Source organism: Passer montanus, unplaced genomic scaffold (genome assembly GCF_014805655.1).
Source record: "Passer montanus isolate IOZ18808 unplaced genomic scaffold, ASM1480565v1 scaffold55, whole genome shotgun sequence".
Lineage (NCBI taxonomy): Eukaryota > Metazoa > Chordata > Aves > Passeriformes > Passeridae > Passer > Passer montanus.
The window spans coordinates 3,412,581-3,556,759 of NW_024370485.1; the positions used below are offsets into that span (position 1 = coordinate 3,412,581).

General features: G+C 43.0%; 1 protein-coding gene and 1 long non-coding RNA gene across 2 annotated transcripts; both read right to left on the bottom strand.

Moving 5' to 3' along the window:
* Positions 1 to 39,776: 39,776 nt before the first annotated feature.
* Positions 39,777 to 40,604, bottom strand: LOC120509986. The gene is made up of 3 exons (XR_005629380.1): positions 40,479 to 40,604; positions 40,233 to 40,360; positions 39,777 to 39,888 (listed from the first exon to the last, which is right to left on the bottom strand). It is a non-coding gene; the product is annotated as an uncharacterized LOC120509986 (long non-coding RNA).
* Positions 40,605 to 57,184: 16,580 nt separating this feature from the next.
* On the bottom strand, positions 57,185 to 80,961 carry ISX (intestine specific homeobox). Its single transcript, XM_039725484.1, has 5 exons — positions 80,729 to 80,961; positions 72,903 to 73,139; positions 62,076 to 62,227; positions 58,089 to 58,205; positions 57,185 to 57,421 (listed from the first exon to the last, which is right to left on the bottom strand). Exons 1-5 carry the CDS (start codon positions 80,898 to 80,900, stop codon positions 57,185 to 57,187), a joined length of 915 nt encoding a protein of 304 aa, XP_039581418.1. The 5' UTR covers positions 80,901 to 80,961.
* Positions 80,962 to 144,179: the final 63,218 nt, after the last annotated feature.

A 144,179-nucleotide genomic window follows, 5' to 3' on the forward strand; every position in this document is an offset into this window, starting at 1 on the left:
CATGTAAGTGTTTTAATAATGCAGAGGGATGGGAAATTTAAATACAGACATTGTGGGAAGATAGAGATTAAATGGCTACAAGGATCTAGGAAAAGAAAAGTGAGTGTTGTGCAGCTGCTATTCTTTCCTATGACCAGGAGAAGCATGTTGCATCAGGCAGTACTTAAAGAGGAAGGAAGAGCCTAAATCCTTCTAAGTGGTGTAACACTCTTTCAATCTGAAAACCTTGGCTTAAAACAAATCTGAACACAAGAAAATTTAACCTCTAGAGCCAAACTTTATGGCTAGCACACAACTCTTGGAGAAATAATGACACCAAAGCATATTCTTTTCCTTTTCAATAAGGTCCAAATAGTTGAAGGTCTGTGTTTCAGAAAAAAAAAAAAAAAAACCAAAATAAGCATATCTTATTCAATAAAGTCCAAATAGTTGAAGGTCCGTGTTTCAGAAAAAAAAATGACCAAGCTAAGCATATCTTAATTAGCTTCCCTCTTCCCAAAGGAAAAAAATTAAATGAGGTGGTATACTTCTTAATTCACCATGCCAGAAAAGACCATCTTTGAAAGCTGCAGCTGCTATAGATGTGTCACTTTTAAACATAACTGAGCCTGGCTTAACACGTTTTGACAGGATATCATAACCTGGTGTGGCATGTCAATAAGAAAAACTCATCCTTTTGGACTGGGCTTTACATCAAATAATATTGACATAGCAAAAGTACTGGGGAAAGAAAAGAAACCCTTACAAGTGGCTTGGAGGAATGAGATGTGTCTATTCGTCAGGTAGTGTAATCTGATGGTCCCAAAGGTCAATGACCTGTTTTTCAGTAGTGCTGAAACTCCTGTCAGTATTCAGTCATTGCTGTTCCTGAAGTGTGACAACTGAGGATCCCTGAATAATTAAACTAGATAAAACTAGCCATTATCAAATTATTTCTTTGGTTTTTTGTTGCTGCTGTAGGTATTTCACAGCAATTATAACATTATCACATTTCTGGATGGCCACAAAGTTGTGTAATTAACAGTGATGCCAGAGGTCTCACCTGGCTTCAGCCATCCAAAGAGTGTGCATGTAGTGAGTATTTGGTGATTGGTCAAGTTTTCTGGCAGGATATCACCTAGGCAAGGTTCTCCATCTTCAGCTGGGCTGGAAACATTTTTAGAAACTTTGTTGTACCCTTGAGGAAAATAGAAGCATGAGTTCTTTGGCCTTCTGTGGTCCAAATCTTTGATCTACTGAGAGGCCTTCATAATTTCACCTCCACTGTGATCCTGTGAAACACAGTTTACAGATGGGATGTCTCAGGCAGAAAGCAAGTCATGTGGCATGGCCAAGGCTCACTGGGAAGGCGGTGGTGGGATTTGGAAGTGAGGAGACATCCTCCCATCCCCTGCGATGCAGATAACGGCCCGTTAGTCATTAACTGGAGCTTATCACAGCAGATGGCACTGCTCCACCTCCTTCTCCAGGAGCCTGCTGCAGAGCCAGTGGTGACATTGGAAAGGCTCCCGCTCACACGATGGGCTCTTGGCCAGTTCTCTGTGCTCTGCCGCCAAACGTTTGCATTTTCTTGCAGTTTACGATTTCCTCTCTCTTCACTTACCCCCATCAAGGGCTTGGCTGAATACAGCAATAAGGAAGCAAGGAGGGTCAAGTTTATAAATGACTGTGGGAAGTTTGGTTTCCATGGCTGCCAGCAATTACTGTGCAGACTCAGATGAGTGGAGATTACAGCCCAGGGCTGCTATTTTGTGTGCTGGAAAGACACAATAACAAATGACAAACTTAATTCACTGCTGCAGCAGGGAGGAGGCATCTCACTCTGTGAACCTGGGGCTTATCTTACAGGAGAAGCAGCTCTAAGTGGATTTCTCCCTTTTTTTCTGGCTGTGCTGATGCCAGCTAATGCATATTCTTCAGTCAGAAGCATCATTTCACCTCAGAGATCTTAAGCCTATTAGTCAGCCACCCTTTCTATTTCTGGACCTGGGAAATGTTAATCAAATAAGAAAATTTAGCCCCCAGAGTGGCCTTAGAGGTCAGCATTATTTTTAATTTCTTTTTTCTACCAAAGAATCTGATGAGCTTTTTTTCTAATTGAAATACAAAATAAATAGTTGTTTGGCCAAGATGCAGGGTGGCAGCTTGCATTCCACAGGGGCTGGGAGCTCACCTCTCTCCAGAACATTTCCACATGCTGCCTACTGTCAATACTAATGCCAGGGACCTTATTTATAAGACTACAAGTCCACACTATGGAGCCATTTATTACTGTTAGCAATCAATTAATAGTGCACAGCCATCTGCACTAGCTCAACTTGGTGTCATGGCTTAAACCACAGTACAGGATGTGCACTTAGTCTGTGCATGGTGCAGATTGGTATTCCCAGCAGGAAGGTTTTGTGAGAGCCTCTCTGGCTATTTTGAGCCTTTCCGATATCTCTGAGGCAAAGGAAGCCATTTGGGGCAAAAGAGAGACTTTGCAGTCTGCTCAGTGCTGAGCAGACTCAATAACAAAATGTGTGGAGCTATGCAGTGAGCTGGCACTGAGGCAGTGCTTTTCAGCTGCTATCTCAGTTGTTGTAGCAATGTCCTGACAAGCAGACAAGTAATGTTCCTCACTTACAGGTGCCGGAGATAAATACTGGGAGTAGAGTTATTCATCAAGGACTAGCTCCAGAGCAGGTATCACTCAGCAAGTAGCTACCCCACCGAAATCAATGGTACTTTGGCTATTGATGCTTTCCTCTCTGTTGGATGCCAAAAGATGATGGTCAGATCACCCCCACAGCCATCACCCTGGTAAACTGAGCAGTTTGGCTCTTGGAGACATGCCTAGGAAGGCATCCCAGGGATATTGTCCTGAATCTGCTCTGGAGCATTTCCACCTCATCAAACTCTTTCTAGAACTGAGCAGTCTGGGTCCCTAATGTGGTTGAAAGCTTAAAAAAAAAAAAGTGAAATTATCTTTTTACTGGCTGCAGATGTGGCCCTGATCAGGTGCTCTACCAGACCTTTTGCTGAAGTGTTACACTGGGTATTTATGCATGACTAATTTGTGCTCACAACTCATTTTTGAAGGCATTCCTGTTTGTCCCCTGTCCTGTAGGTATCACCTACATCTTCTGTTCTTAGATATGCTTACTTCATGTTGGACTCAACTGAAATGCATCTAGTTCTACCATACTTGTTCCTCCAAGATCACCAAGAAATTACATAGCTGTTTGTATCAGTGACACTTCCTCACAATTTTTCAGCCTTCCAATCTCAGTATGATGGATTTTGGTTACACATTTCAGTAGATCACAGGTATGAAAGTAAAATACGATCATGCAAACCATCTCACCTTGTGGGACACAATCCATTAGACAATTGCCATGATGACAGCTTTCTGATTTCTGTCATATTTTCAGAGTCAGTCACTTTAATTCATTTACAACATACTCTGTTGGCTTTGTATTGTCCTAGGATTTAAATCCAGGTAGTGTGTGGCACCAAATTGAATGCTTTTGAAAATCTTAAATTTTTTGCCATCAACACCACTGACTTCACCAAGTAAACTTGTAATCACAGCAAAGACAGATATTAAGTTCATTTGACAGGGTCTGTTTTCCATAAACTCCTGCTGATGGGCATGAATTATATTTCCCCTATTAGCTGCTCCATTATTTTACCTGGGATCGATGTCAGCTTGACAGGCCTATAATTACCTGGGTCGTCTCCTTTACCCTTTTAAAATATTAGCACAACACAAGATTTCTGTCAGTCCTGTGGAAATTCCCTGCTGCTTCAGGAGTTATGGAAAATTAACCTTTGTAGTACAGAGAGCTGTAGCCAAAGCAGCACAGGGCAGGACAAGGCTGGCTACTCTCATTGCCTGCCACCTGCCGTACTCAGCCTCCCTGGTGTCATGACACACAGTCAGGAATGTTCCTCTTATTTCTTGAGCACAGGACCCACTTTCCTCCCAGCACCACTACACAATGCCTTTCTTGTGCTCCACAGCATGGTCTTGTTCTTCACCGTGTGGGCTTTTGGGACCAGAGCTGGGGGCTCTGGCAGAGCCATGCTTCTGGGAAGTGCATCCCAGCTGTGGGTGGCAAATCTGAGGATTTCCTCATTGCTGTGGCTGGGCTGCTGGGACACAGGAGGTGATGTTGTGTCTGGCAGCTCTGCCTCCTGCCTGGGGAGCAGCCCTGAACAAGAGGTTCCCCCTTGGATGATGAGTTTCTTGGAAGGCAAAATGGGGGTGATAGTTTCTTGGCAGGGAGCTTTGTGGTCTGTACATGAGAGCAGGTCCATATGAATATATTCTTTGTCTTTGGATGTTGTGTACTTGTGAATTATTTTTTCTTTCTGCTGTCCCTTCTTTTCCCCTGCCTTCTCCACAATCTCTTCTCTGCTTCTGCCTGCTTCTTAACTCTGGTCTTTGTCTGGGATTCTGCTGCTGTTATCATACCCAGGCAGGGTCTGGCTAGAACAAATGCACATGCACGTAGGCACAAGAATCCACAGCCTATTGGAATACATGATGAGTGCTGTGTCTTTCATGCTCTGGAGATGTTCTCGTGTGCGTAGGTTGCAATTTTCACCAATCTCAAGGTCCCATGGGTGAGAGACAGACATATTTAATACATAACTAAAAATTGGCATGAATAGTTATAACTTCTGTAAGGAGGCAAGCAGATTTATGTACAGGGAAGAGTTCATAATCAATAATATCAATAATATCATAAAGCAAATACACAAGCTCCTGCTCTTTCCAGTTATGTGAGCAAAAAGATCAGTCAGCACACACACACACAGAATACGGAGGTATGGAAAAGGACTGTACCTGTCAGCCTGGGCTGGATGTAAACCATATTTTAGTAGCTGATTCTTTTTTAGGTATGTTTTAAGCATTGTACCATCTCATCCCAAAGTAAAGAAATTTTTATTGCAAAGTTCTTATGTATATCTTATGTTAATCTCCTTCAACTTTTTCTCTGGTCTTCTGACAAAAGATGGATCTGGCATGCATAGCAAAAATCTCAAGGGTTACTGGTCCTTGCTTCCAAAAGTGGTCAAAGTTAGGCAAGGAGGAAGGATAAAACAAAGTTATAGACCAAGAAATTAGGAAGGAAATACATAAGTGCAGAATATTTCCTCACGGGTAGCAGGGAGTGATCATCCTGTCAGGTCAAAGAGATGGAAGACACAGGGAACTCACTCAAATTTATGAGGACCCATGTGAGATGCTAAGCACGACTTGCATTTGGATATTAGTTTGCAGGGAAGTGATGTTTCTCTTCCCAACACAGGCCCCATGGAATAGTAATAAGGAAACGTTAAGGACTGGAACCAACTTAGGGTTATTTTATTAGTGTATGTGGTTATCAGGGAAAGCTTAGCACTGGGGATCCTGCTACACACCACTGCTTCCTAGTCATTACTCCAAGCTTATGAGAGGAGTGCATTTCCCTCCAGGGGGACTCCAGATAATTGTTGATTTGGAGAGTGAAGATGAATGGCAATGCTGAACCATGCACGGACACACACACACACACACACACACACACACACACACACACACACACACTATGAATGGCAATGCTGAACCATGCATGGACACACACACACACACACAGAGTGTCAGACTTCACTCCCCATGTTTTAATGTAGGTGCTTCAAGAAGAGATCGAGTCATTGATTTTTCTCTCCAGGATGAACCCTAAAGAATAGGTAGGCACAGAGACACACAATTTGTTTCTCTCTTTCTGATAGTAAATAAATGAAGCAGCACTGAGAGTAGAGGTGAAGCCACTCACTGACCATAAAGCACCCCCTAGCACACAGTGCCCCGCAGAGAAGGGGGTATTGTAACATTAACTCTTACTTGCTCACAGGAAAACAAGCCTGAGCTGAAACTGGGGTCACTTAGTGACTTCTCCCAGTCCGAGCTGAGGGCACTGGTATTTAATGAAGACATTGGAAGGCAGGAAAATCTTAAAACTTGGTGCACCTGACACACCTGTCCTTATTTGCATTGCTTAGAGAGGAAGGAACCACTTGTAAAGTTTAATCTAAAAGTTGTTGAACTTATTTGTAGCTCTCCATGTAGAGCAGACTCCAGGAAAAGTTTCTGTAGGCACAGAGATAGGTGAAAAGGCTGAAACAGTTTATCCATGCAAACTCTGGGGGCACAGGCAAGTGAGTTGTAGCTTAGTCTATAGCTCACTGTGTAGCTCAGTGACTTTATGGAGATCACTTGGAACAAGAAATTTTATTTTCTTTCTGGACTGAGCAATGAATACCTGAGTCCAATCTGCTATGGTAGCTCAGCTGATGAGTACTAATTTAATTTCTGGTGGCCATTCTGCCACAGACATACTGCACATATACTGCTCATCCCAGCACTCTTTTAAAGGAGAGGGGAATCAGGACATATGAAAGTAAGGGGGAAGAAGTTTTTGTTGGTACCCACAACCCCTGTGGGCAGTGGGGTACTGGCTCATCAGCGGTTCTTCACTGGGAGAGGGAACAGGCTTTTTCCTTCTCAGATTAGAGGAGCACTGCTCAGTCCAAAGAAGATTATCTGATTTTAAGAATTGCAGAGAATTAAGCCATTTTTTCCTATGACATTGCTCCATTCCCTATATTTAACCTCCTCTTATGGACATCAAAGCAGCAATGACCTCCATCTGTCACTAGCACCTCCCAGCATGTCCAGGGACCACTTTGGCCCTCAATGAAAGGGAAATCAGCTCTAAGTACTCTCCAGGAAGGCCCTGGGAAACTCAGATGTTGCCAAGGCTGCATAGCTACTGGTGTCCAAACCAGCCAAATTCTGTCTGGGAAGCAGTGATCCCTGCAGCACAGACATCTCCAGATGGGTGGGGCCCATCAGGGAACTCCTGTTGGAGGAATATTCACATATCCTGCAGTATCTGGCTGCAGGACTGTGTGTAACCCTAACTGTGCCAGTGGTTCTTGTAAAATGCACAGACAAGGGCCAATCCTCCATTTCTCTGGTCCAGTACAGGCCATTTAGCACTTGCAGAGTGTGTTCAAAACATGATGTCCAGCAAAATATTCACTTCTACAACCACATCTGACAATGCAGTCCTGAATGTTGAAATCTGCAGAGGCCTGGATTTTCCTGCAGCCCCACGAAGGGAGAGCAGGTTTGATTCCTGCTGGTCCATCACAGCCAGTGCCTCTTTCGTGACCCTGTAATGACAGGACAAGGAGGAAGGAAGGTTCTCTCACTGCCTTAATGCAAACAGCAAAGAAAGACTGAAAAATTGTGAAAAATCATTTGACAGCTTGTCTTTAATTACAGAGCATCAGCCCTGTGCATTGACCTGGACTAAACAGAATGGTCCCTCTGGGATACAAATGTCTCCTGTTCTCCATGCTGTTTCTCCAGGAGCTAGAAGGGAGGCCAGTAAGTCATCAGAAAATATCATGTTCGCACAGGCCCAGAGGTGCCTTAATTTCCATAATAATATTGTTTTCTTCTTAATTATTAATAGTCTTCCTAGATGAACCTAGTCTTTAAAAATGTATTAAGCAGAGCTGTTCTGCCCAGAAGGAAAGAATAATAGTAAAACTTTATCTTACAGCTGCCTGAAGGTTTTATCCCACAGTGAGATGTTTGAAGGAGAAAGAATAACCCAACAAATAAGGTATTGGATAGAAACTTCGGGAGCCTCACTGCCATCCTTGACTGTGCTGTGGGTGTCCACTGTCACCTCTGCTCCCTCTCTTGACACCTGTGGTGCAGAAAAAGATGCATTTGTCTGGCGTGTACTTTCTTTTAAGGCTTTAATTTTCTTTGCTTTTGACTCTGCAGAGGAGACAGTGGTCCAGGGCATTGGTGTCACATGGGGAATTCAGCTGCTGTTGAAATTCATATAGAAATGTAAAGAAACATTGGTGCTGGTTAAGAGAGGGTCTGGGAAACTCATGTAACTGCATTTGGGAGGTGGGTGCTTCCAGACATTTTTCAGGTGATCTTGGCCGTCATCAGTCTCTAAGATAATACTCCAGTGCTGTCATAAAAACAAAATTAAGCTCTGAAGGTAAAAAAATCAATGTCTCCCAGCTGTGATCTCAGAGCTGTTCATGTATGCTTTGAGACACAGGATACCTGATGGAAGCTCTCTTCCTTAACATTCCCTACAAGTCCTTTAATGCCAAGATCCATGTGAGCCATCAGAGAGCCAGCACAAAGGTTGTCCTAAAGGGAGTTCTGTGCTGGCATTATTATTTATACCAGCCAGTAAGACTGTAGATAGCTCACATACTGTCTGCATGGTTCAGGTAGAGAAGGTGAGTAAAGAGCTTAAACAATTTACCCCAGAGAGCACAAGGGCCAGGAGCAGAGCAGGAGCAGCCCTTGGATGAACCTGTGTGCATGCACTCACTGTGCTGGCTGCTCAGCAGGGCAGTTTGTCCCCTTAAGACAGAAGGAGAGCAGAATCCCCCACCAGGATTGTTTAAACTTTGCAAAACTCATCTATTCCAAATGACTACCCAAAGTAATCATTTACATGCAACCAAGTATTGTCTCAGAAGTAATTTACTACTGATTGCTCCTATAATGTGCACGCTACTCCTAGCAGCTGCACAGCATTACATGATAATCAGCCCTAGGCTTCAGAGGGGAAAGCTAAGTGGCTCGACACAATCCAACCCCTCTCACCAGTGAGAGATAATCTGATTATTTTCCCTAAAATCATAATTTTTCCTCTGCAGAAAGTTCTGATTACCTGTTACTCCTAAGGACATCCATCATCCCAGCACGTGTGGAGCAGGCCACTAGATGGAAGTGTTTGCTCAGTAAGCTGAGATGACAAGCTAAATAAAAGAGGAGAAAGTCCTGGGTATCCAGGTTTGCTTTCTCTTTAGGAACACCAGCACTAGCAGCCCAGCTTCAGACTTGGTGAAAGAAACCATTGGAGAGACTGCACCATCATTTTGATGGTGCATTGTTTTCTAACTTGCTGTTGAATTAAAAAAAAAAAAAAGGAGAAATTACATTGGGAAATTACAGAACTTAAATTGGAGGTAAATACCAGATTGAAGCCATAATAAGGAATCCAGTTCTGCAGAGTTCCTGCTGAGCTCGTAGTTATGAAAAATACAACTGTTTCTTTAAGTGCTTTAAAAATATAAAAGCAACCAGCCCTAGCTTCTTGATTTTAGGGACTACCCGCAGCATTTCTGGCCTGCTGTGTTTTCCTGGTACCTCCTTAGGCCCTATTTTGCTGCAAGCCCAAAACTGTGGGGAAAATGAGCTTTTGTCTGATGAGCAGGCAGTTTGGCTGGAGAAGAGTTGGCACCACGATGGAAGAGCTGCAGAGGTGTGAGGCCTCCCTGAGCCCCAGCCGCCCTGAGGTAAAGGGGGTGACCTCGGTGCCACCGCTGCCTTTGGTGGCACAGGGGACACTGATGTCCGCAGGGAGGCCGGGCATGGGGCCACGGCCTGCCAGCCCCTCTGAGTGACATGTCTCAGAGGAGGAGAGGAGGGACTCACAGGCAGCGTGGCAGCTTGGCTGCTGCCCTGTAAGACACTCTAAGAATGCTGCTAAACCTGTGTGCCACGAAGATTTCTTCCTCCAGGATGACTGAGAACGATAGAGGCTTCTTGCTTCTCTGAGCGTGTGTAGGAGGGGGGCAGTGCCAGTTTCTCCTCAGGCAGAGAGGGCAGATTTACCTGTAGATGGAGGCGTTCCTGCAAGGAAAGCTGGTGCTTTACCTCTGTGTTTACTCTCCCAACTGTTGCCACTTAATTAAAGAGCTCCAGCAGCAATAAATATTTCGGTGTGCAGTCTCCTCCCAGGGCTGTTCCTGTGCCCAGGCTGGCTGCGTGGCACTCACCACACGCACGGCTTCTCCCCTTTGCCTCCCTGTGCCTGAGCACAGCCAGCTGGTGCTCAAAGGGGGCCTAAGTGAATCTCGAAAGGATGGGGTTAGTTTGGGTACACAGGTATGGATTCTGCAGGGTGACAGCTCTGTAAACCCTCCCATGCAACCCACTGAAGTGGAGGACTGGATGCTGAGAGTTAAACAATGGATTTCTGGCAAGAGGGTATCATTGCATGCTTGAGAGAAGATGGGGATGATGAAAATAAATGAATGCCCTTAATAGTACTTGTCTTGGAATTGCAAAGAAGAAATGTGAGTTAAGGGGACAAACTATGCAGCTTCAATCATATGAATCTTAGCACTCATGCAAGTAGGAATTTATTGTATTACCTTGTGGCATACAGGGACAACCTCAGTGCTTTTACTGCCTTAGGGGCTTTATTGCCCCTGCTTTTACTGCCTTAGGTTGCCTTTTGGACAGCTCTTTCAAGAGAGTCTTTTGGGGGACTGAGCTGGCCCTGTCACCACCATGTCCCACATGCCCAGGAACTGAAGGTAAGCCAGGAAGTCAGGGCAGCCAGTTTTAGGAGATTGCAGCCTCTGGGCTTCTTGTCAGAGCTGATACACTGTGCTAATTCATACAACAGAGAGGTGATGAGTTGGGATATGGCTGGCCATCTAATAGTGACACTGCTGGGTAGTATTTTGGATAAGTGCTTTTTTTGTTTCTCTCCATGCTCCTGTAAGTCAAAGCAAACCTTACGTTAGCCCCTTCAGTTTACCTGTTAGGAAACACTCATTAGTACATACCAATATACCCCTTTACAAAAATTTATTTTTCCCTATACTTTTTGCATTTTCATAGTGTAGTCCTAGGTGGATTCATTCCTTCTTTGGAATGAAGAGAAGCCAGTGCTGGGGGCTGCACAAAAGAAGTGCCTGTCTCTCTATACCATCTTCTCTACAGACAGTCTGTTGAAGCACAGAAGTACCAGACCTCCCACTTGCCATGCTGAGAGATGTTGCTGCTGGAGCCATCATGATCTGGTTCATAATAGTAGAGCAAAATACCCCTTGTTTTTCCCATTCCCATATGTGTGTCAGAGTCCCCAAGAAAGAAAAGTTGCTGGTGCACCAGAACTGGTGGCCAACAATACTTCTCCAGCATTGGTTTTAGTTTACCTGGTGCTATAAAAGGGATAGCTGTTACCAGCAGAGCAGCTCCTGCTGTAAGTGGGGAACAGTCCAGGAGAAAAGGGACCTGTAGTGCTCCTGTAGTGGCTTCAACACAGACTCATCACTGAAGGCCTCGAGTTTACCTGTTAGGAAACACTCATTAGTACATACCAATATACCCCTTTACAAAAATTTATTTTTCCCTATACTTTTTGCATTTTCATAGTGTAGTCCTAGGTGGATTCATTCCTTCTTTGGAATGAAGAGAAGCCAGTGCTGGGGGCTGCACAAAAGAAGTGCCTGTCTCTCTATACCATCTTCTCTACAGACAGTCTGTTGAAGCACAGAAGTGCCAGACCTCCCACTTGCCATGCTGAAAGGTGTTGCTGCTGAGCCATCATGATCTGGTTCATAATAGTAGAGCAAAATACCCCTTGTTTTTCCCACCCTATGTGTGTCAGAGTCCCCAAGGAAGAAAAGTTGCTGGTGCACCAGAACTGGTGGCCAACAATACTTCTCCAGCATTGGTTTTAGTTTACCTGGTGCTATAAAAGGGATAGCTGTTACCAGCAGAGCAGCTCCTGCTGTAAGTGGGGAACAGTCCAGGAGAAAAGGGACCTGTAGTGCTCCTGTAGTGGCTTCAACACAGACTCATCACTGAAGGCCTCGTGGATGAAACTTTGTCCAAGGAGCAGAGTCCTGCTGAAGGCACATGTGGCCCAGCCAGTGATTAATTCCAGCTGAAGATACACCCCAAGTGCATGTGTTTATTGCACTTTTTTTGCTCCCCCAAAGCAAATTCCCTTGTTTTCTGAAACAGCAAGATTAATACTTAGTGCTTGCTAGCCACTTTGCATGTTCAATGCGATATACAAATATTAACTAATGAATCTCATCATGACATAATTAAATCTTATTTTACAGTGATTGAATGTTATCTTACACTTTATACAATACTGTAATTACAAAGATAGGGGGAAAAAAAGCCTAATAGATCTAAGAGTGAGAATGATTGACAGTATTATCATTCCTTTCTACCCCCTCCCCCTTCCTTATATCCAATATGATTGGAGAAGCTGGCAGAGTTTTCTGAAGGCCAGGACTTGTGAGCAAATCAGTTCAGAAGGTGAGCAGATCCCAAACCTTGTGATAGTTAATTTTTTTTTTTTTTGAAAGAGTCATTTCAATGCTAATCTTTTACCAAATTTCTGAGACATCAACACCAGTGTGAACCCAGTCTAGCCTGGCTTTCTCTCTGAGGGAGCCAAAACTAAATGCAGACAGCAAAGGGTACTCCTTCCCCTGACCCTAACTCCTGAGGAGGGTTTGCTTACTCAGGAGAGCACAGATCCATCCCAGCATCCTTGGCTCCCCATTCACATTCTGTGTGTCAGGCAGCCCACCTCCCTCCAGGACCTGCCACACACCTCTGCAGCTCCTGGCCCTGTACTCCTTGGCCTCACAGAAGCCCTGGAAAGATGGATTCCAGGGGTTCCATGCAAGGAAAAGTAGACCAGGACACTCAGACTCCCTAGGTGCTGCTGTGTGGGGTGGCCTGGTGGCAGTGCCCATCCATGTGAGGTGACAAAGCAATGTGTTTGCAGAATCCCTCCTGCATGCTGCTCCCCAGGCTGGGGCCAGGCAGAAAGGTGGGAGAGGGGTAGAGAAGATGGTGCATCAGAGGGAAGGACAGGCTGTAACATGGGATCACCTCTTACAGCCTGCTCCTTGCTTTGTGCTGTCTGTCATAAAGACAACTGTTGACTATGAGGGGTTATGAAACTGCTTTCCAAAGGCAACACTTTCCTTCCTTATCTCTCCTGCCTTGTTTGCCAGGAATAAAGCTCTTCTGAAGCTACCCTCAGGACACAAAGCAATCTATGTAGGCACAGAGCAGGCGGGGCAAATTGCTGTTGCCAGGACAGAGTATTTGCTCTGAAGTGCCCTGTGTGTAAAATACAGAGATGGGCTACAAGCTCTTCTCACCAGGACAGCAAAACTGAGGGCTGTTTGCAAATAAAGCAGCTCCACAAGGCCAGGGAGCCAGGCTCTGCTCAGCACAGGACACAAGGAAGAAAATATCTGATTCTAGAAAACTATCTGGATAGCCAGAAAACTGCTCTGCCATGCTCCGAGTATCCAGTGCTCCCAGGAGCGCAAGGGGTTTCTGGGATGTTGAGGGTCGGTGTGACTTCCACTGCCAGAGTTTCTGGAGACCCACAGGTCTGTGTTGGCAGCTGTTTTGTGATGGGCAAAAAGATACATCAGCAGATCAGGCATGTGGCAGGCAATGTTTGCCACAAAGGTGAAATAAGGACACACACACGTGCCTGTAGGAGGCAATAGGACTAACGTTGTCTATGATAGGAATGTTGATAAGAGGAAAAGCTCCAGAAGGGAGGATGAAGAGGATGCTGAATGTGATCAAATGGGAGCTACAGCAACAAAGTGGTGAGGAAATGACCCAAAAAATTGTTCATGCAAAACCCAGTCAAAGATTTCACTGAGAAACAAGTAACAAGTAGCAAACAGGGGAAGCAGGCAGACAAGCCCTGGATGGCTTTCTGCTTCATGGGGGCCCAGCCCTCCTTTGCAGGGTGTGCTGACAGCTGTGGTAAGTGGTCAGCCTCCATCCCTGGGGCACTCCAGGCATGGCTGGTGAAGGTAGCAGGACACAGCGCCCACTGGATTTGTTCCAAAAGCAGAAGAGGTCCAGATGCATCGGAGTAACCTCCAGAGGAACAGAGTGGGAGTAAAAGGAGCCTGTGGTAGTGCAGCTGCCCTGGTGCTAGGAGCAGACCAAACCTCATTCAGGGCTTGGGTATCCCCACGTGCCATAGGTTTGGTTAGGTTTCCTGCTGTGCTGATGAAGGTGCAGTGGCAATGTTCTGAGGAGGTGTAAAAAGGGGTGAAGGTGATTGCAGTGCTATCCAAGATGCTGAATCAAGATTTCTCTCTCTATCTAAGAGCAAAGTCCATGAAATTCTTGGCATTTTTGGCATGCCTGTTCTGCAGTGGATTAGTGTTGGCAAAACTTTTGTTATCCTGTTAACCCTGGTGGTTTGTTTGTTTGTTTGTTTGTTTTTAAACTATAAATATGTTAGTTATAACTGTTAATACCTGCTCCTGCTTGCCACAGACCTGTAGACAGTCCAGGTGCAGTGCAGACCCTGTGGCAGGACATTTGCTGCAGGAGGGGTGCATTGGGCATGCTTAGAGCCACTTTAAGCACCTTTTCCATAGCCTGTAAGCCCCTCACATGTGCCTGCAGGAGCTCTGCTGATGCCTTTGTGTGGCTTCCCACTAACACTACCTCACAGCATGGCAGAGAGGGTGTCTGATCTCCGGCATCCTCCAGCCTTGTCTTGGGCTGTGCTTGCAGGCTGTGTGTGAGTGCAATCTGCGTGCAAGAGTGACCTGGAGGTGGTCCTCCAGATGTGCTGTGAACACAGCTGGAGCACCAGCTGTGTAAGCAGCCCGTGACATAGGCAGAAAGCATGCAAGACATGAGCTTGCTGCATTTAAGACAATTTGAGTCCATCCCTAATGCAGCAGCACAAGCACAACTATTCGTGCTTATCTCTTGCCAGGAGGTGAGTTTGGGTTGTTGCACTGAGATAATGGGGAAGCAGTGATTGCATGGGAAAGAGATGCCACCTGAGTCTGTAGGTACAGGGACACAGAGAGGAAGGCTATGTTCTCTCCCTCACCTGGGCTGTGGGCTTTCTCCCTGGGTCCCCCTTCCCTCTGCAGCAAAATCTCTGCATGGTTATGAAACTGGCAGCAGACAAAAAATGCTGACTGAGGGAGAGAAGCATAGTGGGCAGTCACATATTACCACAGTTAATCCCTTGTAGATTTTCCCCAATGAGAGTCTGTGGCTATCAAAGAGCATTAAAAGTTGCCACAGGCTGTTTGTGGGGCGCAGAGCAGGGATCAGTTTGGGTAAGACCAACATTATTTCCCTGCTAGGGATCATTCTGTAATGCCTAATGAAGGAAGAGTAGGAGCTGCTGCATGGATTAGCTGCAGCCCCTCTGTTAACCTGTGCTATCCCACAGAGATGATAAATAATCAAGAGCATCAGTGCATAAACATGCTGCCTTTGCTCTCCCCAGGTCTATTCCAGTGGAGCAAGCATTGTGTATTCCACACCAAGCTAATCATGGGGAGGAAATTTGCTGCAGACTGGAATCTCATCAAAGCAAACAACAGCAATCTCAATGAATTGCAGCAACCCAAGTGTCTGCTTTAATCACTCACTCATGTGTTTCCTTTAGTAAAACAAAAGAAAACACAACACATGTAAACTTGATTGCTCTTAAATGAACAGTTTAATCCTGGCACGGCTCTTGGTTGTCTACAAAAGGAAGGGGATTGACTTTACAGACAGGCTTTGAGACGCAGCAGCACTGGTGTGTGTGTGTGTTGCATGGCGAGGGTGAAAAGATAATAAGCAAGGGAGGGTAGTGATGCTGGATTTTACCAGATTTTTAATGTGGTGTCAGGGAGATTAAGAAAAGTCTTACTATAAGCAGAATGGACTGGACTAGTGCTGTGGAAATCAGGGAGAGTGTTACTGGGTGCCACAGTGGATGGTACGTTTGCAGGCCTTGTGTAATGCTGAGGGGTCACCAGCCTTTTCCTTCTGGAAGTAACAATTAAGGCTGCTATAGAGAGAGAGAGATTTAGAAACAACAGAAGTTGCTGCCCAAGACAATCTGCTAGATATAGGTTAGCTCCTCAGGCCAAAGAGAGGTTGCACCACCAGCACTCCTTTAGGCTAGCTAGACTTTGCTACCTGCTCTTTATACCACTGGGGTAAATTGGAAGATTTCTACTTAAACAGAATTTACACTTTTTTCCCCCATGGAACTTTGCTTGATTTTCATGCACTTATGGTGGTGGTGTACTTCAGCTCATTTGAGGAACAAATGCACAAAGCCATTCCATCATCCTCTCCTCTTGCAGCAAAAATCCAGAGCACCTCCATTTTAAGCAAGTAGAAGCTGGACTTTTTCTTTCAACAGTGTGTAATCGATCTATACATTATTTCATTTGCTGTTTTGTCCCACTTAACCATCATTCCTCACTTTCCACAACCCTGAAAATTATTTGGTTTGATTCAGGATTGTGTTAATAGATTTACCCCAGGGCACTGGCATTGACTGTAGTGGCATAATGCCTGATTTACATCCTGTGTGAGATCAGAACCAAGCATGCCACCTCTAATCCTAAATAATTTTCTCACTTTCATATTGTAATATTGATCTGTCCATTGCAAAGTAGTCTAGGCATTCATCTTGTTATCAGATTCTTACAGGAGCACAAGGCTATGTTCAGTCAATGATTTCTCAATAAATGCTCTATTTTAAGCACAAAATAAAACACCACCCAAAAGCAAACAAAAAGAGTTAATCCTTAGACTTGACTACAAAACAAATCTGAGTTAATAAACTGTAAAATGGAGTGTAGCAATGGGGCCAGTTTTCCCTGTATTCATGTTGATTTTAATTAGGGATTTACCCTGGGATAAAGCCCCTGAACTCAGCAGAACTTGCTGCTAAATAAGATGTTACTGAGCTATAAAGAGGCCTGCCTTCCCACCATGAAGCTCGCAGTGCAGTTGAACGCTCATGTCCCTTGGCCACTTGCATTAGGGGATGAGGAATGTGGATTTAGGGAGAGTGGGCGGTGTGTTGATCCATCCAAAGGAACCTGAAGCCTTAAGGATCCCATTGGCTTCAAAAAGGTTTTTCCAGGTTTATGCAATTTGGATATGATAGAAACCCTCTCCAAGTAGCTGAAGCAGCCCAGTGCAGGTGTTGAGAGTCCTGTTACAGGCAGCTGGCAGGGAGGAGCTTGGTATCACTTCTGCTTGAGCAATTTGCATTGAAACGCAGGAATGAACCGACCCCCACACCCAGTGATATCAGGATTGATGCCCAGTAATGCCCAGTGCACAGCAAGTTGAATGTCTTTGTAGCTTCTTCTCTCATCCTCACTTCTGGGTTTTCTTGTGTCTTTAACCAATGCAGTATTTCATCTTAGCCACACTCCATTACATTTTCTAAATGTTAATCCTTGCAGGTCTAGCAGTCCTCATAGCAGGTGGTGAATCAGCTTGTTTATTGCTAAATCTTTGGGAGAAGGTAGAATAATCATTAAAGATATTTATGATGAAATACAGTTTTAGCAGGATGGGACATAGTAGCTACACTTGCAGTAGTGAACCAAACAGTGCCCAGAAACACTCCTGGATGTTGGCCATTATTTACTGTCCTGTTGGAGCCTTCTCAGGCAAACTGCTGGCCTGTGCCAGCTCATGTTTGCCTATGGGATTTTTGGGCATGGTTTGGGAGCTGGATTGTTTCATAGACCCCCTCCCCAGTGATAGTTTGCACACAGCTGCCTTCCTCTGAGGGGTGGGCACAGCACTGGGCAACTCCATGGACTTGGCATAGGGAGTGTGACCAAAGAAGGCCAGTGGAACTGGTAGAGGCTCTTGAGCACAAGATTTACAAGGAGCAGCTGAGAGAGGTATGTTGGCTTTAACTCTACAATTACCTGACAGGACGTTGTAGTGTCTTGGTTTGGAAAGACAGGTGTTTGCTAAGGAAGGCAGGAGCCTCCCCTGAAATGGAAAATGTAAACACAGCCCCCCCACCACCCCCTACCCCAAATTGCTAGAAATTTTAAATTAAGGGGCTCTCAGGCAAAAAGCATGGGAGCAGGAAATAACAGTTCTTTAATAGACAAGGAAATAAAAAGATAAAGTAAACAATGCAGTAAACTAAAATAACGCTGACAGAGTCAGAACACCACCTGACACCCTGTTGGTCAGGGTGCTGGTAGCATTCCAATTGGAATTGTGGTGGTAGTCCTCCTGGAATGTCAGGTGTGGTTCTGTTGGAGCAGGGATCCTGCAGAAGGGCGCAGTCTTCCTCTGAAGATCCAGTGGAAGAGGAAGCTGTTGCTCTGGGAAATCCAGTGGAGAAGCGGTGCCGGTATTCCAGAATCTCCAGATTATATCTAGGGTAGGAATCCTTGGCTCCTCCCTCTGGGCGGAGCATCTCACAATGGGATGCTGTCGCTGTTATCAGTCATGCAGTGACATTCAATAACCTGTTATCAGTAGATGCCTCCCTGGAGGGAGGAGTGGTTGTGGAAGAGATAAGGAAATCTGCCCACTTAACAGAAGACAACTGCCATACAGATGGCAAAAAGAGTACAATTTGCTTGACAATCCACATAATCCTCCCCTTATTCTATTTCCATCTGCATCACAATGAACCTTACACCCAGTTCTCACTTAGGATTAGGTTTCCCTGTGGTACACAATGGGTTTCCCCATCTTTCTGCATTACCCATTAAGTGTAACCAAGTCCTTGAGCAAAAACAATCCCACGGATGGGTTTGTCTTTGCCTGAGGTGGGATTAATCCAAACAGTCTTTCCTAAAATACCTTTCATATGTACCACAGGGACATTATCTCCATCCACTGTGTGCAAGGGTTCAGACTGGGCAGGACCAGCTCAATCAATGGACCCTCAGGTGTTGACCAGTCAGATGGCCTTTGCTAAGTTAGTTTTCCAATTTCTAAAAATTACCCCACAAGTGCCTTCAGGGTAGTCTTAAGTAGTCCGTTGCACCGTTCAACTTTGCCAGCAGCTGGTGCATGAGAGAGGATATGATATATCCATTCGATACCATGTTCTCTGGCCCAGGTGTTGATAAGGCCGTTCTTGAAATGGGTCCTATTATGTGACTCAATTCTCTCAGGGGTGCCATGTCTCCACAGGACTTGCTTTTCCAGGCCCAGGATGGTGTTCAGGCAGTAGTGTGAGACACAGGCTAGGTCTCCAGCCATCCCGTGGTGGCTTCCACGATGGTCAGCACGTAGCGCTTGCTTTGGCGTGTCTGGGGCAGTGTGATGTAGTCAATCTGCCAGGCCTCCCCATACTTGTACTTGGACCACCGCCCCCCATACCACAGGGGCTTCACCCGCTTGGCCTGTTTGATGGCAGCACATGTCTCACAGTCGTGGATAACCTGAGAAATACTGTCCATGGTTAAATCCACCCCTCGGTCTCGTGCCCACTTATAGGTGGCATCTCTACCCTGATGACCCGAGGCATCATGGACCCATCAAGCTAGGAATAACTCCGCCTTGTGTTGCCAGTCTACGTTTGGCACCTCTATTTTTGCTGCCTGATCTACCTGCTTGTTGTTTTGGTGTTTCTCGTTAGCTCTACTCTTGGTGACATGGGCACCTACATGACGGACTTTCACAGGCAGCTTCTCCAAGTGAGTGGCAATGTCTTTCCATTCATCAGCAGTCCAGACTGGCTTTCCTCTACACTGCCAGTTGGCCTTTTTCCACCTTTCCAGCCAGCCCCACAGAGCATTGGCTACCATCCATGAATCAGTGTAGAGATAGAGCTTTGGCCACTTCTCTCTCTCAGCAATGTCCAGGGCCAGTTGAAGAGCTTTGAGCTCAGCAAGTTAACTTGATCCACCTTCTCCTCTGGTAGCTTGTGCAACCTGTCGTGTGGAGCTCCATACGGCTGCTTTCCACTTCCAGTTCATCCCTAAGATATGACAGGAACTGTCAGTGAAAAGAGCATAGCGTGTTTCCTCTGCTGGTAGATGGTTGCATGGTGGAGCTTCTTCAGCACGTGTCACTTGCTCCTGTTCTTCTTCATCAGTGAGACCAATGTTTTCTCCTTCCAGCCAGTTTGTAGTTAGCTCCAAAATTCCAGGGTGATTCAGGTTTCCAATATGGGCATGCTGAGTGATGAGAGCAATCCACTTGCTCCATGTAGCGTCAGTGGTGTGGTGGGTAGTGGGAACCTTTCCTTTAAATATCCACCCCAGCAATGGTAGTTGGGGTGCCAGGAGGAGTTGTGCTTCTGTGCCAGCCACCTCTGAAGTGGCTTGAACTCCTTCATAGGCAGCCAAGATTTCCTTCTCTGTGGGAGTGTAGTTGCCTTTGGACCCTCTATAGCTTCAACTCCAAAATCCCAGTGGTCGGCCTCAGGTCTGCCCAGGCACCTTCTGCCAAAGGCTCCAGGACAAGCCATTGTTCCTGGCTGCAGAGTAGAGCACATTCTTCACATCTGGTCCTGTCCTGACTGGGCCAAAGGCTACCACATGAGCGATCTCCTGCTTAATCTGAGCAAAGGCTTGTTGATGCTCAGGGCCCCAGTGGAAAGTGTTCTTCTTGCAGATGACTGAGTAAAGAGGGCTCACAGTCTGACCATACTCGGGAATGTGCATTCTCCAAAAATCTATGGTGCCTAGGAAAGCTTGTATTTCCTTCTTGATGGTTGGTGGAGACATCGCGGTGGTCTTGTTGATGACCTCAGTTGGAATCTGACACCGTCTGTCTTGCCACTTTACTCCCAGGAACTGGATCTCTCGAGCAGGTCCCTTGATTCTGCTCTTCTTGATGGTGAAGCCAGCTGCCAGCAGAATCTGGATGATCCTCTCTCCTTTCTCAAACACTTCCATTGCCGTGCTCCCGCACACAATGATGCCATTGATGTACTGCAGGTGTTCTGGAGCCTCACCCTTTTCTAGTGCAGCCTGGATCAGTCCATGGCAGATGGTGGGGCTGTGCTTCCACCCCTGGGGCAGTCGGTTCCAGGTGTACTGCATGCCCCTCCAGGTGAAGGCAAACTGAGGCCTGCATTCAGCTGCCAGAGAAATGGAGAAAAATGCATTGGCAATGTCAACAGTGGCATAACACTTTGCTGCCTTGGACTCCAGCTCTTACTGGAGTTCCAGCATGTCCGGCACAGCAGCGCTCAGCGGTGGAGTCACTTCATTCAAGCCACAATAGTTCACATTCAATCTCCATTCTCTGTCACACTTGTGCACAGGCCAGATGGGACTGTTGAAGGGTGAGTGGGTTTTTCTGACCACCCCTTGGCTCTCCAGTTCATGGATAATTTTGTGGATGGGGATGACAGCATCTCGATTTGTTCGATACTGCCGGCGGTGCACCATAGAGGTGGCAATTGGCACTCGTTGCTCTTCCACCTTCAGGAGTCCTACTGCAGATGGGTTTTCTGATGGTCCAGGCAAGGTGTTCAATTGCTTAACGTTCTCTGCCTCTACAGCAGCAATGCCAAAAGCCCACCTGAGTCCCTTTGGGTCTTTGTAATAGCCATTCCAGAGGAAGACTATGCCCAGAACACATGGGGCCTCTGGGCTGGTCACAATAGGATGTTTCTTCCACTCTTTCCCAGTCAGGCTCACCTCGGCTTCCAACGGGGTCAATTGCTGTGATTCCCCTGTCACCCCAGCAATGGAGCAGCTGAGGGAGCTGTGTTGGTTTAGCCTAGAGAAAAGGCTCAAGGGGGAATCTTGTAACTCTCTGCAATTACCTGAAAGGAGGTTGTAGGCAGTCAGTCTTTTTTTCCAGCTGATAAGTGACAGGACAAGAGGAAATGGCCTCAAGTTGCGCCAGGGAATGTTTAGATTAGGTGTTAGAAAATTCTCCAGGGAAGAAATGCATCAGACAGTAATGGACAGAAATGGATCCTTCAGCTCTAAGGCTGTTACAAGAGTGTTAAAAAAATCTTAACTGTGTTGAAAAGATGTTATTGAACACCAAGAAACTGGTGCTTAGTTTTTCTTGGCCACCCCATGCCTGCTTCCTCTAAAGTCCAGCTCCACCCATGTCACTCTTGAGATGCGAAACCTTGTGACAACATGCTGGTAGCAGCTATAAAGCTGAAAGAAGTAGAAACCTAATCCTCGCCTGTTGGTCCTGAGCATAACTCCCAGCATAAATAAACATGCAGGTCCCCAGGTATTCACCATGTCTTTTTTCCCATGAAATCTGCTAGAGCAGTAAAGAAACAAGTGCAGAAAGAAAACCAGTTTTTATAAATAACTTAAGAGAATTTATCACATTTGTGTGGTCTAAATTTCATCAAAGTTCCCATGCTACTCATAGGGAAGGGTTAAGACCTCTAAGAAATTATTCTGGGGTCTTAAATAAGGTGTGAAATCAGTCAACATGAAGTGCCAACTGCCAAGAAGCATTTAACTCATATGCCTCTGGCCAAGTGTTGCCACCAATTCTCACCCTGTCACAGATTTCTCAGCTCCACCCCAAGCTCCGAGATGACCTCTGAGATGGCCAAGGCAGTCACAGCAAGTCATTTAGCAAGTCACATCCCCATCTCAAGCAAAAGAGCTGAATGAACAGAGGCCTTTGTTGCACTGGTCCCTTGTGCCAACATGCATGGCTGGTCAGGGCAGCAGGCAAACCTCAGAGCAAAAACCTGCCCAGAAATGCAGGGACTGTCATTTCCATTGCGTCAGTGTGAGTGAGACTGATTTCATGCTGCATTACCTTTTAACGTGCTGCAGATGTAATTTGAAATACCTGTGCCATTTGCTTTGCACTCCACTCCACACACGTGTTGCAAAGGAGGTTATTTTGCTGATGGTTTTGAGAAACACCGTGGTTACAGCAGTGCTCCCATTTGAGCAGCACCTAGTGAATAGTGTACAATATATAATCAAACAGCTTTGGCAATCCCTTTTCATTAGTGGGAGTAAATGCTTGGCACTGCATCAATCTTATGCTCCCTCTCCTCTTCCTCTAGGAGTGCCAAGTCATTTTAAAGACACATTAAATTGCCAGAAGACTCCCAAAGAAAGTCAGTCAGCTCGCTGCTCGTTTGGATAAAGTTAATTACAGCAAAGATTAAAATCTGCGGTTCTTGATTGGTGTTGTTGAGACTTACAGAATCACACTGTCCTTGGGGAGCTGCCTGCCAGCTCTCCTGTCTCCCCCCACCCCTTCCTCTGTGTGCCTTTTCTCTTGTTCTCCATGATGGTTTTGTCACCTTCATCGAGGTGTACCTGATCAGGGGGTGTGATGGGGGTGTGATGCCTGGTGCTGGTACCTCACACTACTGACTGAGAGAGCTGTGGAGGTGCCCAGCCTACATCACCATCAGCATTACATCTTTTCTTGTTTTCTTTCTTTTCTTTTCCTGAGTTAGGACAGGGGGGTTTTCCAAGCAGAGAGAGGAACTGGGACTGATGGTGGTGCATGGAAGTGGAAGGAAGGGCAGCCTCCACAGACATCTAGTATGAGGCCCCCCTGAATATGTGGCTTCTGGCCAGGCCCATGACCACTCTGGACGACCACTGTAGCTACCACCTTTGGGGTTCTTCTTGTCTTTTTTGTTTATTATGGTACCTAACACCTGCCTTTCTCCAGCCAAGGTTTCCATTCATAAAAACAAAATCAATAACAAATGGTTAATAAGAAGGATTTGTGATGCCAGAGAATGCTGAGGTCTGTCACATGGGCTAGCTGTGTGTGCTCTGTCACTGTTTCTTTTGCATCTCAGGTAGGATTGAAGCATTTTGGGGAAGGAGAGAGAATAAGCTTGCTCTGTGCTTACATGGTGTCCTCAGCCCTTTCCTGGACTTCAGTGTGCTTCTGGAGATGACTGGTGTGAGAGGTGTCAGAAAGGTGAAAGCAATACAGTTCTGCAGAGACATATGAAGGGCCTTGCATGTGTGTCTAGTGCTGCACCTAGCAACTTCCAGATGAGCCACAGAAAGTGAATTTCCTCTGCTTTAGAGGAATAGTATATCAATACCTTTATAAAAGATCACAAAATCATGACTGTCTATCAAGGAGAGAATACAAGAACACAGTCACAAATGTATTTTGGCTTAGTTGGGCAAAAGAGGGTTAATGACTGGTTTTCACTGAGCAAGAATAATTATTTTTAGAAAATACATAAAACTTTCAAAATTGTGGACCAGAATTTAAAAATAATAGCTTAAAAATAATAACCCTTAAAACCACGGTTGACTGGCTTAGGAGCATATGGGATTTGGCATCCCACCTACAGAGTGCAGGATGATGGGTCATATGAAGCCAATGTGGATCAGTGTGATGGCACATATGTAACATATCTGGAGGTTTAACATATTTTGGGAAAACAAGTTAAAAGTATATTCTTGACTTAATGCATCCATTGCCCTGAAGGGCCATTCTTCTTATTGAAGAATATTGCAAGGATGTCCTAAGCACAAATTAGCGGCCTGCAGGCTCCTTATTTCTGCATTTCCCTCAGCCATATTTAAACTGATTTTTGAGGTAACCCCATGCCATGAAGACAAAGTCTATGCCTCAGTGTGCATGTGTACAAGAGTGGGGCTGCTCAGGGTCCAGGTGGTAAGAAGGCAAGAAGGAGGAAACAATACAACAATACTAAATGCAGAATCACTTTCATGCTGCCTAAAGCCATGCTTGTTCTTTGATGGGTAAGAATACACTGGGGGATACAGAGTATTTGTTTGGTATGTGTCTCCAACCAGTAGATAATGGAAGAGGTGTTCAGAATCTCTGTGCAGTTGGTTTTCAAAGGGAGAAATGATGTTTAAATATCTTAAGGAGAGAGGGTATCACAAGATTTTTCAATAGAGGACTTAAAGAAACCAGCATGAAAGCAAGTACTTAGACTAAAAGCAGGTGCCTCTGCCAAGTGCTTTGCTCCTTTCTCCTTGAAATTCAATTCAGAGACGTAAAAACCACTGCTGATATTTTGCAGGACATCTCAACTTCCCTTCTCACTGAGCCTAGATTTTCTTTGTGCATTAGGACATGTAAAAATAAACTGACACCCCAAAAATAGCACCTTGAGCAGCTTCCAGGCACTCGAGGTGCTGTATCCTGACATAGCAACTTTAAGCTGTGTGTACTGGAGGGAGGAAACAACTAGGCAGTGATGAAAGGCTGTTGGAATAGGGGGTGATTGCTGACTCAGAAGTTATTTTGTGCATGCAGGGACAGAGGTGGCAGCCAGAAATGTTCCATGAACTTGACTGAGTGGCCACACCAGGCCTGGCGTTGAGGAACATTGATTCTGCTGTGTCTGTCTATTCAGTTCTTGGAATTTGACTTCTAGCAACTAATTCTCTGGAGACTCCTGCACTGCTTACTCTGACTGAAAGTCTTTCTGGAGTAAAGCCACTTAATGAGGCTCTCTCCTGGCTTCTTTGCTCTTTTCTCTGAGGGTTCATGCCCTGAGCGGACTAAAATTAAGCAGTTACCCACCTCACCAAGGCCCTCTGAGAGACAGCCTGTCCACTACAGCCAGCATCCTGGCTACCACATTTGTCTTGCTCCTGCTTTGCTGGAGATGACCCAGTATCTGCCCACAGAGGGAATTTAGATTCTCCCTTGCCTTCTCCAGATAGGATAACCCACACAGGCATCAATGCGTTGGGCTTTCGGTAAGCTTGGAGCCAAGAGGGTACTGGGTACCTACATCTTCCTCTTAAACTCAGGTGTGGCCTCAGGGTCATGAAAATCATCCTGGGCTTATAAAATTGGGCCTAAAAAGGAACTGTTCCCTAGTCAATGAAACTGGCTTCTGAATGGGAGCTCTTCTCTCTGTGCCTCCTCTTTTCCCTGTGCAAGAAGCGAAGATGATAATAAAATGTGAACATCAAACCTTGCTTTGTGGAGTTCTTTGATCCACAGATGGAAGGTTATATAAATGCAAAGCGCTATCATTATTTATAAGAACACACAGTCGACAGCTCCTTGCAATCTGGTGCAGTGGAAATAAACAGGAAGGCACAAATTTAGCATGATGACTGCTGGATCTAATAAGATGCAAAGACAGGCTGGCAAGATGTGAGTTTGTCTGAACACATGATGCTGTTTTACCAGTAACTGACACATAAAAATTATGAAAAATTAATGAGAAAATAATCACAGGTGATAAAAACTGGTCTAACCCCTCAGTGCAGCAATCTCTGGGAGTTTGCCTCAGTTTAATTTCCCTTATTATCAAAGCCTTTCTTCCAAAGAAATGTATGTTTTAGAAGCAGACTGCTCTCCTTCCAGGTATAAATTAATGTGGTTAAAATTACTCCCTTAAACCAGTGCTGACTTAAAGTGCTGGGTATTATGTTTAGTTGTGATGGGAATGCATTTTAACTAATAGCAAGCTGTCAGCTTCAGAAACTGAAATCCAGGAGTTATGCTTAAGAGGAACAGGTGGGAAGACAGATGCTCCTCTTCTGCTAGAAATGAAAGAGTGAATTTCTGAGCTTCTGCCTGGCTTTAGGAAGCAGCTTTCCCTCTGTCTGGCTGGTGCTGTGGGATCCCTCTCTTCCCTGTTTTGGCCAATTTTTTGCTTCCAGTGAGTAGGAACACTACAGAAAGGGAAATACAAGCTCTCTGGCAATGTGGTTCAGCTCTTCCCTGGGGAGATGCCAGCCTTGGGGGAGGAAAGGGAACTCACCAAAAGCTTGCTCACCTACTGGCTCCCTTGGGGCTCAGATGCTGCTCAGCTTTCTCGTACCTGGGGATCGGTAATTCCGTGCAGACACTGCGGGGGGAAGGCTGTGGGTCCCCTCACTGACTTTGCTTTGGGCACTGTGAGATCCCTGTCAGGCAACAGGGAAGGTGTTGCTGCCCACAGTGTTTTGTAGCCCATCCTCTCTCCCTGCTCTCTGCTCCAGACAGAACTGCTCAGGTTCCCTGATCCAGGGAGGCGCTGGCTGAGGGCTTCCTCTCCTTGCAGCGCTCTTCCTAAGCTCCAAATCAGATGAAAACACAGTTTGACCAGTGTTTGCTGGGGGATAGGGAGTTGCATGGGCTGAGCTTGGAGATGCAAGGTGGGTTTTGGTGGCTGCTGTGAGCTGACCTGGTTAGGGGGCTGTTTCACAGCACATCATGCCAAGCCCATTTGGGCCAGTACCGCCTGGAGAGACTAGGTGAAACAGAGGCAGGGACACTCACAGCATGGCAGTATTTCAGCATCTGGCTGCAGAGGGACTTGAGGCAGCAGGTCAAAGTACGTGGGCTAAGGAACCTTGGTTTTCATAGCACATCTTTACTTAGGTTTGGGAGACAGGTGAGGGACCTGGGGTAAGAGAGACCTGCTCAGGCTTACTGATTGCCTGTTGCACACAGGCAGGCAATGACCATCTAATTTCAAAATCTTGTTCCCTCATGCTGTGCAAAACCCTGCTGTCTGCAGACTTTTCTGAGCAGCTGCATTACTCCCTCCTGGCACAGGGATTTACTTGTGCTGAGCTCAGCAGGGCCAGGCTACCAGCCATGCTCACTGCCACGTCGCTGAGGGTCTGCTGGAGCTCAGCCTGGGAGGAGGAGATGCCTTTTCCTGCCTCCTCCAGCCCTCCAAATGGAGGTGCAGGAATGAGCTTTCATGCTGGGCTCTCACAGGTGTGAGAAAGAGTAGGAAGTTCGGCAAAATTTGTAACTTTGCCTGCTGTTATCAACACTAAGATAGGGGATGTGTCCAGAGATGGACTGAACATCAGATTTGCTCAAGGAATGACATAGATACAGAATGAGGTATTTCCCAGAATACCTCATTCCAAGAGTACTTGGTCTCAGGGTGTTCAAAGAACTTTTGACCAGTCCCATATATCTTCTGTGCCATGGCCAGTCATAAGAGGGATGTGAAGTGACATGCTTGGTTAATAATTTTGGACTATGCTTGAGTCTTGTTTAGGCTGCCCCTTGGACAAGGACATGAGGCTTGACTCCATTTTCATCAGAAGGCTGATTTATTATGTTATATATTATATTAAAATATTACATTACAACTATACTAAAAGAACAGAGAGAAGATCAGAAGGTTACAAAGACAAGAATAGAATTAGAATGAATAACAAAAATCCTGTGACTGCTCACAGCCTTGGCACAGGTGGCTGTGATTGGTCACTGATTGAAAACAATCCACATGGACCAATAGAAGATTCACCTGTGGCCTTCCACAGCAGCAGATAGTTATTGTTTACATTTTTTTCCTGAGGCTCTCAGCTCCTCAGGACAGGAAAAATCCTAACACAGGATTTTTCACTGAAATATCATGACTACACTTGAGCTGGATGGATACCATCGGTTTTGTGAAGTGGTGATCTTGTCTTTCATGGAAGTGTACAATCTCTGGATTTTGTGTTGTGCTCTGGAGGAATGAATTGGTTATATACCCAAAGAGGAGACATTTGCCTAGCGCTTTGATGCACAGCATTTTGGACATAGATTATGTGAAAAAAACTCTTGTCTGACTTTTTTATGTTCATTCTTTCTTTCTCTATCTGTGCCTCATGTTCAGTGAATAAGTACTAATACTTTTCCAGAGTATGGAAGTAGCTGCCAGTTCTCCTCAGAGCTTCTCATATGTGCTTTACACTGCACACATGCTGTATTTCCTGTGAAGGTGTTCTTGCTTCTTAAAGCCCTTTGCATAGGCAGATAGTTACTGTAATTTCATTGAAACATGAACTCTTACCTCTCATGGCCTTCTGAATGCCTTCCAAAGTCATTGTTCTGGTTAACTTCTCTAATTCCCTCACCAGGTAATGGTGCCACCTTGCTGGGGCTGGGAAAGGACACTGCCAGCTATAGCAGCTGGATATGTCTCTGTGTGTACAACTGGAGGGATCTGCCAAAAGTCCTCCCTCACCCAGAACTGGATGTCTGCAGTGGCAGAAACCAGAGCAGGGGGCTTGCTGCCTGCTGTGGGTGAGGGATAACCTGGGCTCTACCTATTACATATTGGCCCCAGTGTCCATAATCCCATTTCCAGCTCACTGTTCCCAAACAACTACACAGTTTTTCAAAAGGAGAGAGAATATATAACTCAATGGGCAAAATCACAAATATCTCTGCTGTTCTATGAGAGCTATGATGTGACTGGAAAGCACACACAAAGTGAGTATCCCAACCCTCTCCTGCTGTTACGTTTTTGTTTGCTGTTCAGCTGAACTGAAATCTGGGAACACTGTCAAGCAGAGGAGGGCAGAAATGTCACAGAAGTTACTTCCATGTTCCACTGGGTATCAGCTCATGGAGAAGCACCTGTGCAAAGAGGAATCCATCATGTTTTTGCCTGCTCGTTCTTGCCAAGAAGCAGCAAGCTGAAATGAGCAGTATGTGAACTCTGAATTGTTTTTCATTGCCAGTAAGCAGGTCCAGAAATAGAGGGGACTGGGAAAAGGTGCAATATATCTCCATGTCCTCTGGAATATACAACAGCTGAATATGTAGCAGGATAAGCAAATCCATGGAACAACTTTTGTATTGTTGTTCTTACATCTGGGCAAACTACTTTATCATATGCTAAGGGCAGAGTTGTAGACACACAGCATGAGCTGTAGCACCTCATGCTAGGGCTAGCCAAACCAGAATACTCCTCCAGAAACATGTTCTGGGCAATTTCCTCTGGAGTCAGGAGCTTCAGCAAAACATTTCTGCAGTGGGATGACAACTGGGATGAAGTTTGCTAACACTGGCACAGTCTGAAGAGAGATAAATTTTACTGCTGAATATTGTGTAACTGCTTTTGTCAGGCAGGATGAATCTCCGTTCAGGTGAAGTCAGTGTCTTTACTATGGACAGTGTCACAACTGTCCCTAGTGTCAATTCAGAGGAGGAATGACCTTTTCCATCTGTTGGAGATGGAGGTAGTAGGGGCAGGGAAGAGGGGCAGCCTGCCCACACTTGATGAGCATGACAGCAGCACATCTCTGTTAGGCAGTGGTTGCCTTCTCTTTGTAGCCATCTCTACCAGAGATTCTCAGTCTGGGTTATCCTCAGTCTGCTACTACTAATGAAAGCCTCTTGATCAAGAAGCAGAACCACTTTCCTTTCCTCTACACCCTCAGATCCCTTTTTGTTGACTGTGTCCTTCAAATCTTTCTCAGCTATCTGGTGATCTCCCCACAGTCACCGTTGAGCCAAACTAAACATATGGTCTTTTATTTTTCCCTTGTAAATAACTCTTCTGACCCTTTTATAATGTTTTACTGCTCTCCTCTGAACTCTGTTCACTTTGGGCATGTTTCTGTCTGTTGGATGCTGAAAGCAGAATATAACCCCTCAGCTCTGGGTGCTGTCTGTCTGGAAAGGGTTATTACCTCCTGGAGCACCTCAGGGATTGGAAGAAAGAGACCTACTGCTGCAGGAGCTGTAAACTGTTTGCCACCAGCTTCAGCTTTTGCAAACCAGGCAGCTGCCTTCATCCTCCTGGGCTAGCTGGTGCTCTCCACCCAAGAGGTCTCCTCTCCAGGGACAGAGCAAACTGCCCTTCCCTCTGCTGCTGCAGATGGTTTTCACCAGAACCTGTCCCAGCACTAGGGCTTAGCCCAGTCCCACTGCTGGCACCAGCAAGGGGGGCTGCAGGAGGAGAGGATGAGCTTGCATTAAATCCTTGCCTTTGCAAGAACCACAGCTGGAGGCAAGGTTCCTCCAGCTTTTTGTCCTTGCTATAATTCATGGCCTGCTTGCATATGAATTTATGATCTGTCATTGCCGAGCCTCCTTCAGTTTCACTGTTTTATGGGTTTTCCTCCCTCCCTTTGCATATCTGTTGCCAATCACCTATTTTTCCCCCTTCCACACTCCCCTTGCAATATTCATCCAAGGGGGAACTGATTTCTTTTTTATTCCAGAATGCAATCTCTCCAGGTCTGTTGGTCCTCCTTCCCTCTCCCACATTTTTGTTGCTTGCAATAGCTGTCACTTCAGGACTTAGAGGGCACAAAAGTAAAGGAGAGTCACCAGGGCAGCAGCAAGGCATGGCCAGAGGAATGAGGCTGAGGCTGGCTTTGCACAGTGTGCAGCATTAGCACAGTGCACAGCCCTGGCTGCTGAGCTACCACCACAGTCTGGTGATGATGTGGTGGTAATGATATCTCTTTCTGTGGGGCAGCTCAGCTTCTCTTCTGAAGCTCTGTAAAATGTTTTTCTTCATAAAAAATATATGTTTCGACTTAAAGGCCAGCATGAGAGGACATAGAAAGTCTACAAGGTCAGGCCCGTGGCTGCACGGTTTGAATTCTCTTCAGGGAAATCCAGTGCAAGAGCTGGAGATGCTGGGTAGCTGTGGGAAAGTTTAGTTTTCTCACTAAATGCAATTGATGCTGGTGTTTTGACAGCTTTCAGAATTAGATGGTGCTTGCAAATGCCCATGTCTCTTAATGCAAAATCTTTATGGATGGCTGTATCTGAAGGAAATATTCCCTGCAGGTTATGGTTGCAAATGATTGCTGATTTGTGAAACTCACGCCCCCCATAAAAAGCAGTGGGTAGGTGGGGCTCTTTCAAGTCTTTCTCCCTGGAAATTTGAAGTGATTAATTTTGTAATCCAAATGTTTGTCCCTGAGCCTTCTGCTAAGTTTCCAATCTTGCATTCCATCTGCATTCCAGCTAACACCAGCCGACCCCCACCAATGCCTCCAGGGCCCAAGATCTCCCAGGCAACCTAAAAAATATCATAGCTGCTGCCTTGAGATGGTTTTGTTTGCACTGCCTAGCAGGTGACACTGCACCTGAAACACAGCTGCTGTAGTGATTTAACCCCAGCTGGCACCATGCAGCAATTCGCTCACTCCTACCAGGCAGGGAGGAGAATTGGAAAGAAAAGATAAACATAGTGGGTTGAGATAAGAACAGTTTAATAATTGGGGGAAAAATAATAACACTACTAACAAATACTAATAATACCAATAATAATTGTAATGTAAAGGAGAGAGAGAGGAATAAAACCCGAGAGAAAAGTGTTGCTCAACCCAATTGCTCACCACCAATGACTGATGCCCAGACTGTCCCTGAGGAGTGATCAGCCCCTTCTGGCCAACTTTCCCCTGTTAATGTACTGAGCATGATGTTCTGTGGTCTGGAATATCCCTTTGGCCAGTTTGGATCAGCTGTCCTGGCCATGCTCCCCCTCCCAGCTTCTTCTGCAGCTCCTCACTGGCAGATCATGGGAAATTGAAGTCTTTTACTTAGAGTAAGCACTACTTAGTAACAACTATAACATGATTGGGTCATGAAGATTATTCTCATACTAAATCCAAAACACAGCACTCTAGCAGTTACTAGGAGGATATTAACTGTGTCCCAGCTGAAACCAGGACACTGTCCTCCAGAGAGGGGACAGTACAGCTGCCTGTGCAACCAGGATGTCTCCAAACAGTGTCATGATCAACAGGCTGGTGAATAAGACAAGAACAGTGCCTCAACCCAGCAGGGAAAGCAGGAAGAACTGCTCACTGACTGTCACAGCTATTGCCAGATGTTGTGCACAGGACTGAGTTTCACAGACCGGTGTCGAAGTAAGGTTAATTTTCTAACTGATGGCCTCTTGGAGGACTCTCAGTACACTGATGGGCCCTCACTGGCAATGTAAATAGCCATGTGTGCAACAGGCAAGCACACATGCAAAATTACACAGGTGCAAAACTATGAGCTCTTCCATGAAGGATTACATGATTCATCAATTTGTGGGTAGAAAATAGAGGTCTCTGCTCCTCTAGTTCCATGACACAGCAAAGAGATGTCTGCAATACTTGGGTGACCTGATATTCTTCTATGGCCTCAAGGATTTGTGTCACATTAAACCACTTGCCTGAGGGAGTGGCAGAGTACAGGGCAGGATTTTTGGGAAGATAGTTCTGGGCCACAGATCCTGTGCAGGACAACACATGTTACAGCTTCTGGTGCTCCAAGCTTTCTGTGCATTTATAGAAAGGGAAAATGAGACTAAGATTTAATCAAAGCAGTTATTAGTGCTTTATAAAAAGTCAAGATGGAGATACATTTTGTGTTTTGTGGGTATACACTAATTATTTGCTACTTATTTGCAATTCTGCCTTCAGATATGTTTGTTGTTGTCCCAGGTGTTCTTCAAAGACAACATCAAAGATGGGATCTTGCCACTGAAGAACCAGCACATCCTAAAAATGGCCCTGAGGATTCTCCAATTTCTCTGATAATGTTGTTGCTTACTAGATCATGTTCTGTACACACAGTCCTATTAGCAGAACAGGATCTAATTTGTTTCTTTTGGCAGCAAATAGAGGTACCAGAGTTCCAGGGTTCATGCTGAGTTAATGCTGAGTTCCCCACTCTGCCTGTAACTGAGCATCCCGTTGCTGCTAAATTTTCAGACAATTATATATAAAAAAAAGATGGGGGATTAATGGGGAAGAGTAAGAGAAAAGGAAACGTAATTCATATTTCCTGCATGACAGTTCAAATCATTATGTTTGGAAAAATAAATTTACCTGCTACAACAATGTGCAATCCCCTGTGAAATGGGGTGTGTATGTGTGTGGCTTCAGATTCCTGGGGTGGTTTTAGAGATTTCTCTTTAGCAGCAGGGCTTAGCACACACTGGTAACAGGTTAGGCATGTCCATTTCAAAATTGGAGCTGTCTAGGGAAGACTGAATGGAATAATTGATTTTTTTATCAGACACAATAATTGGGGAATAATGGAAAAGGAAAGCTCAGAGGAAGAAGGGCCTGGGAACTGTGGTAATACAAAATAGAGGAATCCCTTGGGGACAGATCATATCAACTGAAGTGGAAGAAATATATAGGCTTTTCTGTCTTTTTGGCCTCTTGTAATAGCAAAATGAAGAGGAGAGCTGGGAGTATGAAGGGAAGAATAAAGCCAGCTTCTCTCTTTCACTCCACTTTCAGTTTAACCCTCTGCTGTCTTGTGCAATTGAAAGTAAAATTGGATGTCCTACCTTTCTTCCTCAGATTGATGGGCTGGGAAACTGTAATGCTGCCAAAAACCAAGAACAGTTCAGCAGGTTCCAGAGTAATGGGAAATGGGCAGGCCTGGTGAGTCTGGGTTTGGAGATTGGAAGATGCCCCTTGAAGAACATCTAACAGTAAGAAGCTCATGCCACCTCCTGGGTAGCATTTAAAGAATGTGTGGATGGTCTGCATCAAGGGGAAAAAACCCCAAAACATAGATAAATGTTTGCAAAACATTAGGAAAACTTGGCATTAGCAACTGCCAGTTTCCCTACAAGATGCCTACAAAACCCTTTTAGTGATTTATGGCACCTTACAATATCCCAGGTCACTGGGATGCACTGCCTTTCCTTGGAGAAACCTGTTATACCAAGTAGCATATGAATGTTTCCTGGGAAAGTTTCCTGAGACTTTCCAAGTTAATTGATTTCTTTATCCCTTCTTATGTTTCTCTTCCTTCCAGTAATTTTGCTGCCCCTCTTTTATATCTTCCTCCTTATCAGAAATAAGGATCCTACTTACTTTTAGTCACTGCTTAGTGAACTGGTGCAAACTTTGCTCTTTCCACCTTTTCTTGTAATTAGATGTCTCTATTCTGGTAATCAATATATATTGCTCTGTCAATAGCTTTTGGGTATTGAAATGCCCAGAACAGAGAACAACAGCTTAGGCATGACATCCATAGAGAAAGAAGAGCATGGCTTGCTGCTGCATAATCTATACAGTGCTTCTGTACACAAACAAGGGGCTTACATTTCTTGCCAAAGTCATATGCAATTTGCCCTCTATTATAGCCCTTGGTGTTCCAGTGTTGCAGCTATCTTTCCCATTAAGCACCTGTGGTTTGGGTTATTTTCCTCCTCCCTCCCTGATCTCAGATAATTACTTTTTTCCCCCAAGCTTAATGTTTCATTTGGGTAATTTCTTCCTGTTGTTTCAATTTCTCCAGCTCCCAGTCTGTTATTTCTCCTCCTTGCTTGCCTTTGAAAGCAGACTCTCACATCCTCTCTACTTTCCCCCCGCAACTATTCCACATATCAAATTAAGATATTAATAAAACCAGAATAAAGCATGGAACAGTAAGAGTCTTGCTGCAACACCCCTCTTGATGCTCCCCTTACTGGGGACATGCCACAGGGCATGGCTTGAATTCTTTGTTCTTGCTTTGCTACGTACACATTTATTCCTTCATGAATTTGTTTTGCCATTGTAAGAACTCTGAAGTTTCTCTATGAAATTCCCTCCTTACCAATGTGTGCAGAACTGCATCTGGTGCATTTTCTTTTCCCATCATAATATTTTTAGTTGGTGTGTCAGGAATGCAAGCCAGTGTGCCCCAATGTGCTCAGTCATTTCCCAGTGCTCCTAACACACAGTGTTCCTGTATTCCTTGCTTGGCAGCCCACTTGCTTTGCTTGTGCTCCTCAGCTTTGCTTTACATTTATCTCCAAAACCTTTCCCAGTTCCCCAAACACCAATATACATCCTTAACCTGTGGTGTGTGCAACCCTTTGCAGTTCCCTTCCAAGCTCGCTGCAGTTTATAGGACCAGAGCCTCAGCTGCTATAAATTGTTATAGCTCCACAGAAATCAATTGAGCTATGTGATTTGTTCACCAGCTGGACATCTGGCTGGGATTTTATGAAAGAACATTTGCCTGGACTGCAAATAGGGCATTAAAGGTCCCTAGGGCCAAGTGAGCTTTGGGAATGAAGAGGGACAAAGGAAAAAACAAAAGAGATACCGTGAAATTAGCCAGCTCTAGCAGCCAAAGACCTGGAAAAGAGCCAGATGAGACAGAGAAGACCATCAGCATGGACTGAAAATGCCATTAATTGTACTCCCTGCAGAGATCTCTCACCTCCTTATTTTGATTGTCCACCTAGTCCTTATAAAAGTTCTTATTCTTAGTACTAGGTCACGTCCCATTCTCTTGTATTTCAGCAGTGTCTCTCCTCAGGTAGCAAGACTCTTACTGTACAAGGTGCTGTACATGACAAAAAGACCAAAAACTTATCTTGGAAACCTGCACACCACCTGCTACCAGTGGGTACAGGCTGTGAGCAGAATACTGCTACTAAAAAGGAGCACAGGCAGCTTGAGAGGCAGTGAGCCTCGTCCTTAATGCTGGGAAAGTAGACCCCATGGGCTCCTGCTTCCTCTACCTTCTTCCCTCCCTTCCTCAGGTTCCATCTTTTCCCATTGCCCCCTGTCTTTTGGTGAATCTCCTCCTGAGAACAACAGATCTCTTGGGCTGTATTGCTCAGAAGATGATAGTAAATGACAGTAATACCATGATGCCTTGTGTGTGTGGCTAACACTGTGTGTCTTCCTTTTTCAAAGAGGAAAATGGGAAGCAGGAAAACCCCTCAAAAGAAGAATGCTTTCAGAAGATGTCAGGAGTTCCCAGTGCATAACCTGGCTGTCGCTAGTGAAATCTCAGGGCCACTCTCCTAGAGAGTGAGAAATCACTCAGCTTGTCCTAGCTGGGCCACAATAACTCACTGCATACCTTCCCTCAGCTCGAGTCAAGGTGCCCTTGGTGAGCCCTTGCAGGAGGAGGTCTGAGCAGAGCTCAGTGCCCTCTGGCTTGTCACCAGCCCCATGTGCCAGCAGGCAGCTGCTGCTGACCTGAGCAGAAACTCTTGCCCTGGAAAAGGGCCTTTGCTGCTCACCTCTAAGAAACAATTTGTACTTGAGACAGAGAAAAGCTGAGGCTTCTAGCAATCATTAGGAAAGCAGTGAGGTGTATAGGCTGTTGGGTTGTTAGTCATTTGGGCAGTCCCCAAGAGGTGTTTGTGTGGATGGGAGGGTGAAAAATGTGCCTTTACAACATGTGTAAATGGCAACTAATTTTTCTTTTTTTTTCTTCCTTTTTTTTTTCTTTCTCCGGAGTGCAAAAGGCCTATAAAACAATTAGAGCTTAAAATTGGACTCCTGGCAGAGAAGGAGAGAGGGAGTTTATGCCTTGTTAAGTGTAATCAGTCTGGTGATCAAGGGACAATTTCAGCTGCGTGAGATATAATTACATCATAAACTCCACATTACAAACAGGTCAAGCAGAGGTGAAAAGGTAAAGAGGGAATAAACTACTACGCCCTTTGGGGGACGTGGCAGAGGAGACTTTTCTGGACTCCATTTCCCAGAGAAACTTCTCCAGCTGGAATGGGAGGTGTGAGCTTGCAGGAAAGGCAGGCTGGCACCTCAGGGGAGGAGACAGACACACCTGAGGTTTCACATCTGCCAGCTAGACTGGAATCTTACTTTGGGCAAGTTAAATATTAATCATGTTTCAGAAAACAGACAAACATTTCTTTGTGGCCTGAAGCTGGAGGAGAGTGTTTGTGGCTTCGCTGCCAGCTGAATTTAGGATGACAGCCAGCTACAAAGAAAAAGGAGGCATAAATAACCCTCCCAGGTGGTGGGGGCACACCTGAGGCTGAGGATGCAGAGCCTGTTTGCAGGGACAGGGGCTGCAGCACAGCTCAGCACCGAGCTGGAGAGAACATGGTGCCAGAACAGGCTCGGGAATGCTGCTCTGGAGCCCACTGTCCAGAGGTCCTACACCTCAAACATGACCCTCAAGGTATCTCATCAAAGGAGTGGTGCTGCAGAGCTCAGCACCAGTTTGTCACTCTCCCAGGCTACCTGGGAGCAGTGAGAAAGAATCTCTTCCCTCCATGCAGGAAATCACATCAGGCACAGCCAGGGGACCAGACTTGCCCTGGGGGCTGACTCTGGCTGGACCCAGTTGGGGCACATTTCAGAAACACTTCTTAGAGCACAAGTGGCTGCTTGGGTCTATCCAGGAAAAAATGAGAAACAAAAATCTGGCTTAACATTTGCTACTTTAGGTAAATACTTTTATAGGTGAGGTTTTCAAATGAGGAAAACTGAGTAATAAAAAAGAAGGAACACAGCAAGGGGACATGGGTCTGTTTAGGAACAGTTTTAGGAAATGTAAGATTTCTCAGCTCAGGGACTTGAATTATTGACAAAAGATTAAAGTAATTTTGGGAAATTCTATTTTCATAGTTTTTTGTCTCAAAAATAGATGAGCATTTTAAAAAGAGTTGTGTCAGTAATTCTGGTCCTCATTTCTGGTCTTGCTGCTAAAGATCTGCTTTATAGACTAGAGAACTCTGTCTGGGATCAAGAGTTCCAGTTTTTCTTGTCACTGACATGCTTCATGTTATTAGATAAATCACTTAACCTTTCTGTGACATACTTCCCCATCTGTAAAATGAGGTTGATAATCATACTGCTTACTTCACAAAAGTGTTAGAAGAATGAATTATCACTGTTTTTATAAGCACTTATATCTATCTCTGGGGCAAAGACTGGGGTTTTTTCTGTACTCATGCAACAGCACAGGAGTCCTGCTCTGTAATGGATGTTGGTAGGCTCTATTATCATATAGGAAGATAAAAATTAAATATAGCTTTTGACAATGCAGCAAACAGGATTTGTAAGTATAACAATAAGAGCGGGCTAGATGAAAAGAGCAGGGCCTCTTCCTCTCTTTTTTTTTTTTGTGCTGAAGGAATGATCAATTAATTATAAAGACAGCATCCTGAAATACAGCCCTACCTCAAAGTGGGCAGTGTAACCCTTCTGTGATGACCATTCTTCTACAAAGGATGGAAAAAATGATTGATGTTTATACAGCCCTATGAATTGAATATTTTTAGAGTGCTTGGAGAATTTGGTCAAGATCATGTGGCATTAAGAGCTTTACAAGCCCAGAGCTGGAGACAGCCCTCACCCAAGAGAGTCTGAGACCAAAAGAGACACACCATGAACTTGAGAGAAACTATGTCAAGTAGAAATACATATGTCCAAGAACACACAACAGGTCATGGCCAGAGATAGGGATTCTCAGGATGACGTTATTTTAAGTCCTTCTTCTCACTGCCCCCTTGTGACCATGGCTCCTGTGCTGTTCCTGGACTGCAGGTCAGCTTTATTCACACAGGCTTGGTGTTGTTTCTAAGAGCAGAAACAAAAATGCACACTGGCTAATCTGGAGGCTTAGTGACCCTGCAGACAACTGAGAAAGCAGGGAGCTGGGGAAGTTTGAACTGGCTTTTGCAGTGGGACCATCACCAGCAGCAGTCAATGCAGCCTTGGCTAGTGCCTGGTGCTGCTGTCATGGAAGAGACTTTCACACATCAATCAGATTAGAGCCAGTCATAAGTGAGGAGCTCAGCACCTACTGACACAGTACATTTAAAAGGACTAATTAGTCCCTGGTGCTGTCTGCAAGGAATGACTTAAGCTGCAAGTTGCTTAACACAGTCTCACAGGATGGCAATGAAGAAGCCTGGATTAAACCCTGCTGTGAATCATTGCTGCCACAGCTGTAGCATCATACAGACTGCTCACAAATAACTCTGTGTGAAGTTGGGCTGACACCATTAGGCATCTTCTTGAGGCATTCCCTTCATGACTGGCTCAGTCCTTCCTATCATGCCTGTCTTTTTGGACCAGCATAGAGGGAGTAAGTTTATGGACAGAGAATTACAGCTCTGGCTGTGCTTTGGGACACAGAAGTGGTTCCCAGCTCCTGGCTGTGCCAAGAGCAGAACTCACACAGAATTGTTGTTCTTGTGCCTAGACCACTTTGTCACCTCCCTTTGGCTTTGGGGAAGATAGCTTTTGTCATTTTCCTGAAATGGAAGGGCCATAATTTCCAGGAGTTTTAGGGACCTTTCTCAGTATGGCTTTTCAAAGGGTTTAAGGAAGGCTCACACACTGGAGGATGGGCCTCCTGCCCTCTCAGCTGAAGTTACCAGGGATGGTAAGGGCAGGGGTGTGGAGATCAACAGCTGGGGCTGTGAGGAGAAACACAAACCAGACAGGAGCTCATGGAGCAGTGGGTGAGCCTTGTCCAGTCCGGACACAATCACCTTTGGACTGTGAGCCATCGTGAGACCCGTAGGACAGTCTGTGGTGTTTGTCTGATAGGTTTCCTGCAGTGCTGCCTGATCCTGAGGTGGGCTCCAGCTGCCAGAAGGGGAAAACAGGCACTAGAGTACCAGACATGTTCTCCAGTCATGCCACTCACATACAAAGCATGCCTGTCTGGAGAAAATTTAGAGGGAAACTGTTTTGTCTGCCTGCTTGCAGAAGCCAGTGGAAGTACACTGTATTTTTATTCCCTATAGCTCTTGCCCAGCCTGGAGCCTTCTTGGCTTGGCAATGTGGTGATGTCCCTGGGACAGTGCTTGCATCAGGATTGGACACCCCTCCTGCCTGTGCTCCCTGTGCTGTCCTTTTCTGCAGGGGGAAAAAAAACCCAAAGAAATCTGTTAGTACACCAAAGAAATCTGACAACAACTGGAAAAGAGCCCAAAGTGTTGAAACCTGCCATCAGTGTGGGAAAGGATGAGAGAAAAATTATGGCATGCAGTCCTGATACCACTATTTCTTGGCAGGAGACAACTGTCTGCACAACTCAGATAACTTCCCAGAGTAAGAAAGCACAATCATAGCTCAGCACAGAGGAGCAAAGAGCTTGGAGAAAAAGGCCCCATCCTTCTGCTGACTCTTGAGGGAAAACCAATGTCCTTCCCACCCAGACTGAACAGTCTGACCAGCTTGGCTCCTCACACTTTCCAAACCTCTGTGCAGTGGTTGGCTCTGTCTTTCCACCCTGTTGTCTCAGACAAAATCATTGTCTGCAGAAGAGAATGCCTCCAGAAGCATGGTTGAATCTGGCCAGGATGCCACCACTTTGCTCCCTGTGCTGCTGTGGGGAGAAATCATGGGGGGGTTTGATCAATCCCAGCTGGACAAGCAGCCCGAAAGTTGGCTTTTCCCAGTTTCTAAGGACTTGGTTCCATCATCTGACCACACTTGGTGCTCACCTAATACCTGTGCCCAGGCTTTTTCATCTCTGGAAAAGGAAATAGCTGACATATCTGACTGTAACTGGAGTTAAAAGGAGTCTGCCTTCCAGCTGAAGCAAAACGCCAGGAAATCCTTAACAAAACTCCCAGAAGTGTCAGAAAAGTGACAGGAGACTGAAGCAAGGGCTTAATAATGGAGTGACTCTTCCAATCAATTGGTGTGAGTTAATTAATTAATTGCTGCAGTTGCAGTGACATTCCCTCTGGCTGAGTAATCGGGAAATCTGCCACCTGAGGCTCTTAGGGAGTTAATTGCCTTAAACTTTGTTAAAGCAGAGTGATAATACCATTTAAAAAATGCTATCAATGCACATTTCTTGTCTTTTGGGATCTTCCAAACCCATTCTTCATTTTGCAGAGCAAAACCTTTAGAGTTTTACTTGGAACAACCGAGTAATGGAGACAGATGAGGTGGAGAAACAGGGAGCACAACTGTGAAATACAAATTTTGTATCGTCTGAAACTGAGCCATGCTGGTGAATTTGAAATACCCTGAATCACTCTCCAAACTTTCAGTGTCCATCCAGACTCCTGTCCCTTCTTAAGTGTTTTTTCTCCATCAGGGAGTGGAGTTTTCTCACTCCCTTGGAGCTGTTATTCTCTTTTAAACTTTGTATGAAAACCCTTTTCTTTTTTCAACCTGATTTTATCTCAAGCAAGTGTTCATAGGCATAGGAGAACTATTCTGGGAAGAGAAGAAACCCTTCTACCACCCCTTTCACAGCTACCTATTTCTCAGGCTGAAGCTGAGCTTCTCTGTGTTTTAGACCTCCCTCTCAAGTGAGTCCTTTGAGATCTTTGCAGGACATTTGGTATTCTATCAGTGGAAGTGGGTATTTTTGGCTGGAGCCCCTGCAGACATCTGTTTAAGGAGGCAAAGTGGAGGCCTTTGAACGATGTCAAGCTGTTCTGAGGTAAAACTAGCCCTGTACCAGCAGCAGAAAAATGCCTGTCAGAAGGCTTAGCCTGTGGTGTGTCTGGCTCTCAGGCTGTTGAACCTCTGTGCCCTCCCTGCACTCCCTGCTTGTTTGTCTGTGGCTCCAACACACAGTGTGCTGCAGGCAGCTGCCTTTGCTTTCCTGCCCAGGGCTCCCACCTGTACCCTGCAAGGTTTTGGCTCCCTAGCAAGTGATGGAGCAGGAGGAAAAAAATTCTCTCTCCAGCACTCAGAGTTTTCCCTAACCAGAGCCTGCTAGAAAGCTTCGCCTTTTCTTGATATTTCTGATTGGAAACAACCTACAAAAAGTGAGCCAGAATAAAGAAACCAAAAGAAGGAAACAGTTTTGTCTCTCAAAACTTCATCATATGAGAGACAGTGGGTGCGTATAGAAGAAACATTGAGAACTTGATACTATCAATTCTCATAATTTGTAGTTGTTTACAATGTTTATTTTCTTGTTTTTCTCAAAAAGCCCTTTGAGTCCTGCTCTTATAGCATAGTCTCAGGGTTTGTCAAAATATGAAAGGAGAGCATAGCCCTTCAAAAGATGGAGGAGAGATTGAAATTGTTAGACCAACAGCCTCAGAATAGGGAACAAAACCAAGTGACTCGTGTTATAAATGGTACATTTAAATATTCCAGAGATTTTATAGGGCCATAATAATAATTTTCTTATAGCTTGAGGCTGGCAAAACTGGTATTTTCTCCCTTTTCCAGCATGAAGCATTCATGGTCTTTTGGGGAGGTGTCCCAGATGTCCCCAGTGCAGCCCCGTCAGCTCTCAGATGCAAACCGCCGTTTTCTCCCTTCTATCTTATCTATCAGTCACTTCATGTGGGAGCTCATACACATATTATTAAATATAAATACAAACCCCAGGCACACATTTTTATCCTTAAGTAATAAAATCTAATGGAAGAATTTACAGTCATAGGTTGTAAAGCAATAATAGTTGTAAAATCATTTAGCAGGGTTCAAACACAGGTGAAAGGAGAAGTTCAGAAGTTCAGCAGCTAAATATGTTTCCTGGCAGTTTCCTATGACAAACAGCAAATCCCCTATTGACATGGTACCAGTAAGGAAAGAGCAGACCTGCTCTCAACAGCTCCACTTGTATTTTTGAGTTCATGGCTCATTCACATTTATTACTTCTGAAGTCCATTTTCTACAGGTCAACTTATTCAGGGGGTAGTAGTGAGAACTGGCTGAAAAGGTCACTGCAGAGACAACAGGAATCCAAATTTCTCTATGGTGCCACTCAAGCCCAACGAAGGGCAAATAAACACTTTAATTGAGACACGATACACATGATGTATCACAGATGGGGACCACTGGCACTACCTGGAAGTTCTTGGCACAAGCAAGCCTCTGTTTCTATGGGCACCTAGTGCTCCACCAAAAAGACTTAGATGCAATTACCATTAAGGTACTTACAAGTGTATTGTTTATATTGCAGCTTCTGCCATTTCTAGCAAGCACTTTCTAGCAACTGCTGCTTACTACATGTAGCCATTCTAAGTTGGGCAACAACTTTGTTAGATGTCTTCACCATGCCAAAGCATAAAACATATGCTTGGCTCTTCAGAGATTGAGCCAGTCTTCTTGTGCCTCTGTTGTTTATAGATTAACATTGGTTTACTGTTTATTGGTAAGAACAAAAGCTAGTAAGCCCAGGCCTCAGGAGTTGCACAAAGCACATCAGGTGGTTGACTTTAAACTCCAGATCCCACCTGCCATGTGGTGCCAGCCCAAGGCACTGAGACAGGAATGAGGCAGGAACCCCACAGCTGTTGTTAGTTCTGCTTCTACTGCTGCATTACTTAACATCCCACCTGAACTTTGTCCTAATGATGGGGACAGATAAGTTATAAGGTTGCTCACTGGATAAGAAGATAACTTTGCCCTGTGCTTCATTTCGTAATTATTTTTTAAGAACGAATTGTTAGAAGGTGTGAGAGGTACTAAACAGAGTGTACCTTCTCTCAATAAAAAAGAACTCAATTTCTTCAGCAAGCTAGCAGCAATGTGATAACTATGATGTATGCAACACAAGAACTTTAGCATCTCATGGTCTTTGGCACTTTTTAACTTAATTAACCTTGGCAATCTAAACTACTTCCAGCGAATCACGGTTGTGCTCCCAAACAAGTCCCTGTTACCGCCCTCTCTGAAGAAATGTCACCACTTCCTCAAAGCCAATCAAACACTCATATTTTTTTTTAATTGAAAAGATTCCCTGTCATAATAATGTGCATAAAACATACCAAAACGTCCTGCCCTCTTACTGGAACAGGCTCCCATTCTGGTGTAGTGCTATTTCCACACTCTGGAATGCCTGGTGTGTCAAAGTAGGCAAACAAACAGCTAATTCCCCAGCAAACAGCCCATTATTCCTTCTGAGCATACAAGTGCATCCTCCTTTCTCATGTTGTCCTCTGCACTAAATGCAGCAGGGAACAAGCTGTCCAGAGGAGATTTCTGATGGGCTACCAGGGGATGTAGGGGACACTGTGGTAAGACAGGGGCTTAGAAAAGTGCTGAAACCTATCACTGGTGAAAGTGACGATGGTTTCTCTACTCTGCTTCATTTCTCATGTTGCCAGACTGTTCTTTTAGGGTTTTGTTTGAGAAAAATCTTTAGTTCTGGTGGAAGTTAACATATTATCACCTTTTACTGTTTCACCGGCTTTGCTCCCTCTGTTTGCTCTCTTTCTTTCTTATGCTCTCTGCTGTTTCTTTCTTCATTTAATCCTAATTCCTGATGTGATTTGCTTTCCACTGCCCAGCTCTTTCCTCAAGGACAGGTCACAGAAAGTAAGCACAGGGTCACTGGCTGAAAAAAAAAGGACATCTCTGTGGATTGCCCCCATGCCGACCTCTTCTGAGAGTTTCTGCAGTCTTGCCTGCAAAGAAATTGTGCTGGACACAGAGCAGGTTTGCAAGGCAAGTTCTCTGGAGGGCAGAGAAGGTCAGCATTTTGGCTGCCTGGAGGGGCTTGGTGCCTCCCTCTCTGTGCCAGCCTCCCTTAGATGCCCGTGCTGCTGGCTACAACAAAAACCTTGTTGGAAGAGAACAATCAGCTGAGAGACACGTGGATCAAGAATTGTTGCCTGCCTGGGATGGGAGATCAGTGTGCTGGGCTTCTGGTGCAGCAGAGTAAATCTAGAGAGAACAGTTTACTGGGAAAAGATCCCAGGCCCAGTTTTCAGGGTTCAAGCAAAGGGAACAGCGCTGGTTCTGACAGAATTGTCAAAGCAACAGACAGACTGGCCCTGTATTTGTCAGGGATATGGTTAACCACAAAATTACTAGCTTCCTGACAAGTAACCTGGTTTTGACATGTTTTTCTCATACATGTCTTTACCCTCCTTCATCAAAGTCTGGCAGCTGACTACAAGATTTGCCAGTGCAGTCAGATGCCCTGAGACTGGACCCTGGGAGCAGAAGACCAGCTAAACCATCTAGAGTTTGCGTCCTCCTGGGATCCCCAGGGAGCCTCATTTCTTCAAATGAGCAGCTCCACTACTGCATGAGGCAACTGGGACAAAACTGTTTCTTCAGCTTCACAAACGGGCAAGAAAAAGCACCACGTGTACTCAGGGCAAATGTTTATAGTACAAATTTAGCATTGACTGAAGCAGATTAACAACTGGCTGCAGAATTTTATCCACATCCCCCCTGTCCCCCAGGACATCATGAGTCAGTGAGCAAGCTGTTGACAGCACAAGAGATCAGACCTTATCAGCCCAGCAGTAGCTCATACCACTGTGGGCATCAGAACCTGCAGGTGGAGATCAGTGATGAAAACTGGGGCTACTGATGCTGTTTTTAGGGCTTGGTGGGGTTTTAATTCCTAGCCTGACAGATGTCACATAAGGAGGACAAAACACTGGCAAGGGGAAAACAAGAAAACATTATGGTTCAGAGAGCAGATACTGAATCCCCACGTCTGCAGGGCTTTTTGTGGTGGATTTGCAATGGGAAAGTTTAACCTACAAAAATTAGCTCTCCCTACAATCAGGAAAGACTCTGCATGAGGTGGTTTAGAGCAACTGAAATGGGGCTCATGTCTTTGCCTGACCTGTAGAAAGAACCTGAATTTGTACCCAATACATGAGGTTAAGTGCCAGCCACAGAACCATCAGAGGTCCTGGTATCCCAATACATTAAAAACACCAGACAGATGAATGCAAATAACATCACACTTACAGCAAATGGCAAGGATGTACCATGCAGTGGTGCTTCTTGGGAAATGGAAAAAACTATGCCTTTCTTTATGAAGGAAGACAAGAAGATTTTTCTTATTGTGTAGACACAGAAGCAGAATTTGGAAACATTGGTTAGTTGCTCACACTATATCACTTGATTTGGAAAGGGTGGTAATGTTTCTCACTTGTCCCTAAAGTGGCACATCATGGATTCCATTGTGGCACTTGACAGTTAAACCTTTTTATGGGCCACATTATTTTCCCTTATTTAGCTCTATGCTCCATTTCAGCATCACCAAAACCCAGACTGGTTTATGACCTCCCTCAAACAACATCTTGGAACTCCAGAGCTGTGAGGAACCATAGTATAACTGTAAATGAGATAAACTGGTTGGGAGGCTAATTGCTGCTAAGTGACTTGATTTTCTCATGCAGACAGCAGGAAGGTCTTTCTGCTCCCATCTCACGTGTACAGTGCAGAACTGGGGTCATGTAGCAGGTGGCTGATTAAAAAAAGCAAATGCAAAGGCTGCTGGCCTGCCCGGTCAGTCAGATACCTGTTTCCAGTCTATGGGGCTCAGTGGCTTTCTGGAGCTTTTGAATAGTTTGGGTCTTCTCAGAGGGTTTTGGAGGTGCTTTCCTTCAGGGGAAGGACATGGTTGTCAGGTGCTCCCTGCAGCCTGGTGATGGTCCCCAGTCTCTATGTAAATCCACAATAATTCTATTTTGCAACCTTTATTTCCTCATACCCTGGCACTGCTGAGGAGCTTCAAGAGCAACTCCACATGGAGTGTGTGGTGTGTGCAGTGCAGGTCACTGCTGAACTGCACTTTCTCAAGAGCATCTTCTCTGCCAGCTGGGCCCAGAGGGAGCTGGGATTCTCCTGAGCTGGTCCCAGGTAGTAAAACCTATGCTATCAGCATTCATAATTTGATGAAATGAGCTTCTGCTTCCTCATTTTCTCACTTAATGAGCAAAGCAGGGTGGTGCTATCAGCTACAGGAGCAGACACCACCTGGGAAGCAGAGACAAGCAGCAGTCCAGTCCCATGCACTGGCCTGTGTAGCTACTTCTTGGGAAATGGCAAAAGTGGCAGAAGTGAAGGCAGGCTCTGAGGCAGGATCACAGCTAGTGTGTGGTGCTGCTCAGGAAACATGAAAGCAAGGACTGGGGGATGTGTGTCACAACTGATGCTGCTATTGACAATGCTCACTGTGTGTGACCTTGCACCAAACTGCCAGTCCCCTCTAAGCATTTTGCCTTTCCAGAGGAGGTATGTAGGAACAGCATCTGTCAAGAAGTAGGATGACTCCAGGTCAGACTATGTTTGGCATGTGTTTCTTGGTATGTGGTGAGACACAGATGTATTGCATACAATTTCTGCAAATACTGAGGGGCAGATATCAGGCTGAATGGCCTTTCACATGGCAGGAATCCCAAGATGTGGGGCAACAAATTATCTCCTTTGCAAAGGAAAATGCCATCACTCAGAAGATCATGGTTTTATTTCTCCATGGCACTTTTGACTGGCATGTGGGCATTGCCATTATGGTGGGCAATGCAACCATTGCTTAGAGCAAGTGATAAAGCGATCAGGATTTTTAGCTGAATTTGGCCAGAAAGAAAAAAAAGAAACATAAAAGTAAGATAAATCTTTAGTCTTTATTAGGATAAATGGGGCAAAGCTTAGATTAAACCTCTGCTACTGAAGCAGCATTGATTGTGGGTGGGAGTTGCAGAGCTCAGCAATAGGAAGGCAACCGTGATGCCTTTGGTTAATGAACACATTCCTGCCGTCATCAGCCCAGGCACTGCCTTTGCACTGCCCAGCTAATAAGAGAGAAAAAAGTTGCTCTGAGTTTTTAATATAGTTTCTACCTAATGTGTTGATTCCATCTGAGTTTGGCTCAGGTATTTTTCCAGCCTACGGAGAAAACTCAAATGGCTTTGAAGCCATCTTGGGAAAAAGAAGCCACTAGCAGAGACTTGTGCAGGAGCTTGTACCACAGGGTGGTGGAATGCTACTCATTGTGATGCTGCAAGATGTGGCAAGATAAATAATTTTAAACACAGAGCCAGTGGAGAACGTTTCCCCCCTTCGATTTTCAGATGACCCAGGTGTAACAATGAAAAAAATAATCCCTTGAAAGGACTTGTAGCTGTTTCAGCATCAAGATTTAGTACACTACAGGATGGAAATATATGGGAAGCATCTGTCAATGTGTCAGCATCTTAAAACAAGAAGAGTAAAAAACCAAAAAACAACTAACAAAGAAACTCCCAAGTGGACAAAATAGAGTTTGTCTGAGAAAGACTATACAGAAAGGATATTGCTTTGTTTTTGATTGGATTTCTCAAGCTTTGTTGTCCCCTCATTCTGTGCTCACTACTTGGTGCTCCCAGGAGACTCTGCCTGAAATGTCAGAGTTAATTTATACCAGGAAAATTCTGTGACCCTTTGTAGGAAACCATGAAGCACATCAGTGTGCTTCACATATTTTAATTCTTGCTCGGAGAAGTTGTGGATGCCCCTTCCTGGAAATGTTCAAGGCCAGGTTGGACGGGGCTCTGAGAAATCTGGTCTAGTGGAAGGTATCCCTGCATGTGGCAGGAGAGTTGGAACTGGATGACCTTTAAAGTCCCTTCCAACTCAAACCATTCCATGATGCTGTGATTCTTTGATTATTTCCCCAGGTGAGGCAACTGTCTGTAGAGAAAAGCTGAGTTGGAGCAGTGAGTGTCAGTCCACATCTGACATGCCGTGCATCTCTGGGGAGTCCAGGTGTTTGCCTAAGCTGTTCCCCATTTTCAGGGATCTGTGCCCATGTAGTGGTACCAGAGTGAAATCACTGTGGAAGGAACTCAGAATCCAAATTGTGTAAAATGCTTCCAAACTGGTGTAGTTGGTGAATGCAGACTGCTTTTCTGTAGCAAAGAGCTGTCGGGAAGAAATCCTTCCTAACACGTCCATCTCTCCCTCTCCTATTCTGGAGCCTGGCTCTCTGGTGAAAGGCTTCCTTGAACAGGGGGAAATGAAAGTGAATACAAACCTGTTAAGAAGAAACAAGATCATTTGGCAATCAGCCAAGGAAAAGGATTTCTATTTCTGTTCAGTAATCACATGGTCAGCATCACCAGAAGGTTTTCTTCTTGTTTTGTGTTTGGATAGCAAAACTCATCATTGTCAATAGAGAAATTGTGAGGCCTGCCTGATCTTCCCAGAGCTTTTTCAAGTTGATCTTTATTGGCACATAAGTCTCAAAATTGATGGCCTGTGCAGGGAGAGATTTTATTCATTCCAAGGTGAGACAGGGATAAGAAAGGATGCATGTGTGACACAGGCATTCACAGTGCCCAGGGAGCCACCTGAGGGATACCTGGGGATTCTGCATCTGCTCCTCCCCACCGAGGGTAGGGGACTTTGCTGTGGTGCAGCTCCTGGGCTGGTGTCCCTAAGTAGCTTGCAGGCTGAACCTGGCTGGTGTCTCACCACGTTATTGCTCTGCACCAGCCAAAACTCAGTACACCTCAATTGTCACGTCACTTTGCTCTGAGGTGACATTTAGCATGACCCATGACAGTGCCCTGTGCTGCATGAAAATGTTGGCACACCATTTGGCTACTGTGGAGCTGGAGGAACAGGTCCTGTCTCTGGGAGGTGCAATCCATTTGATTTATTTAGCAACTGAGTTAAAAGAAACTGAATTAAAACCAACTGCTTTAATTTTTTTAAAAATTAAATGTTGGGACCTTGTAATGAGTCTAGTGAGTTAAAATCAGATTGTCAAGGGTGGCTCTTCACTGCCAGCAAAACAGAAAAAAATTCATCAAGAGTTTCTTGTCAACTGCTAGAAAATACTTTCCATCACCCCTAGGGAACTGTGCCTGCTGGAGACTGTGAGTGATTTTGGAAGCAGCAGGCAGGGAAATCACTTATTTTATTAGCTATATTTTGCAGCCCAGTATCTTTGTACAGTAAATAATATTTTGCATAAAGTCTCTGGCTGATGCTGTGCTTTTTATCATGGACTGCTATTTTTTACAGCTGCTCTTTTAAGTGTCAGCACTGAGCATTTGTTTGTGTCATCATCTGTGCTTTACATTGCTATGTGTGGCGATATAACTGTTCCAAAGCTTTGTACTGTGACAGGGGTGTCACAGTTCTTTGGAAGAGATGGAACCACACTTTGAACATTTTTCATTCTTTCCACGGCCACATTTATGGCGTTTGTAAAATTCTATGTGATTTTATGGCATTTCTAAAATAATGTCATTTTATGGCAGTTGGGAAATGCAGTGATTTCAATGAAAAATGGACTACACTGGTTTCAGTGGGAGAATTTTCCAGTGCCACTGAGGGATAAAACAACCAGCCAAACTTTCTGAGCATAACAGAAAACTATTTTGAGGACAGCAGCAATTAAAGTGTTTTCTGCCTTTGGTATGTAAGTGATTATTTTTCTTGTGGTAAACAGTATTTGCTGTTTTGTATGATAGGCATGAGAAAAGAGTGTAGCAAGAAAACCCCTATAGTTAAGAATTTTAATAAAGCAGAACCTCAAGGAAATGACATATTTATAGTCACACCCATATGTGAGGGAGTAATCATGTTCAAAGACTGACAAGTCCCTAAAACTGGTATTGGTAAAATTTAGCTCTGTGCAAAGGGCCAGAAAAAAGGGCTTTGGGGCTTGTCTCTGCTCAGTATCCTCCATGTTAATTTGTCCCTATTTGCAGGATGTTAATGCTCCTGTTTGTCAGAATTAAACAGGACTGTTATTAAATACTGCAGTCATTTTTATTCTATGCAGCTGTGTAACCTTCAGTGGCTATGGACAGCTCCCCCCACCTCACCTCCCCTCCCTGCAGGCTGCACTCTTAGCCATAATTGAAGAAAAATCCAGAGAGGGCTGGGGGGCTGGAGGTGAGGTTTGTTAGAGTGCTAATTAGCTGATGCCATCACATCAGAATTACAAACCAATTCCTTCGTGGACTCCAGGGCCTCTTCTCTCCATCTTGGAGACAGATGCTGAATTTACCCTCAGAAAACAGGGGCAGATGATTAGTGCTGACACCCTCCAGTTCTGTCACTGAACTTTCTGGCACAGGGTGGATGGTTTAAGGGCCTTGGCTGGAATTAAAGTTTTCTGTCAAGGTTGCTTTTTAAAAATTTTATTTAAAAGATTTCCAGACTAATTCAACTGAATGTTGAATGAAATTTGATGAGGGACATTTCCTTTCCAGAGCTTCTCATTTTGGGAGGAAGGGAAAAACAACAGCAGCTCTGCTGATGAAAAAATTCAATTAGAGTTGAACTACCATTGGTTGTTGTGATTTCATTTGCGTTTATCTTTTAATTAATCTATCCTCATCTGATTTCTAATTTTTTTAAAGAATATTTTTTCCCCTTCTTTCTTTACGTGTGGTTCAGGAGCAGGTGTTCTGTGACTCTAAATGAGGATACACTGTGTTGCATCCCTTATTTCCCTTGCTGGATGGCGAAGACAGCCTTCTAAGAAAAGGAGTATTGTTAAATATATACATTACATCGAGGACAGGATCCAGACCGTGCCTGATACAAGTAGGCATTGCAGAGCCATAGTTTTGTGGCCACATCTGGGCTGCCTGAATTGGGCAGACTCTGTGGAAAGATTTAGGCATATTTGAAGTTCAAAAGCCCCTATCACTTCAAGATAATCCTTCTCAGAGGTGGGAACAGCCAGCATTGTTGAGGGTATCTGCTACCACCAGCACCGAAGGTGTGATCCCACTGCTGCAATTCCCAGGCCAAAAGCCACAGCTGCACCCAAGACCTGCTGATCACAGCTGCTACTCAGGAGGATGTGCACCCTCAGTTTTCTCTGCCTTCAGGAAGATGGGAGGCACAGCTCTGGTTGATATGGGCAAAGAGGGTGATCCCTTTTCAGGCTGGGTCCTGGTGCAGGCAGGAATGCAAAGGCTGTGGGGCAGGAGAGCAATCAAAGAGCCCAAGCAGGATTTACTGGTCTGCACGGAGAATCAGGACTGGGATTATGCCACCTGATCACATCCTTCCCATGGAAAATGAAGGCACAAGATTAATTTTGTTCCTAGTAAACATTTACACTAAGAAGCAGTTATTTTATGACAGTGTGATAAAACATTTCCTGGGCTAGTGCTGTGTGCTGCAACAGATCCTACACGAGCTGAGAAGACTTGGCTTCCCAGAAGAAGAGTTTCTAATCTTCATAGCTCCTTCAGCACTATCATTCACTATAACAGGAGTACAAATCTGGCTTTATTAAAACAGCTTGTCTGAGGTAGCTCAGCTAACCACAGAAAACATAAGATGCTATCACATGCTGTTGTTTTCGTAAGGACAGCAGCTTTAATACTGGAGAGCATTAAATTGCCTGGAGTGATATTAACTCCTGGAATGCTATGCTAATGCTGGTCTGCATTTGAATAACTCCCTGTGCTAGATGAACAGGCCTCTGGCTGCAGTTTTCTTTCGTGAGTATGTGTGTTAGAGGTATTTTTTCCCATGCACACAGCAATCTCTGCTTCTGCCAAGGTTGATGGACATTTTTCTGTTGGTAACAACAGAGACTGAACCAGAGTCCCACAGGTAGGCTTACCATCCTTCCTGGAGACATTCCTCGTCCCCAGTTACAGAGAGCTGAGCAGCAGATTTCTGCAAGGTAAAGATCAAAAGGCAGTGTTTGCCCCATAGCACCCCACATATCCCTAGTCCCCAGTTACAGAGAGCTGAGCAGATTTCTGCAAGGTAAAGATCAAAAGGCAGTGTTTGCCCCATAGCACCCCACATATTTTGAGTGGTCATAGGAAATTATTTATTTCATGTGTTTCACTATTAGGCTTGAGGAGATTGCTCCGCCAGCCTGATCCTGTGACTGAGGCAGTGGGGCACTCAGGAAGCAAGGGAAAAGGGCCCTGCTGGCTTTCATGAGAGTCTGGGGCATGTGTTGTTCATAGTAAGCCAAGAACTGAACTTGTGGGGGGGAAATTGTGCTGAGCCATCAGAGTAAACACTCCTAGGGAGCCCTGACTCCATAAGGAATGTAATTGTCATCATCTAAAGGATTCAGAATAAACCTGTGCAAACCAATACTTTTCAAAGACTAATACTTTGGCCAGATGACAGTAGTTGGCGACAATGACAGCAAAGAGCAAAATTAACAGAAAAGGCCACCTCTGTGCCAGATTTCAAGCTCCTGCTCCAAGTGCTGTTTCCAAAAGGGCACCAAAATTTTGTCACCCTGAGTTAAAAAGCGCAATTTCCCCAGCCTCAGGGACTGAATTGCTGAGATTTAAGACATTGGCTCCTGAGGCAGACAGATAACACAGAAATGTCAAAATTTGAAAGTTAAAATCTGTTGAAATTCCAAGTGTCTGAGAGCAGCCAGATTGCACTGTGGAGTGCTGTAAAATGTAATCAATAAAAGATTGCTAACTCCTGTGATGCAGGCTCAGATTTAAGACCCCTTGGTGTGCACCTGTTTTTTTGTAACTATAAGAAAGATAATCTTGGGATTCATATGACAGACCCTGAACACCAGACACCTATTTACTTCTGCTCCATGAAAACAAAGGAAAAGGCCCTTCTGAGTAGGTCCTTACACCATTGGTGTAAGGTGGTCATTCCTCAGGAGATGTTTACCCTGCCAGGTGCCCCTAAAAAGACTGTGTACCTACTTCTGCTCAGGATATCCTGGCAGTGTTATATGGGACAGCTATGAGTTCAGAGCAGCAAAAAGATATTAGTGAAGGGAATAAGGCAAAAGTAGCAAGGGCATTAGTCCTGTTAATGTGTGTGGGAGACAAAAGAAAGGAGGCAGGGAAAAGCAAGGCTTCAGAGAGGGGAAGATTGGGGATAGACAAGGCTGGTATTGCTGAGAGCCCTAAAAGTTTTCCTAGCTTCAGTAGTCACAAGCAGAGGAAGGTCACCCTACAGTCAAGAATGTGCTTCCTGCAGAGAAAGAAAGTGTTAAATTGGCTTATCCTATTATTGAGGGACAGACAAAGTGTCTGTTTTCTGCTATCAGAAGCATTGGGATGCATTTACAGCTGACAAGGCCCAGGGTCTGCAAGGCTGTAAATAGCAGCATCTATATTTAATCAAAGATGATGAAGGATTCAGTGAATTTCTGTCCTGTAAGCTCAACATCAGCCATGTAACAAAGACGAGTAATGTGATGGCAAAGAATGTGACTATGAGAGTTTTGAAATGCAGAGAGACAGACAACTACTACAGATTCCTGGCACGTGGCTGCTGGCTGGTACTCTTTTAATTCTTAAACAGGTTTCAGATCATTCAGGTGGCCAACATGTACTGCTTGATATGATGGCTCCAGAAAGGGTCAGAGGGCCAATGCAAGCTGTCCCATGAGGGGACATCCTCTCCTTGAAATGCCCATGACAGTATAATATGTATCTAATAGCTGGTGGAATAATGAATCATTTGCACTTTGAGACAAAGATTTCAATTTTTGGGGTTATTGAAAAACAAACCTGTTTGGGTTTCCTTTTAAAGCATTTAATCTAAACCCACCTTGTGGCTTTGACACCAGGTTCAATTTTGATCAAACTCCAGAGTCCTTTCAGAAGCTCCAGCTCTGAAGACCTGGAATGAAAGGCATTTTCCCTTCCCACCCTCTCCATTCTGCTGGGCTTCAGGAGGTCAGGAGGTGAGTTTTTATTGTTAGTCGCTTGAAAATAAAATCATTCTGTGCTGGTATCTTTGGATAGACACTGTAATTTATGGATTTCAACAAAAGCAAGAACATTCCCTGGAAGTGGGGTAGTGCTGTCCCAGGAAGAGAGCAGGTTTGCATAAGGACACAAGCAGGGAGGAGGTGTCACAGGAGACCTTTTTGGAAGAGCCAAACTCTCCTGGATGGTTAAAAGTCCAGCCGAATTAATTCACTGACCATAATCCATTAATTCACTGACATTCAGTGAATTAATTCGGATGGACTTTTATTTTGAATTAAGCCCTTATTTATACCAAGTCTTTTGTGTTAATCTCCCTGAGATGCACAGACATTGGCTCATTTGATGGTTTCTGAGCTAGAAGTGATAGTGTTTTCTCATACCAAAGCCAAATCAAACTACACAGGGGCGAAATATGAGCAGAGCAAGAAAATAGAAGTAGGCCCTTAGGTGAGACCCATTGTCCAGGCTAAAGGGAGATGTGAGGGAACAGAGAAAAGATATTTTACAATCAGTCAGCAAAGTCAGGTCAGAGCACAGAGTGGGAAAAGGACATAGAACTTGATCAAAAAGCACAAGGAACCAGATGTTTGGCTGCTTTGAATCACAGCTTTTTTTGACCCAAGGTCTAGTGTGTACCTGCACGGAATTGCAGAGCAGGCATCACCCTCTTTGCATGCTCTCTTTTTGACTGTGATCAAAACACATGGTAAACACATGAGGGGAAAAAAAAGAAAAGAGAAACCTTTAAAAGTAAACAACCCCCTCAAAACCTGAGCCCTCATTTCTAGCCATCCCCACAAAACAACAGCAACAACCATAAAAGGAAAGCTTTCTAGCTCTTACTCTCTTTATTTTACCAAAAAAGTTAGTGTGAAAATGGAAATCAGGGCCATAAGCCAGGGGGAGAAATTGTTCAGGTCACAAGGGGTTCTAGGGAAGCTTAAAGGTTGAAGCTGTCATATGGAAAATGCAAGTGGAATGTCATGGAGAGCTGTGAGACTGCAGGAGTCCCCCCAGGGGCCTGTAAACCCTGTCACTTGAATCACTTGATATCAGCTGAAGAAGGTTAGGATGAAACTGTGACTACATTTCTATACTCATGTCTTGTGTGCCCAGCTTCCTTGGATGACTTCTCCTTCAAGCAACTCTCTGTCAGGTTTAAGACATCGAAGCAAACCTGTGTTCTGAAGAACTGCAGAGTTGAGGATGTCCCAAGGACTGGTGTGTCCAACCTGGCATTATGTGGAGATATCAAAGTATGAAACAATGTAAAAGTAGCATCCTAAGCTTCTTACCTCCATATCCTGACCAAGGAAAATGGTCATGTTGTAATCATCCCAGAATCCTCCTCTAGGCTAAAGAAATATTCATGCAGGAAAAGCTGTCTCAGTGCAGGATCTGGCCTGGGTCCCTGGGATATTGTGCAGTGTTGTGTCCCCTTAGCTTTAGATGGTTATGATGCCTATATTCCAGATAATCATTGAGTAAGGACAATCCACATTCCAGAAACTGCACTAATGAGTGACCTGCACCTAATTCAGAAACTTTAGTGTGATCACTTTTTCTTCTTTTCAGTAATTTGAGTGTGTGTGTGTGGCTACAACGCAGTCATCTGAAGTTGCATGAGGTGAACACCACAAGTAATTTGTGTTGATTTTAATCAGTTCAGTGTTTAAGCTCTTTGATGGAGCTGAAGTTTAGCCCTGTATCTGACCTGAGTGTCCTTTAGGTGACTGATGACAGGGATGAAGATGACAGAGAATTCAGATCCAAGCAGGCATGAGGAAAGGTCTTGTGGAAGACCTGTAAGAGTACAAATACAGTATATACAGTGCAGACATTAGTGGAAGCAGGATTGGACCCTGAATAAGCAGGGGAGAGAAAAGCACCATATGTTGGAAGGGGATGAGTATTATGTAAGTAACAGGGATAGAGACATTTTGAAAATAGGCAGACCGATCTCATTATTTATCTACAATTAAACTAAACTGTGGGGTCATATCATCCTATTAGACCTAGCAGATTAAACTCAGGCTGTCTCTTTTTGTTATTGTTTCTGGGGGAGTTTTGGAGCTTTCTTAATTTAGGTCAAAAAATGAGAGGCTTCCTCATAAGCATTTTAATTAACCAGCTGAAGAATTCTCTTGCCCCCAGAGACTTGCAGTACCAAATCCAGACCTCAGACTATAATATTTCAGTCAGATTGTTTGTTCCCCTTTATTCAAGTCAAAAACACAGACAGCAAATCAACCCCCCTCCCCCGCATTTAACTACTTGGAAAAAAAAAGTATCTTGAAAGTTTGATTTTTGACCTAAACATGTTCTTTGCAGCAGCCCAGTACATGAAGACCAGAATGTATGACAAACGTGACCAAAACCTGCAGAGAAAAGCAGTTTTGGCTGGACCTTAGGCCTATGTACACTTTATCCCAGTCATCTTTCTGCCCCAAGCCATCGGTGCTTGGGGTCATCCAGTGTCTCATGGCTGAGTAAAATCCCAGTCCTTTCACAGGGCTGCTTGGTGCACTGTCCCTCTAGGGAGAGGCTCTTGGTTGAAGGGTTGGGTTTCCACGGAGCATGCTGCTCCTCAGGGAGATGAGGAGCTCCATTCTGGTCCTCGGTGCCTCTTGCACACATCCATTGGGCTGTGGCAAGTCCTGGCAGCATCCTCCAGGATGGTGACCTGGCACCAGGGCCACCCATCATCCCAGCAGGTTTGTTCGAGGAGAGGAGCCGCACACCTCCAGGGAGAACATGAGGAGAAGGGCATCCCCAAAGCCCCCACTGCCCCGTGTCCTCCTCTATGAGGAGCTGGCACAGATACTGCTCCTTTCCAGCTTGTGGGGTAGCAGCGCGCCGTAAGGGGGCAGGACATTGAAGAGCAAGTATGGTTTTGGGAAGGGCAGCAGCTCCACGTGGTGGGGAGCGAAGGAGAGCGTGCTGGGCAGCCAGGCAGTTGTCAGCTGTCCTTGCAGTGGTGAGTAGTATCCCACGGCAGGGTAGGACACAGAGAGCTTTCTTGGCATCAAGCTAGGAGCCTTTCAAGAAGAAAAGCATAGTCTTAGGTGAATCAATATGGACTTTACTTAAATGAAATTTACAATCAACCTTATTTGTTTCCCTGGTGATCAGTAATTAAGAAGAAAAGTTTAGAAAAACAGACTTTCTAAAACCCAGTAGTGTTTTGTCACCCAGGACTCAAAGCAAAACACTCTTTCTTTTAGCTATGAAAAAACCTGTCAGGGAAAGAGCCTGTATGACAGCCTAAAAAATAACAGTCCTGGACTGCTAAAGCACAGGTCAAGGTACTGGTCAGCCTAGCCAAGGCTGAATGCTGTAAAAAGATTCTGTCTGTAAAGGAACATGGGTTTGTGGCTGCAAATGTCTTAGGTCCTCCTCTTCAGGAAATTTCTGATTATAAAGACATTCTGAATCAAAGTATGATTTACAGGCAAGTGATTTAGGAGCAAAATGGGGAAGGACCACCCTACAATAGACACCTCACAGAATATTTATGAAACAGGTTTAAGTCTATAAAGAAATGTATTATTTGATCGGTAGATTGATGGTGGGAATTTTTGTCATCACATTACCAGTTTTGTCTTTTGCAGTGCTCCTTCTCTGGGATAGTCCCATGGCATTATTGGTGAAGTAATTACCTGGCTTTCCCTCAGTGGCTTTGACACAAAAGTGTCCAATACTCACTGTGATATCTGACTTGGGAGCAGGAACAAAATCAACTTCTGTCAGATACTGAAGGCCACCAAAATTGCTGAACTTTTCATGTTTCCTCCACTTTGCTCGCTGATTCTGGAACCAGATCTGGATAAAGGCAAGAAAGAAAAGGTACAGAAATTAGCAGAATATGAGGGAGGAACTTCTCAAAGCCAATTACTTTCCCTAAACTCTGAGCACCACAAAACACTGGCTCCAGCTCAGCAAAACCAGGGGCTGGATCTGAAGTAAACCACTGGGTTTGACAGAGCACTTTTCACACTTTGCATAGCATATGGGATCTCTGGACCATGATACCTTGTTTTCTATTGTAGCTCACAGAAGAAATAGGATCACCCTGTTCAAGGAAAGACAATATTGCAGGTTTTCCAGGGCTCTTTGGGGAGAGCAGATCCTTCTGTGGAGAAAACTCTGCAGTGGTCAATGCACACAGCATTCTGTTTTCCCTAGAAGGTGTGACATCTCATGACAGAGCTCTTCCACCCTGTTTCCAAGTGAACAGACTGGGAAAAGATCTACCTAGATGTTTTGCTGGGCTGCAATAAAAGTGTGTCACCAGTGGAGATGTAGTAACAGGGTTCTACCTACGTTTAGCTGGTAGCATTTGGAAATTCGCATAAGGGACCTAAGTGAAAGACCCAAGGGGATCACTCAGCAATCTGAGTATGCTGTCAGTAGTCTCTTTTGCACTGGAAAGCAGACAACTAATTTTCTCTGGGGAGTTCCTTTCATCTGTCAGCTGATTTGACCAGTCTGCCTTCTGGCAGAGGCATAAATGTATTTATTGTGCAGCTGCAGTTGTGCATCTTGCTGCACTGCTGTCAAAAGTTGAAGCCTCCTTCAACTGTAGTTTGTAGCTTGCTAAGGGACTTGCTGTTTGAATGTAAGCAAGTGGCTCACATGAACACAAGGTTTTGTTTATTGAATTCAGGTGCTACTGGATGTAAATATGTACATATTTTAAGCCAAATCATGAACAGTTCAGTTATTTCTCCATCTCTCACCCAAGAAGTAATGGGAATGTCAGGAGCCCTTTGCTATATTGCTGATAGTTAGCTGCTATATTGCTGATAGTTAGAAGTATCTGGGGTTACTGAGAGGACAGTTTTGTTTATCTGGGTTTGCATGTGTCTAGAAACTGCTTAGTCTGTATGAACTTTTCCATTCCCTTCCTACCATGCAGGAGTTATATGGTGAAACAGAACCATTTAACATTCACAGAGTGATAGAGGGCAAAGGGGGAACTCCAGCCAACATTCACTCTCTGAAGCACTCCTTCTAAAATCTGCACATGGGATAAAGTTCTCACTTCATGGATTGCTTTATTTAACTAAAGGCAAAGATTTTAACACTTCTCAGACCACACTGCTCTTTTTTCCCCAACCAGCTCTCAGCACCCTTGCATCTAAAATGATTTCTCCATACCCAGCACGAGTCCTTTTAATTGTGTTTTAAACCTATTCCTCATGCTCTGTCTACCTTTATCAACCAAATACACAGAACCATAGACTGGTCTCAGTTGGAATGCATCTTTTAAAGAAGATTTAGTTCCAACGCTTCTGCTGTGGGCAGGGGCATATTTCACTAAACCAGGTTGCTCAAAGCCCCATTCAGCCTGACTTTGAACACTTCCCATGATGGGAAACCCACAATTTCTCTCGGCAATCTGTTCCGGTGTCTTGCCAATCTCACCATAAAGAATTTCTCCTCATATACAAAATAAATCTACCTTCTTTCGGTTTCAAACTGTCACTAATAATCTCACCATAAAAAGATGAGTTTGGCAGTGTCTATTTTCATGAACCAGTGCTGATAAGCATAAAATATGTTATATTTTCTTTAACTCTCCATTAACAAAATATGCCGTCCTTTTCACAGTTTTTGCCAAAAATCAATGTTTGTCTGACAGGCCAGTCATTATCTGGTTGTCCTGTTTACCCTTTAAATACTGACACATTAGATTTCTTCAAGGCCCCTGGAATGGAATGTCTCTCATGCTCCAGAACTGATTAAATATCAACACTGATGACCTAAACTACTTCTCAAGCAGCTTTTTCAGAACCACTGGAGGTAAGTTACTTAGATGTGTAGATTTAAAAATACCTGTCTGTACCAGCTGTTCAACATTATCCTTATAGAAAGTGCTACCTGACATATTTCCAAGGATAGAGCAGAAATTATGACTGAACATCTTTGCCATTTATGCATTATCCTTGACAGTCCTACTGTTTCTACAAAGCAACAGATCAATATAATTGATCACTTTGGGGTTTTTTTTTTTGGTCTTAATTGACTTTTATTGAGTTTTTGATCCTTAATTTTTCTGACCAAAGATTTGGCCTGTACCCTCCTGCTTTACTTATTTATTTTTTTATAATTTCTTGTTTCTCATGTTTATTCATACAGGATTCTTAATTTTTTCTGTGTAACACACAGTTATACAGTCTCATCTATCCATTTAAGCTGTTTCACATCAATCATAACTTTTGTTCTTGATTGGAGGACACAAGATTTTTCACAGTTATGAAGGGTTTAATTTGGTTCCCAAATGGTTGTTCACTTACTTTTTTGATAGTTAAGTTATATTTCTGAGATGATTTAACTTACACAAAGCTTTCAGCTTTGTGAAAACTATTTCAAAGTAGCAAGAGCACATGCAAATTCTATGTGTGCTGTTTGATTTGTGTGACAAATGCAGTAAATTAAAACTACAACTTGTAACTTGAACCTAAGTTACTGCTAATTTTTAGTTCTGTGGCTGATTTCCCTTTCTCAGCCAGGATGAGGTGAAAGACAGAATTTCCTCTGTCATGTATAACGCTGTCTGAATTGGGAATTTGCCATCTGCACTTCATACATGAGGGACTTTTTACTTCTTTCATTTATATCTCAGGTTGATGTTTCCTGTAATAACTCATTTTTATTTTTCCCCATACATATTATAAACATTTTTTTTAAAACAGACAAATACCTTGTTCTTTCGTGTGATTCATTGTTCTGTGGAGAACACTGGCTGGCAGCTCAGCTTGTCTTTTATGCCATTGGAAATGCATTGTTGGAGTACTGGTATTGCTAATGGGCATATTGTGGCAATGCAGGTCTAATTCTCCCTGTCACCTAACGATGAAGCAATATTATCATGGCTAGTCAATAGTCCCAGGCATGTCATAGTCAATAAACAGCTCTGTGTTGAACTTTGATTGTTACAGAGGGATATATGCAAAGAAGTACACCAATGACTATAGCATTGCTGCAAGAGCAGAAACTGTCTCATGCAAAAATCATCACTACAGTGCTTGGTAGGCAACACCAAATGCCAATACAGAGTGGTGCATATATTTTAATGTAGCAGATTTCCCATGCAGTAAGAATTTGGGGTCAATTTTTAGCTCAGTCAGCTAAATTTTTAGCTCAGTCAACATTATATTACAACTAGGGGAAACTGGATTAGTTTCTGTGCACTGCAATTATAGCCAGGGCATTTATAGCCTGTCATATCGAAATACAGAACACTAAGAAGCACTTCCATTTTGGCAACTATTTTCACATGTTTTGAGACCCTGTGGAAGATGGATGTGGATGACAGTTTGTACTGGATGAGTATTAACCTATAAATGGCTGATAAATGATTAATAAATATTTTCATAAATGGCTGCTCTGTCACTACAGAGTCCAACAGGTTACTCATAACCATCTCTAACTCCTACTTGCTATGCATTTAGTATGCTTAGAGCTCCTGTTAACCCTTTGATTAATTCCATGTGGTTAGTCACAGCTGGGCGAAAAATACCTCTTTTCCTATTTGTAAAAAGAGAACAGTGACAGTGGTTTCATCTGTAGGGTAAGAGAGAGGTCACGTATCTCATTGGCATTGCCACCCAGGCATAAACTATTAAGAATGCACTCCAAATAATGAATGAATTGCAGTGAACATAGCCTTTTGGAGACACACTGTACCTGAACTCTGGCTTCTGGGAGGTTTATCTTTGCTGCCAGTTGATTGCGAATATGGACATCTGGGTAGTGAGTCACTTGGAAAATTTTCTCCAGTTCCTGGAGCTGCTCAGCTGTGAACGTTGTCCGGATTCTTCGTTTCCCTTTCCTCTCAGCTGTGAAAAACAAGGAAAGATGTATTAGTTTTTACAGGAAAAGGCCACAGGACCACAAGAAGATTCAGAGATGCAGCAATTTCTGCATATTGCTCTGCAGTTGGGATGGCATCTACAACTCCTTCTAGACATGTCCTTATCATAGGCTCCTGACATTCTCTAGCAGACAATGTGAATGCACTCCTTTATTATGAAAGGAATGAGTCAAAAGTGTCCATTTGTACTTCTAATTCCATGGATCCACTACATGTCAACAGCTACAAACACCTATGTATTTTAACCACATGAGCCCTGCAATGAGTTTGTCACCAAAGTCCTTCAGTGTTGGACCAGCCATTGACCCCTGACTGACTGCGTTCTCTTCCCATACCATTCCTGCAGCAGCAGGGATAGCCAGCAGTTTATCTCTGCTGTTGCAAAGAAAAGGTATTTTTCTGACTGTACCATTGTGGTGTGGGGACTTTCTAAACAAGCTTAACCTAAAGAACTTAACCTTAAGAATAAGGCCTTAAAGCCCATGCAGAAGTTTAGGTGCTGTGAATTCCAATGCTCCATTGCTTCACCTGTTGCAGTGTGATCACAAAAAGTGATCACTTCCCTAAACACTCCTGTAGTGTTTTGAAAAGGCCCTCCTACACCAGGATACTTTACTTAAATCACAAACTCTGTGTAGCACTTGATGTAAGTTAGAATGAGGTCTCTGTTGCTCTCAAATGATGTTGAAGGTCTTGCAAGGAAGAGGAAGAAGCAGCTGCAGAATGTGGAGTTCAGCCTCATCCCAAAGCTAGAATCTTCTCTGATGCACAAATGGAGTGTCCTCCAGCTGACACAGAGTGACCAGCACAAAAAGCCATACCCCAAATATTATGAATCACAGGGTTTTTTCTACTGAGCTCAGAAAGCTGCATCTGATGGGTGCATAAAAATTCTATTATTATTTTACTGACTGTGATGAGCTTCCTACTCAGTGACCTGAAGTAATTCTTAATGAAACCATGTTGTTAGAGAAAATTGCTATTGTGAATGGCTGCTTTTGGTCTTCCATGGTCTGATGACAACTAACAATTCATACTATGTAACTAGAGGCATACTCTTTCTAATGGGAACAATTAACTAGCTTAGCCCCTCAAAGAGGGGCTTGGTATCTTTTTCCCCTTTTGTTCAGCCATTAGCATCCTTTGGAGGGCTAAAACAGTGAAAAGGTAACTAAACACCTAGGCCAATATAAAGTGAGCTCTGTGGCAACCAGAAAATGACATTTTTCATTCTGTAAGCAAAACCTCATTGTGACTCTGTTGACACAGAAAATAAGGATTAAAATATTCTGTTCATCAGCTTGGTAGGAAGGAGCCCAGACACGATACCATTGTGAATATTTCATCTTTTCTAAACCTTTTGGGGACTTTGAAAGGAAACCAGTCATGCAACAATAACTGAGGAGTGTCATTTATCATGATTGTCAGTACTACCATGTCTCAGAAACAGCCTAATAAAGCTGATGTCCAACACAGTTAAATCTGTATCATTAGACTTTCCACCAGCCTATCAAAGTACTACTCATTAAACTGCAGCACTGGCTTCAGTCTCAAGAGAAAGATGTTATTTCCACTGAATCTTGCTGGCACTATGGGGGCAGAGACTTGAAATGAGAAATATTTGTGTTTGTTTATGCTGAAGGTACAAAGGGCACCTTCTCCTAAGAAGCCCTGATTACATTTACTTGAACCTTCGAAGCTGGCTAAGTGAGCCAGCAGTGAAGCTAAGAAGCCCTGATTACATTTACTTGAACCTTCTCAAAAGATTACTGCAAAGGGGGTTTATTGCTATATGCAAGAAAAGGGAAATATCACTGCTGACAGTAGAAATCTTAAGACACTACATCCCCTGTAGATAAGACAGGGTTCCCAGTTCATAATGGTGTTTCTTGTCTGGAAGATTTTCACCACTCATTTAACATATGCTTACTATATTCCATCCTGCTGGCACCTGAGAAATGTCCAGGACTAGAAAACGTGACTTCAGAGAGACACATGAGCTTCTGGTGTCTCATACCAGCTTCTTGGATATGAAAATGACCCTTATAACTTGGTGATGAGCAAATGAATTTCCCTATTAATCCACTCTAAATCCTCCACATTTTTCCTTCTGGAAAGGTGAACTGTATTATAGACAAGACTCTTATGTAAGGGGAGGATCTGCACAGTGCTGAGAAGTATCAATCCTACTGAAGCCAGATGTTGCAAAGCTGAAACTCATCAGACTGAACAAAACACAGTAACACAAGGTGAGTTATGGGCCAGTAGAGACTGAAGGACTGACTTTGATTTTCACTACATATGAAATTAAATTGCTAACAAAATAGACTCCTGTGAACTAATCAAGACTTCTGCCAGCAGGGAATATAGAAAACTGTATTTTTTTCAACAAGTAATCAGTCATTCTATTTTAATTTTTAAAAAAACTATTAAGAAATGCAAAAAATCTGGGACTTTATGTTAACATTTTCTCTTGCAAGATGAAACTTTCTCTGACTGTAGCTTTGATAGTTCCCTTTGCCTTGGGACCTCAGCTTAGAGATCCCATAGCAAACAACAGCATTCAGAATTACAGTCTAATAAAGAATGTGGGTGGAAGATGTAAGACTAGGAAGTGTTGGAAGTGTAACTTTGGCTTTTCAAATGTGGCTCTAGAGTCTCTGGGGAAATAAGACTCTGTCTGAGTTTCCTGAGCTATTTTTTATGCAAAAGCTGGGGATATTCAACTGTGCTTTTATGCTCTGTGAAAGTCATTTGCAGGTTAGCTGGCTGTTGAAACCAAGCCTGAAAATACGAGGCAGCTAAATGTGTCAGCATTTTCAGATGCTTAGAGATACAGCTGTCTATACATTGCCTTACTGTTGACATTGGAAGGGCCAGATTCCCCATGCTGATAAAGCAGTATAGCTCCTTTAAATTCAGTATCAGGCTTATTTGTCCTTTGCAGATCTGCTTTATTATTAGGTCAGACTGGAAGCAAGTTGGAACACATGAACTTTGTAGAAATAGAGATTCTTCTTGAAGGTGCACGGTGGAAGGATGAGATCAATGACTACAAGTCGCAGCAAGGGAAATTCTGGTTACATAATAGGTTAAAAAAGTTTTCATAATGAGGGTAGTCTGATGTGGCCCAGGAGAGGCTGTGAAGTTTCTGTCCTTGCAGATACTCTGAACTTGACTGGTCAAAAGCCTAAGCCACCTGATTTAAGCTGACCCGGCTTAGATTTGGGTTTGGACAAGATAGCTTCCAGAGGCCTCTCACAACTTACTTTGTTATGTAATCCCTGGCCTCCAAATAATCATATGAAGTAAAGCCCCCCCATCATTCCTTCCCTAAAAATTAAGGGAACTTATGGCATTAAGGCCTTAAACTAAGCACAGCGCAAAGCATCTGATTTGCAACTGCTTATATACACAGTTTTAGCTGAGCATATTGCAGCTTATTTTCACTGTCCAGTATGACACAGTTTCAAGAAATTTGAGGCATGAGCAAACCAATACTGATGGCTACTTCTTGTAAAAGTTTGTTAACATTTGCAGTTTGTAAAGCAAAAGCTGCGCAGCTGCAATAATGCTATACTTGGGGAAAACTTCTTCTGGACTACATTCTGTAGTAGGCAAATAACCTGTGGTACACCTTGCACTGCTGTTTCTTTGCCGCATATCTGAACCAGCTAGAAAAACGCTGCCTCAGGGAGATCTCTGCAACTGCATGTCCCATTTGCATTTACCCCAGTAACAGCTAGGACTGTATCAAACCCACTTCAGCCATACACTGGAGGGACAGGGAATTAAAAACACAGGAGAAGGGCTGGAAATAAGTACTAGCACATATTTGCCTTGAAGTAGGTAATCCAGAGAGATGAAAAGTGGTAGGATCAGTTTATCTCACTGCAATCCTGCAATCTTCTTTGTCATTTGTGGACAGACACCCTCTCACAGTATGCGACAGCCAGATCCAAAGATTCCGCATCTTCTTTGACAAGGAGAAAGCAGTTACATAAGCAAGCAAGTGGCTTTAGCTATATATCCTCAGAAATACATTTTTCTCTGTGTAACAAAGTTGACTGTATCAGTTTTTTCTCAGAAAGAAACTCAGGTGTGTTGAAAAAGATCCTCATTATATCGGGTTAAGTTCTGTTTCATCCTTTTTTGCCTTTTTCAGAGAAGTTAGTCTCTCTCTCTCTCTTCTTTGTAATTCAGATATGTGGCCCCCCCAGCCAGTTCCTTCTTGTGGCTTTTCTGAATGTTGTTTTCTTGTGGTGAGATTCTGCTCATGGCAGACAGCCCCATAGCAAAAACCTCCCGTTATTACAGAGTGCTCATGGCATCAGGACAAAACCTGCTTGTCTGTATACAGGGATGTGCCCATGGCAGTCCCTCTCCTAGTTAAAGAGGTGGTTCATGGCTTTCAAAAGAGCTTGTGCTGCAATATTTAGGCATGAGTATTGCAGCGTGGCTAATCTTTAATAAAGTGGTTTTTCAGCCTGAGAAGGACTGGCATAGCCAGTGAGACTGATCCTAATTGGATGGGTACAATGTGCTCCAGATAGAGCCTCCTGCTAGTGAAACACAGCATTTAGCATCCAGCTGCTGCCTGTTCAGGCATTGCCAAAGTTAATTCAGAGAATTACAACTTGAATTTTTAAAGTCTTGACCTCTCCCCTTCAGTCCAAAACTCCTTCATGTAGAGTTGCTTCTACCATGGCGCTGAGTATGGCGCCTAATCACCTGACATCAAGACTGAAATGCAGAGATGTACAGACTTCAGTGGTGTGAGCCAAAAATACCAGGCTAGAAACCTGTTTAAGCAGGCTGTACAGTGGTGGTCAGGGGAGTTTCTTAAGTCTGCTTAAGTCTGTCAGAAGAATAGAGGAGTTGGCAAGGAACAGACAGTATGTATGAAACCATTCATGCGAACGGTTTGTTGTGGAGGATCGTGCTCACCATCAACCTTGAGTCCCTGGTGAATTTAACCTTTCCTGACTGCCAGAAAAGTGATGACAGTGTTTACAAATGCTGCTGCCTGAAATGATGGTGAGCATAGCTCTGGCACAGCCAGTGGTCAGCAGAGTATCTGAAAGAGGAAGCAAACCATCAGATCTGTACCTAGGCCAAAGGGCCGGCACCTTCATGGACTCCTTCAGGCGAATGCAGATTTGGGGTAGATGCATGTGTAGGTTCTCTATGCAGCCAAATCTCAAGCTTGACACTTTCATTTCAGTGAAGGTCTGCTATAGTCAAACCTCACCTTAAGGATTTGGGGTAGGTGCATGTGTAGGTTCTCTATGCAGCTAAATCTCAAGCTTGACACTTGACACTTTCATTTCAGTGAAGGTCTGCTATAGTCAAACCTCACCTTAAAAGCAGTGGCCAGCCTAAACCAATAATGGTTCTCACCAAAGAAAACACATTCCCCACCACTCTCTGTCCAAAACCCTTGTGAGAAGCCAGCCATTTGCAACAGGGAGAAAGCTGAGTTTATTGCAGGTTGCACAGACAGCCTGTTTTTTCCTTTATTCCTGATCTTTGTGATTATTTGTGCATGCAGATATCTAGACACCAATCAGGAATGTTTAGTTATATCCCTGCCTCTGCTGTTTCCCCTTTAAGCATAAAGGGCTTGCTAAAACAGTAGGTAAAAGACCTGCCCTCAATTTCAAAGAAGAGTAATAAACAGTATCATATCCCAGGGCTTTAATAAAAAGTTCTAGGACAATTTTGGAGAACCAAATACTCATTAAGACCTTTGAAGTAAATGAATCATGATGTGCCATGAGCTTTACAAGTGGTTACACCATACAGATTCTACTAGAAGGAACAAATTAACCTCTGGGTCCTGTGTAATGTACCCTTTGGATCCAAAATTCCCCGGAAAGAAGGGACTGCTTGAGGAAAGTGTTGAATGTTTACATTTGCTTTAAATAAATAAAACTCCAAACCCAAAACCCATGAAGAAACAACACAAAAGGAATTTATGATAGTCCCCAGCTGCTGACAGCTTTGCTTTTTTCAGTGCTTACTTGTACCAGTGAGACTTCTATGTGAGCGGAGTTTGAAGGGTGAGAGTAAAGGATTCAGGTTTTCATTTAATATCCAGGATGTCATTATAAACAGTGAGTCTTCAAAGAGGGAGAAAAAAAAAAGAATCAGCCTTCAACAATACCTCAAGTAAATGCACCAAAACAAGGTCAATGGTCTGGGGCATTTCCAAGTGTATATAGAGGAACACTGCACTTTAGAGACAGAGAGCTGCAGGGACTATTCACACAGATAAACAAAAGGCTGGTAAGACAGTTAATGGCAGCCAAATTATATATATGGGCTTTTTTTTTTTCTCCTGCTTTTCCTTTTCATTTAAAATTGTTTCCTTTTGTTCTGCAGGACAATGAGATGCTTGTGCCCTTTCTCACAGTCCCATTGGTGTAGTCTGGGCAGCTGATACTTATCTGGGATTGTGATTGCACAGTGCTTCATTGTCTCTTGGGTGTTTCAGAAATGCATTAAGGTAAGTCAGCATATTGGGGAAAAGAATGTTCCATGAGAGATAAACCATGCTGTTTCATAGGGGTACATGAATTTGACCATATTGTCCACAAATGAACAGTACAAGTGAATTTATGACTTCAGAGAAAACATAAACATTGAGCTAAGGATGTCTGCAACTGGCATCAGTACAGAGGGAACATGACTTATACTGGACTTCCTCCAGAACTGAGATTATCTCTATACTTTATGTTGTCTTTATGAAAATTGCTGCCAGAATTCATCAATATGCTTTGGGATCACAGATGCTATCATAACAATAAAACAATTAGATAAATAAAAAGATCCCTGAGCTCACAGTCAGCAATGTGCAAAAGATTTTTGCTATGGAAATATTTGGGTGATGTTGACTCATTAGGGCAGCCTCCTCTACAGCAAATAATGAAGACATGAGCTGCAGGACATAACATGAACCTCTGAACCACATGTGAAACTGAACCCCTCAGTTTCTGGTGGAATTAGGATCCAGCTCTGATAATTGAAGCATGATCTATGCAGTCCTTGAATTACTGCCCAGAGAAGAAATCCCACAGGACCAGACATCCGCCAGCTCTGATAATTGAAGCATGATTCAGTCCTTGAATTACTGCCCAGAGAAGAAATCCCACAGGACCAGACATCCACCTGTGTCTGACGGTGATATGGCTACCTGGCTTCTCCAAGGTACCAATTGCTCCTTTGCTTGAGCAGAAGACTGGAACCATTATCTGTGTGCAATGCAGGGCACACTCACACACTGCCTTTGGATGTGGTTACAGTGCACACCTGCCCAACGTATTCAATCAGACCTAGCATGTGTAAAAGGCTCATTGCAAAATGATTGCCCAGGAGGATCCAAACTAGGCTGGGATCCTGACTTGGCAATCTCCACCAGGAGCTGCTGCAGGCAGGCAGGTCAGGTAGGCATGGAGGTGTGGTATCCTCTCAGGCTCGAGTGCTCTACTCTTCTGAACTGGCAAGCTGAGTCCCAGGGAGGTCAGAGCAGAGAGAAGTAATTAAAAAGTGGGAGTTCAGGATTTGGGTGTTCACATAGACAGGGGCTGAGAGGGTGACCAACAACCACAAGAGTTTGCCCTGCTTGCTCTGACGTTTTGAATTCCTTGGCAGCGATGGTGGTTGCACATGGCAAAGGGGCTGCAATGACTCATCTCACAGAAGCTGGCCCAAACAGAGCCTGTACCTGCAGCTTCAAAGTAAGGCCTTCTTTCAAATGATCTCCTTCTAAACCAGATTTTATCAAAGCTGTTTCTCCTTCTAAAATGGGCTTTACAAATGCTGCTTTCCAAGAAACTAGGTTTTCTGAAAAGCGTCTGCTGAGATTTCCATGCAGAAGGCCACAGATGAAGGCATACAGCATTCAGAATGAAGGCACCCAAATTCAAGTAAGGGTTTAGCAAAACTAAATGCCAATGTTAGCATGTCTCTAGCATATGAGGCCTCTTCTTTTTTTTGCTTACAATGCAGCCTCTAAGTTCAAAGTACAAGAGGCATTGCTTCCTGCAAGTGGTTTGTGATAAGGGCATAAATCTATTTAGCCTAAATGACACTGCATTTCTAAACCGCTTAGTGGCAGAAGCCATTTTGTGAGAAAAGAAAAATTTTAGGGAATTGTTACAGAGTTTCCTGGAAGTGTGCTCCCAATCTCATATTCAGGGTCACAGTCGGGCTGCTCTTATCTCAGACCCCATGCCCATGAAGGAAGGAGGCTGTTGTTGAAGCCTCCTCCTCACCTTTCTCCTCCCACACAGAATAGAACCAAGGTCCAGCTCTCCTGCCTCCAAGGTGATTGTATGGCACACCTGATTTCTTCTATTCCCTGACAACTAAACAGATGTGTGTGTCTAGACAGAGCCCAGGGTCCTTCCTCACAAACCATCAATAGATGTGTGCTAAGAGAGAGAGGTGAGGGAAAGCCCCTCTAAGGGCTTCTGATGTCTTTTCCTGATGTCTTTTCACATCAGAAAGGTCTCCTGCTGCTGAGGTTGGTGATGTTCCTCTGAGTGTTCACAGACATCATTGGTGTGGGGTGAGGGAGGTCCTGGGGACACCTCCATGGATACAGTATGGGCATTTGGGACTGCCAAGGTGCCTTGTCAGAGGACCTGTAACTCACCTGCAGCTGCCATGCCAAAAGCATGTCTGAAGACCCCCACAGCTGACAGGTGCATAAAGAGAAGTTAATTTGCTATCAGCTGGACAACAGACTGCTTCCAGGGATGATGCAGTCTACCCTTCCTGCAGATGCTGTTGCTGACTTTGTCTGAGAAAGGTGATACCTGCCACAGCCAGAGGCAGGAGAAAAAGAACTGCCAGCTCTTCCCCTGTATTGTAAAGTGGAAGAAGGGGACTGAAACTTGAGATACAGGAAAGAATTTTAAACCCAGGCCTCCAGCTCTCTGCTAGGAATGACATAGTGTATGAACAGGATCTGAAATATCATTGTTTGCACACTACAGGGAAAACGTCAGTCCAGTGCTTTAGGATTCTCCCTCCTTCTCCAGCCAGTTTCTATCAAAGGCTTGGCAACTGCAGGAACCAGTAGTCTAGAAGATGGCAGATCATTAACCTCCGCTTGGCTTCAAAACCTCACTGTATCAGGGAACAGAGGGATTTTGTTTAAAATGCCTTTAGAACACACGCTGCCATTGAAGGGGGCTGCTCATGTTGGCTCCGTTTTATGCAGATAATTGCATGCTTCCTCCCCTGCTTTACTGATGAGGCTGGTACCACCATGCTGCTGGTCAATGAGGCTAAGTGCCAAGGCAGGATAGCCACCTCCCAGCTATGGTGTGATCCTCCTGGCTGGAGACTCCCTCATATAGAGAATATGTGAATATTCTACTTTTATACTCAGAGGCAACTCTGAGAGCCAGATGCATACAGCCCTGGCTCTTCTGTGAGGAGGCCACATGATTTAGCCCTGCTGTCATGAGCTGTGTGCAGCTTACAGGGCAGAGGAAAGCTAAAATTTCCAGTTATCTTACAACACTTCTCCCTGCATCAAGACTGATGGCTGTCTCGTGCAGGATGAGGAGGTGACAGCAGCTTGTCACAAGACTCATGTATACCATGGCAGCAGTGGCAGAAACAAGGATTTTCTTTCAAAAGTATTTCAAAGAAAGTGTTGCTTCTCCTGCCAGCTTGCAGAATATGGAGCAAGGATGATGTGTGAATCTCAGGAAAGCCAGCTGAGTAACCCCACATCTGCCATCTTCAATGGACTTAAATGAAATGCCTTCTTTTCCCTGGAGTAAATAATAACAAACTATGCAAAAACACCTTTTTGCTGCTGCTGAAAACCTGTTTTCTGGAGTGTAGTACGAATGTCTGTATTTACTTTTCCTCAAACACAAAGAACTTAGAGAAATTTTTGTTATATGCTGCTAATTAATTGCCTGTTAGGAACTTGTCTTGCTCAGGTACCAGGTATCTTGCTTAGCCTGAAGTCTCTGTGCAACACATTGGAAAAGGATATTTGTATTGTCAAACCAGTGCTTTGGCTAAGAGATAGACCACGATTTACCAGTGCTCACAACTAATTAAATTAGCAGATTCACCAATGTGGCCAGCATTGAAAATTGTGCCTGACACATCCTGCCAGATCTATTGCCTGTCGCCAGTTTTCCTGTGTGCATGCTGGTGACCTCTTCATCACCTCTACAGTGGGTCCAAGGTGTACAGAACACATTGAGCTGACTCGGCTGATTCACCAGCCTCTCTCCCCATGTTGTGCAATGCACATTTTCCAGGAAATGGGCATTGCACAACCCTGGCAGTGAGGCTCAGAACGTGGTAAATCCTCACACCCCAAGCAGGAGAGCAATAAACACCCAAAGCAGTCCCTACCTCTAACATGGGTAGAGTTGGTAGGACTGAGCTGGAACTTTAGCTCAAAGAGTGGCTCTTCAGTCTTTTGATGGCAGGAATGAAGAACTGTCTCTGTGACTCATCCAAGAGCTATAACCATCTACTGTGACTCAGCCAGTGGAAACACTCGTGCTGTCTGTTGCTTGGTATTGCCATATACATAATTGTAAGATAACAGCTGTGTTTTGGGGCATTGAAGGGGAAAGTCTGGATACAGAGGCACTCACCATGAAGTGGATGGTCCACTGGGAAACCACATAGCTGATCTTCCTCGTGTTTTCTTTTGCCTTCCAGACGTTCACGTCCCGTGTCCTCACTCAGTAAGGACGCTGGGTTGGCAGTAGGTCTTCTGCAGGGAGTTGCCTGCACTCTCCTTGCTTTGGCCATGGGTGCAGCACACGTGGTGGGAAGAAGCATTTTGGCTGAAGGCAAGTCACAGTCAGACTGACTCTGGCTGCTGGAATCTGTGAAGGACACAGCACAAGACAGCTTTGAATAAAGCAGCCACCATTCAGTGCACCTTCCAGTTTGTACGAAAAAAGTGCTCTGGCTATTGTACCATTCAAACCTGGTCATATTTAAAATGGCCTTAATCCTTCTGTGCTGTACTTCAATGCCAAGATTACCTCATGTTTCAAACACAGCATCTTGGTGAATTTGACCCCCAAATCTTGCCTGTTTTCTGCTTCTTTCCACCTTAAAACTTTCAATGGTCCTTATAAAGAGATTTTTTTAAAAAGGACTGTAAAAAATAAGGAGACATAACCAAAGGTCGAGAAATCTCAGCTTCCCTGTCAGCATCCAAATCAGTGGCTGCCTTTTTGGAAGAACTTGGACGCAAAGTAGATATTGAGCTACTCTGAAAATCTGTCAACAAGATTGCCATGGAATTTGCTGGATGCCAAATGCTTTTAAAAGTCTGGTCCTTTCTTAAATGTCCTTGTAGGTACATCTACCATATAGGAAAATGGGCAAATCAATAGGCTAAAAGTCAGTGTCTTCCCCAATTCAGGTCCCTCTGTCCTCGTTTCTCCATCTGATTTAGGCATTAGACAATTCTAAAGGCAGCCTTTGCCCATGCTGTCAATAGTTCCCCTCTGCCTTTGTGACAAGTGATGCTGGTGATATCTAGAAAGGTAATGACAGCCAACTCATCTTTGTGGAATCACCTGCTTGCTCTTGTTGACAGGACAAACAGGAGAAGCATGTGTTGGCCTATATTCACAAAGTGCAGCTGTAACATTAACTTAGATTTGAGCATGGACATTATAAACAATCTCTACAGTAACCTCAGCAGCAATCAGTGATGTCATGTGCTAGGACACCTGACCCCAGGTGCTGAGGAAATTGGTCCCAGAAGCCACAATCTTTCTTCAGTCATGGTGCTGCCTTATTACTAATATACCACTACCTCAGTGTATAGCAGGGGCACCACAAAGATCTTCCAGATGACTTCTCTCATGAATGTAATATGAGTTCTTACTCCTCCTTATGAACGTAGCAGACCTTGCACAGCCATGCACTGAAATGTAACACGCTGGGAAGCCTCGAGGTTTAGCCCTCATGAATGTAATATGAGTTCCTACTCCTCCTTATGAACGTAGCAGACCTCGCACAGCCATGCACTGAAATGTAACACGCTGGGAAGCCTCGAGGTTTATGCAGTGGGCTGCCTGTGGCTTTTAGCATCCCAAGAGAGTTACACCAAATACCCCACTCTCCACCTCCCTTTTCTATACTACAGCCTTGCCATAAACCCTGATGCTGAGTTTTTGATGTGCTGCCTTTGGTGGCTGCAATCATGGCTCAGTTGACTCTTCAGAGACAAGACATCTGTGTCTGTGCTGCTTTAATGGCAAACCTAGAATTTGCTCTAGCTCTCCTCCCCATCTGGATTTCTTTGCTTGGAAAACCAGAGTAAAAGGCAACACATAAACATAATGTGTCCATTGGGGAATTTAGGTTTCATGGTTTGAATGGCCTGGGAGAAAATATGACAGTACAGGTTTGTCTGCTATTATTGCCAAAGAACATTAAAATCCTAATGTAATAATGGACTGCACTCCGGAGCAGCCTCCCACAAATGGGCTCTGAAGTTTGCTGCACCTGTGGGTGGTCCCCTCTCCCTTCTCATATCTAAATGGCAGCAGGTGTGAGCCACTACAGGCTGTACTCAAAGACTCCATTTTTAAATATACATTTTATGTATATATATGATATATATATATGTTGTCACATCTGGCATTCGCAAAACATATAACTTTTTAGACTTGTTAGAGATTTATTTTCTCAAACCAACAAGTTCTATTTGAAAGCAACTTTGGAGTAATGATAATTATAACATCTGGAGACAAAGTACCCAATTCTGATTCTGCTCTCACTAAGAGCTCACACAATAGGAGTTTTATAGAGGGTTGACACTTACATGAAGAAAATGTCTTTTCAAGACAAAAACTAGCCAAAGCTTAATTTCAATAAAGAATAGTTGTTCAAATGTTATCTATTTAAAATATCTCCAATCTCTGAGTAACCTTCTAAACACAATTACATGTGTACAGTCATGGGGATCTTAAAAACCTGGCCCACCTCTGCATTTGAGGCACATTGTGCAAAATGAGACTAATTTTATTCCTTTAGTATCAACTAACTTTGAGTTTTCTGGTGAGAAGACAGGTGAGGTTTTGAATATTATTTGTGGGATAGAAGAGAAGGATAGACCTGGTAATGGTCACTATCATGAAGCAGGGGTTAAATAACAGATGATCAGAGGATATCAGCACTGGCATAGGTTCTTAGCCCAGGATTTCTATCTTAGTCTCCCATCCCTAAATTACAGACTATTTGCACTCCTTTGCCAGATGTGATGCTGTGAAAAATCATATGCTACAAAAGTGATGATGCTTATATCCTACAGTAATGAAAAATGTTAGGGTAATATAAAGCACCTAAGCAAGGTGCTCTTATGGGGAGTGATTAAAGCTTTCTAAGAATGACATTGGCATTTCCTAAATTATGGAAGACTTTTTATATATCTTTATTCTTTATATACAACTTTCCTCCCTGGTATTTTTCCTGAGATGCTCACATACCCCAGTGATGAGCACAAGCTATGTATAAGCACGGACAGAGCAATTACAGACTGAAGTAGAAAGAACAAGGAGGAAATGGAAGACAGTCCCAGGCAGATCAGAAAATCCCAATGTCTCCGTGAACTGGTGAAAAGGAGTGGGAGGATCTGTTGTTTGATATCAAAGAAGTATGAATCTCAAAGTAGGAACCTCTGGATTAATCAAGCAATTTTTCTGGAGGATAAGATGGAAGGCAGATAATACGGAGTTTACAGCACATAGATGAGAATTAGGAGCCCCAACCCTATTTGTATTGCAGCCTTCTCTGGTGTTTGTTGTTCTGACCAAGTAAAAAGCCTGCCTGAAGTGGCTGCTCTTTAGGTCAGCTTGAATTTTTTTTGGTACACATTCATGTGACTCCAGCAGGAAGCTCTGAAAAACAACTGTAAACTGGCATGGGGCAAAACTTCTTCCAGAGAATGTAGTTTTCTTTCTTTTTTTTTTTTCCCCAAAGAAGACAATGACATTTCAGCCCAGCATAACATGAGATACTTGTTACTGTCATGCACAGAAATTACTTTGACTTGTGGCTCAAAATGATTTTTTTGTCTTGACTTTCAGTTGCATAGGAAAGGATGGACAATTTCAGGCAAGATAGTAGGGTTTCACTTTGAAAGCAGAGGTTATTTCAGATGACCTAAGTTCCATTTAAGCCTTGTGTAATCACTGGAGAGAGACAGACCTGAGGAGGCAAAAGGTTTATGATTTTAGGGTCTTACTAAGGCTGTGAACAGGGAAGAATCTATCACTGAGAAATGGAAGCATATTTGTATTGGGTGTTGTTTTTTTTTCTATTTCTTCTACATATTTTTCTTCTTTCTTATTTTTTTGCTTTCCAGGTTTACTGGTTTTCCTTGCAGTAGGTGGGGTGAATTGGTCTGATTGGCCAGATGGTATCTGTTGAGTTAGATTCCTTCATTTTGTTTCCTCTTTAGTGATAAAGATGGGTGGAGTGTTGCTAAAGGTGAACAATCACCATATTGACATTTGTGTGTGAAGTGGTGGTTGTATTCCTATTAATTTGCATATCCTTAATATGATGGAGCATAACACAGGTAGAATGAGGAAATTACCATATCTGTTACTGCTTTCACTATTAATTTCCCAGGTGTAACACTCTCATCCCAAGCTTTCCCTGACTTGATAAAGGATCTCCTGTTGGTAAAACCTCACTGGCAGAAACCGGGGGAGTAATGAACAATCAGTTCAGATGTAATTTCAAGTACATTAAAATCAGGTTCCCAGGAACTTCAGAACAACTTTTTTCTTTTTCTTTTTTTCTGAAATAGGCCTGATATTCTTCTGTATTTTGAATGAAAAAGTTGGCACAAAGGAGGAGATCAGCACTCACTGGGTGCTTAATTGTATTCCTTGCAAAGGCCATGGTTACCCTTTCTAAGCATTGTGACAAAAGGTTGAGAGGAAAAGCACAGACTGCATACTAAAATGTCTTCTTGTCCATAGTTTTTTTTAAAAATTTGCTAAGAGTCTTTCAATGATTTCAACAGCTTCAATAACTGCAGCTCCAGGTCCTCTTGCTGTTGTGTTTCTGCAATGAACTCCCCTATGACTAGCACTGCAACTGAAAAGCCAAATGCTTCAGAGAACATTGCACACTCCTTATTCCAAATCCCACTGGAACCACACTCATAAAAACATATGAACTTAGGAGTCAGGCCCAGAGATCCTCCCATACAGGATCAAGCCCCACCATTCTGTGAGACGCTTGCACTGTACATCACAACATCCTTTTTGTCAGAGACTCAAAATAATTTGTTAGAAGAAACTTCTAGAAGTCATCTGATCCAGAACCCATGGGTTTTCTTGGGAAACTTGGTTTACACCCCTCATTTAGAATCCTAGGTTGGAAAAGACCTTTAAAATCATCGAGTCCAAACATTAGACCACCAAGTCAAGCCATTTCTGACATCCTGCATCTTCTGCTTCCCTGGTCCTACCCATCTCCTCAGCTCATAAGGACTAGATTTAGACTCCAGAACAAGTGTGATCTTGGTTCTGAGGCTGCCTACATCAGATGGTAATTTCTGTCCTCAGTATTTACCTTACAGTAGCCTATGTGGGTCTTCCTGTCTCATATGAATCATAGCTTTGCTCAGATAAATACCATAGAGGATTGTGGGGAATGTTCTTAAAATCCTTAGTAAGATATAACTAACCCCTGACCTGTAGTACTTCCTTCTTTGCTGCTGCTGAACTCTTAAGAGAAAGCAGCTGGATTTGTGTCCCATCCTGGAATTTCCAGCAAGTTCCCTAGCTCATTTCAGTTCCCTGACCTTGGCCAGCACTGAGCCATACGAGATGTGGCTGATTATTTGCATAATTTTTTAATGACAGTGTTATATGGCGTGAAGCTGAATGACTTAGCTGGAATACAACAATTATCCCAAGACGTACAGCACTTCTGAAATAAATATAACTTATCTGAATAAATCACAGTTCTGCTCAGAAAGCAAAGGGTAATAAATTTAGGGACCACATTCTTAGGTAAGAAACAAATAGTGAAAAAGTTTTGATTTTATTTTTTTAAACTTCCTTGATCAATTGCAAGTACAAAGTACAACATTTTGGACTATTTCTGCAGCTTTCCTGTTTTTCCACATCCAGTAACAATTAAGTGAATCTTCACATGTATATACTGTTTTCATTAGTTAATATTCCACATTGCCTTAAGTTTATTAATCCAGCCTTGCTTTTTAGCAGGGGAGAGGAGCCACTATGCTCTCCTGCTACAGCTACAGTCTCTCTCTGGTGTGAAGGTGGTGAAGAAAAGCGAAAGGCAAGGCCTGGTGGTTCTGCCTGCATTGCTTTTGAGATGAAAAACTCACTGTATGCTCAGGTGGACCCTTGTGCTTGCACTTAGCTAAGACACACAGTAAAACTGGGCTTCAACATACTGATTGTGAAAAAGACTTAATGTAAAAAGGTCCTGTCTCCGTTCCCAGAGAACACTCATGTTGCTGAAATGCAGCTCTGTTGCCCACATTGTGAACAAGCACCGACTGAATTTTCAGTGGTGTTATTTGTCTCACTTTGGATCCAGTGGCACAAAGTGACTGCCACAGGCCCTCAGGAAAGGACTTTCAGCTCACAAAACCACACTGCCAGAGCTCACAGCAGCAATTCTCCCCTTTCACAACCTTCGGCACCAGCACCAGCCACGTCCTTGTTCACCTCTACAAACTACCAAGTTCTTGCTTCTCTCAGGACTGGTTGTCCAGTTCCAGTTGGCAAAAGCAGCTTAAGGAAACCTCCAAATGCTCCAGTCCTCCAATAGTACCAGTGGCAAAACAGGCAAGCAACACTTGCCAAAGCCTTCGGCAACCTCATTTTATCTTTGGAACAGCTTTTTCTTTGAACAGATGACCTGGAGAGGTCCCCCCAAACCCCAGTTAGCCTATGGTTCTGGGAAAAAAACCAGCAGAATGCTGTCTGTCTTTCCCAAACACAAGTTTCCATGGAAAGCTACAGTTGTTGGCATGAAGGCAGCAGTGGTATGTTCAACCCCAATGCTGTGAGGTGAGTGGTGGGCTGGCTGCCACGCAGTGAGGAGACGAGTTATCCTTTGTCACAGATGAACAAAAATAAGTCCAAATCTTGCACAAAGCATGACTAAGACTCAGTGTTAGGGTGCTTGAGTCCAACCCCAGTAACCAATGTTACAGCAGTGAGTAGTTTCCCTTACCATTAGGTCTTTTTGCTTTCCAGTCCAGGTCGGTATCCACTTTGGACATAAAAAGAGATGAAATTATGCGAATATGCAAATAGGCAATGGTTTCTTGGACTGGCAGGCTTTTGGAAAAAGACTCTCTCCCTTGCTAATGGGTGGCTCATCCAGTGTCCTGGGAAATGGGGTCCTGATCCATGAAAGTATCTCTCTATATTACAAAAACTAAAGTGTAGCATTAAGCTTTATTGAAAGCAGTTGAGTGAGAGGTGAGTGAAAATTTTGTGCCAAAAGTCCAGGTCATTTTTGTTTAAATGGATCTCCTTGTATACATGTCTGTTTCTTATGGAAAAAGCAGATCCAAAAAGACGAAAAATACTTAATCCAGAAAATGGTGGATGTTGTTCTTCATTTAAGGAAAGAAGGAGACAATTTCTGTGGGGTAAAAGTTCACTCAAGGCCAGAATAACTAAACTGTGAAAACTGAAGTCAAAAAGTCTAATGCACTTGCTGGTTTGCTAAGATCAAAGTCAAGCAAGTTTTCTACTAGCTGTTTTTATTTAGTTCATGAAAGAACCTAGTGTCCATGATGATTAAAAAAAAAATTATTAAACATATATGCTTTCTCTCTTCTTATTCCAGCAATTGGGTTCTAACACTCCCGGTAGCTACGATTACCCTTACAGATCGTTTCTCCTGCTTGAGGGTGAGTGGTCAAATTTATTTTAAAAGTATGCTGATGTAAGATTTGGCTGTAATTCCAGACAACAGTCAACTTCTGGTATAAGTGAAACTCCAAAAATTTTGTTAAGCTGCAGCAGTCTTAGGCTCACTTTCTGAGTCTGAATACCTGGCCTTACGGCACACATTTCTTTGTCTTTCCCTCCCCCCTACCAGATAACAAGAGTATTGTTTTTTAAAAGGAAAGATGCTGTATTTTTTATACTATATAAGCATTCCTCACTGGAGAGAGCTACCTGAAATAACTTGTCAGGTTGCATACTCACCTCTCCAATGACATCGAAGCTTTGCAATGTACCAAACCCCAGAGTCCAATCTATTGCGAGGTTGAAAGCAAATTATTTTCAAAATATTATTTCTGCATGTATAATGAATGATTTGTACCCAATAAGGGGAATCCCAAATTCCTATAAAAGTTAAAGAATTAAAATTCTAGATGACAGCATTTGGGATCAAAAAGCAAGGAGCATTTTGATTAAGTTGTGTGACTGGTACTTACCAAAGGCCACCGGTGACCCTGCTTTTAGGGACGGAGGTCTCTCAGCGTAGCTACCTCTGTTCCTGCTTTGGCTGCTCGGGACAGTGCTGGCAGAAGGTTTCTTTAAGATTTCCTCAATGGAAAAGGACAGGCTGGGCTTCCTCTGTGCGGCACACGCCCGGGGGTCCGTCATGTTCCTGCGCAGGTGGCCGTGGGACGCGGAGCGCTGTCGCGCAGCATGCCCGGGGACACGCGGCTGGGATGGCCCGGCTCCCTCCCCACCCATGCCCGCTGGCCGGGCAGCGCTGGCAGCGGAACAGGGCTCAGCACGGCTGAGCACAGCCCAGCCCAGCACGGCCCAGCACGGCTCAGCACAGCCCAGCACAGCTCCTCGCTGCTGATGGCCCTGGGACCGGCACCTGCGCTCCCTGCCCCTGGGGAAGGCTCTGTTGGAAGTGGGGGTTAAAAGTCTCACCAACCCCACCCACTGCGAAGCATTCCCCCTGGCTCTCGTGTTTGCGGAGCTCTGAACAATCGCACGGCTATTCCAGGAGGAGGTGTGCTCCTTGCAGAACCAGGAGAAAAATGTCCTGGGAAGGGTTGCCTCTTGTTGGTGAATCCTGTTTGTGGGGTAGTTATCTTCCTTTTCTGCTTTCAGGCTGAAACCTGCAAAAAGCCCACTGGATTTCTTAATGGACTTAAGAAAATAATTGGCAGGACAAATAATTGACCCTCGGGCCATTTACTATCAAGAGAGACAACCTGTAAACTTCTCTTGCATACAAGGAGGTGTCACATATGAAAAGCTCCCTCCCCAGCAGTTCCCAGGTTTTCCTTCAGCCATCCCTCCTAGCCATCAGCTTTGGTTCAGATTCGCTTTTCTTCTATTGTGAAAACCCTTTGAACTTTCCAAGCAGGTGCTTTTCAACATCATTCCACCTTATCAGTCGCAAGAGAAAAAGAGATGGCCCTTGCAACACGTGTAGGAATAGGAATTAGTGCCTTCTAACCCCCACCTATACTTGTAAAGAGAAAACATTATTTTCTTTTCATCCTGAGCTATGAGGCAAGCTAGCTTGATAATCATCCTACCAGTTGCTTAAGCCTCCCAATTAGGCATCCAGCACAGCGGGAGATTTCCCGGTTAATGAGGGTGAATACCTGTGATTCCTCTCCTGAGCCACTTCTATCTTCTTGTTAATTTTTATTTTGGGAAGAATGTGGTTAGATACACTCCTGTTCCTTCTCTCTCCCTCCCCCCAGGGGCATTTCTTGCCTTCTTCTGGGATTGCCCCTCACCTTTAAAATTGCTATGGTCGTTTCTCCCTTTCCTGCTGGTTCTTCTCCGTGCCTTCCTTATCAGGCTCTTATAATTGTATTGGCAGTCCCTGCCTTATTTGTCCAGCGAACTGACAATTCTTGAGCTGATATCCCATCATATGACCTTTTCATGGAGTGGAGACCAAAATTACTGTGTAACCAGGGGGCAATAAACCACACCTGATAAGATGAAAGGCTTTCGGCTTTTTCCAGATTCTAGATACTGGAAAAACGGTGGGGGCTGACGAGGAAAAGAACAATGGAAGAGGTTCAAAATGATGCAGCCAGTTGTGATGAAGAACATTTAATTATCTGATTTTATGAATCAAACTTCTCCCCGGGCAACAGGATAGACCAGTGAGCGTCTTTTACACTGACAACACATGTGGCGGAGAGTGGGAAGTGTTTTCGTTTGTTCCCTTCTCATCCCTCTGCTGTTTCTATAAAGGAGGATCTTGTGCCTTCCTGGTTGTATGATGAGGTGGCAGCTGTTGTGTGGGTGAAACAGTTCTTGTGGCCTCCTCCCTTAAGCAGGGAACATCTTCCCGTTTCAATCCCTGCACTGGAGGAATGTCTCTCTAGCCAAGCTTTGTCCTCTCCAGCTTTGCTGCCAGAGTCTGTAATCCCAGCTGGGCACACAAAGAGGGATGTGTCCCCCTTCTTTCTTAGGCAGAATGAGAGAGTTGGTAATTTATGGGCTGAGAACAGGTGAGCATGCTGTCTGTATGAAGAGAGAAAGGAAAGAAAGGTGCTCTGAGTCCAGATCTTGGATTAAAACTGCATATTTAATAAGAGGGTTTCCCTTTTCCCTTTGTGACTCCTGATTCAAAACCCATGAAAAAGCACAAGGAGAAACCTAGCACATTCTTTTACAGACACCGTATTTTCCCTACTCTGTTTGCCTGAGGCACTAAAAAGGGAGCCACTTTCTCCCTTAAGCAGGGAACATCTTCCCGTTTCAATCCCTGCACTGGAGGAATGTCTCTCTAGCCAAGCTTTGTCCTCTCCAGCTTTGCTGCCAGAGTCTGTAATCCCAGCTGGGCACACAAAGAGGGATGTGTCCCCCTTCTTTCTTAGGCAGAATGAGAGAGTTGGTAATTTGTGGGCTGAGAACAGGTGAGCATGCTGTCTGTATGAAGAGAGAAAGGAAAGAAAGGTGCTCTGAATCCATATCTTGGATTAAAACTCCATATTTAATAAGAGGGTTTCCCTTGTCCTCTTGTGATTCCTGATTCAAAACCCATGAAAAAGCACAAGGAGAAACCTAGCACATTCTTTTACAGACACCGTATTTTCCCTACTCTGTTTGCCTGAGGCACTAAAAAGGGAGCCACTTTTCTTGCTTTCTGGCTTCCTATGCAGAAATGGCTTCAAATCTTCCCAGATGCCTCAAGTTGAGAGTCCTTGAGCCAGCGTTCACTGTATTAACTTAGTATATATTACATTGTCTGAACTCTCTGATGTTTACTGTTTACTGTGTTTATCTGTAAGTTTCAGGCACAGGAAAATCAGATCTAGGGACGTCTGTGTTTTAAGCCTTCCCTGCTGTCCATTTTTCTAAAGGATCTATGTAGTTGCAGGAGTGAAGCCTATGGATTTGTCTGCTTCAATTATTAAATGAAGCAAGGCCACATTTTCCTTTGCAATGGAAAACTTTAGCTTTGGTTTGTTATTAAAACCTAGGTGTTCAAGGAGTTAATATCTTGCTGCAGGGGCAGGAGGAGGAAGAGGAGGATTTCACAGGGAAGTCTGATATATCCCAGTACTCCTCACGAGAGGACCCATATCTTTGGGTAAAGTAGGCAAGTCAATTAGCCTAGACACTCTCAGGGCAAAAAATATACCTTCTATCTCCCTCTTCCCTGCCCCAGCTCCATTTTTGCTGTGTTAAACACACACAGTTTTGAAAGGGAGAAACGTAGCCTTCATGTGCATTCATCTTAAAAAATTTCTGAAGTAAAGACAGTTGAGACAGGTAGACTCTAAGTTTGCATCTCAGAATAGAGTAAATACTTTTATTCTATAGTCACGAGTAAATTCAGCATTACTCCATACTCAGAGTGCCTGCACTGCCTGTCTCCACTGCCACCAGCTCACTCTGTGCAGGCACCTGCTGAGATGATTCTGTAGTCCCATGTCACAAAATCAAATTGTGCATGTTTGTATAACTAGTCTGTCTCAGTCTGCAACTTTAAACCTCCCTGCTGCTTGCAGTGACAAGTTGATTTTCTGTGTGTGCTTAAATTAGATGCTCACATGCAAATTTACAACTTGAAAGTGTCCTTGTGAAGGCTTTATTTTTGTTCTGTCTGATTGTATTGTACTTTTTTATTGAAACTGAAGGCAATGTCAGCTGAGAAATATATTTTTGTTCTTCTGTATTTGAAAACAAAACAAGCACTAAAGTAGGAAATAGGATAAATAAGTGACAACTCTTGAAAGGGGATTAGAAAGCAGCAGTGTAATGATGCATAAATCCCATGTTTTGCGTACAAAAGTTTCTTCAGAAAATAAAAAGGCAGGTTTGGTATCAAAATGTTTAAGTAGTACCAAAAGACTTGAACATTTTACTATTTTTAATACAAAAGTGGAAAAATAGTGATAAATAAAAATTCATTAATTTAAAAAAAAGATTAAATACTGTCTTTGGAATGACTGCTCGCCCAGAATTTCCTTGCTCTGTATTATGTTAAAATAAAGATGAGTGGCAAAAAATAGACCCTTGAAATGCAAATGAACATTTTGCAAATTAAAATAGTTCAGTTGACCCCCTTTCTCAAATGACTGAGTTGCTGAAATGTAACAAATTATTTAAGTTCAAAACAAGAAATTATTTACTTTTAAATTACCGGAGAATGAAGAAGTTATTTTTCTGCCAAGTTCTAATATGCTGCCTTTTCCAGGGTAGTTTGGGGATATTTTTATATTTATGCTTGACCTGGAAATGCAGATGACTCTCATTTGTTACAATTATTGTGCTACCCATCTAATTTAGTCTATAAATTCCTTGAGGCAGGAAACACATCTTCCTCTGGGATTGCTGAGCTCTGAAGGAAACCCTTTACAGCAGAAGGCGGCTGTCTAGAACAAAATTGTGCCGTGTTGATTTTCTCAGCTCATCCTCTCAGTGCCAGGCAAATCTAGAGGTCCACACAGCCCCTGAGGTTTATAAACTAAAGAATTTCAGAAAGTGAAAAATTCTGGATGCATAGACTTAAAATCAACTTGGGATCAATACTTTGGAATTTTTTGTCCTATGCTGGCTATCTCAAGGAGGAAGAAGAATTGTGTTTACCCTGTCAGTCACGAAACAGGATCATTCCTGACCTACTGGTCTCTTCCACTGGATAAAGGCAATAATGGGATGATATTCCTCCCAATGCCTCGGAAGCACCTCCTTGAATCTCTGCTCACAAATGTCACTCATAGCCAGAGCTGTCTGGTGTTTATGCACGGCGCGGATGCTGCAGCTCGCAGCAGCTCATCTCCCAGGGCCTGTGCTCAGCCAGCTGCTCAGAGGAAGCCAGCGAGCTCAGGCAGCCAGAGACACACCGGTGCACCTGCAGCTGCAAATTGCCCACCCCACCTCTGGGGCCTCATGTCCTTGCAGGTTGTCTTCCATCCTTTATGCCTTACTGCACTCTACCAATCTCCCCAGTGACATCTGAGCTGCTCTGATCGCCTCAAAGTTCAACAGCTGGAGGTGATCTAGCGTAAAGCTCACACAGCCTGCTTCTGGAGCCCCTTTCACCCCAGATTTATCAGCCCTGTGGTCTCTGTAGATTCCTCACAATTCTCGTAAATTAGAAATATTAATAAAAGGGACACTGTAGGTTTAAACAGATAACATTTATGATCTTTTTTATGGCACAGTTATTATCAATTGACATTTAAAATAGCATCATAATCTATCAAGGTGAAATGGATTCAGAAAAATATTTCTCCCTAGCCAAAATCCATATCAGTAGCAGCAGGTTTGCAAGAGAGGAAGGACATAAACAGTTTGAGCCCAGGTCACTGATTACATAATTTAGAGGTGTTTTTTAACAACTTCACCCTCAGTTTAATCCGTTCTTGTGTTTCATAATGCTTCTTCTCCACTGCCAGCCCCCCTGAGCCTCTTGTAGAGGTTTTTCCATCAAAAATCTTTAGTTAATCTATGATAGGGAGCAATTTGCTTTGGATGGAGCAGGAACTGTTATATGTGGGAAGGGCTGGAGAGATCAAAGTTTGTCCTTTTCATAACAATTCCGGCCATGAAGCAGCAATTGACATGGAGAACTGTCCAGCACGGCTATAAACAAGCTTTGATTTTTTTGCTGTTTGCCTGATGGAAAGCTAAAAATAAAGAAGGAATATGCTTAATGAGTTCTGTCCTAGCAAATATGGGGGAGAGCAACAATTCTGTTCCCACCTACTTAAGAAGGCTACAGAATCCATATGTACAGAAATGAAACCAATTCTCCAGGGAAAAAAGGGGAGGGAAAAGCCCAAGGAATCAATAACAGAGTAAAACATAAAGTCCATGACCTGTAGCTCATTATTTCAAATTGGTTGTAGCTTGGTAGTGAATATATGTCTGTGGTGATACATGGAAATGAACTTCTGGTGGCCTGGAATGGTTCTTCATCATCCAGGTGATGAAGAGAAGGAGAAGGCATTGAATGCTGCTAGGATCACTGGTGCTATGCTGAGCTGCTGCTGTCCTGCAGTGGTACCTGCAGCTAAAGGACAGGCTTTCACTGCATAATCCATTAAGGAAATGCCAGCAGAAGGCACACTTTGAAACACTGGCATGGCAAACTGTCTTATTTGCCAACAAGCAGGAGACTGGCACTGCCAATGGGCAGTTACAGGTATCCTTAGGCAAATGTCTGAAATGTACCTAATACTCCTCAGATGTACCTAATACCCCTCAGGATGCACTTCTCTTCCTATATTTTCAAGAGGAAAAGCATCAAGAAGTAGTGTAGATTAATTATGTAAAAGTTACATTCCTGGAGTACAGTACATACATCCTCCAGTCCCAAACTGACCATTCAATGCACAGATTGGGAGTGTGAGACTAAGTTATTTTTTGTTCTGTGTTCTTAACCACATGTGCCTTTTTCAGTGCGTTTGTATGAAAAAAAAAAAAAGCACAGACAGACCAAGTGAGTACTTAGGCAGAAGTCAGCATTTAGCTGGGTTAGCTGACCATCAGTGTGTTGGCTGTGAGGGAAATGTTCATGTTACAGTAATGGGGTGGGGCTGGCATGTGTTGTCTCATTCCTGAGAAGCCTGGTCTAGAAGCAATTCACAGCCTGGGTAGTTTCATGAGAAGCAGCCTTCCCACGCTGGGAAGATTTTGAGATTGTAAGATCCCCCACTAAACCAGAACAAAAAGTCAAACTCTGATGGATTCAAAAAGGGATGTAATTTTTGTTTTGGGTTAGCAGGTTTTTTTTCAGTCTATTAGTCTCAGCTCAATAAAAACATTTCATTTTGATCATAATAAATGTTTTGTCTTGCTGTTGAACTTTCAATTACTTTTCCACTGTAATAAATTCATTTTTAAATAAAGCAGTAATCTTGAACATGGCAAAATGACCTTTTAAAGACTATCGGAACAGCATGTTTCAGGATCATGAAGAATTTTTAAAATTTATTTTATGTTAATGAAAAGTGAATCCAAACAACCCCAGCCCGGTAGTGCAGAGCTCTGTGTGTGCAGAGCAAATGCATGTTTTTTAAGCTGACCCAGTTTCCTGGTCTCATAGATGCAAAAAACCATTTAGGGAAAGTTGTAATATGTATGTTTTTCCTAAGGGTGCTGTCTGTCCTGATTAACAGGATGCATAGTTAACTATCATATTATGTTGCTAAGCCCACTTTTTTCGTAGATATTTTTTTCTCAAATTCAGCAGTCCACTCTGTGAGGTATCCTGGAAAACAGTTACTGCATAGATAATTTATGTGGGAATAAAGAAATTCTACACTGCATGTGTAAGAGGGTTTTTATCTGCCTGGGATGGTCACAGATTTCAGTGTGTATGGATTTGCCAGCCTTACTTTTCTCTAAAATTGCTGTGGTTTCCACCAGGAAAAAGGATTACCATGTCATAAAGTTCCCGACTGGCTCTGACACCCTACATGGATTTTAACCACCTTTCACAGGATAAACTTTGCAAACAGTGTTGTGAAACAGTGCTTTAGTTACCACTAATTAATTCAATGTTCAGGCTGACAGAGCCAGCATTAGGAGATCATTGCTTGAACTATTTCTGCCTCTCAAAGCCAAGCAGGGGAGGGCAGCATGTCCTGTGGGATAAGCACACCAGGGCTGCAACAGCCCAGGTGGGAAAGTGAAAATTGTCTTACATCTTCATCTTCCATCTTCAAGACATTCCCATGATGAAAAGATGCCACAGAATGAGAAGTGGTAGTGTTACCCATCTGATTTGCATGCAAGGATTCTCCTGCAGTTACTTCAGACATTAAAGCCTGTGATTTATAAGGCAAGAGCAACCTTGATTTTTTGTATAAAAGGATTTCTGCAGCTTTTTCTGGTGGGAAAGAATTATAGGAATAGAATAGAATAGAATAGAATAGAATAGAATAGAATAGAATAGAATAGAATAGACTGTTTTGTTTGGAAAAGACCTGCAGTGATCATCCAGACCAACTGCCTAACCAACACAGAGCTGACCAAATTAAATAATTTTATTTAGGGAATTATCCAAATGCCTCTTAAATACTTCAACCACTTCTCTAGGAAGACTGTTCCAGTGTTTGATCCACCCTCTCAGTGAATAAATGCTTCCTAATGTCCAGTCTAAACCTTCCCTGGCCTAGCACTGGATACCAGGGTGAAGAGAACAGCACCTTCTTCTCCACTTCCCCTCTTCAGGAAACTTTAGAGAGCATCCAATATCTATAAGGAAAGCCAGTAAATTAAAATCAGTTAAAGGCTGGTTGCTAAAACCTGTTTTCCAGGTGACTTATTCTAGAAAGCACAAGACAAGCTGAGAGTTTTCCTGTCTTCTTTAAACTTCAGTCTTTGCAGCACCCATACATGCAATTTTTAAGTTTATAGTGGGGAAGATTAAAACAATTTGTGATTTTCTCTGCCAAATACCCCAAACTGTACTTATCCCACAAAATGAAGGGAGTGAACTGTTCCTGAATCCTCTTGCCTGACAAGACCTTAAGTATTATTTCAGGATGAGCTGGGATGATTTGTATTAATTTCTCTTTAGGTCCTGAATAGGAATGGCAGGAGGGCATGACGATATGTCCTCAGAGCCATAACAAATGTAGTCCCAAGAGGAGAATAAAGTCTTTGCTGACAGAGGAGTGAGAGCAATAGGTAATAAAGTCTTAATAGCAGGATAAGACTCTGGGCAGGAGCAAGACACATCTGCAGAGCAGACTGGAGATATTTCCCCTGCAGCCTGTCCTGTCAACACACCATCTTTGTCAGTGCTAAAATTCAGGTCAAGCTCCGTGAAGAGAAAGTAAAACAGATTGCACTATAACAATTCATCAGTTCTAATTACAAAACCTGAGGAAAATGTCACTTCCAAATTTAGACAGAACATCAAAATTTCAGCCTCTGCCAGGGACAGTCGTGTTAGGCTGGCCAGATGGCAAAATGGCAGAACAAGCAAACAGTCCACTGAGACCCTGCAAGATCTTGGGGGAGCACAAGATATCCATGTACAGACTAGAGAAGGAAAAATATCACCTGCAGGCACACAAAGGAGACATTCTTCCACTTGCCAAGGAGGTGCAAGTCCCTCTTGCCTGGCAGAGCCCACACACCTCCCAGGTTCCTTCCCTCCACTTAGACAGCATTGCAACTTTCCCTGTCCTGTCCATGGGGATCCTTAGAAAATGAAGTGCACAATATTCCTGGGCTCTCAGCATTTTGTTTTGTTTAATGGGCTCCTGTGGGAACTCCTATTACTCTACTCTGGAGGGAAGAGCTTTTTTGTTTTTGTTGCTGCTGTTGTTGTTTGCCCCCTTTTGCCTGAGGCAGGTCATGAATTATGTGCCTGATGCTATTCCCCATTCCTGGACTTCCCGTGATGCCCCACGGGGACCCATTAAGAGGTTCCTTGCTGCATCCTTCCCGAGAAAGGCCAATTGCTGAAGTGGCAGAAGCAGGGGTAGAAAGAGGCTCTTGTGACTCAAGGATCTTTGGAGGAGAGCAAGCAAGTCACTGTTAGGGTTTGGATGGACCCATGGGGGTCTGCTGGGAAATTGAGTTGCATACCAAAGTAAACTGTCCAATTACAGGGCAAATCCATGGTTTGCATGGTTTTTCTCCTGAAGTTGCTCTTTGAATCGTGGTATTTCCACTCATGTAGTGGCACCAGAACTCAAACTTCAGAGAAACGGGCACTTGTGACCTGCAGCTAACTGCAGATCCTTCTGTGGGTCTGCCCACGGACTGCACACACTTGAGCCAAAATTTACATCCAGCTGCTAAAGCTGTCTATGCCTTTGAGGCAGAAAAGCCCTAGTTTGGTTCCTCTGGGTGACATCTAACACAGCCACTTTCATGCACTTCAAATAAATTTCCTGCAAGAAGCCATCTCATGTTTTTATACCCACAGACATTTCAAACATATTTCTGTATTTTCTGATGTGCCATTGGCACAGGCCATGAAAATTGTTTGGGCTATATATAGCTGGACTTTTTTCTTTTCCTTTTTTTGCAGTTTGTTATAGGAAAGCAACATTTCTGTAGCTTTGTGCCAACCCAGCCTCTCTTCAAGTGAACTGTCTGCTTTTTATCCATAACATCACATACCAGAAAGTCTGCCTAAAGAACATTATTAGCTGGGGCTGCAGAGTCAAGTACTGGAAAGCTAATGCTGGACTTGAGATTGCTTCTACTCATACATGAAGGGGCAGACGCATTAGGACATACTAAAAGCTTTTATAAATGGCCAGAGTCTCCGCAGAAGGTGAGATGATCTGTCTCACAGGCAGGACTGATGAATTACCTGAGAAGTGATTCATTTGCATGAACTCTTTCTTCCTCAGCTGTGGTCCCCAACCCCCTTCCCTGTGCTGGTTTTGGTCCATTGTCTGTGTCCTCTGCAAGTCCCAGTAGGTGCTAAAACCACCCTGGCTGTGACACACACTGTGGCACTGCCACAGAGGAGAAAGGGAGGAAGAGGAGGAAGCAGGTGAGGATCGTCTGGTTCAGACAACTTCTGAGGGGATGAAAGGGCATTTCCTCAGCCCAGAAAGCAACAGACAAGAGCTGCTTGATAGATCACCCCTCCCTGTGGTTTTTTCCTGACTCATTCAGCCTCCTTTGGTGATGAGCTCTCAGTCACTGGTGAGACACTGGAAAGGACTACAAGAGTAGTGTTATTTATGATCCAGTATTTCCACAGCCTATTCTGAGGAGAGAGTGAAAATTTACCCCCACCACACAACGTAGCAGAGGGGAACTGAGCTCTGCATGGCCAGAACAAGGCACTGAGGAGCCTCCTGCACAGCCAAAGAGGAATCTGCTCAGATTGGTGAGAGTTGTTTGGGGCCCCTTGTGCAGGGTCTGTCTCTCCCCCCCATCCCTGCCCGCAATAGTGGCAATATAACAGGACAGTTAATTTCCTTTCTGACTGAACTTATTTGCAGTTTAGGTTGCCAAAAATAAAACCAATTGTCTGAAATATTCCATTTAGTTGCCTTATTATGGGAGTAAGCTTTGAAAAATGAAGATATTTTCAGATTGTCAGTGCTCTTGTTATGGAATCCATGAAAATGGAAATTTAAAAAATGAAAAATCTTCTCTGTCTTCTTTATTTATTTAGGGAAAAAAAAGTCCCTATGATTTCCTTTTAGCTTTAGGTACAGCCCTTCTCTCTGCTGGACACTGACAGCCGATTGAAGCAGATGTTGCTCTATCCATGACACACAGGTTATCATTTCCAGCTTTCCTTCATGGCCAGGAGGGCTAAAAGCATTTCTTAATAAGGAAAACACAAATGTTGTTGACATCAAAGCAGAGCTGGAGCCCCAGGCACACTCCTGTGCATTAATCTGTCCTGGGCATCACGTAGATTCGTTCCTCTGGATCTGCAAAGGCAGGTACAGCCTTGTGCTCTATCCACTGGATCTTCCCTGCAGACTACATACTAATTGCCATCCCTGTACTGGAGGCACGAGGCAGTCACTGCCAGCTTTGGTAGGGGTTTTTTGGTAAATACTCTCTAAATTTTTTTACATGATAGTACACTAATGGTAGGAGTGAGATGTGGTTAAGAATCAGTTTGTTATTACCTATCACTTTCTGTTTTAAAGAAAAGTTTCTGTTACTTCTTTGATGAACTATGAAAAAAATGGAGAGCAAAGTCACATTATTTTTACATCTCCAAATCTGTCACATTTAATTCAGTGCTCAGTTAACAACACATGTAATGTCATCACTTGACTAACAATAGTGACATGGGAAGTATCTCTAGATCCCACTTCATGTTTTGGCAATGGTTATTTAGAAATCGTGCTACATAAACCAGAGTGTAGTGCCAAGTAACTTGAATGCTGCATTCAAGCGTCCTACTGATTGTACATGAAGACCTCCAGTTTCACTTAAATGTTATTAAAAAGTGATGGACCCCCCCACATAAAATAAACAGTTCCTTTGATTGAAATGCTGGTTGGATCAAACTTGCAGCATGTCTGTCTTTTATCATTATTATAGAAGTGTTACAACTGCCAAATACATCTGAAATTAATTTTCTGAGAATATTCTGAGAAGAGTTCTGAAGATGCACATTTTGGACTTGGGGCTTATAGCTCATAATAGAAATATCACATTTCAATAAAAATCCACCTCAGGCGTAACAAGCTAAATCACTAAATATTCAGTTGGCATCACCTTAATACACAGCAGCAAAATAATTACACACACATAAACAGTCATACATAGGCAAGGACTTTTTTTCTCTGGGTAATGCAAGGTAATAGTGATACAGAAAGGCATAACACAGTTCACAAAAAGGAGTAAGACAGCTGGCACTGAATGCATTTGAAATAGAGTGGATAATATGCAGGGAGGAGACAGTAGAAAAAAGGATGTGATGAGGGACCTTGTCAGTGCAGACATGTTGAAGCTAATGTCCAGCAGAACCAAAGTCCTACCTGGGATGCTGCAGTGCCCTGCTATGTTCTCTTTGGATGTGAAAATAGCATAGTGGTTTGGGTGGAGCATCCACAGGTGACTGCACAGTTAATATCCAGCCTATGGATAATGGACATGGAGAAAATCAAGAAGAGCTGCAGCATAATCTTTTTATTACCTTAATCCTCAAAAAGGTTAGTCTCTGCCTTCCACAAAAATCTTTTTACTACGAACTTTTCGCCATCTGTAACTGAGCTAACCAAATCCAGAATACTTCAATCCAAAGAGAGTGCATGGGTCCTTAGTGTGTGGACCCTGACAGACTCCCCCTTTTTTTGTAACAAAGATTAAACTAGCTTGCACATCTCTTATATTTGCAGCTGCAGCAGGAAGAAAGATGAGGAAACAACATGTCAAACCTTAGGTACAAGCTGGTTGCTTAACCTGGTTCATGCCTACCCAATTTGCAGTTGCTTTTCAGTGCTAATGGTCAGCTTCTTCTCCCACTATTGTCTCCACAAGCAATTGTTGATAAGTCTTCTTGGTAACATTTTAGAGGACCAAATACAGAGAGTATGTTTTAAAGACACAGAGAAAAAGAATTTGTACAGCCTTAAGTCTGTCTGGAAGAAGCTGTGATAGATGCACTTTGAGAGTACTTTTATTTGCTTTGTGAGAGATAAAGAGAGTGATAACAAGTAATTTTTTGTAACAAGCCGAGCTGGATGGGGATTTGAGAAACCTGGTCTAGTAGGCGTCCTTGGCCATGGAAGGGGGACTGGGATTAGATGATCTTTGAGGTTCCTTTGAGCCTTAAGATGCCTTTCAACCCAAACCATTCTACAATTCCATGGTATGCTTTGCCACTCTCTGCATGACAAAACACAACTAACAAATGATCTGTGTGCTTTTTATGACCCATGCAGTCAGGCTTCCTGCCAGGGATGATGGCTGAGTATCTGTGGACCACACAGAGCTCAAGCACTAGATTTCAAGGGCACTAAAGAACTTTACACATGGAGGATATAAGATTAATGCCCTTCTGCATTCCTTGCATGGACTTAGTTCACAGCTGAAAAAAGCGCTAGATTTTGGATCACACTACTGAAGTGCAGTGGCAGAAGTTGGAGGAACACAGACAAAAAGAATTTACATTTATAAATTGTGCAATGTACATGATTCAGGTGTTGGCTGGCCTGGAATATTGATCAGGTGAGGGTTTTTTTCTTTTTGGCTTAGAATTGCAACTGTTAACAAAGCTTTCCAATTGAGGTTGATTTAATGCCTCATTTGGCACCTGAAGTTTCCCCCAGGCCAAATAGTATACGTGCTAGGTCAGAGGAAAAGGGAATGACTCTGTGTCTTCCCAGTCACTCCTGCACATCATGACTGCATTCTGCCTTGCAGTGGGTCCTTTCCATGCAGTTCAGGCGTGTGTTTTTCAGACCAATAGCCTGCAAACATGAGTAAAGGTGGAAGCTGTTTGCTTGAAAATATGCTTCAATCTGATGCATCTTTTAACTGTGGATACTGTACTCATATTATTAATGGATTTTGTGTTCTGTGCTTGTTCAATGCTTCAAAATGTAGCTTCCAGCTGGGCTTCTCAAGGCACTAGACTGAGTTTGCAGCTTACTCTCTTTTAAGACCTAAGAACCTCCTTGTGCTAGACGCTGGAAAAGCACAGAACTAGGAAACACTTCTCTGTGTAAGATGAGAAGTGTCCAATTAATGCAGTGATCTTAAGGGAAAAAAAGCTACAAAAATCTCGTTATGTCTTCACACTGCCATTTGTGGAATTGGGCCCAACTGAGATGGCTAAACCATGGCTGTACTTTCAATATTTGTATCTGAACTGTTTTCTACGTGCATAGGGCATGTTAGTACCATGCAGTTCAGATATGTACAAAATAGTTTCAAACATGCTGGTTTCTCCAAGTATAATTGTGCTGGACTTTGCTGTACCATGATGCTGCTTCTGCTGTGGAACTCTCTTTTAACACAGACTGCCAAACAAATGACTTAGTCCTGGGATGTGAGCCTGAGAGGATAGTTATTTTTTTCAGCACTGGCTTTTGTTTCGATACACAGTGCTGCCCAGAGTGACGGAGATGAACCCCCCTGTTGTCAGTGACCTCTCTCTGAGCAAGTGAAGAATAAATTAGAAAGCAACTTCTTTTCCAGTGTTTCTGACTCTGCACTCTACAGACACAGCCAGTCTAGCATGAGTTAGCAGCATGCTAACAAAAGCACTGAGCTCTGAGTTACAGTAGGTAAATTCCCAGCTGAAGTGTGCTCCTCTGGCAAGGTCCTGGGCTCCCTGTTCATCAGCTATGCCTTTTCATGGCCTTCAGTTAATTTTTCTTCATTCACCTCCCCTAGAAGAAGATGGGAACAGAATAACAAACAGGACTTTTTTTTTGCTTTTTTTCCCTGGAAAAAACATTTATATCCCACTGTTGCTGGGATTTACATAATTTTCTGTGACAGTGCCATGGCTTGGGAAGGACTATGGCAGCGAGTGCAGCAGGGAATGACTGACGGTCTTAGCAGGGGTCTGGGACCGTGGCGGCCGGTCGCCGCCAGATGGAGCCCTGGGCACGGCCGGCCCGGAGGTCCCCAAGGGGCTGAGCCGCACGGGCTGCGCCGGCCACGAGCTCCGGAAGGGCGGCGGGCAACGAGGGCTGCGCCCGCGGCAGGGCGGGGCGAGCTTCTCTGGTGACACACAGTGGGAAGAAAACTGTAACGCGACGGGCTGGCTTTGTGGAAGGGAGTTTTAGTATGGAAAAAGTTATGGGTGGGCATGAGTCTTTACAAAGGAGCAGGGGAAAGTCACATGGCCTAGCTACTCCTGAGATATTGGGTGTTTTGGAGACTCCGTTTGTAGACATTAAAAGGTAGCTTGACAGAAGAGGAAGATCGTGGTGTGTTCCCACAGGCACAGCATGCCTCTAAATACTCTCCTTGAAAAAGAGGTGAATATCAATTGGTGTATCCAGCTGCTGACATCCCATTATTTACCACAGTCAAAGATAAAACTGTTTGTGAAGGCTTAAAAAAGGAGCTCAAGAAACTGAGTGATTGGGTAATAAAATGGCAGATTAAATTCGGTGTCAATAAATGCAAAGTAATGTACGTGGAGGAAAACAACCTTAACTATACATTTACAGTGATGGACTCTAAATGAGCTATTACCACTCAGAAAACAGATTTGGGAATCATTACACATAAATCTTCAGAAACAATCACCTCAAAGCTAGCAGTGGTCAAAAAGACAAATGGGGTATTAGAAATTATTAGGAAATAAATAGATAACATGATAAAAACATACCTTTTTTTTTACCATGCAAACCAAGACAGTGCTCACATCTTAAATGCCAGGAGGGAGGGAACAATTTCTTAGACACTTCGTTTACAAGAAGCACCATATGTTTTCAAGAGATGACACTGTGGAACTCATTGCCACAGGAAATTGTGAAAGCTCAAATGAAATTAAATTAAAACAACAATAAATTTAGGCATTAGGTTAAAAAAAAAGTTTGTATTGAGTGAAGTAGACAGACCTACAAGCTCAGGTAATAACATACTTTCTAGCTGCTGGAAAGGAATGGGATAATCACTCTATCCTACCCTTGCTTCTGCTCTTTTTTTTTTTTTTTTTCCTTTTTTTAATCTGTTGGGCTGCACAGACCTTTGCTTTTAACTATTAATGCCATACTTATATCATTATCCTGAAGATAAAGAAATATTTTGGTCCTAGGGAAAATCAATGGCAGAATTCATTGATTTTGAGAACAGGAAAATCAGTTCTGCCTGTAGCTGGGTCATGTCTCACTGTGTGAGGTGTTGCATTGATTGAAGCAGGACTGCTGGCACAGCATGAGCAGCTTATAACAGGTATCTTTGAGCTATCCAGAAAGTAGCAGTGACTAACAGTGGGATTCATTTCAACTGACTTTAGCTGGTTGTGAGAACTAGGTGCTGGTTCTTTAGGCAACTGAGGTAATTCTTCCTATCACAGTGTGTCCATGGTACCAGTTTTGACAGAGGAAACAATGACAAAATACATAGTGTTCCAGAGAAAAAACAACTAAGGCAGCAGGAACACATTACTTGCTCTTTAGCATCTGAAATAGGAAATTAAGAAGGTGTTTGGACACCTTGGAGTAAAGACATGAGATGAGAACTTAAGTTCCCTGAGAAAAATAAATATCATGCTGTTTGCTTTTAGTACATAACAGATCACCCATCCTTTTCAGGTGTCTCAGTGACAGAATGAGTAAGCAAAACCCAGAAACATTGTTTGCATTAGAAACAGAAATATTTCTGTTTGGTGCCTGATTATTGAATAGGGATCCCACTTCAGGGCCATTAGTGAACTGCTCAGAGCTGTAACTGCTTCCTCCCGTACGGTTTCATCCCTATCTACTGGAGAAACACCTTCTGCCAGTGAGGAAGCGTCGCTTCTCAGATTTGGTCCTGACTACTGGGGTAAGCATGTTTTGAATTAGTAGCAAGCAAACCAAAGCAGAATGTTGCAAAAGGCAATACCAATGAAAGGATCCTTTAAGCTTTATGTTTTAGGAAGGCGGAAGAAGAAGATTAGGTATGGTGGAACCTTTTACAGGGATATAGATTGTCTCTCCCTTTTTTTTTTAATATTTGCTTATGTAGCAGCTGATCTCCAGTTCTTCTCCTTACACTAAGTTGTTTTTTTTCTGGTTTCAGTAGAAAAACATAATGAATCAAAGACTTGTGCGGTAATGAAAGCCTAGTATGTTTGTTCCATAAATAATTAAAAAAATTAAAGGCACCATTTCAAAATCCAGAAAATTTCATGTCTTAGGAAGATGCCTCTCATTCTTTCCAGATATCAGGCCTTATATACCTTATTTTAATGTGGTCAATCACTGAAATTTTTCCATAGAGAAGAAATATGTATATACAGTTATGTATGTATTTAAGAGCAAAGAGAATAATGAAGATCTAATAATCTTTTCAGAAGTGGGTACATAGGACCTGCCAGTCAGCTGATTTCTTTGGTATATACAATTAATTAATATTAATTATTGTGTATTGCACTGGTGCTTAGCAGCTGCCACTGAACCTGAAGGTGCCCTATCTACACAAACACTGGAAGAATCCCTGCCTTGAAGCCATCAGTGTTTAACTGGATGAGAGAAGCTGTGGAAAGAAAGAGAAGATGTCTCCTCCGATTAATTTCATATAACAATCCTCATAGTGTCTAAAGGAACATTTACTCAAGGCAGTGCTTGGTCAGAGAGATCTCCGACCTAGTTAGTGCCTGAGAACACCCCAGAGCACTGCTGTGCAGAGACCCTAGAATAAAGCCTGGACCCAAAAAACCCTCACTGGTGGGGTGCTGGGCCGCCAGATCAGTGTGGGAGGGCTGACAGGCTGATGTGACTTCCACCTCTACATCTAAAGCAAGTCTGTGGAGCATTGGCAGAAGGGCCATGACTCATTTTGCCTTCAGTGACAAACACACCTCAAGTGGCGTAGCTGAGGCATACAGATGGGCAGCACCAGAATAAATTGCAGACCTGCCTAAATCTTCTAAATGAAGAGCTCCCAGTCCAGCAAACCTTATTCATGAGCGTGGTCACATCTAATTTTATGCCATTGTCATTGTGAATGACACATTGTCTCTGTGAAGAAATCATAGGTTTTTGCAGTCTATGTTGGTTCTGACTACACCTACTGTTTCAGTACAGTTTCTGGATACTGCCTTGTATTTGTGTTTAAAATGAAAAAGACTTGCCATTAGTGCTTAGTGTTATTTCAACAAAATGGTAAAGTCTGCATTAAAAATGCATAGCTAGGTTAGATATTTAACATTCAGTTGGCGTTCTGGCACAGTCTGAGGGCATGAACTGTAGCCAAGAATATATGGATTCTTAAAACTGTTTCCTGTGCTAAATCTCAGCATCAGCCTGTCCATAAGTAATAAGGAGAAGGATGATGTAAAATAATGGTATTGTTAAAATACTGTCACCTCTCCCTCCCCCACATATTTTAAAGAAATATATTGCAAAAAATTCATAATGCACTTGGCCATCTTTCTCATGTCTTTCTTTCTTCCTCATCCTGATAGAATCAGTTCTCTATATTACTCCTTAGATTCAAGAGATTGTGGCAATCTTGTCTGTTTTTTCATTAGCTAAGCTGATTCCGTGCAAAAGCTGTTTAAGATTCATGAATGATTTTGCCTCTGCAAAGAATAAGAATGCAGCTGAAGGAAAAAAAAGCCCAAAACCATTTCCAATAGTCTAGACTGATGATGGGATACTGATGAGAAATGTGCACACAATTAACTTGAAATAAAATGCAACAATTTCTTCTTTATGAGTGTCACCACAAATTGAGGTGTGCCTAGCTTACTGTACGCAAACCCTCACATCCTCCTTTTTGTACACAGGCACATTCCTACTTTAATGGGTTTCTGCAGAGACACAAGATCCTGACAATTATCACAGAATTTTCTCAGTGTGGGAACCTTGCAGTCTGTGGTTTATATGGCCAGGACCCATTCCTTGAGGCTAAAGTTTCTTATTTTCTCACACCAGAGGACTTGCAGACAGGGCAAATGAGATTCTGCTGGCCATTGATCCTGAGACACTGGAGGGAGATGAATCCCCTCTCTGCCCGCAGAGGTCATCGTGCCTGGGGTTGCTGCATGGGTGCCTGAGCAGCCTGCCAGACTCTGGCCAAGAGTGACTTTGGGCTTAGAAAATTCCTGTGCTCCACATCTGTCTGTAGTTCCCATTTCCCGCCTTTCAGTGGATGTAGGGATTATTTTAATTGTCTAATTTTGGACTGATTGTCACAGATCTCACAGGAAGAAAAGCAGAACAAGTAACAGGATCCCTGCTTCAATGGGCTTATTGTGCTGAGAGGAGCCAGTCACAGCAGTCCAATGCAGTGCAGTTCAGTGCAATGGCTCTGCCCAGAAAGTTAAGGAGACTGATGTAAATGATTCACATTCCATGGATTTGCTCAGGAGACCACCACTGCAGGTGCTGTGTAGTGTCAGCTGTTCCATACTGGGAATTGTTTGTCAAAACTCTTTGCAAATAACACCCGTCTCCCTTCCTTCTGGTTTTCCCATACTGTTTCTGCAAGGTACTTGGAGCAGGATTATGCCAATGAACACAAGACAGTCTGAAAAATTACCTTCAGGCTTATGTTTAGGCCCACGTGCTTCATTACATTCTTGGATCAAGGCCTCAGCATCCTGCAGTCACCAAGTGAACAACCCTAATGTGAAGCCAGTGCCAACTCTGAGTGCCTAAGCAACAGAACTGGCACATTGTACTGATCTTCTCTTTTTCATTAAGAATGATAATTAAAATATTATTTCTTGAAAAGCATCCAGTCTGTGAAAAGATTCAGACACTGTTGATGATGTTACCATGGATTTCTTTTGGGACATTCAAGCTCTTGAGAGCAGGAGTGTTTAGTCTGAAATTTGATATAGAAACCTAGTAACAGAAATAATCACTTGCTAGCTGCTACCTTTCATCCTTTGTCCACGAGTAGAAGTTTACCATGTTCCTAATAGCAGCGATTTAGATTAATTTGTCCTAACAAATTAAGCCATTCAGAGGATGAATATTTTCTGGAAAGGGAAGAGCAAAAAAAACTTCAAACAGTAAGTCCAGAATAAAAGGTTGTGAAGATGGCTGGACATGAGTAATAAAGAAGGGATACTGTAGGTGTCCTTCATACCACTGCTTAATGTTTTTTCTTCTTGTACAAAGGAAATTAGTAACATTGTACACAGACAGCAGAACATCTTTATTTGAGGACATAATTTATTGGAGGTTCTTAAAGAACTAGTCACTTATTCATATAATGAGGATAAAAGCCTTTGAGGCACCCTGGAGCATGCAGGTTCTATTGACCACAAGAAGATAATATCTACTTTCTAATCCCTCTCTAGAAAGTTTCCAAAATGAACTCTGGAACGCAACAAGAACCATAGAAATAATTTTGTTCACTGCAAAATAAAACAAAGGAGGGACTGATCTAAGAAAATGTGTATGACCCTTTTTTCTCATTTGCAGAAAGGTCTTTAAACAAATTTTAGCAGTATAGAGTTGAGTGGAATGTGACCACAATCTATGAAAGTGGGGAAAAGGAGCAGCCACTCCCAGACCTGTGGCTAAGAGACTACATGGCAGCCAGTATATATTGTAATCAGACCTATAGTCCCATCAGCCCTTCTCCCTGTAAGTCTGTCCCTGTCTTAACTGCAAGGAAAAATTATGCAAAAATAGTATTTGCTTTCACCTTCATGTCCTATGCCATTGTAAAGGTAGGGGAAATTAGAATCAGCATTTCTGTACATAAAAGGGCTGCTTGTTATTATAAGCCTTTGCACTGTCTTCTTCAGGGTTATGAGGCATAACTGCAGAATCACTCTCTGAACTTGCCTGAGGTTTCAAATTGTTCTAAATCCTTCCTCAGGTTATGAGGTAAGTTAACACAAATATCTCCCCTTTAATTTCATCTAGAGGATGCTAAAACTGAAAGAAGCCCAGATTTCACTCACATCTATGAATGGAGCAAGCTCTGGGGCAAAACACTGTTACTGTCTATTGCGTCTATTCCAACTGCATAATTGACTGGGGCAGGACAGGAGGTAACTGAAAATGGAAGAACAGCTCCTTGGTGGATGCTCCCTGCCCCTCTGTGTACTGGAGGAGAATCTGAAAGTTCTCTGCTATTCCTTGGGAATCAGTCAGCTGCAGAGGACGAGCTGAGGAGAGATAGAGGTGTCACATTACTGTACCTGACAAAGGAGACTTCCAAATTCATTATTTAAGCTCTCATGTTCCCAGAAGGACTCAGGGAGGATTATGACCTGTCCTCACTGAAAGCAAGGTGACTTTAGTTAATATTTTCTTGATTTCATTTCTTACTGATTGCACTTCCTCTCCAGCTGGGCCAGATGATTTGGATGGGGATCTCCAGCTTCTCTGCATTTGAGAATCACTTGATGAGAAAGTTGCTGGGATGCCTCACTGGACACAGCTCCCCAAAGGCAGGAATATGGAGACTGGGCTGTCTCTTGCATGGGTGCTGCTTTTTTGAATTGCCACCATTTTGACACATTAATATTATTAGAAAACGCTGCATGACAGCATCTTCAAACAGCTGGAGTTGGGCAAAGGGGAGGGATGATAAAGTCATCCTAAATCACTTTGTATATGAGAAAGGCTGCAAGGTTTGCTCTTTAGAGGCACAGACCAAAAGAGAATATATGTTGTAGGTGCAAATATTGCTTCTTCAAATACAGTACAGCCAGTGTTTTTGGGACCAGCCAAGCCTTTTGAGTTAAGGTTTCATCTGGATATTCCTGTCACATTTTCAGCTGGGATTCCAAAGTCCACTTTGGGAAGTCCACTTTTTCCATCAAGAAAAAAAATGGTTTATTAGATCTGAATGGCTACTTGACCTCTGTTCTGCATCTGAGCTTCTTCGTTCTCTTCATCAGCTGCTGCTGCTCTCTTCACCAGGTGGCTGCTGCATGATGATTTTTCCTTGCCTTGCTGCCCAGAGTTTGTGCCTCAGGGCTACAATCACTACTGCCACCTCTTATTTAAACCACTTAAACTGAGCTGAATGAATTAGCTTGGCACAAACTATGGAATGCTGACACAAACTGCTGCGTGGGCTGGTTCAAAAGGGTGCTTAACACTAGAGGAGGGAAGGGGTGGGAAGAGGATGGAGAACAGCAGAGATGAGCAGCTGCAATGGCAACACCCAGCAGCACAGCTGGATCTGAAGGAGGATGTTTGTCCACAGCCCATGAGAGCAATTAGACTGGAGCCTTGGGGGGTCTGGCACATCTGAGAACAAGTGCTACTTATTTTGTTAGCTAAATAGGGATTTCGATATCTGTCCTTATTTCCACATTGCAACATTCATGAGCTTCTGTGTGCTGTGTAAGATCTAGGTGCTTTAATTGCTGGTAGCAGCTTCTTCATTAAAAGCTGTTTCTCGCTTGAGAAGAAAATGATACTGGTTTCTTAGGTGAAGTAGGGGTAAGGATAGTTTTGCTGCTGTTTCTTTTCTTCGAAATCAGACTCTCTAAACTCAAAATGACACAAAAAATCGGAAGAATTCAACTTTGGAACAATTTTTTTTTTCCTGATTTCTGCATTATCCTTGCTTCCTGAGGTGCCCTGTGACTGCTGTATTCAGGAAACCTGTCCTCCCATTGCCTCCAATGCCTGTGACCATTTCTGTCTTAACCCCTGCAAAAGGTCAAAGAGACATCCTTGGGCAATGTTATCTACATTTATAACATTCTAGGCCATCTTCATTATTTCTAATTCAGCTGTAGTAAATTATTTAATTGTGTGGTGCCTCTGCTCCTCACAGCAAGCACAAAATGCTTATTAGTTTCAATTGGAGTTATGTGCATGTAACTATGCAAGAAATGAATATAACCCTTTGATTACAATAAGGTTATAAGCAGCAGGAGTCAATTATGATTCACAGTAAAATGAAGAATTTTTCATAAATCCTAAATTTTACTATATAATTTCCATTCCTCCTTATCCTTTTTCTTTGTGTGCCCCTAAAAATTATATTTTGTCCTAATTGAGACACCTTTTGTGCAATTGTCCCCAAAGCTGTTAGTCATTATTACCCAAAAGAGCAAGAACAATAAATGTATTAAAATCACTTGATAATATTTGCCTAAATTGACTGTCTGCTTCTTTGCCCTAGGGTGAGATCTGACTTGATTGTATCTTTGCATTCTTGCAAAGTCTACTACATCCTGAAGTACTCATATGCCCAAATGGCAACAGAGGCATGGTTAGTATCAACTTAGCAACTCCAGGGCAGTACAAAGAGGAAGGAAGGAAGAAAATGCTACTGGCAGCTGCAGTGCCACTGCTGCTACCACAGTGTCTGCTTGAGGGGGTACAGTGTGACACCTTTTCATTTGGTTGTGAACTTCTGCTCTCAAAAGGCATTTTCCCTGCCATTCGGTCACCTAGTGGTGGTTCTGGGAGACCAGGGTTTTCACAACGAAACCAAGGGGTGCAGTACTTGTACAGGCAGGGCCTGGGACCCCCAGTGTAGGAAAAGCCATGAGAAAAATCCTTTACGATGATCACATATAAAAATCCTTACAAGATTAGCGAAGAATGATCTCACTGTAAAACCAGATAGGTCAATGCCTTATTGCAACACCTGCAAGCACTAGTATTTTCATGCTTCTTGTGCTTCAAAAGTGAATAGAAAAAAACAACTGGATTTTTTTCCAATTTCCTTCATATTTTTTGCTTTTATTTTGCCACTTTTTTCATCCTAGAAGTCTTAAAAGTCTAGATTCAAGGTACTAGATACAAAATGATGTGTTATTTCTATGTTTAGAAAGACATAGTACCAGATATTAAAGTAAGAGACAACTAGTTCTATATTTAAGAGGGTAAACATTAATTAAAAAATGTATTTTTCAATAGCTATAGCTTGTGAAGTATCTACCTTCTAGACTAAAATGTGTCATGCTTGGTGAATAGTTTTGAAAAGTTTGCATATGAAGTATTCAGACTGTTTTTAAGTGAGAATGAAAAGCAGAATGCATTTCTCCCATTGTATCTTGTGACCCTTCTCAACCACTCATGAGAAAAATGGCTGAAAGTTGAAAACTGTGATTTGCCATGTAAATAGCTGTACTTTTGCACAGTGCCCATTGCCAATTTGAAGGAAATTGATTTTTCTTTAGCTGTGATTTAAAGGTTTGAAAATCAGATACCAACCATGCACTGTAAAGGCTTTTTCCCCCCTAATTTTGCCTTACGACCCCAACTTTGGAAAGACCTACAGAAATGCTTAACTCTGCAATCCTTGAGCGGTTCCAGCAGAATGACCACAACATGTACAGCCTGTGAGGGGAGCAGATTTTTACAAATTGGTTTACATACCTCTACTTTTTATTACTGAGATACCCTGTGACTAATCTCAATGCATAATGATCTGGCTACGTTTCAAATGCTTCAACAATTTAAAACATGTTGGAAGGACCAGACTCCCAGCAAATGAAGGACTCTTGTCAGGGTGTACACATTTCCCTCCTACTGCTATGCTGATCTATAGGGAGCATACACAGGCCAGGGAAGAAAAATACTCCTGAATTTTATTCTGATCTTTCTTCTGTGATTGGACTTCACAGCTTACTGTAATTTATGGCCTCTCTTTGCTGCACTCTAAACAGGGTGCAATCTAAATTGTGGGAGCTGGAAATCTCTAGTTCAGGATGCAGGCTGGCATCAATAAGCAGCTATCCCTCTCCTTGTTCCTGAAGAAGTATTTGGCAATTGATCAAGAGATGAACATTTGCAATTCCTACGTTGAAACTGACAGTGAGCCTTTGGCAAACAAAAAGGAGTCCAATCCCAGAGGGATTAAAGATGATAAGGAAGTTGCCCACTGAAGGAAAATGCTGGGGACACTCTTTCTACTGGGCATTGTTTTCCAGTCTCTGGGCAGCTCTTGCAGGCATCTGCCAAGGGCCGTGAAGACAAGAGACAATATGTTAGCAACAGACATTGAAAGGTAGGTAGTAAACAAGGACTTGCTTAGAAGAGCACAGCTGAAGATCTTACAGGTAACATCTGTGCTCATTTTTTGTAAGAGCTCTAGAAGCACGTGTGGGACGGTCTATCAGAGTCTATCATTGGATGGTCTATCATTCACTTGGGATTTCCATACATGCTCTGTTCTCTGCTCTTCTGTGGCACTTCCCATAATGATGGACTTGCCTAGAGGCATCAGTGCCAGCCATTTGCCCTCTGGGTATCTCCTCAGTGCAGCAGTGCATTGCAAGGCGAGTTCCAGTTTGAAAGAGTTCAAATCATATTCATGTGACCAAGCGAATAAGCTCAGCCTTGGCAAGTTGTTACCTTACATGTCAACAACTGTTTAGGGTAAAATGCCAAACCTAGACATTCTGTTTGCTGAGGCAAATGCTCCAATCAGTGAAGTAGAGAACAACAGAGCAAAAGTATTTCCTTACTGTCTGACAATTGGTTAAGGGTTGGGAAAGCATAAAAGATGGGCAGATTGTTAAACAACTCAAATGTTGAAAAAGATACACGTGTCTGTCTTTACTAGGCAAAGAAGAAAACTTGATTTCCCACTAGGAAGAGAATGCCCCGAACAGGATAGGGACAAAACTTCTATTCTCCATCCTTGGAAAATAGGAATGGGAACATCTTCCTTTAATGCTGGGGAGAGCCCTCTTACTCTCCTGAAAGACAGGACACACCAAGTGCTAAAGCTGGCACATCCACTCACTAAATTGCTCAGTGTCCTATTCAGGCTGCTCTGACACACCAGCCCCCTCTTTCCATGCACTATAGTGTTTGTGGGCCCTTAGCACAGATTTTGGATGCCAGTCTGAGTATACAAGCCCAAAAGTTTTGTGCTGCAGCTGCTGTGATCTTTCTGGTTTCTGGCCTGTAGAGCCATATGGCAGAACTGGGAATGGAGAACCATGTGTGAGCTGTCACATTCCTGACCCCCATAGCATCTTCTAGGAAGGGAGGGAGGGAAATGGGTGGGGGGTCTGTGGAGATGGAGTAAATGCATGATAGGACTGTGCTGGGCACAAATAAGACTCATTTTTTATGATTTGTAAAGGGCCATTTTTGATCAATCTCTTAGTGCCTAAGTGGAAGGAAAAGAGTGGGTGCATTACAGGCCATTGACTCTCATCTGGCAGGAGGGCCAGGTATCAAACCGATTTTGCCTTATTACAGGCAGTCAGAGGGCTCACTGTTAACAACACCTTATCTGAACAAACAGGCAATTGTGTACTGCACACATACTATTTTATCCAGGGGCTATGATAACTCAAGCTTCCTTTCTTGCAGATGATGGCATCATTAGAAAGTTTCTGCTCTGGATTAGAACAGAAAGCCTGGAAGGAATAACAGCCTCATGTTTCATAGCCTGAGGCTATTTATTTACTCTACAAAACATTCAACCTCGTTGTAGAAAGATGAGGGTGAGTCTGGGTGAGTCTGAGGCATCACCACACTCTCTGGGGCAAACTTTAAGCAGGTTGGCTGCTTTCTCTAGTGCTGGAGAACTTACTATCCTCACCTCTTACTGGTGCACATTTTCCACCAACTTTGAAGAATGGAGAGATGAATTGGCCTCGCTCCAGTTGCATTTAATCACTCGTAGCTCCTCCAATATTTCCTAGGCTCAGCGAGTTGTAGAAAACTGTCATTAAACATGCAAAAGCAACACTGAGGTTTACTCTGCAAGGAGGGAGAGAACATATGGAGTGAGCCCACGCTTCGTGCACTGCTGCACTTCAGAAACTGGATTAGCGTCTCTTTTTTCAGTTCTAGTTTGGCCTGGAAGGTTTGTTAATTGTCTAGTGTTGTTAGCATGGCAAACGCATCACTGTGTTATCCTGAGTGCATTTGCAAGCATGATCCTAATATAATTTTATATCTTCTGATGCTTGATTTCTGGTAACTTCCAGTAGGTTATCACTAGTATTTGGCTGCTGATATCACCAGTGATGTTATACCTGTTACAAAGATGGTTCTTTTTGGGTATCTCTGTTTTTCATCACCACAGCCTCCCCTTGCTATGCATCAACATGCAGTGTGATAAAATGTTTGGGTTGTGGCCTTACTCCATGCCATGTAACTGTGGAGACATAAGTATCACTGACAAAGGCTCTTTGTTGCTACTGAAAACTCAGTGGAAAATACACAATTTTTACATGACAATAGACGTTCCAGATATGCCATTCTGAGAAAAATGGGGATACCTTTTTTAACCCCAGTTCTTTTATGTTTGCAGTTTGATATTTTCTATTTGAGGTGAAAATGCAAGCAGTAAATAGTGATTCTCTTCTTGAGGGAATTACTGCAGTGATTACTTTGGAATTGGAGCTTAAGGTCTATTTTGCACTATAAATGAAAAAGATGGAAGGGGGGGGAAGTCAGCTGTAATTGGGTCATGGATTTGCAGTGTCTCAATTATTTTTTTCTCTCTCTGTCTTTATAAATATATATACGCATGCATGTATATTTAATGTACTGAATTATTGCTCCTTCATGACTTCCTCTAGCCCTTCCAACTCTAGAGGGAGAAAAAAAGTGTAAGTTCAGGAATCTTGATGATAGGAAAGCCATAGGAGAATCCTGGGCTTCCACCTAAAGTCTTCATTTGCAACATCTTCCTGGGGCAATGGTAATGATTCAGGTCTAGTGACAGTGCTTTTGGAGTGAGCTCTGGAACAGCATTTGAGGTTAGAATTAAGTTGAAGTCTGCTGGTTTAGACTTAATCTTGTACAAGCTGCAGTCCTCATCTGTGCAATTCCCTTATTCAGCACTCATTTCCAGAGTGCAAGAAATTAGGTTTATTGCTTTGACAGCTGACCTAGAAACTCTGGGTCAAGTTCTCCTGCTTATATGTAGAGTTTTATATTGCATCCATTACTGCAGCCTCCAAGCAATTTTCATGTGAAGAAAATTCATTAATTCCCACACAGGGTTCGGGTGTCCTCCTGTTGCTTCCCTTTTAAGGCCAGCACTCTTCATGAAAGGCCTTTGTCTTAGGAGGGTATAAGGGCATGAGTGGAGAATAAAGGTTTTTCTATTGTTAGTGTCAATTGTGGCAAAAAAGTTGCCTCCAAGGAAAGCTGAGTGACATCCCTTAGAGACCTCCAGGCTTGGGAGTGTACTTGATCCCCAGTTAAACAATTTCCACATAGATTTACTTCCCCTCCCTCAGAGCTCTTTTGTTGTCCATTCTCAGAGGGATTGGCTCAGAGGAGCTGTCCACCAAGGGCACAGATTGAAATTTGGTCCTTGGAGAACAGATTCAATCTTTCAGCTTCATTGAGAAATGAGACTTTGAGTTGATGCCAGATGCTATTGAAGAGCTAGAGAAGATACTAGGAAAGAAGCTCTGCATGCCTTCTGAGGCTTCAGCCAAACAGAAGGCAGCTTTTTTTCTTATCCAAAACTGAGTGGCAACCTCAAACTGAGGCCCAGATTTGGTTTCTTCTGATAGTCCATCCCAATGCTGATAAATGCAAAGATTGCATTAGTCATGTCCACTCCTGTAAAGAAGAGATAAAGTTGCCTTGCAAGATGAAGATGAAAAAAAGAGTAGTTTAATGAGGATTCTGGTGGGACTGGAGCTTTGCACTGCTCATGGCAAATGAGCTTCACCCATGGAGCCTCCCTCAAAGGCCTGTTTGGCACAGAAATGCCAGCAGGTGGGCCACTTCATCACAAGACTACATCAAGTCCGTGAAACCTTCTGTCTGCAGAGTGGCAGGGACTTGCCCGGTTGCAAACACTCCAGCTGTGGCAGGGAATATATTGCCAGGGAAGCAGTGGGGGTGGGTTGGTGGCGAGCCTGGCTCCCATGCCTAGGGTCCATCTGCTGGGGTAGGAAGGGAGAGGCAGAGCAGAGACTTTCTGGAGGCCAGAGGCTGCTAAGTGTTTGGTAACACAAGGAGAACTCTGCCTGGGAAATCCTTTCTGAATCTGTGTGTCCCTCAATGTGTAGATGTCACTGTAGGCAGGACGTTCTGAGGTGGCAAGTGAGAGCAGAGAGTGACAGATTTTGTCCTGGGGCTCTTTGCCCTGGTTGGTTCAGCTGTTTCGTAACACACACAGCTTTTTTAGGGATGCATGCAAAGCAACAGAGCAGGCTCTGAGGAGAAAAGTGAAGAGATGTCACAGTATGGTCTGGGGAAAATAGGGCAGATGTCCAGGCTGAGGACAGCATGGCAATCAGGAACAATAAAAAGCTGGGTATCCAAGAATTATTCCCAGAACTGGCCATGGAAGAAATATTAGAAAAAGTGGCAAAGTTAAGGTGAGAAAGTAACACTATTGGTGTGGAATTGAAGGCCTTTGTGCAGAATAGATCCTGAGGTAAAGTGGATGTGAGGTGAAGGAATTTTTGGTCTGGTGCAAAACAGGCCATAGGTTTCCACTATGAACATCCTTAGGGAGTCTGGCATTTCATGCTGAAAGCAAGCCTTACAGAGCAGCATTCAACCTCACCACTGAGATGGAGAACCCACTGTTTCCCTGGGTATTTTGTTTCAGTGATTAATCATCTGTGCTCATAAGAAGTTGTGCCCCATTACTATGTTAGATTTGCTGGGCTTCACCTTCTGGTAATTAGTTCTTTTTATGTCTCTCTCTGCTAGATTAAAGATCCCTTTTGTAGGCAGTATTTTCTCCCCATGTGGGTAATTATACCCTGTAGCCACACCACTTCTCAATCTTATTTTTGATTAACTGAAACAGATTGAGCTCCTTAAGTCTTTCCCTGAAAGGCAGCAGACTCTTTCATTCTTTCTCCACTCCCAGTTGTTGAATTGCATCTTGTCCACTTTTGTGGTACCTTTCTAACAAACAGGCAGTAGAACAAGATTCACTGTTCAGCAGTGCTCATAGTGAGTTACCAACTGTGCTAGAACTTCTAATTTTAGTATTTTTATAGTAAACAGTATATTATCATGTTTTATTTTGTTTAAAAAAACCCCACAAACAAAAGCCAACACACCAAGCAACCCTCTGAATTATGAACTCTTGCAGATACTCAGATATCACCTGTTTGCTGCTGCAGGCTGGACTCTGTCTTCTGAGCTGTTGTTGATTTGGCAGGCAACAAAGGGCATCCTTCTCCTTGGTGCCTTGAAGACTCAACAAGGAGCATGGTGCTGCCTGCCTTACCTGGAATGGGTTTGAGCTCTGTGTTACTTCCCAGGGAGAGGCAGGGGCTTCCACATCCAACTGTAGCTCTGCTTCAAGCCTCCTGGCTTGCTACACATGCACTCTGCTCCTGAAGGACTGACCCCATGGAAGGGACCCAGACTGGAGCAGTTTAAGAACTGTAGTCCATGGGAAGGACCCATGTTGGAGGAGGTCATGGAGGACTGTCTCCAGTGGGAGGGATTGCCTGCTGGAGCAGGGGAAGAGTGTGAGGAGTCCTCCCTGAGGAGGAGGGAATGACAGGGACTGTATGTGGTGAACTGGCAACAGATGCCATGCCCTAACTCACTGTGCAGCTGAGGAGGGGGTAGAGAAAATGGGGAGTGAAGTTGAGTCCAGGAAGAAGTTGGGATGAGGGGAAAGTGTTTTAAGAGTTGGTTTTATTTCTCATTGCCCTACTTGCATTTTGACTGGTAATAAATCAATTTTCCCAAGTTAAATCTGCTTAGCCTGTGATGGTAACTGGTGAGTGATCTCTCCCTGTCTTTATTTTGAACCACAAGCTTTTCACTCTATTTTCTCTTGCCTGCCCAGCTGAGGAGGTGAATGATAGAACAGCCTTGGTGGGCACCTCATGTCCAGCCAGGGTCAACTGGCCACAGCTTCACTGACAACCAGGGCTGGTGCTTTCTCTTTGTGTTGATAATCAAATCTTCAGGCTGTGATATGGAATTGCTCAAGCATCAGGCAAAAAATAAGTTCAAAATTTTAACCACGGCAGTTTGAACACATTAACTGTTTTCTATTCCAGATTCATTTGTTACACATAAGATATCATCTTAAGGCTTTTGTTAATTCATTGCCTTCAAATATAGAAGGTGTCTAGGTGAAGATAAGTTGCTGTTGCAGACGTATCATTATTTCTCAGGGTATTTTGCCTTTGGAACATTGCATTTCAGAAGTCTAATGTTTTACTAAGCCAAAAGGCTTAAGTTAAGGTATGAAAATACTGTCATCAGTGTGCAAATTCTTCAGGTAAACATAATCCACAACAGCAATCACCTCATTCTGATATAATTAAAAATAGGCAGACAGGAAGATAGAGAGAAAAATATTCTAACATATTTTTTGATGATATGTGCTGAAAGAAATATTAGAATAAACAGATATAAGCATGGTTAGGAGCTTAGAGCATATACTATTCTTTTATGTTTATAACAAAAAACTAAGGGCTCTTTCTGCCAAGCTTGTCTGATTGCTTGTGACAAGATTTGGAGGGATGCTGATGATATATGCTGAAGGAAATATTAGAATAAACAGCTATAAGCATGGTTAGGAGCTTAGATCATATACTTAGATCATATTTTTTTCTGTTTATAACACAAAACTAAAGGCTCTTTCTGCCAAGCTTGTCTGATTGCTTGTGACAAGATTTGGAGGGATGCCTTTAGAACAAATGGAGGCTTTTCTCTTCAGTGATCCCAGCCTGGGTGCCTCGGCTGGGCATCTGTGAAACGTGACACAAAGCTCCCTTGATCACAGAGCAGGCTTCTGAAGGAGAGCAAGATGAACAGTTTGGATACAGGGGCAGGGGAGACACCTCCACATTAAGGAAATAGAAAAGCTGTGCTGTGCTGAGCATCCCCTGTGTGATATGTGCCATAAAGCCCCTCAGGGGCTGGGCTGGGGTTGTTTGTGTCACTCAGGGCACATCCCCACAGAGGGGGCACGGTGAGATGGGAGCCTGCTGCAAGGCGTGGGGGCTGATCTATTTCTGGGCTTGGCCAGGTGAGCCCAGCTCAGAGCTAGAGGTGGGGGCCTCATCCTAGGAGTCACACACAGGAACGCAGAGCAAGCAGAGCTATTCCTTCTCTGTACAGATGGCAAGCTGACACACTGGTGGCAGTGGCAAAAAAACCCCCAAACAATGGCATACAAAAAAATGATGGTCAATCAGGGCCTTGATCCTCCAAGTGCCACACAGGCTGCTGGAGGAGTGGGAGCAGGGAGATGAGAGTCAGGAGAGAGAACTGTCACGAGGAGGTGAGTATCTTCAATGACTCCAGGAGATACAGCAAAGTCAGCAACTGGAAAGGGAGACACAGACCAAAGCTATTCTGTATTTAACAATTTTAGATGCTGTCTTTACTGTGAGCCAGCACCAGGACATGTGAGTCTTACATGCATATATGTCACACATTATCTATCTGGTACTTATATATTCTCCTACCCTCCAGCCTCATAGACATTTTATGACCATAATAAATTCCCCCAGGCCATCAGACACAGCTGTCTAGAATAATCAGATAATAGAAGGGACAGGAAAATAAAGAGAAATAAAGAAAACAAGGAAAGAAAATGAGGAAGATCTTTGATCAAAGTATTTTTTAATAGGATTTATTACTATTTTTCTAATGCCTTTTACCACAATGGCAGGCCTTTCTTAGCCAAGACATGCTAGGGACAAAACAGGTGCAAAGCTGATTCACTTTACAATGTAGATTCTTGCCTAATAGAGGCTGAACTCCAGACATCAAATGCATTTCAGCTGGAGTCTCAGGTTTGTCTCTGAACTATCAGACAACTCTGTCATTCAGCCAGCTATGCCCATCTTGCAGGTGAAACCTTTTAATCTAAGTTTGTGGGTCTAAGAGAGCTGTGCCAGGACTCATTCCCTTCCCATGGCTAATTCAGTGCTCCCATAGAAAGCAGATTTGGGTGGGAAATACAAACACCACAAGGTCTTTGCAGAATGGCTTTGGAAGGGGAGCACATCCACACTGACCTCCCTAACCACCTCTCTCTAAACATGGGGAGCATTTCCAAGCTTTACTCTAGCAAGATGAGAAGTAAGGCTGAGTTTACAAAGACTGAGCATCACCAGCTTTCTTGGGGTCTACACGAGATCATTGCTGAGATGGATTCTTGGAAACTAAGTCAGATTTGGCCAGCCTGAGTTATAGCAGGGGAAAAATTTTCATTCATGTCGCTACTCCTGAGCATGGTGGTAGGAGGGAGACTATTGTCTTAGTCCTTTTCCAACAGGCAAGAAAGCAACTGTCAGCTATACCAGCATCACGAATGAAGCAGAAGAAACCAAGATGTAGGAAAACACCAGCTGGGTTTCATGGGAGGAGAGGAGGAATTTTTTCAGCAAGATTTAAATGACCCCACAGAGCAAAGGGTAGGACTCTCAAGCAACAAGCTGTTGGTTTCCAGCAGCAATATGAGCAAAATAAATTCTCATAATCTGACCTTACCTTCCTATCTACGTTATCTTTCCTAGCTGAATGATGCCTTCCCATTAAATGAGGGCGGGAGAAGAAAGAGGACAGAAGCAGCCAGGGCTGCAAACTGAACCAAACTTGGACCTGCCAGGCTAAGAAGTTGCTTCTCCTATGGAGAGAAAAGAGTATTCTTATTCTACAAATGACAGCTTTAAGTAGTTTTCCTTAAGTCACAGAACAAACTCTGCAGCTGAAATAAGCAGTAGTTTCCACTTGGCTTTAACTGAACACTTGAGCCATTATTTTTAAATAATGCTATTAAAGGAAAAACCTAGATGCCCTGGTCTTGACAGGAGATATATATTATGTTACATTGTCTGGTGAGTTTATAACAAGACCTGTAACCATTTAGGGGCTAAGTGGATGAGAAAGAGAAAATGATAAATTTTTATTAGGAGCTAGCTAAGGACTGTCCTGCCTAAAACAAGTTTTTGCATAACTGAAATTTTGTCATGAGAAGTTTCAGGTTTGACAACAAATTCCAGTTTTCCACTGAGAAAATGCAAATGACAGTGCTAATGCTGCCTGCCTGGCAGGCATTTGTCAACTTAGTTTTCTGTCTTCAGGGACACAGTGGAATCAACAAGAGCCATTTTGACAGGCAAAAAGTCAGCAAGCTAAGTGATAGAATAATAAATTCTGCTTTAAATTTTCTAAAGAGTGTATGTGTATGTGATTCCTACCTAGAATTTAACTTCTATGGAAAGCATTTGTATTTAATTCCTTCCTCCCAAGTACTTGGGGAGCACAACAGCACTGGCTTTCTGAATGGGGCAACAAGTGAAGAACTGAGGCACAGAAGAGATGGAAAGCCATAATTTCCCAAGTGACACTGTTTGCTGTGCCTGACCCACACTTTCAGAAGGGTTTTGGAGCTTTTATCTGAACACCAAAGCAGCCAGCCACATCTTAAAATGCAAAATCAGAAAATAATAAAACAATTTATGTCAGAAGGTTTGCTTCTGGAATGCCAACTACCAAATTGCATGAGGTTGCTCAGAATCTTACCTACCTGAGCACTGAAAATCTCTCAGATTGCACAAATCCTCTGGGCCACTCTTGTGTTGCTTTCACCATGCTTATGGTAAAAAATATTTTCTGATATTAAATTGAAATATCCATTGTTGCAAATGGTGACCTTTGTCTCTTGGTCTTTTACTGTGCACGCTCTTTAGTATCATAGAACCATAAATCATTTAGATTGGAAAAAACTTTTAAGATCAACAAATCAAATGTTAACCCAGCACTACCAAGTCCACCACTAAAAACATCTTAAGTGCCACATCTACATTTCTTTTAAATACCTCCAGAGACAGTGGCTCCACTACTTCCCTGGGAAGTCTTAACAATCTTTTTGCTGAAGAAATTTTTCCTGCTATCCAATCTAAATTACTGCTAAAGGTATTAAATTAGACTGACCCCAATACTGAGCCCTGGAGAATACCACTAGTGATTGGCTGTCAACTGGATTCAACTCCACTCACCTCCATTGTTTGGGCTTGGCTATCCAGCCAGTTTGGTAGTGTCATGATCCGCTCATATGAACGAGGTCATGATGGTTTGTTAGCTATTCTCAGAGAACAACGGAAACAACATGGAAAAGGAGATTGCAGTATCAATCAAAACAAATGCACCTTTATTGAATGACCCCAGCAAATATGTTAAATAAATTGAGGAAAAGGAAAAGGATAGGGAAAGAGAGGGAGAAAGAGAGCGGGTATAGCTACCAAATGTAGAGAGACAAAGTCCTTGTAGTCCAGTCGATGGAGTTTGCCTAGTCACCTTGGGAGGATCTCAGAGTCCTGGTTATCTCAGGGTTCTATTATAGTCCATTGCTGAGGGGGGAACAGATCTCGAAGTCGCCAAGGGGGAACAGATACAATAAAGAATAAGTCTATTGAAATTGCTGAGGGGGGTCAGATATAATAAAGAGTAAGTCTATTGAAATCGCTGAGGGGGAAAAAGGTATTGAAGACGGGTACAAACAGTCCATGTTCTCAGCAGGATAAGTCAATATCAGCAGTGAGCGGGAGCCATTGTTTCAGGACTGGTTTCTATGAGAATCCAGTCTAGGTCCAGAGAACATATCTGCAGGCTACACTTAGCAGGCATCCCCCTTGAGTCAGGCCAGCACACCTTCCTGTATCACGATTTTAGGGGTCTCAGTCTCAGTCCTTGGGAGGGGGCTTCAATCTCCGTGCGTCATGGTGATAGTGGAACAGACAAAAGGTTTTCCATGGGGGGGGGCTACCAAAGTTGCCCCAGCGACTTTGGCAAATTCTGGCCTGCCAAGTGATTGTTCGCAGCTGTGTCTACAGTGACTGCTTCCATCAGGGCCTGCCAGGGGGTGATGTGCCCTGTATGCTTGTACCTGCTTCGCGACAATTGCACAGGAATTTTCCTACCTCTTGGCCAAATGAACTTGCTGGAGTGCCTCAGGATTTTTGGCATTCATCCACCACTGGCAGGCTAGAATTCTGATCAGGGTCCTCAGGGTCTGATGTTTGTCCTTGGGACAGTTGTGAGGCAAATGAGGGGAACTTCAGACGATCTTTCACAGTTAGCCAGTGGACAGTATCCCTGCAGTTGTAGTAGTAGTGGAGGTGAGTTAAATCCTCTTAGTATTCCTTTCCTGGCTGGAAAGTCCACCTCCTTCAGCCTCTTCTTGTAGAAATTTAATGAACCCCCTACTTTTGGCTCAGAAAATATTTTCGTGCAGGATACTGCCTAGCCAAACATGTTTTACAATGATTGCTCCTTTCTAGTAAGCCTTAACCTGATTTAAATGTGTGTTATATAGCAGGGAGTGGAAAAGTAGCATCACTTATCAAATCTATCATTCCCTGTCAGGTTAGCAGAGACTAATCACTATGACTTTTATGTTCTCTGTTCCTAAGTTTAACGTGTACTCTTTGCACTGTGGTGTAACTCTATGAACTGTTAACCTCTTCATGGTGTGTACTTTTGGCCAAATCTGTACAAAACCATCGGGGTGGTGTACTGTGGGTTGAGCACATCAGCCTTTTCTTAGTAGCCAGCCATTGGTTCACTAGTGACTCCAGCAATGACATACAGGGAAGTGGAGCTAAAAGATGAAAAGAACAGGATTTTCAGGACTCTTGCAGGTGGATTTGAAGCTGATCAGAATAAAGAAGTGTTTCAGTTAGGGGAAAGGTTTACAGTGTGAAAGTGATGACTAGCACAGGGGCAGTGAAGGAGCATGCCCTACAAAAAAAGGTGATGCTCTCATATTTGCTCTTTTCCCTTTTTCTCTACCTCTCTAGCCTCCCCAAAGACAAATCTAACCTGGTGTTTGCAGAGGACCACTGCCCATATAGACCTCTGAAAGGACAAGCCAAACTAGAACATCTCTGGAGTATTCTAAATACTCTCATATGACTTTTTTTCCTAGGCTGAATGAGAGAGTAATCTATTATTAATCTTGCTGCCATTCCAAGATTGTTCCCTGCAGTATATTTTACAGTGCTTTGTCCAGGATGGTTTTAAAATATCCAAGTGATGCGACTTCTGCCAGTTTACTTGGGGGAGCTGTTTTACAGGCTAACAGACATTACCATTACCACTATTTCTTGTCACATGCATCAGCAGCTCTCCCATAAATAATTGCTAACACTACAGTTATTCTGCAGGCCCAGGGAAGGTGAAGACAGAAACAGGGAGTCAATATTCAGGAAAATAAAGGAACAAAAAGACAATGTAAATATCCTCTGGGAAAATATCTTGTTTAGCTAGGTTATGGACATTTGACTAAGTGACAGAGAGGTAACCAGGAGCCTTTGCACTCATCCTTGAAGAAATGCGAGATAATCTGAGAGAGCTCAGGCACAGAGGGAAACTGGGATCCTCAGGCTGCAGAGTTCAGCTGTGCTGGGACCTAATAGAGTCGGCTATAGTGCCTTCATTCCCCTGTAAGGCCCCCTTAAGTAAATTACCTCATATCTGTCATGGGGTGAAAGTATAACTAGGAGAGTTACTGCAGAGAGGCTTAGAGAGTTTGCTGTTACAGCTATTACATCTAAAGAAATGGACATATGACCCAATGAGTAATGTCTTACTTAATGTATCCTAGATTCTTTTATTGAAAACCTATTTTCTGCTTTTCAAGTTCTTCTCCTGCCGAGATCAGCATCTGACACAGGGGGTGAAACCTTGCAATCCTGTGTGTAGCTAGATATGAAGTGTTCTGTGTAAATGAAAAAAAAAGCCCTTCCCTCTTGGCCCTTCCTGGCACATCAACATCTTTGGTGCAGCAGTTTACTGTACATAACCACTAATCCAGCCCTGACTAATGGCTGTGAGCCACCAGTTTTCAAACATCTTTGCTGCAATATGTCAATCAAAGTCTCCTTTTGGCAACCAATTCAATAGTTTTACTGTAATATACTGGGCAATGCCACCTCCACTTCCTTTGTTCTTTATTACATGTTAATGTATCTCAGTTCATAATAAAGGAATCTATTGAATACATCTCACAGATGGCCTTTCTCTTAAAATACAGCACCCTGCTGGAGCAGTGAGCAGGCTGGCAGTGCACACAGCACCGCTGATATTCTCACTGAACAACACATGCCTTGGCACCTTCAAAGACAAGAGGATGCCTGTCTCACAAAAAAAAACCTATCAGCTAGCCATTTAGGATATCTGGTTTTAGGAAGAGGCCATCTGACTTCAGGAGCATGTTCCCTCTTTTGATCCATGTGGAATGGCTGCTGAACTTTTCTCTTGTACTGGGACCAGTATAGGCTAAGCACTTCTGGAGAAATGTTTCTCCGGAGATCTTCCACATTTATTAGAAAGGCAGAAGTTTTTCTTCACATTCAAACTTCACAACTTTTTCTTCTCTGAAGTTCATCTTATTATGCAATGCCCCATTGTACTCAGCCTGTGCAAAGTCTCTTCCTCTTGGGATTTTCCTTGAATGTATTTGGAGATGATTATCATATCTCCTCTTAGTTGTTGCTTTACCAAGATGTACATAGTTTGCTCTTTTAATCTTTCCATATCAATCAAGCTTTTCCACTACCTAATAATAATTGTGCTTCTTCTCTGAAGCCCCTCCAGCTTTTCCGTGTCTTTCCAGTGACGTGGTGCTCAGAACAGCACAGGAGATGCCAGCTGCATTTGCAGCCATGTAGAGAAGGTTCTTTGTTCATCTGCTCTGCTGCAGAGTGTCTTGAACAAGATTGCCCATGGCTAGAGAGCTGCTCAGCAGCAAGGGCCTGCTGGTCCACAGTGGCTGAACATGAGCCGGGGGTGCCCAGGTGGCCAAGAAGGCCAGTGGCATCCTGGCCTGGAGCAGCAACAGTGTGGCCAGCAGGCACAGGGCAGTGATTATCCCCCTGTACTCAGCACTGGTGAGGCTGCACCTTGAATCAGTTTTGGGCCTCTCACAACAAGGAGGTGCTGAGGAGTGTCCAGAGAAGGGCAATGAGGCTGCAGAAGGATCTGGAGTATTTGGATGTGGCACTTAAGGGTATGGTTTAGAGGTGATTATGGTTGTGCTGGGTTTGTGGTTGAACTAGATGAACTTGAAGGTCTCTTCCAATCTTGATGATTCTGTGATTCTACCACCTTTCAATGCAAAACTTCCAAGGACCAAGGAAGAGGAGGTTTCAGTGAAGAACTGTCAAACTGATGGAAAATCCCTCTGGATATCTTATACTGTGATTCCCCCTAAAAACCTGTATTGTATCCCTCAAGGAGAACGTGCTGCCTCTTTCTGGGAAGGTATTGATGGCATAAAACCGGATATGGATTTGTTGTTTTTCCTCTGCTTTGGTTAACCTTTTGGTGGCAGCACCATTGGAATCCTGAACAGCCAATAATGCAAAGTCTCTGTGCATGAAATAAAAAAACATTTTGACTTTTTAAAAGCAGTACACCACATTGAGAAATATTTTCTGATTTACATTTATGACTTAATCTAGTAAGAAATAAATCTGAGAATCATACTTAAGTGAAAGAATTCAATTACCAAGGCACAGTCCTGAAAACCCAAGCATGTGCTAAGTTTAGCATAAAAATCTGTTAGATATTATACTAGAACAATCAAAAGGAAAACACAAAAAATGCCTATGCTTCTACCACTATTTTACAAGAAGTTTTCTTTAGGGCTCTTGAGCGACAGATATATTTGGCTTCTGGAAACATGGCAATCTATCAAGTAATTGCTCTGTCCAAGAAGTTAATTCTTGCTGAGTAATTGCAGATCATATCAGGAAAAGAGAATAAAAAATAGCTAAAAGACAAAGACTGTCTTCTGACAAGAAAAAAATAAAGGAAAAATATAATAAGAGCCTTCAGGATTGCTAAGGTTTGAACACACATAAAGAGGACAGAGAAGAAAAAACACCAGAACAAGACAGTTGCCAAAACATTGGTAATAAAATACATTGCCTAATGACTGATCACTCAGTACTGTAGTTAGTCAATAAACTGATTCTTCTGGGTCAATTTGGGGATTTTTTCAGTTTTTTTTTCCTTTTTTTTTTTCAAATCTTTAATATACAATTAGAATTCATCACCTGAGATCTGTAATTATGACTAGGATGTATTTCCAGGGGACATGTTCCCACATATTTTAGAATATTTGGTTTCTAAAAAGAATAGTTTTTTTGTCAACACTTTTCCCCTAAATATTCCAAGTAAGACCTAGCGTTTGCATTACTTCCTTCAGGGAAAAAAAAAAAATCTTTGTCCTTGCATCTCTCTTTTTTCCTGAATGTTTTTGATTTTGCTTTTTATTAATCCCTCTAAGGATTTAAAACTCCCCCTCAGTTCAGCATTGAATGTGAATTTCATTAATGTGCTGTTTGTTTTGCTTCTTGACCAATTAATGAGGGTGATAAATGAGGTAGGACATAACACCAATCCCTGTGGCACCCCAGTAGCTGCCTCCCCCAAATTCAAACAGTGCCATTTATCATTACAATTTGCTAATGTTCTTTCCTCCAATTTGTAGACCCCATGGCAGTACTCCTACTGAAGCCAATCTCAATTAATTATTCAAGTACATTCATGGGAGATGCAATATCAAATTCTTTATGGAAAAACAAAATGCAGTGCAGCAACTGAATTTCCAGTAGGCACTACTACTTTAATTATTTTAAACCCTTTTATATCTGTTTGTGAAGATTTATTCTTTTATTATTTGTACTTTACTGGCGCCTAGAGGATCCAACTGGGCTGAGGACCCATTGTCATGTTACTGAAATTACATTACTAAAATTTTATCTCCAGCTGTTTAGTGATTGTCTTTCTTCCTCCCTTCTCTCATATTTGCTTCATTTTCACTCCAAGGATAGAATTTAAATTAATGGAACTGTAATTGCCAGGATCTCTGACAATTCCTTTTTTCAGGATATCAGGTACATTTTCTATATTTTGCATATTTCCTGCTTCCATTTTTTCTCTTCCAAAAAACCACTTCATTTTGAGTTCTTGTTTGAATGAAAACAGGCTTCTCTTTCTCTTTCTCTGCCTCTACTGTGCATCTGCTCCTGCTGTGCATTCCCCACTGGAGTCCGTATCATTGATAATCCTGTGCCTGGAAAGTCTCAGTGAGTTGCATGGAGATGACTGATGTTGCACTTGGAGGATTAAGTAGGGAATAAACAGCAGGAGCACATCATCTCTCAAACAACTGAGACCCCATCTTCTCTGTGCTAGAAAATGCCAAAGACAGATTTTTAAGAGATGTCATGGAGCTTCTTGACACAAAAAGAGGAAAAAGCTTCTATACACAAAACTGAAAGTAGACTGATTCAAAAGGAGCAAGGGAATGGCTGTTTGAACAAGTCCCATCATATCCTGAGTCCAAGGACAGATGAACTTTGAGGAAAGACCTCATAAGCCAGCTTTGTTCTGTGAAAGACTCACAGGGTGCCACTTTACCTGCAAATTTACCATTTAATTATTTTTTATTTTCTGTCCTTTTAAATAAAGGTGATTAGTCTCTTCACACTCCTTCTCATGTTACCTCTCCTGGAACAACCTGATAGCAGTGTCTGACAGAGACCTCATCGTCCCTCTCACCCAAGAGAGTGCACCCTGAGTTGGAAAATATTTCAAGGAAACACGACAGAATCTTCTCCTTGGATCAGACCTTGGAGGAAGTATTTGGAATTCTTGGAACTTGGAACTCTTGGAACCTCTTGGAACCTGGAACTCTTGGAACCACAGGTTCTACCTGACTAAAGTGATTTTTCCCTCCTACTCACACAACAACATCTTCCCAGCATTGCTGAGAGTCTCCCTTCTCTCTGTTCCTTTGTAAGAAAGCCATTTTATGGTCTCAAAGTCATGAATCAACTGTACTCTGAATTTTTGTGAGATCCTTTATCTGTTGCAAAAAAAGGACTAGTGTTTCAATTCCCACCATGTTCTTACAGATGCTGTGGATCCCCTTCCTTAAATTTCTAGTGCTGTGATGTCATGTTCCTTATGGTGCTTGAGGAAAATTGGCTAGTCAGCAGCAACTTGCCCAAAATAGGGCCATCTGAGTGTGGCAGTAGGGGTTTGAAGATTATATGTTTAGTCTCTCCCTAAAAGTTGTTTACCACCTGTCTTCCTGCCTTTTCTCCATGGCAGTTACCATAATTCCAGATTCTTCCTTGTCTATTCTCAAAAATCCTGCTCCTGCAGCCTGTCTGTCATAATTTGCTACACCCATTTATCCAGAACCTTCGCTATCAGTTATGATATTTCCCTTCTCTCATTGGTATGTACCTTTCAGTTTCCATTTTTTATTGGTACTATGTTTACATTTGTCCCCTGAGACCCCTTCTATCTAGCGCTTGATTTGTTAGACGGTCTCCCAGGAACCCACCCCTCCCCATAAAATACGTTGTTTTTCTTTGTTTCCCTCTCTTTGCCACTGCTCCCTCTTCGAGCTGCTCTGCTTTCCTTGCCTCGCCTGCATCCTCACGGTGCTGCGTTGCCTGCCCCGCTTTGGCGCTGCTCCTGCTGTGGGAAAGAATAACACCCGCACGGTGCTGCGGTACCGGCGCCACTCCTGCATGGGAAAGAATAAAGGCAGCTCGGGGAAACAAGCAAAGAGTCCTTCCTTTTTCCTTTGCTCCAGTCCTTAGACGTGGGTCCATGTTTATTGGCTGCTTCCGGCAGTCCGGGATTATGGCCGAACCGTGATCCTGGTGCCGGTGGCACCAGTGGGGCATGGCCACTCCTGGTGTACGTGCTGAAGGTGAACGGAGATCGGAGAGCATGGGTGAACGGCACAACCATCCTTCCCATGACCAGGACACAACGTCAAGCTACAGTTGAGAAAATCCCTTAAGTTTCTCCCACCTAGCGCATACAGTTAGAGTAAACCCGTTTCTTTTGATGCTGTAAGCAGGCTGTTTACCCAGAGGCATTCAAAACTAGTTTCTGCCTGCTTCTCTCTAACCCTGGCATTATTCAAGAGTCAATAATCCAATTCAAAACAATGCAGTGACAATAAGGTGGATTTTTTTTAATGGTGTTTACTTGCTCTTAATGATGTGCTGTATCTCCCTGTTACAGAGAGCAGCAGATGATAAAGAAGGGAGAAACTACACAGTAATGCAGGGAGTAAAACCAAAAAGAGACACTCCTTTTGAGATGAAAGACAGGATCCTGCTAGTTTCTGAAAACTCAAAAAATATGGGATTTTTACTCCCACAGTTGAGGTCTTTCTGATAACAAGGGCCTAACTGTAAAATCAGTGAAAAATTTCCCAGTTCAGTGCGGTTCAGAGCCCTTTCCAATACAACTATTTTACCCCCTAAAGTCACTTTTTGAACAAACCAGAATAATTATCTGCTTCCTGTCTCTTTTCTTCGCCTTGCCAGATTTTATATTCCCAAATGTGACATTTCGCCCACCTCTCAGTTCAGAGGAAATAACTGAAAAGGGAATGCTGTTATACTCAATGCCTCAGGAGAGGAGGCAAATAAGGAAAGAAAGGGAAGGGAAGGGAAGGGAAGGGAAGGGAAGGGAAGGGAAGGGAAATTGGTCTCTACCATGATTTACAAAGTCTTGGAGTTGTTTCAGTTTGAGCAGCCCAGCACATCAAGCCAGCTGCAGTGTGAGGACCTATGATATCTTTGCAGGCCCACCACGAACCTTCCTCAAAGGGTATGAGGAGAGACAGAATAGCACCAGTTTAAAATCTCTGCCTCTCTGTTTTGATCAGCTCTGGAAAAACAACTGAGAAAAGTCTTTATGCAAGACAGGATGTGCTTCTACCTTTCAATTTCTTTAAACATAGTGCATTGATTTTGTGTTCATATGGTGTAAGAACAATTTCCTCAGTCCATGAGGGATCCTGCCATCTTGCAGTCTTGTGGTCAGCCATGAGACCACAGTTATTGTCACTGTTGCTTTGCCATTTTCCTTCTCTGTTTGTTATTTGTCTGTGATTGCTACGATGGTCTGTGTGCCTGTGGGTCTGAAAATCTTCCTGAAGGGGAAGTAGGTTTGGTTTTGAGTTTTGTGAGGAGGCTGACATTACAAGAAAGTGTTGCATATGAGAGACTGGAGTGGGCCCCTGTGTTGTGGATACTGTTTATTAAACATATCCCTGTTCGGGGCTCATGGTTCCAGCAAAAGTTGTTTCCTGGTTTGCCTGTAACTTGAGAAGCATCAGATCTAACAATGCTTTTTTTGCTAGAGTTCTGGGAAATATTGGGAAGGAGCTGGTGGCCACCATCCCCAGTGATATACAGGGAGATAAAAGAGCAGGAACTCCTTCGCAGCTTTCCCCAGCACATTCTTGTAATCAGCTCTGGGCCAGGCAGATATGAACAGGTAATGCTTTTTGGAAAATTATATGCATAAGAGATATCCAAACCATTGAGACTACAGAGATGTCTGGATGGGAGAAAGTGTGTCCAGGGCAGTTCCAGCTGCTGATGGTGCACAGGCGAGTGCTCACAGGAGGGTTCTGAGGAGCACAGGGTTTGGAGAACATACTGATATTACAATAACTCTTCATCCTCAGATGAAACAAAGTACAAAACCTAGAAATGGCCAAGTAACACACAAATGCACAATGGCACAGATAGAAGAAAGTGAAAAGTAATTTTATACATACATCTACCTTAATAGTAGCAGTTAAGGGAGATAGGAATATTTAGATTTAAATTAATATAAATACATAAAAGATATATTGGAGATGTTGTGGAAGGAGAAGCATATGGACAATGTAATACTAATCTGAAAAATGATACTGAAAAGACAAAATGATCTCTATAGATGAATGGATCATAGTATAACTTGAAAGAAACTTTGAGTCAAACCAAATTAACAATCAAGAGAATCTTGTCAGCAAGAAACAGAAACCCTATGAATCAAAATCCAATTCCATGTAGGCAAAATACAGCACTAAGGCTGTTTTACAGACTGCCTGATGAAGATGGTGATAGAGACTGACACACTGAAGGGGAGACAGGAAGGCAGGAATGAACAATAAAAGAAGATTACAATTGCCCTCATTTACTGAGTAAACTTCACTGTGGGCTGAACTTTCAGACAATGACAATTTCTTTTTCTATGGAAATACAATACAAGGAAAAAGAGTGAGAAGTCATCACCAATGTACAGGACTTGGTTACTGTCACAGAGCTGCTGGGAATGGTGGCAATACTGTATTTATATCCAATATCCTCATTCCTCCTGCAGGAGCCAAGAGGTCTGCTATTGTACTGATGAATTAAAAAAAAATCCTTACTACACAAAAAATAAGGGACCTTGTTATAAAGAAGCTAAATTAAGTGGTTACAATATAAAAATCTTTTTCTTTTTTGGACAGCACTGAAATTTTTCAAAGATGCCATGGTGCATGGTCACAGCAAACACTATTTTTCCATAAATATTTGAGAAAGAATGAAAGATACCAGGCCAAGCTTAGCAGAAGGATAAGAAAGCTTTATTAGGAATAAGAAGGAATTATTAAACAAACACAAAGCTGTGTCCTACTAAAATCCAACTACTGTGTCTTACTAAAAACCAACTGAACAAAAAAAACCCCAACCAAACCAAAACAAACCCTAAAGGAACAATTGTCTGAGAATGCTGAAGTTCAGTAAGAGGGACCAAAAAATGAACTGCAAAAAAGCAGAGATGCTAGTTATTATGTAAGGCCAAGGAAAGATCAAGGAGCATGAGGCTTCAAAGACAACAAAAATATAGCAGAAAACTCAATTTTTTTGACTGCACTAAAAATGAAATTCTTGGGGGAGTATATACTTGGACTCTTCAACCTAGAGAAAGAGACACAGGTGAAAAAGCAAAATGCAGATTTGTTAAACACGGGAAGCATGGAGCATTCTGGTCATTTATTGGCAATGTGAGTATGTATTGTAGAAAGCAAACAAGCACTACACCTTATGAGGTAATTTTCCCAACCTTGGTGCTTATCAGGTGTTCTCTGAAATTATGGGAAAAGTCAGTAATACAACTGTAACAAAAGATTTAACATTTACTATTGTGGAGGTACTTGAGATGAGAACATTGTATATGCCTAGCTGCCATGATTATATATCATAAAAGCAGACAACTTAAATGATTTAATAAGTTCCCAAACATGTCTATATATGCAGCAAATTGGACTGCTTACCTATTTTGCCTTGTGAGGTGAAATAACATCAAAGTTACATTGTAGAAGGAGCTGTGAAGTTGCACTGGTTCAGTTCACAGGCTGCATTCCTGGAAGCCCAGCCAAGATGAGCTGTAAGCATTCCAGGTTGCCAGTTAAAAGTTGAGGCCCACTTTACACCAGTTAGTTTAATATCACTTTCTATTACAGAGCTTTCCATTGCAGTATAAATCGAGGCAAGATAGCAGATGTCTGTATGGTTCATTGCCTGATTTTGCAAGTGCACAGCTTGAAATTGACTCTTCTAATACTAAATATTCAGTGGCTGAATTTTGTAAACAAATCCATTGGTTGTACTTGTTTTTAGGGGACTGAGAGTCCAATTAAAGTTTCCACAGAGAAATGTGCCCCTGCATGTGCTCACACACGAAAGTGCGCACACATAGACATAGACACACACACACTCACACACACACACAGGAAGTCTGTGATTTGTAATCCCTGGAATTAATTTGTTCTATGTCTCTTGTGCTCAAATAACAGATAAGTTATACAGGGTATACACACAAATGAGAAGTGTAGTTCCAGCTGAACTAAACCTTTTAAAGTACTTGGAAACATGAGTGATATCTTCAAGAGCATTTGCAATGGCTTAAGGCAAGGAAGATGGAATGTTGAGCTTACAAAAACAAGAGATGAGGAGGTCACGGTCTGCATGTCCTAAAGCAGTGACTCTCACAAGGGAACTCATACTGGAGTCCATGTTTTAAACCCATTGTATCACAGATAGAGAAAAACATGTCAGGAAAAGCCATTCTCCTGCCACTGGTTGCAACTGCAGCAACTGAAGTCAGTGAAATTCCCTTGGTATCCTGCAGTAGGAGACAAGGACTCCAGGTGGTGCGTGGACATTCTGCTAGTGTTGGAAGGACTTGCCTATAAGCTTGTCAACCTTCCCCAAAACATGAGTCATGGCTATTCCACATTGTCCCATCTATAATTGCTTGTTCAGCCCTCTGGAAATATATATAAATCCAGTGCAGGCATTGTTATTAACACATCTTATGCTTCTTCCATCCATGTATTTTGTTTTTCTGTATGAAATGTCCAGCTGAGCCTGATACAAAAATTGCTCTTTCTCCAAGTCCTTCTCAATCAATCAGGACCAGCTAGACTGAATGTTTCTTCAACACCAACTGCTGCATAGACAATCCTTGTATATGTGGGGATACATAAAGAGGCTTCCAGTCCTTACACAGAGCATGTTAAATAAAATATGATCTTCAGTTCAGGCAACTAATCTATTGACTATTAAGGTTCCATCTAACTCAAGACATGGGTGCACAGTGGAACCCCAACTCCTCAGTTAACAATGTTTTATTACAGGCTGGAATGTGGCAACTTGCTCTATAGGTAAGAAAATTAAGGCAAAGCTCAAGAGTGCCCCAGCACTCCAGCCTTGTATCTTCACACACAGTACTGACCTGGGTGCCTTGAGACATTCAGTTTCACACAGCTCTCAAACCTTTTAAAAGACACCCTATACTTTCCCTCAGATAGATGCTCAAAGGTCAAAGACTTAGACTAGTGGTGACAAGTTGGCAACCAAAACCAATAAATCTGTCGTGGAGGATCCTGAAGAACCGTCTCAGAACAAGAACAACCTGTGAATTTCATTTCACATGGCCTAGTGCTCAGTGGTCCTTGGAGAGGCTGTGTACTTGGCCCCTTGGGTTTATCTGTACCAAATGCTTTACAGGTAACTGAGAAAAGTAGGATTGTGAGCTTCATCTTTACATGATAAAAATTTTAATGAGATGATTGTGGAGAGAAAACTTGAATAAAACCCCTAAGGTCACATGTTCAGATGTATCTGAGCTAGACTCACAAAGGCTACAAGTAAGAACTGTGTGTTTAAAATACTATAATTATAACTGCAAATTTTACTTCAGCCCAAGGCTTTACAGCAAAGCTGTAAAAAGTAAAATCAATTTTAATCTTTAAGGGCACTTTGCTATATTTTTCTTCTTCAAGGCTAAACCAAACTAAGTCAGTCCAGGTAGGAGTTGAAAAAAATATGAGCTCTTTTTCCCTGCGCAATAAATATTATCTTCAATATGAAAAGCTGGAATGCTGCCAAGTACACTGCATGGCTCCTTGGGGAAGCTCAGTCCTGGGTCTGAGAATCTATCAGAGCTGAACAAAAGCATCCAGGGTTGGGAAAAGCACACTAGATCAATAGACAAGAAAATCTCTCACTCATGACCTTTGGTGATTATCAGGCAGTAGGAACAGTTACTGCTTTCTTGGTCTTAATGTGGGTTCATTGACTCTCACTGTGGAAGTACCCTTGGGTGAAAGGGTTGCTTATTTGACACTTCTGTCTTGGAGTTCTCCCTCTTCATATCCCAACTGAGGAAAGCTCTCTTGATTTGAATTGATGCTAACTCTGCAATTGCACACTGCAAACCCTCTAGCCTGTGGTACAACATCCTGTTTCAGGACCACTTCTACAGAGCTCAGTGCTTTTTCTCTGGAGTTTCTCTCTCTAGTTTGACACTGGGTATTGTATTTGCAGGGTGCCTGGATGAAGGAAGGAATGATGAATCTGACTCCATGTTCTCAGAAGGCTAATTTATTATTTTATGATACTATGTTATATTAAAGAATACTAAACTATACTATACTAAAGAATATAGAAAGGATACCTACAGAAGGCTAAAAAGATAATAAATGAAAACTCATTCTCTCCAGAGTCCTGACACAGCTTGACCCTGATTGGCCAATAAGTCAAAACAATTCACATCAGAAACCCAATGAAACAACTACCTGTTGGTAAACAAGCTCCAAACACATTCCAAAGCCGCAAAACACAGGAGAAGCAAATGGAATGGAATTGTTTTCCTTTTCCTCTGAGGCTTCTCAGCTTCCCAGGAGAAAAATCCTGGGCGAAGGAATTTTTCAGAAAATATGAATGTGACAACTGGGGATGAGGGAGCAGGAATTTGGGCATAATTTCACTTCTGTCCTCCTGTACTACTTCATGTGTGGTAGCTTTCATCCCATCTGAAGCTGGGCATGTTGCTATGGCTTCAGGAAAAAGAGGGACATCTTTATTCCCTTCTGCTACTGCTTGGTCTTCTTTTTGTCTACTAAAAGGTAAAAATGAGTTCCTAATTTAGAAAGATCATATATAAGCAAAAAGTCTTCCCAGAATGCTCAGACATGATTATTTGGGCCTCCAGTGACCATTTAAGAATGCACTTGCTAGTAATGAACTATTATTTAGAGTTGGTTGAACAATATTAAGTGGATGATTTATATAACAAATGTTACAAATTTTTAAAAACAAATTACTCATCTAGTTTAGAAATATTATTCACAAAGATAGGGGCAGAGTGAGTTATTAAATATATTCATCAACTAAGTTGTTCAAGTTTTGCAATATATTTGAATAAATTATTCAGCTTATTCATTATTCATTCTGTTCTAATTATTATTTTAAACACTTATATAGCAATATTAGTGCACTGACATAAGTAGTCAGTGACAAAAATGACAAGTCTTCTGATGTGTCTAAGGTGGATAAAGGCATGGTAAAAATGGGCTTCACCTATACTGAAAGGGGGGATTACTACTTAATGATCTTTACATCAAAGATTACAGATTTGTGCCTATGCTCAATGAAAGAACTGCAGAAGGCCTTTTCCCTGTATGAATGGGATAAACCCGTTGTTGTTGCTGCCACGTTGTTGGCAGCAGTGTGAAGTACCAGGTCCTGCAGCTGGGTCACAATGACCCCATGCAGTGACACAGGCTGAGCTCCACAGAAGCCTGGCTGGAGAGATGCCTGGAGGGAAAGGACATAAGGGGCTCTTGTCAACTGCAGCTGAACGTGAGCAGGCCTGCAGTCAGCCCTGGTGCCTTAAATCCCATGTTCAGTTTTGGGGCCTGTGGAGACCCTGGGGGGGCATTCCCTGGTCTAGGGAGACACAAGAAGCTTCCCTCAAAAAGTTGTTAGACCCCATTGGCTCCTTCCCCTGTTCCTCAGTCTGTTCCTCTGTTCCTGAGCCACACCTTCCCTATTCCCTGATTGGCCCTTATCTTTGTACTGCCCCGAGACCAGACTCAGCCCCAGGCCCCTGTATAGAGAAAGTTGGACCCTCCATGTGTGTGTGGGACCTGATCATCTCACCTCATGGCTGAATTAAACATCTGTGGATGTTATGCAAAGGTCCTTTTTGCTTCCTTACCCTGGACTATGCTAGCAGCAATCCAGACTGCTACAGGGGCCCTTCACAATGAGAAGCACACTGAGGTGCTGGACCATAACCAGAGAAGAGCAATGGAGCTGCTGAAAGATCTGGAGCACAAGTCCCATGAGGAATAGGTGAGGTAGCTGGGGATGTTTAGCCTGGAGAAAAGAAAGCTCAGGGGGGGACGTTGTCACTCTCTACAATAGCCTGAAAGGAGGCTGTAGCCAGGTGGCAGCCACTCTTCTCCCAGGTAATGAGAGATAGGACAGTTGGAGGAAGTTGGCCTGAAGTTGTACTGGGGAGGTTTAGATTGGATACTAGGAAATTTCTTCACCAGAAGGGTTGCCAAGCATTGGAACAGGCTGCCTAGGAAGCGGTTGAATCACTGTTCCTGGAGGTATTTAAAAGTTGTTCAGAGGAGACACTTAGGGACATGGTTTAGTGGCAGACTTGGTGGTGTTATTATTGGACTTAATAATCTTAAAGGTCTTCATCAACCTAAAAGTTTCTGTAATTTTGTGGTTCTACTAAAATTATAACTGGCATAGTAATGTCAACTTAAATATGACAGCAGCCTAAACCAGCAGTTTGCAGCACTCAGAGCACAGGTTTGGAGTTTAATTCCAAGCCTATGTCTTCAGGAGCAGATGATGAGAACTTTATTAATCCCAACTTCCTGGGATCATTAGTGCAAGTTAGTTCCCTTTGGTTTCAGGGGATGTGCTGCAGGAAGTAAGAGAGTTCAACCACAAACTCTATAGTCAGGATCACCACAGAGCTGTGAGCTGACCCCCAACATGCCTCCCCCTTCCGCTGCTGTCTCACCATCTCACTGCACAGAAAGCTGCTGGTAATACAGCACACCTGCTTGTCAAAAAAACAAGCTTGTTTTTGGTTTTGTTTTTCTTTTCTTTTATAAAAGGCTCTTTCAAAGAACTGATGAGATATGCTTTGCTTTGGACTTCTTAAGTTCTATTCTATTACTTTAATGGGGAGGCAAACCAGTTTGATAGAGAAGAAGGAACCAGAAATTGCCACTGTACCCCCTAAATGTGGCTTCATCACAGTGAGACTAAAATTTTTCTCAAGGCTCATTTTTGAAACCAAAACTAGATTAGACCCTTCCTGGTTCTCCTGAGCTTTCAGAAAAGAAATTTTCGTCAGTTTTTCTGAAATAACAATGTAATTCAAAACCTAAAAGATTTGAATGGAATAGACAAAAATTAATGTTGCAAATATACATTCCTAATTTTCAAGGAAATGGTTCTCTTTCATGTTGTTTTCTGATATCGTCTATCAGCATTCATTTTCTCTAAGTTTCTGTCACAGACTACCACATGTACATGTATGTGGAAATATGTCCTCTTTTCAGCATTCCCCATCTTTCAGTTTTGTAACTTATTGAAAATTAGAACTTGTGAAAGAACATCTGATGTTTCTAACGTAAGGAATTATGGCATGCAGCAGGCTTTAAAAACTACTTTTCAGTGGTGTGTTGCATATCTGAAAAGCCCAAATTGTCATTTTTGGAAAATGCCTTATGAAATAGTTTGCACTAAGTGGAGCTGTCTCCATGGTCCAGCACGTCTCTCCTGTGTCCCAGTTGGAGTAGGTCTTATTATAACCCTGACTATAGAAGGCAGTTTACTTCAGATGAGACCAGAAGCTTAGAAGTGTATCAGGGATAAAAGTTACATCCACACAATGCAAATTCTATACCATCAGGACTGGGAGTCACCCCTCCCGATATATATATATATATATATATATATATAATTTTTAAAACATTTATTTAATTGTTTTCTGGTCTGGAAGCTTTATGCTAAATATGAACACAATCTTTGAGCACTGAACTGTAACTCTTCTGGGCTGCTGTCTTGTTGATAAAACTTGAAAAAGCAATTTACTCTCTTGGCCCTGCTTAAGAATTTATAGTACAGAAAGGGGAGGGGTAGAAAGACAAACCACATCCTTTTATCTCTCTCCAGTTGCTGCCTGTTTTGTAAGAAATGAGATGGAAGGGGAAGGGCAGGGAGGGAAGACACACACGCACACCCACACCCATACCTGCACATGCACCATACATGCACAACCCAAGGGAATGACAGTGTTTCCCTTTCCCCTTCATTGTATTCCTGCCCCTTATTTTAGAGGAGCACTTCCAACCATCTTTGGTTTCCAAGAGGAAGCTTTACTCTCTAAGAGGAGAACCAGAGCGAACATCAGAACCTTTCCTGAACTGTCTGGAAAACTGTGAACTCTGAGCTCACAGAGAACAGACACCCTTGCCCTGCTTTCCTCCTGGCAGGCTCCATACAGAGGAGTGCAAGGAACTATTTTGTGAATTTAAAGCATTGCCATTATGTTTTGTGAAAGGGGGCTCTGTCTGGAGACAGTGTGAATGCCTGGTCCTGTGGGATGAGAAATGGCAGTCAAATAATGGCAGATGAGTTATGGCAATTAAAAATAAAGAATGATCTAAAGGAAGAGATGGAGTAGAAGCTTGATGTTTGACGAGCTCTTCAGCTTCCCTTTATCACCTTCCTGAGCAGGTGACAGGCTCTGTTTGATTCACAGGGCCAGTGCTCCAACTCGTATGTGATCCTTCTGCTGCAGCATCTTCACGCACCCTGGCACCAGTTGCTGCTTTGGTGGGCTGAGCACCACTCACAGCATTCCTGCTGCTAGTTGCTCTTTGTAAAACCAAGCTTGGAAAGAGTCCATGACCTTCATATCTTCTCCAACCTCAAACTAATTATAATGGAGGTTCTGAAAGCTCTCCTCCCACTGATATTTTCATCATATCTGATATGCTGCCCAGTCACTTCTCTTTCCTTCTACTGGTGTTACCTATGCCTCATCTAGGATAAGGCTTACTCTGGTATGGGATCTGTGTGACTTAAAATTGCTCCTTTGTGCATCACGTCAGCAAGTCACAAGTCACTGTGCATTTATTTTGGCATGATGAACCTCAAATACACTTGGGTTTTAAAGGACTCATTCATTTTAAAGACTGACTGAAAACATCCCTATCAAACTCAGCAACATTCAAAACTAGATGAGCCAAAGCAAAACTGCCCAACAGAAAGGATATGAGATTACTGTTGAGTGTTCACATTAAAATCATGCATACTAAGAATTGCAATGCTTAGGCTGAAACAATGTTTTCCAGCAGCAGCCAGACCTGGGGAGAGCAGAGGGATGTGCCAGCTCATGATTGACTTCTATGGAGATGTAAAAGGCACAGAGATGACAGCTGCTCATATCCAAACACAAATTAGCTGCAGCAGTGCTGAAAATAGTAGCATGGAGAAAAGTGCTCCTAACTTTCCCTCTCATCTCCACCTTTCCCTTGACTCCTTCCTTTTCAGTTGAAGACTTTTCCATGCTTATACCCAGATGCTGTGCAGGATCCAAAGAAAGTGCCACATTCCATACCCCACCCCATTTCCCAAATATGCATGTTTGTGCATGTTTGTGCATATCATGTCTAAATGTTACATTTCCTTACATAGTCTTGGGCTACAGCATTTATGAATTTTGCTGTACTTTGGCTTATTTGTCAGACCAGACTTAGCTAACTCAAGGCATAATCTTGAATCAGAAGAAAGGTAGATCCAGAGTCCACACTGACTGGCAGAGATGCTGTTACTAGGAAGACCATAACCTCATGCTGCCCAGAATTTTGGGTGCTTTCTTGAATGTCTTATTTTTCCAGAAATACTTCATTATGTATGACTTCCAGCTTTTTTTTTATAACTACTAGGAGACAATATATATTTCAAACACTCCATTATTTTGAAGGTCCTATTGCATTTCTAGGAAATCCAGTTCTACTGTACAGATACATTCTTTTAAAGCTTATCACTCTTGTATAAATGGTTCAGCTGAAAAATTAATTGATGAAGTTCAGGTTTTTACAAAAATTAGTCCTTATTCTAGAGCTGTGCTATTATTCATTAGCAGTAGATAAACAACACCAACATATTTGAGTCTAAATTGTTTATCATCTTTACTCAGAAGGTGGCGAGGCACTGAAATAAGTTTCCCAGAGAAGTTCTAGATTCCCCATCTCTGGAAGTGTTCAAGGCCAGGTTGGATGGGAGTCTGAAGAATCTGGCCCATCGGAAGGTGTCCCTGCTCTTGGCAGCAGGAGTTGGAACAAGGTGATCTTTAATGTCCCTTCCAACCCAAACCATTCTGTGATGCCGTGTGTGGAACGTTGGCTGACCATGGTCACCTGTACTGAGCAAGAAACTCCCTGAGGGCATTGTGATGTTTCAGTCTCCCTGTCAAACCGTTTGGAGCAACACCCAGCTCAATTTTACATATCTAAGGCTGGGACTCGAGTTTTGTAGTATTTGCAGATTTGTGGCCATGACAGCTGATTCAGAGTATTCACCAAATACGCTGAACTCTTTGGAACAGAGTCTCTCGTTGTTTTTGTAAGAACTTGGCAAAAAGATAGGGAACTCATGGTTCTATAGCTACTGTTTACAATAGAGGAAAATGCTGTATAATGCTGAGTGGTCTTCTGACTCCCTCTGCACCTGCTCAGTGAGTGGGAAACAGGCTTCTAAATTGCCTGAAAGAGAAGAGCAATAATTTCATCCTTTGGATTTTAAGGTAAGTAATCTTCAGGGAGTAATAGAGAATTTTTACCCTTTGTTTATATATATATATATATTTTTTTTTTTTAGTGTGAGTTAGGAACAAGACAGTAAGTGAAGAAAGAGGAATTTACATCCTGGATTATCTAAAGCTTCCATTTCTTGTAGAGGATTTCAGGTCCCTGTCCATCATGGAGCACCAGAATTTTGTAGTGGTATTACATCCTGAATGAATGATGAAGTAATGGGGTAATTGAGCTGATCTGCATTTGGAGAGTCTCACACACCTATGAATATAGATTTAATCCTGGACGTAAATCTTTCAAAAAGGAAGTTTTGTTGAAAGCAATACATTTTCTCAAAAGTCCCATAAATCAGTAGTTGGAAGGAAGAAGCAACAGAATATTTTGCTGTGTGACTGTCTGAGTCAAAAGGTAATCATCCATGCTAACATTCAGAAAACATTTGGTATTTTTGTGAAAAAAGTAGTAAAATAACAAGCACTTGAACAGGAGGGTCCTATGAAACAGAGCAGAGAGAATTTGCATTTTTTGGGTGGGTTATCTTTGCAACCTCTCCTGGTGTAACTCAATCTTCCCATATCACCTTTCTAAAGAATGCTTTGTCTGTCAACTGCATCAGAGAAGCAATTAGATAATTTTGCAAGGCCAAAAGAAAAAAGAAAAAAAAGAGAAAAACAAAAAAAAAGAAAAAAGTACAGCAAAAAAATCCCCAGGAGGTAGGCTTGTCAAAAGCATCTGCATATGGAATAAAAAAGAATGTAATACACAGTGCTGTGTATTGTACAGAGACTTTGGTAGTGTGGCATGCTGTGGGTTAAAACTCATAAATAAGAAAGGGTATAGGGTAAAAGGCACTACAGGCAGAAATGAAATTCAGTTCTTTTCTGCATATGTGCAGGACATAAGTCAGGGGTGTACATGGGGTACACATGCTGAACTCTGAGATTATGCACAGCAGTCAAGCAGCATATTTGCTCTGCTGCCTGCTGGCCTGGATCACAACCTGATGATGCGAGTTTCCAGCCTAACATCATCCATGCATTTGCCATGGCTTATATGCCAAAAAATGCCCAGGATGTAGGCTTGTCAAAAGCATCTGCATATGGAATAAAAAAGAATGTAATACACAGTGCTGTGTATTGTACAGAGACTTTGGTAGTGTGGCATGCTGTGGGTTAAAACTCATAAATAAGAAAGGGTATAGGGTAAAAGGCACTACAGGCAGAAATGAAATTCAGTTCTTTTCTGCATATGTGCAGGACATAAGTCAGGGGTGTACATGGGGTACACATGCTGAACTCTGAGATTATGCACAGCAGTCAAGCAGCATATTTGCTCTGCTGCCTGCTGGCCTGGATCACAACCTGATGATGCGAGTTTCCAGCCTAACATCATCCATGCATTTGCCATGGCTTATATGCCTGATATTTCTTTCCAATAATAACTTCCCTTTAGGCATGGTTATTAAGACCTTCGTCACTGTGAAATAGCTTGTGTTCAGTGAGGCAGGCTTTTAATGGGATGTGATGCTGTATAGCAGAGTTTCATCTACTACATTCAAGAGGGTCAATGATGGACTGTTTACTCCCTTAATCCATCTAATTATGGCAGCTTACAGAAAACTGGAGAAAAAGAATTTGTGCCATAGGTGATGCTGAGAGAGATATGTGAGTGTGTTGATTTAAAAGGCCATAAAGCATTGCTAAAGTATATACAGAGTAGCTTGTTGATCTCACTGTAAGAAATAGCACTGGTAATTCAATCCCCCCTGGATGATGGCCTTTAACCAGATACCATAAAAATTTCTAGTTTCTTTTGTCTTCCTTTGAAGGGTGGGAAGCTCAAAAGAAAAGCTGGAGAGCTGTCCTTATAAAGCTACATCCAACTATGGAAGGGAGAAGATGTGGAAGGGGAGTTGCTGCAGTAACAGTAGAGTCACAGAGCTGGGCCATGTCTGGGGAGCCACACAGAGTATGTGCCTCCTCTCTGCTGCCTCATGAGACTTCTGCCATGCCTTCTGCCCTGGCAGCAGCACAACAGGGTGAACGTGACCTTTGATGACCCACCTACACCTCCTGGTCACACTGCATGTCACAGAGCAAAGGGAGCAGGGGTGGTGCTTCTTTCCTCACTGATAGCTACAATGAGAAAAGAGAATGAGGAGTTCTGGGAGCTCTGGTGCAAGTTGAGCATCATGTCTGTAAGGATATCTTTCTTGGTCACTGACTTTGGAGTTTAAGGAGGTACAAAGTCTGCCTGAAACTTCTTGCCAGGTGTCCAGTGAAGACTCATCTCCATGTGGATTGCCTGGGTTTTCATTCACAGAAGGGTCTTTGCCTCAGACTTGAAGGGAGATGCACTTGTGTTTGAGCAAATTATTTCAGTGAAAATTGATGTCACCTCTGTCAGAATGAGTGGGTTAAAATTCAACACTCTTTACTGGAGAGTGGAGGAGGAGATGATACTCACAAAGCACAAGGATGCAAACCTCTCACAGGAAACCAGACCAAAATGCAGCCTCTTTTAGTTCACTACATAAACAACTGAAGTTTCAACTATTTCATCACTCTTCTAGAATTCTGCCTCTCCTGCAGCCTTATTACTTTCTACTACTGACATTGGCAAATCTTCTAATTTGTAGGTTTATTTTCTTACTGTTGCTACTTTTGCATATCTCAATATTTTTAAAAGGTTTCTTTCTTCTCCCCATACCCTCCCACTGTCCCTTCTTGCCATTATTAAGTGAGATCAGGTGTGTTTATGACTAATTGCAGCTAATTATCTATAAAATAATTAGTATTTCTAATATCAGATGCTTCTTGGTTTCTTTTGGGGTGCAGGAGGGTAACAAGGTAAAGAGTTTGACAATTAAAACTTCATTATTATGTTCTCCCCTTTACATTCTGTTTAATAAATCCTTCACAGCAGAAATGAGTAGACTAGAGCTCATTTGAGATCAACATCATGAGGAGCTCAAGATTATTTTTTCGTCAAGGTGAAGTAGGGGGAAAAAGTCTAATTTGAAGAATTAGGAAGTAGTTGTATGGAAAAGATTCTTCTTGCAACCTGCTCAGCAGATGGCTTGCCAGACATAGATACCAGGCTGAGAGAATTGTTATATCTTCTTGTAAATCAGAACTCAAAAATAGGGAGTCTTTGAGTCTTTGAATGTAGGTGTGTGTGGGGTTGTGTGTGTGTGTGTAAGGGATAACATTATGGTGACCAGGGACTGAAATAAGGGCTTCCAGAAATATAAGCAGGAAGGGCTCCCACATGTGTTGCCATGATATGTTACTCTCAAAACCTGAAAAAAAACCTCCTGCTAAGTCTGTAGCAAGTGAAAGGTGCGGATATTATCATTCTTGTTCTAAGGCTGCAAGACACCAACATATCATTGTACAGCTTGCATGGTGGTTGCAGTGGTTTCCCTGTGCTTTTGAACAGGGATAAAGTGCATGAGAATTTTGCTTTTAGGCAGAGCTCTTAACTGGGTTAGGAATTTGTGTAGATGACTGAAGTTTACACCTTTAGTTTATGTCTGAACTTGCACTTGCAGAATGTGGTGGTCTTTCTTCCCCCAGCCAGAAAAATGTGCCCAAGTGCTCTGCAAAGCCCTGGCTCATCCCGCACTCATCCTGCAAACAGTGAACCCTGCAGTTCCTTCTTGATGACACTGAATCATCCTACCCACCCTTGGACCTGAAAGCTTTGTCCCTGCAGCCATAAACTGTGAAGCTGGCAATGGCTTGAGGAAGTAGGGACAGCAAGGAAACAAAGAGACTCAGTGAAGTTCAGCTTTACAAAGGGATTTAGATCCTTAATGAAATTGGTAGGCTATGTGGTTATGGCCTTGGTAATCCCAGCTTCCACGTAAATCTCCATGCCTGGTCTTCAGAAAAGGCAGGCCATACTGAAAAGAAGTTTAAGAGGTTAAAGTGATGTAAAGGAAGTGATGAGCAGGAATTCATCTAGGGGCAGCCTAGAGAAGGCATCAGCCAAAGGTGTTGCATGAAATTCACTCTATCATCTGCAAGTCTTTTAGTGAGTTGCAATCTAACTTTCCTCCTAGGGCGGTAAACACAGGGAGTAGGAAAATGAACACTCATAAGAAAAAGAGCATTTTATTTCTCTGCTGCCTATATTTAAAACAACATGAAGTGAAGTAAAGCTGATAGCTCACTGGGAGGCCAACAGGAAGGCAAAAGAAGAGTAAATGTGTTGATGGAAGAGCCCATTGTCCCCTACAAATCCCAGCTGCTCACTGTGTTCTTTCCCTCTTGTTCCTGAGCAGTGGATGCAAACACAGTAAAAACCAGCAGCTGGGACTTTTTTGCAAGGCAACAGCACCAAGCAGAATTCCTCCCTTCATATTTTATAATTTGTCTGAAGGCTACAGACATCTGTTCAGATGGCCAAGGGGAAAAAAAGCATGAGGGATTTGGGCTAAATTCAGCACCACTTAGGAAAGATGCACCTGGCCTGCCATTTGTTATGTTCTCTCCTCTCTGTTTTATGATTTATATTTTATAAATTGTTTCCATTTTGTCTCCCCCCACTTTCCTCCTTCTGTTCCAGTTTGATTAGATTGTAAAGGTTCAAAGTGTAGTCCTGTTACTTTAATTAAAGTAATTTCCCTCTGCCCTCCCTCTTAGAACAGATGTATTGGAAATCCCCAGGCACCTCCTCCCTGAGCAAAATTGGACACTAAAGTGTAAAACTACATTAAGACAAATTCCCTGTGCTAACTGCTTTTCTCTATGCAGAAAGGATGTGCAGGAGTGGAGACATTTCTGCATGCTAGTAGGTCTGATTTATCCTCTGTGGAGAGTTCATGGTGGCTACCTAAATTCCTTCCTGCAACAGCTTGCCACTTTTCCAAAAAGTCATATGATGATAGAAGCTATCAGATATATCTGGTATGATTTGGTGCTTTTACTGCCTCTCCCAGCAATATCCTGGTGATTCTATGCCCCTGGCTGGTTTCGGAATTTACCATTCAATTTCCAGTGGAGGATTATGCCTGGCACACGGAGATTATTTAGGCACCCTTATCCCTCAACTAAGTTTAAGGCTGAGAGCAGGAGAATATAGCCTGAGGTAAAACCAGACTTGCAGTATTAAGTCCTGATATAATGAAAATAGGATCAGGAAAATACATTTCTATGATTATGCTTAACAGAAAAGTGCCAGATCTTGCATTTTGGCCATCTCATGAGGTAGCTAATTAGTCCATATGAGCTTGTCCAGGGAAGCATTTAAAGCAAGGTCTTTTCTGCTATTTGACTTAGTTACCTCCTTAGTTTCCCCTCCTCCTCAACCTTGTTTAATGGAGATTTATTCTCCAGATGTTGTTTATAACCAGGCTTGATGCTGATTTCCCTCTCTTGCAGCTTTTAAAACACTGCAGATATAATGCTGTATATGCCTTTCCCATCTGCTCTGAAAGGATAGCCCATACAGCAGAAAAAAATCCATATCTCTGCAGAGAATCATTTCATCCTGGCCATAACATGTCAAAAGGCCTAAGGACACACTGACCAACCCAAGCACCAAAACAGCCATTTCGCCAGCAAAGTTTACTTTAGCCAGTCACCTCTGCAGAGAATCATTTCATCCTGGCCAGAACGTGTCAAAAGGCCTAAGGACAAACACTGACCAACCCAAGCACCAAAACAGCCATTTCGCCAGCAAAGTTTACTTTAGCCAGTCAAAGCATCATTGGTAGGCTATGGAGGACAGCAAAGACTCTGTGACACAGTCAATAATGCTTTGTTTGTTTTGAAGGAGTAAAGCCTAGTTACATGCAGAGTTTTAAAGGGAAGTAGAAGATTGAAGCTTCTGTCCTTGCATGAAGATACATAATGTACACTGTGCCTATACTGGCCTGTCCTGGAGCTCTGGCTGTTCTCTCCAGGTGATATTCCCAACCTGTGCACAGTCATATGCACACAACTCTGTATGTCAGCAAAACCTCAAAAATACCCAACCCTAGCAGCAGGCTCCAGCAAACCCCATGCTTTATGTGTGAGTAGAGCTGCTCTGGTTCACCAAGCTGGTGTACTCAAACCACTGGTTTCCAATGGTTTGGGTGCAACTTAACATTCCTGGCTCCCAGAGTCAAACGGCTCCCTTGCCCTCCATTTCGTCAGAAATGCAGAGCTGTGTGACTCCTTGTCCTCCCCAGAAGCCTACAGAGGTTTACAGTAAAAAGGAGAAGGACAAGATTACTAATAAAGACCTTTCTCACTTCTCTGCACATTCTCTTCTAGAGACAGTTTTCCTCTCTAATTTTACATGGCACATTGGGACTTACCATCTGTTTCAGAAAGCCCTCAGATGAGCAAAAAACATTCTGTGTCTTACAGGAGAAGAAATCTTTGTGCACCACACAGGCTTCTTACAGAGCAAGGTTTTGGAGAACATTTCAATTTAACATTGTAAACAGTTCTGTCCCTCCCTAAGAGCTTCCCATAGAGCAGACAAATTTTGCACCGTCAATTGCCAATCCCAGCTCTGGCTCCCCAAAGGATGACAGAAATCTGTCATTCTTAGGAAAACTATAATTTCTCTCTCCCGGTTTTTGGTTTTGGTTTAATTTTTGAAATTGGGCTTTTGTTTTGGGTTTGGTTTTGTTTATGTTTTTTGTTTTTGTTTTGTTTTTGTTTTCTGGTGGAAATATTCATTACACATCAGTTGTACCCACCTCTGTGCTGCACTCAGTCATTGACACCTAGATTCCCAGCCTTCCCATAACACTTTTAGTCAATGTAATATTCTTCAAACATCCTAAAAAATTTGTGTCTAAATCTAAATCTATTTAAAATCTTTCCATTCGTCTGTTAAAGTGAGATTAGACTAGACTGATACATGCTGCCTAAGTCAAAGTCAGCATACCCAGCACCCAGTCTGCATATTTGGAAATTTAAGAAAATTCAGACTTATATATTTCACATTTCAAATATCTAGGATTGTAAGCAAGCATCCAGGACATCACACAAAGCATTAATTTTTAATTAAAATTATAAATAATTAATATTATTCAAATGTTGAAATCCAAGAGCCTGAAGATGACTGCTAATGTATAAATACAGGGAAAAATCCAGTCATGCATGCTGCAAGAGCATGAACTCAATGGCAAAAGGTAGTGAACAGGCAAGGGTAATGCCCATTTGATGGATAGATATTATATGGGATTCCAAAAACAAGCACTAAATGTGCCCTCTAAAAGAATGCAAAGACAGAAAATCAGAAGGAATGCACTTAGGCATGAATTTTTCATTAGAAATCCCTTAGGCTAAAACTGATAAACATTTCACTACTGCCAGAAATTCCATAAACTATCCCATGCCTCACCAGAAACTCCAGGTCACTAACAGGCCACAAAACCCCATTGCTTGACATGGGTAGGTCCCTGTGTGCTATTTTTAAGCCTGAAAAATTTCTGCAAGTAAATTTTAATTTTCTGTTCAAGTCAATTGTCATTCCGGGATAGGGCAAACACTTTCAAAAATTTGTGCTTAACAGAGAAGGGGATACAGATGGGAGCATGTTCAGGAGCAAGCACCAGTGACAGATTTACAGGATAAATGATGAGGCTTTGAAAAGCAGGTTGCACATTTGCAGGATACAAAGGACACCTTGTGCCTGTGAGGGTTGAGAGCACTGATGCATATGCTGACAAGGTTTGCACATCTTGGTTGTGTGTACATTTGCCTTTGCACACTATACTGGAGGTGAGAAGCGCATGAGCAGGCATGAAGACATGTAGCTTAAATATGACACAAAATGAGAGTTAGTGATCGTGTATTTGCTGGAGGATGCCTACAAGCTTTGGGCTTTTCTGGGGCTTTACAAGCTAATTTAATTGCCGTTTCTTTTGAATTTGCTTCTTGCAATTTTTTAAAATAAATCCCAAACATAATAAATTGAAGCTTAGTGATGAAGCTGTCTGGGGGCTGCATTGGATGAAAAGGAAGGTCCTAGTGGGAACAGGAATAAAAGATCAACTTGCACGTGTGTGGATATGCAGAGCAGTCACAATTTTGATGATCTTCTCTTCTCTTCTCTTCTCTTCTCTTCTCTTCTCTTCTCTTCTCTTCTCTTCTCTTCTCTTCTCTTCTCTTTTTCACCACCTCATTTAAGAGCTGTTTTATGCCAAGAAAAGTATGTCTTGTAATTTTTGCCTGCCTGGTATTGTATAGGTAAAGAACAGCTGGAATAGTTTAAATCTGTGCTTTCTATTTTAATGAAAATAACACAAGAGTGAATGGTGCTTCTGAAAAGCCGAGCTCCTGAGTCTGATAGAGTATCTGCCTTGGTGAAGACAAAACCCAATACTTCTATCAGCAACAGAATGAAAGATGCCGTATTTCTTACAAGCCTGTGGAATTCTACTTGGATTCTTAGCTGTGTCACATGTCAGGGTTAGTAACAGATTTCAGCAGATTTCACATGTCTTCCTTGTGCAGGTAGCTTTGGTCCCAGCAATGGATAGTCCACAGCTTTCTG

Bases quoted from the DNA above. Each gene is read 5' to 3' on its own strand.
- ISX (XM_039725484.1), bottom strand. From the start codon at position 80,900: ATGACGGACCCCCGGGCGTGTGCCGCACAGAGGAAGCCCAGCCTGTCC. The intron at 62,228-72,902 runs GTGAGTGCCTCT...TGTTTTTCACAG, and splicing joins AGTGGACCATCCACTTCATG to CTGAGAGGAAAGGGAAACGA. The intron at 58,206-62,075 runs GTACAGTGTGTC...GCCTTTATCCAG, and splicing joins TCCCAGAAGCCAGAGTTCAG to ATCTGGTTCCAGAATCAGCG.